The following is a 144179-nucleotide window of genomic DNA, read 5'->3' on the forward strand; positions in this document are numbered from 1 at the left end:
ACATTTGGATGCAATCCAACAGACAAGAATGTCATATAGAAAATCCACTTTCCCTTTGGACTTTGAATCAAATAATCAGTAAGCAATTATCAATATGAAGAGCAAGGCATCAAATAAAGATGTCCACATCCAAGCAAGCAAGTCCATAGCTAATAGTCTTCTTTGTCTTCTCATATATCAGATGAAATACTCTGTGATTAACTCAGAATAAAGCATTAGACACAAGATCAAAATAACAGTTACATCAAGACAATGTAGCAGAAGAATTCAAGTGGATCCAAATACTTGCATTAGATGAAAATCCAAATCATAATAACTTGGTCTCAGAAATGTTGGCATTGGCCAAGTCCTTTTGCATATGGAATGTTGCCTAATTCTAAGTCCAAAAATTCAGATCAAACCCAACAGTCCACACAAACATTTTTTTAGGTTTTTTGTTTTTTATTAAATATTTTAAGGTCCTAAGACCCCAAACACAAACAAAATACACAAACAAATATATACAATCACAATATATGACATAAACATAAACAAGTTAAATGAAATTAAAATGGCAATGAATGGTAAATAACTTGAAATTAAATTGTATAAAGTAAATGACTTGAAAGTAAAGCAAAGTTAATAATAGTTAGTGTTAGTCAAAGTTAATTAGATGTTAGTGAAGTTTTTATTTTTTATTGATTAAGTCATTCTTTGGAGAACACTCAACCATCTATTTACAAGCATGGATCCTTGTACCAAGACATCTTCCAAAGGAAGGAAAAAAGGTCAAGTTTCCACACAATACCATGAAAGATGGGAAACTTACAATCTCACTGACTAGAATGATATGCCTTTAGGGTCAAATTTATCTCTATGTTAAGCAATCGTAATTAGACTTATGTAGAAGTCACAACTATCTGAGGTCGGGCAATAAAAATTTAGGTGCTAATGTATGTTAGAGATTTGGTATAATGAACCAAGCTCCTAAATCATACCACACACTAAAATAAAAAGATCAAAGGGTGGACCTATCTCATCCATACTTGTATTGGTTCATCTAACACAAGGTTATTATAAGACCCGAATTTTGACCCTAAGATCCCTCATGTTATCTCATCACATACATTAGCTTTGGGATCACACCTTGGTAGTCTCCTTACCCCTCATTCATTGGGTTTGCATTGGGAGTGATCACCAAGAACTTTTGATTGTATCATACTTTATTTTTCCTTATTTACTAACCAAAATACCAAAAATATGTCAATGTGTAGTTTAACTCCTTTGTAGGTAGTGTGTATGCTCACCCATACTCCATCAAGCTCATATCTAGGGGTTGAGACCCACAATGCAAGGAGTTCAATAAATAAATGGTTCACTTTGGCTCTAATAATCATATATAGATCCCCATGATATTCACATGTCATTTTGATCAAGAAGTCACAAAGAGTTTGAAGCTTGTTTGCCTTGGAAACCCTAATTCATCTGGGTATCTTGTGTGACTTCCTAAATAAGTTTCTTCAACATTTAATCAAATATTTCAAGGGATAATTCATATTATGTCATCCTATCCCTATATGATCCTCCATGAGTCCCAAAAGTCAAGAGAGATTCAAGCTAGCAAGATGGTTCATGGTGGTTGGCCAGAGAAAGTAAATTGGTCAAAACTGGGGTTACCTAGACCTTATCTCCTACAATTTTTGTCATATGAAAATTATTCCAAGAGAAGCATTACTAAAAATTACATTCCAAACAACTTTCATGTTGAGTTTAAGATCTCGTTTGGCTTGGAAAGCCATTTTTTATGGTGAAAGAATATGAGTCATTTTGTTTGAACCCTAGTTTGGAGGTCAACTTCCCAAGATCATAACTTGATCAATTCTTATAATATGAAATCCATTAAAATCCTTTCGTTGACCAATGAGATCTCAAAATCCTAAGGCTAATTAGTTCATTAATAACCTTGTGTTAGATGAACCAATAAAAGTATGGATGAGATAGGTCCATCCCTTTGATCTTTTTATTTTAGTGCGTGGTATGTTTTAGGAGTTTGGTTCATCTTACCAAATCTCTAACATGCATTAGCACCTAAATTTTTATTGCTCGGCCTCAGATAGTTGTGACTTCTACATAAGTCCAATTACGATTGCTTAACATAGAGCTAAATTTGACCCTAAAGGCATAGCATTCTAGTAAGTGAGATTGTAAGTCTCCCATCTTTCATGGTATTGTGTGGAAACTTGGTCTTTTTTCCTTCCTTTGGAAGATGTCTTGGTTCAAGGATCCATGCTTGTGAGTAAATGGTTGAGTGTTCTCCAAAGAATGACTTAATCAATTGAAAAGAAAAACTCCACTAACATCTAATTAACTTTGACGAACACTAACTATTATTATCTTTGCTTTACTTTCAAGTCATTTACTTTATGTAATTTAGTTTCAAGTCATTTACCATTCATTTGTCATTTACATATCATTTAACTTGTTTATGTTTATGTCATTTTCACTTTGCACATTTGAGTCATATATTGTGATTGTATATATTTGTTTGTGTATTTTGCTTGTGTTTGTGGTCTTAGAACCTTAAAATACTTAATAAACAACAAAAACCCTAAAAAATGTTTGTGTGGACTGTTGAGTTTGATATGAACTTTTGGACTTAGAATTAGGTAACATTCCATATGCAAAAAGACTTGGCCAATTCCAACATTTCTTAGACCAATTTATTGTGATTTGAGCTTTCATATAATGCAAGTATTAGGATCCACTTGAATTCATCTGCTACATGGTCTTGATGCAACTGTCATTTTGATCTCATGCTACACCTTATTCTGAGAAAAAATCAAGAAGTATTTTATCTGATACATGAGAAGACAAAGAAGAATGTTAGCTATGGATTTGTCTGCTTGGATATGACCATCTTTATTTGATACCTTGCTTTTCATATTGCTAATTGCTTACTGATTATTGCTTGGTTCAAAGTCCAAAGGGAAAATGGGTTTTCTATATGACATTCTCGTCTGTTGGATTGCATCCCATTAGTCATATTTTTTAAACTCTTAACTTTTTATTTTATGCTTAGGTTAGCCTCTTCATCTCCTTCCACTTCTTAAATTTCAAAATCTCTCCCCCTTTTCAAAAAAATTCTTTGCTTGTGATTTTAAAATTTAGACTTTATTGCAAACTAGAAACTTTGGCCTTATGCCATTGCCTTTTTAAAACTATTTTCTTAAATCAAACTTGTAAATGAACTTAACCATATTGACTTAAAATTTCAAAAGACAAAAAGAAATAACAGTCATTCAAGCTTTTGGGCCTTTTGTGCCTCTTTTAAACTTAACTTTTGATTAAAAGTAATCCACTCATTTTAAAATTGATACCACGAACTATGAGGTTTTGATCCCTCATTTTTATGTTGGTACATAGGCACAAGTCCGAAGGTCTTGTCAAACACAAAAATATAACCAATGAATTCTTTTCTCATCCCCACACTATATTTGTTGTAAACATCTTTTATACCAAAAACACATACACACATAAAAAAGGGCTCCCTAGGAGTACCTAGGACACTTAGGGTGTTAACACCTTCCCTCTGTGTAACCAACCCCCTTACATGTAATCTCTGGCATTTTATTAGTTTTGATTTGAAAACTTCCTATCTTTGGGTTTTGTTCGTACTTTTCCCTTTTCCTTTGGAAACAATAAAAGTGCAGTGGCGACCCTGGTGTTATTGACGTTAAGTTTATCCATATCTTAATGGTCATGAATTTACCGCCACAGAAATTAAGTGGCGACTCTGCTACGGAGTAGTCCTAAGTGGGTTTAGCCTACTTTTTATGTGTATATATTTGTATATTTGATGTTTGTATACTTGTTTGTATGATATAATCTGCTTGTCGTGTTTGGTGATCTCTGAGTGGTGAGATAAGTTCTAACCCAAACTTGAGTGAAATTAAGATATGAGGATGGTATAGTCATGTTCGACTTGTGTGGAGTAGTCCTTAACAAGTTGTCTTGAGACCCATCTACTCATTGGAGACCCTTTTGGAGCTATTGATGTCACACGAGTTATTTGTGGTTAGGTGTTACTTGCTCTGACTTGGGGTCCGAGAAGTTGAGGACCTTAGAACATTTAACCCAACTTGTTCTATTTAGGATGTAGTGCGGAGACGGTTCAAGTGCAGACCTGATAACAGTTGTTACACGATACTACACTCAGACAAGTTTCTCTTAAGAATATTATGGGTTGATGAGCCAGTCATCCTAACCTATAATATCTGATGGATGGAATTAAGACTTTGGGAACTTTTTAGAACATGATCTACAGGTTTTTTATCCTTAGTAAACTCCTTTGGGATGGTTCTTAACCTGACTCCATGCTCATGACTCACAACAAACCCTTTGATTCTTGGTTGATCCAATCAAGTCTTGTCAATATCAATGGAACTTGGATGTTGATAAGGTGAAAACCATAATCCACCAAAATGGATGATTGATCTTGACAATGACTTGATTTATCCCTTGACCTTTGTTTGTTTGCCTTGTGTGTGATCCCTTATTTGTGATTGTTGCATTCATGCATCCATACGCATCATGACATTCATCACAGAAAAATAAATTTCAAGGAACTGAGGTCTTCTTTGCAAATATTTTCAGACCATGGACTATGGACGAAGGAACACTAAGAAGTACAACTTTAAATGTCCTAATTTGAAAGAGCTTAGGAAGCTATCATCTTTTGTATTAGATCCCTTGGACTTCAAGCAACGTCATGGGAAACTTTTATCTGTGTTATCTACTGATGTGGTTGAAGGACTCTTGTGTGTGTTGGTTCAGTTTTATGACCCTCTCTACCGTTGCTTCACTTTTCCTGACTATCAGCTTATGCCTATGTTAGAGGAGTATGCCCATCTCTTGGGAATACCTGTTTCTGACAAGGTGCCTTTTAATGGATTGGAGGAGATTCCCAAATCTCATATCATAGCTAAAGCTCTTCATTTGAAGAAGTCTGAGATTGAGGCTCATTGGGTGAAGAAAGGAGGAATATTTGGATTGACTTCTAAGTTTCCCATAGGGAAAGCTATTGTCTTTGCTCAGGCCGGTAGTGTGGAAGCCTTTGAAGCCATCTTTGTGCTGCTCATATATGGTTTGGCTTTGTTCCCTAACATTGATGGTTTTGTTGATGTTAACGCCATTAGAATCTTCTTGATTAGGAATCATGTGCCTACTCTGTTGGGTGATATGTATTTTTCTTTGCATCTGAGGAATTCTAAAGGTGGTGGGACTATTGTGTGATGTGTTCCTCTTCTGTACAAGTGGTTTATTTCGTACTTGCCTCAGACGTCTGCTTTTATGGAGAACAAACAATGTCTACGGTGGTCTCAAAGACTTATGTCCCTCCCTAATGATGATATTGTTTGGTACGATTCTGCATTAAGTAGTGTGGAGATTATTGATAGTTGTGGTGAATTCTCTAATGTGCCCCTCATTGGTATACAAGGAGGAATCAACTACAACCCTGCTTTGGCTCGTCGTCAACTTGGGTTCCCCTTGAGAGACAAACCTAATAACACTCAGTTAGAAGGTCTTTTCTATCAAGAGGGTAAAGATCCCCAACATTTGAAGCAAAAGATGATACATGTTTAGCATAATATGCATAGGAAAGGAAGATCCGAGCATGGTTCGTGCAACTATGTAGCTTTGGAAGCTTACACTACTTGGGTGAAGAAGAGAGCTTTGGAATTGAAGATGTCATATGATTTTGAGAGACCTATGTCTTTGGCTGTGGCTGATCCATCAACTCTTCCTAACCAAGATGTAGAGGAGTTGGAAGACGCACTCGCCAAGATGAAGCAAGAGAGAGATATGTGGGAAGAGCGATTCCATGCTTTGAGCCGAAAGCATGAGGAGTTGCAGCTTGAGTCAAGGGACAAGGACACACTTATTGAACTTCTTGAAGACCGAGCAGTGAAGAGACAGAGAGAGACAGATAGTCTATCTTCCTCTAGTATGCCTCAACCTTTCGGTGCTTGGAAGAAGATTGTTGATCAACTTGTCCTTGAGAAGGATCAGATGAAAACATCCTTTGAGTCCGAGATTAGACGCGTCTGAAAGAAGTACGCGCGAGCAACCAGATCATATGACATTGTTGTTAGGGGATCCTTAGGATGATTAGTTTCCTTTTCTCTTGTATTTGTACTTTGGTTTCTGAAATTGTACTCAGTGTAATCCTTCCAAATTTTACGAATAAAAGAGATTTTATGGTCAATCAATTTGTTATTACTATTATTATTTGAATATATTTGAAAATAAAGCTTCATGTGTTCCTTGAAATTAAAAACAAACAAAAAAATTGCATTTCATGCATCATTTGCATAACAGGTTTTCTTCTGCCAAATGTCTTATCGGTTATTCTTCTGTGCTTCAGCCAAGCTGACTCACCGATACAACACTTGTGCTAATCAACCCAAAGTTATAGAGCATTTGGAACAAGAGAACAGAGAGATCAAGGATGAGATTGCCCAGCTAACTGCCATGATGGAGTCTGTTCTTGCTACACAGAATCAGTCTTCACCAACTCCCGCAACCCCTCCCTAGAGGATTGTCATTTCCGAGGTTGCTACATCAACCATTCTTGCTACTGCTACTCAATCCGGTCCAACTATGCTTGCTGGATTCCTGTGGGGGATGCCACCAAATTTCATTCCTAAAGGGTTTGCGCCTACATTTGCTTCTATACCGACATCTAGCCCGATCATGTCCGTGCCACCTCCAGTTGTTCATACCTTACTTCGTGTTAAGGACACCATCTACCATTTTGAGTCGTCTGAGGGCCCAAATGTTTATGAGAAGATGGATGAAATGAAGGATCAATTCCTTGAGTTGCGCAAGGAGTTGAAAATGTTGATAGGAAAAGACATGTTTGGTAAGAGTGCTGTTGAACCCTACTTGGTACCAAATATGAAGATCCCAATGAAGTTCAAAGTCCATGACTTTGAAAAATATAAGAGAAACACATGTTCGTTGAGTCACCTTGTGATGTACGCCAGAAAGATATCTACTCAAACTGATAATGATCAATTACTGATTCATTACTTTCAAGACAGTTTGATTGGTGCCGCTCTGAGATGGTATATGGGGCTAGATAGTGCAAGTGTCCGTACGTTCAATGATTTGGGTGAAACTTTTGTGAAGCAGTACAAATATAACATGGATATGGCATCTTATAGATACCAACTGAGGTCTATGTCTTAGAAGGATAAAGAGACGTTTAAAGAATATGCTCAAAGATGGAGAGAACTTGCTGCTCAAATTAATCCTCCATTAAAAGAGAAGGAGATTACGAAGATTTTCCTGAAGACCCTGAGTTTGTTTTATTATGAACAAATGATTGCCAACGCCCCCAGTGACTTTACCGAGATGGTAAATATGGGGATGAGATTAGAGTAAGGATTCCGTGAAGGACGTCTGTCTAAGGAAGAGGTGTCATCCAACAAGAAATATGGGAGTGGGTTTACCAAAAGGAAGGAAGGGGAAACCAATTCAGTATCTGTAGGGAGACAGAGGAGGCCTCATGTCAGAAGAAACTGTCAACCACGTCAGCATCAACATCAAGTTTCATCAGTAATTCCAGTGTTTTCTAATAATTCCAACAATCAATCAGTTCCAATTCAGCAACAACAATGTCAACAACAACCGCAACAAAGAACCAACTACAATAACAACAACAATCAACAACCAAACTTCGAGAGGAATAATGTCTCTTTTGACCCTATTCCTATGTCATATGCCGAGTTGTATCCATCTTTGGTTCTCAAGAACCTACTCCAACCAAGAAATCCACCTCAAATTCCCGAGCCACTTCCATTGTGTACAAGCCTGAACTCCGTTGCGCCTTTCACTAGGGAGCTCCTGGCCATGATATTGAGAACTACTACCCGCTGAAGTATGAGGTGTAGAATCTTGTGAAGAGTGGGATGGTGTCCTTTGAGGACCGTAAGCTGAATGTAAAAGCCAATCCGTTACCCGTTCATGGTAATGCTTCAGTCAACATGGTAGATGGTTGTCCTAGAGAGTATAAGGTCTACGATGTTCACCGTATCAGATAGTCTTTGGTTGAAATTCATAGAGATATCTGTTTGGTCAATAATTGTGAGCATGACCATGATGGTTGTGTGGTATGAGGTGTGAACCCTCGAGGATGTGTCATCGTCAAGAGGGATATTCAGAGGTTGATGGATGAAGGGATTATCCAAATCTGTCAGTCAAGGGAGGTAGATAATGTGAATGTGATTGTTCCTATGTCTAAAACCCTTGAGCGGGTAGTAATTCAATTTGATAGTAGCAGTAGCAACATCATCAATAGATCGATATCATTATTGGATATACGCTTAGCGGGCCCCGTTCCGTATGCATCCGATAAAGTCGTGCCTTATCAGTATAATGCCACCATGGTGGAGAATGGTCAAGAGATTCTGTTTCCTGTGGCAAATTCTATGGTAAATATAGTCGATATCGAAAAGGTGACCCATAGTGGTCATGTCTTCGGTCCAATCTTTCTGAAAGAGGTAGAAGAAGGTGCAGTTAGTAAGAAGGTGGATGTGCCTGTAGTGAATCCAATTAGTGCTCCAGTGTGTCAGTCTGGTGAATCTAACAAGCTGAAGCCTAATGATGATATTGAGGTATTAAGGTTGATTAAGAGGAGTGAGTTTAATATGGTGGAGCAACTGCTCTAAACTCCGTCAAAGATTTCAGTGTTGTCTCTGCTAATGAATTTTGAAGCGCACAAATCAAAATTGCAAAAAGTACTCTATCAAGCCTATGTGGAGCACAACGTGACTGTGGATCAGTTTGACCATATTGTCGCTAACATTAATTCCTGTAATAATATGAGTTTTTATGATGAAGAGCTTCCTGAGGAAGGTAGAAATCATAATCTGGCACTACACATTTCGATGAACTGCAAGGAGGATGCGCTGTCTAATGTGTTGGTTGATACCGGTTCTTCCCTGAATATGTTGCCAAAATCAACTTTGTCCAGACTTTCTTACCAAGGTGCCTCGATGAGGTACAGTGTCATAATTGTTAGAGCGTTCGATGATTCTCGAAAAACTGTCATTGGTGAAGTGGACCTTCTAGTGAAGATAAGTCCGAGTGATTTTCAAATTACTTTTCAAGTAGTGGACATCCACCCGGCCTATAGTTGTTTATTGGGAAGGCCATGGATTCATGAAGCTGGAGCTGTGACATCTACTCTGCACCAAAAGCTTAAATTTGTGAAGAATGTCAAGCTTGTCGTTGTTGGTGAAGAGAAGGCACTCTTAGTGAGCCATCTGTCATCCTTTTCTTATGTTGAAGTTAAGGAGAAGGTTGGGACTCCGTTCCAAGCCTTGTTTATTACAAAAGTGAAGAAAGCTGGGGCACCCATGTCTTCTTTCAAGGATGCTCAGAAAGCTATCGAGACGGGCAGTACTGATCAGTGGGGCCGCAATGTAGAGATTGATGAGAACAAGAATATGGCCGGATTGGGATTTCAACAAGGGTCGTTCGACGACAAAGCTGGAGAAGTGCAACCGAGTTTCCATAGTTGAGGGTTCATTCATGGTAATGAACAACACTCAGCTGCTGTGATAAAAGATAATGAAGACGAAGATTGCGCCAACTTTGTGACACATGGCGAGACTTGCAACAATTGGGTTGCTGTTGATATTCCTGTTATCGTTCACCACCCTAAGTAATTTGTTTTCATGTTTTAAGAAAAATCCTTCTCATATGCCTAAGGGAGAAGTGAAAATTGTTAGGCATTTTCAATTATCATTAATAAAATGCAATTCTATTCATCCACATCTATGATGTTTTATTTTACTTTTTTTCCTTTCTGAAAATGGTAATCTCAAAAAGCATAAATAAATAATAATTATCCATATGCATAATATTTGGTCACAATTCACTTCTCTAAAATAAAGATATCAAATCATTATGCAGGTTGATTCCCAAACCCATTGAATACAATGATCTTACTCCCTCTCCAAACTTTGATTTCCCTGTGTTTGAGGCTGAGAAAGAGACTGATGATGAAGAGGTATCTAATAAATTATCTTGTCTACTTGAGCATGAGGAAAACACCATTCAGCCGTTCGAAGAGCAGGTTGAGTTAGTCAACTTGGGTTCCGAAGATGATGTGAAGGAAGTCAAGATTGGGTCTCAATTGTGTCCAGAGGCTAAGAAGGGGTTAATTGATCTTCTTAGAGAGTATTCCGATGTGTTTGCTTGGTCCTATCAAGACATGCCTGGTTTGGATTCTGAGATTGTGGAGCATAGATTGCCGTTAAAGCCAGAATGTTCACCAGTCAAGCAGAAGTTGAGGAGAACTCATCCTGATATGGAAGTGAAGATAAAAAAGGAAGTGCAGAAATAGATTGATGCTAGTTTTCTTATTACCGCTGAGTATTGAAGATAGCAGAAATATACCCAAACGCGTCGCATGCTCGAACATGCAACAAACTCACCATCTAACTTTATTTATCCCCAAAGGGAAGGGAAAACATCGAAAAAACCTGGGGGAAAGAGATATACTAGGTAAGGAAGTCGGTTATGCAAGGGGAAAATATTAGCACCCCAAACATCCATGGTACTCCATGGGAACCGTTTTGATTGTTCTCGCTTGAATATGTGTGATATCTAAGATTACTCGCAAAAGAATGGGAAAAGGAAGAGAAATAGATAAAGTGCTCAGTGAGGATTGGGGCCCTCATGCCTATGTATCCTCATAGTGCAATGAGGAATTCAGAGTTTCGTAATTCAAGGAACTAGTGGTGGAAGATGTAAAGGAGTGTGATAGAAAGTGTGATCTGAACCAAAAGATTGTGTTGTTTGAACTCCAAAAAGGGTGAAAAGGTGAACCCAGGAGTAAGGTGGCTATTACCAATATGTGGACTAGCAGGCTGCCACTGTAAGATAAAGCCGAAAAGACGGAGAAATAAGTGTTTGGGCACAGTCCCAAACATCTCTTGGTTCACAAGGTGACGCAATAAGGAGCACAAAGAAGTAATGTATTTGGCTCAAAGAATATGTATGTCACGTGGAGTGAAAGAAGGTAGAATATGAATGCATCATGGAGATGAATGGAATGAAGTGACCGAAGTCACAGAAATGAAATATATGGTGATGAGTGACTGAAGAAGTGTTGTTTGAAATCAAAAGGTGAAAGTGTATTGGAATCCATAAGAGAAATGGGGTTTCTACCATAGAGGGAAACAACGTTAACCGATGCATGGGCTAGTAGGCCGCTACTATAGGGTTTTGGCTAAAAAGGAAGGAATTAAGTGTTTAGGGTTGTTTGCCCAAACAACTCTAGGTAGAAAGGTGGACTACATTAGGTGTCCTAAAAGGGTGTATATGGAATTCCAAAGAAGTGTATTTCGATGTTAAAAAGACGGATATGCCACCGGGTGAGCGATTTATGATCGAAGGTAGATAATGAATAGTGAAGGATATGGATGATGCCCTAAGGCGAAGGAGGAATAATTAGAAGTATGCTCGCCAAGGATTCACATCCTCGTGCCTACGTATTCTCATTGTGCAATGAGGAAATCAGAGGAATCGTAGTTCGGAACTACGAGAATACAGAGAGGGAGATATTTGTCTAAGCAACAGGGTCTCACAAGACAAACACCAAGTCAAGGAATGATTGTGGTATTGGAGTGCAAGGAGTTGTGTGTAACTTGTTGGGCAATCAACAATTCGAGATCAAATTAGAATAGTATCCTGGATCCAAGGGAAGGATAGACTCTTAATCGAAGAGTAAGGTAGGCATTTACCAATATGTGGACTAGCAGGCCGCCACTATAAGGTAAAGCCAAAAAGAAAGACTGAATTAAGTATTTGGGGTTGTTTTCCCAATCTCGATTGAAGAGGTGGATTGTCATCAGGACGTCCTAAAAGGATAAACAAAGAGTCCAAGGAGAAGTATGATCGATCTCAAAAAGATGGTATAGATTGAATGAACGGAGAATGATTGATTGGATAGAAAAGGTGGATTAATAAATAAGATAGCTTGCGAAGAAACGAGGTTCTCCTGCCTACGTACCCTTATAGTGCAATAAGGAAATCAGAGCTTTCGTAGTTCAGCCCACTAGGGCTAAAAAGAAGATGATGGAGGCAAAAGAAATGAATGATTAAGATTGATTATAATAGAATGGAGAGTGAAGTGATAAGAGACTTGACAGTCAATTGATAGGAAACACACTAAAGTCTATGAATAAGGGCGAACGCTTTGAATATTTGGGGCATACGCCCCATAAGCAAAGTCGCTCTAGACAAGGATAGGAGAGACTCCCTCTCATCATTCCTCATTACTTAAGGCTCGAAGCGCATGATACTTCTCTTGACTGACAAGTTGCTGGTGAAGAACCTTTGTTGTTGACCCTTGTGTTGATGTTGAACTTGTATGAAGAAAACTTGGTAGTTTAATCGATTCGTATTGTACTAAAGTCTATGAATAAGGGCGAACGCTTTGAATATTTGGGGCAGACGCCCCATACGCAAAGTCGTTCTAGACAAGGGTAAGAGAGACTCCCTCTCATCATTCCTCATTACTTAAGGCTCATTTCATACAATTTGAATCATATTTACCAAGTGTTGACCTTTGATTTGTCTTGTATAATCCGCTGTTTGGTATAACTGAGGATGCCTTGATTGAAGATCTTGAGTTGTGGCCTTGAGCTCCACAGCTTGAAAGAAAAGTCTTATTAAGTGACCAAGGGTCTTTTGGTCACTTAATTTAGACTGTGGGATTATACAATTTCAAAGGATTTAATTAATCAAAATTACTTTTGATCAATTTAATCATGGGTTTTGTTTTGTTTTTAGGGAATTAATTTTGGATCTAATTGAAGTTAGTAATGGTTAGGACCTACCCTAAAGGATCATGCAATTATATCACAAAAATACCAAAATAAGCCCATAAGGGCAAAATGGTTATTTACAAAGTATGTCAAATTTTATTCATGGCCTAAAGTTGATTAACTCTAAAGATGAATTCTAATCCTAATGTTGAAATGGGATGATTCTAAATTCAATCCAAGACCAATTAAAATCTAATCAAGGCCCTAATCAAAATTTTAATAAAAAGTCCTAATTAAAATTCTAATCAAAACTAAAATCCTAAAAATCAAGATTTTATTCCTGATTGTCAAAATTACCTAATTAATCTAATATTATCCTAATTAACCTAATTACATTGCAAAGAATCAATTAAGAAAAAAAAAAGAAAAAAAAGCAATTAAAATGGAGGTGTGAATTGAAAATGGGAGTGTAAAACAGAACAGGATTCGTGGGCTTCAGGATGAGCCCAAAGCTGTTTTTTGTCCCAAAAGCAAATCCAAAAACTGGGGGTGCCGGAAGTAACAATGGGAATGGGCCGTTGAGCCCAATTCTTCACCAAAACTTCTAAACAGGGGTGTGCGCACAACAACAAGGAAATGGGCTGCTTGAGCCCAAAAGCTTCAGAAACACTCCAAACAAGGGGGTGTATACTAAAAGGCAGGGTGAATTAGCAAGATCGTTAATGGGCTTAGTGAAGCCCGTTTCAATTTTTTTCCAAAGCTGCTGGAAGGTGCATTAGGAAAACAGAGGTGTATAGAGTAAAATGCCATGGGCCTCCAAGGTTGAGCCCACACACTCATCCCTGTTGACTTGTACAAGTCAACAGGTTTCAAACTTACTTCCAAACGCGCGTAATCTTCTTCGACCATTCTAACTCAATGCACCGGCGGCCGTCGCCGGCGCCGGTGACAACCTAAGGCCTCCAAATCTACCTCATTCGAAACATCACGCCACGTTGAATACGAAAATGGATGTGAATCAGAGAGGCACTCCTTGCCCTGGCCAAATCGTGCTTCTAAAGGGAAGAACCCTAAAGTCTACAAGCTAAATTAAACAGCAAATGGCTCTAGCCAAACCTCACAACCATAGGGCTTTCACTCCCTAGCCTCAAAGCTACGCTCCAGTATGCTCAATGTAAGAAAACGTTAAAGAACATAGATGGACTTATCGGAGAAGACGATCGGAAACTTCAACAGGTGAGTTCTTGATCTCGTTTTGCACGTTCCTTCTTCCTCTTTCTTCTTCTTCTTCTTCTTCTTCTGGATTGAGGATGGTGAGCAATGCAGTGGTTAAGCTCAAGCTAAATTGGAGCTTCAATGTGAAGCTTCAATGGCTTTTTGAGAGAGAGAGAGAGAGAGAGAGAGAGAGAGAGAGAGAGAGAGAGAGAGAGAGAGAGAGAGAGAGAGAGAGAGAGAGAGAGAGAAAGCTTTGGTGAGGGTGAGGGAAGAGATTGAAGAGAGAATTCGCACAGATTCACAAGGTTCTAAGGGTCCTGAAAATGAGAGAGGTGAGTTTCTTAAATAGAGCTTAGTTTTGGGAATTTGGTAGCTTTGGATTCAGGTTTGGAGTTAGTTAGAGAAGGCATGGAATTAGTTGGTGTTGACTCACTGAGTTAATTGAGAACTCAGTTAGTTAGTGAATGAGAACTCAGTTAGTTAGGTTGGTTTTAATTGATTAATGACTTAATGAAATGAATTTTAACTGGCTGTAGCAGGTTAGGCTTAGGTTACATTCATGCTGAAATGATATTGGTGACCTGCTATCCATGTTGTAGGTGGATTTGAATGATTTAGCTTGGCTTGAAATGAGGTGTAATGGCGTTGGTATGATGCTGATGGATTTGATAGTCCAACTAACTATAGCAAGTGACACATTAAATTGGAGTTAGTAAATCAGGTCCTTAGATCAAAAGTAACTTTCTGAACTGGTAATTGTATTTTGGTTTGTATTTTGAAATTATGAATGTGATGCTTTGGTTCAATGCTTCCTGAGTTTAATTTTTGCTATTTGTATTTAATGCCCTGTTCTCCTTGGAGTCTCTTGCTACAACATGAAGTTGGCTTGGTATTGCAATGCCATGTAGGTTTCTTGCTCAGTTTAGCAGGTGGAAAGTGTGGCTTTTATGTGCACAACTCATGTTGATTTTGGCTATTGCAGGGTACAGGGCAAATGCCTTTTGATTCATGATTCAAGTAAATTCAATGTGTTTGGAAACTCCATTTGGCTTGTTGTAGACCTTGAGGCATGCCTTCCTTATTGCGACTTGGTTGTAGCAGCCATGAATGATAGTTATGTCTTGTAACCTGGCTTTGTTGGTGTAACATAGTTAGGTAGCCTTAAGATCTAATATGCACATAATTTATCATAGTCTGCTGTGGCTTCAACGCAAGTCAACATGATTCTTTTTTAACAAAGTGTAGCTTTGATGCAGGTTTGGAATCTGTTTGGCTTTGAGGTGTGCACACTGTGATGAAGATGCAATGCTGCTACTCACTTGGTCTTGCAATGCCTGCTATGTTAGATCCTTCTTCCAAATCAGCAAGTGGTGAGTATCTAAGCCTAGTTTTCTCATTGAAATGCAAGGTAACAACCATGTGCTTGAATTGGAAATGGATTGGCATTGATTGGTTATGTCCTGCTTGTGAGCTCATGTTGTAATCTTTCTTGTGGCTTGCAGGATGCATGACCAATGTATTTCACTTCCAAATTCATGCCTCAAGGATTTGTTTGGCACAATTGACCTGTGGTGCTTAGCCCTGGTTATGTCCAGCATGTGACCTTGGGGAGACTTAGGTTCATGGTAACACACTTCATGGCCTGGCATTGGATTGAAGGTGAGTGCAGCTGGTATTTTCAGCTCAAGCTTCAAGTTTGTCATGCAACCAGTGGTTTCAAGTGTGTATGGTATGGATTCAAAACTTCACACCCTGTATTATTTGGCATTTGTTTCCTTGATGAATTATCCTGCTGTATCTTTCCATGATTTGGTATTTATGATGCAGTTGTATGATAATGTTACAGGTGTATGCTGTGTAGATGTTAGGTTGACAGTGTTATGTGATGACTCATTGTTTTCATGACTGAGTTTCTTGAATGCATTGGTTCTGCAGGATTATGTTATGCCTTTGCACTTGGTTAGTTTCATGACCTGGTATGCTATTTTGGTGTTGTGTGGCATGAATTGTTTTGTCATGGCTTTTGTAGCAATATGCACTTTGTGGACTTGTTTGAGCTTGCATTGTAGTGGATATTGATGACCATTATTTTATAGCAGGTCTGGATTGGTTGCAAGGATGTAGGCTCAATTGACCGTGGTGCTGATGCATGATGGTTCTAGCTGGTATGTGGTAGCAAATTCACTACTTTGATGTGGTTTCATCTGGATTACTGCAGCATGCTATGGTCATTTTAGTAATAGGTGAACTGGTTCATAGGCGCCTTTGTGTATTTATGTAGCATGTTGCTGCTCAGGTTTTGGCTCAACTCATGCTTGATGAGACTTGGTGGTAATGTCCATTGCAGGGTCCTTTGCAAGCCCCTCATGACCTTGTTCAATAGCAACAAAGCAAGACAATGGTATGCTATAGGATATTGAATGGCTTGCTGCAGCAGCAGGGCCAGAATTATTATACCATGGATCATGCATTTCCTTGGCTTCGTGGGTTATCTTAGGTTAGAACCATGAAGGGTAAGCAAGGGACAATGTTGTGCTGTAACTGGTTTGGGACAGGCCAAGGCCAATGGTTAGTGATTCAAAATGTCAAACTAAACATGGTGTGCACAAAGTCATTTACTTGCAAATGAAGTAATCAAGAGAAAGCACCACCAAGCATGGAAATTGGATGAAGAATCAAGGCAAATTAGGTTAGGTTAGGTTTTCGATGGTCAAAATGGGGAGGTTGACTTTGGTCAAAGTTGACAAAAAAGTCAACTGTTGACCAAAGTCAACAATAGGTCAAAACTTCATTTTTTGGTATTTTCTTTGTAAATGGACAATGGATTGATGATCATGATGAAATTTAGGCTATTAGGGTCTTGGGTTGACTCTGGTCAAAGTTGACCAAAAAGTCAACTGTTGACCAAAGTCAATTGTTGACCAAAGTCAACAATTGGTCAAAATGTCAATTTTTATATTTTCTTATGTAAAATCAAATGTGATGGTTTAGAATGATGTGAAATGGATTGAAATGGATTAACAAATGGTTTGAAGTTGGTTTAAATTGTTTTGTTTTATGACTTGGGTGCTGGACTTTTGAAAAATAACTTGACTGATAATGTACATGAACAAGGCCATGAAATGAGACCATAAGGTTAGGGTTTAGACATAGTGTCCATGAACCAATGGCATGACCAACAAAGGGCTTGAAGCATAAGGGATTTGGATGTTCAGATGATTAGGACCAAAGGTATATCCACAACCATATGGATAGAATCATTGACTTGGGACCAAAACCAATGCTCCAAGAAGGGTTAGGTCAAGAAAAAATGACAAAGGGTAAAGATTGAAGGGTCATGAATACATGTAGGTGTTTAATTGGCTGCATTGTATGGTAAAACACTAGCTGGATTCTAATGTCTTGACTGATGTCATGACATGTTGTGAAGGCGTTTGTGTAACTGCATTGTAGGTTAGAATATCTAACTGTACTCTGATGTCTTGACTAATGTCATGACATACTTGAGTAGCTTACTGCAGGATTAGCTAATACATGATTTATTGAATGTGAAATTGGATGTGGTGACATTCATCCCTGTCAGCAGATACTGAGGAATAGAACAGTTGGTGTTCTGTTAAAGCTCAGTATTCATTTCCAGTCTGGTTGTCAAGGAAATACCAGACCTGGCATAAGGCCTACTATCTGAATGTCAAACTGGATGTTATGACATTCATCATTGACAACATATACTGAACAATAGACAGAGTGGTGTTCTGCTACACTTCAGTATGTTTCTCAGTCTGTTCTTCAAAAGGATAACAGAATTGACTTAAGGCTAAATGTGTAAATGTCAAATTGGATGCTTTGACATGTATTAATGTAAGCTGCTACTGTAGAATGGACAGTTTGGTCCTGTACAGTTCAGCAAACTTGTACAGTCTGTTTTCAGGAAAAACAGACTTAGCATATGGTCCTTGATGTCAAGCTCAATGTTGTGACATTCATTCCTGACAGCATATGCTAGATTGTAGGGTGTTTAGTTTTTCTGTTTCAGCTTTTTCTCAGGCTATTCTTCAGGGATTCAACAGCTGAGAGAAAATCCAGGAAATCAACAACCAAGCTACATTTAATGAACCTAACAAATAGCCTATTTGTTAGTAACCTAGATGTGGAATTTAAGGGAACTCGCGTGACCTTAAATTTAGGAGAATACAAGTGCAAAGCCCAAGTACTGCAATATAAAAGGAAGTCATTCCTTCATTCAGAACTGGGGATTTTGAGGCGTGAAGATTTAGTGTGTCCATCATACTTCACTGCTGTATTTTTGTGAGTCTTGTATTAGACATATCTTGTAAACCAAGCTGTTATCTCGTAGATGATTGCTTTGGTGTAAGGTGTTCATTGAGTTGTAAGTGTTGTGTCACTCTAAGCTTTTAAGCATGAGTGCTGTGTATCTTGATTAAAGCTGTTAAGCACAATCAAGAATTGTTTGAAGTGTGACTTCAAAATTGTCTTTAATATTGATTAAAGGTAGTAATCACTGAGGTGATTGAGGGGGAGTGAGTAGGAACTCTGATCTTAGTGTAAGATTGAAATTGCATTGGGTAGGGATTAAGTGAAGACTTGTAAACGGGTGAGTTTAGCTTTGAATTAATACTACTGATAGTGGATTTCCTCACTGGCTTGGTAGCCCCCAGACGTAGGTCATGTTGGACTGAACTGGGTAAACAATTACTTGTGTTATTTACTGCACTTACTTTTAAGTTCTGCATAATTCTTCTCTGTGCAGAATTGGATGTCATAACAACCCGTGTGACATCGAAAGTCTGATAACTAGAATTTCAATTGGCATCAGAGCAAGCACCCTGCCTGTTAATTTCTGGGTGAGATCTAGGGAAGTTACTTTCTAGTACCATGGACAAGGATATAGGACACTCAAATAGACCACCCATGTTGGATGGCTCTAACTATGATGACTGGAAGCCTCGTATGATAGCCTTCTTAAGGTCTCTAGATAGCAAAGTCTGGAGAGCTGTCAACAAAGGATGGGAACATCAAACAAAGACAGGTGAAGATGGAGTCAGTGTGCAAATTCCTGAAGAAGAATGGGACAAGGAGCAAGAGGCATTAGCCCTTGGAAATTCTATGGCCTTGAATGCATTGTTCAATGGAATCAGTAAGAACATCTTCAGGCTGGTACACCACTGTGAGCTAGCTAAGGAAGTTTGGGATACCCTCAAGATAACTCATGAAGGTACTTCCAAGGTGAAGATGTCTAAACTTCAGATGCTGACCACCAAGTTTGAAAATCTGAGGATGAAAGAGGATGAGACTATTCATGACTTTCACATGAATATTCTTGAAATTGCAAACACCTCTGGTGGCTTAGGGGAGAAAATGGCTGAAGAGAAACTTGTAAGAAAGATTCTCAGGTTATTACCTAAGAGGTTTACCATGAAGGTCACTGCAATAGAAGAGGCTCAAGATATCTGCAAGATGAAGGTGGATGAGCTCATTGGTTCTCTCCAAACCTTTGAAATGGGCTTATGTGAGGATGCTGAAAGGAAGACCAAAAGCATAGCCTTTGTTTCAAATACTGAAGGAAATTCAGAAGAAGGAAACTGTGGAGGAAATGAAAGCATCTCAGAAGCCATAGCCATGCTTGGAAGACAGTTCACCAAGTTCATAAAGAAGGTTGATCAACAGGGTATACCTAATGTCAAGAACTCTTCATGTGACATCAGTAGAAAGTCAAAATATGAAGAAAAGGTCATCCAAGGCAAAGGAATCCAGTGCCATGGATGTGAAGGTTATGGTCATATTAAGGCTGAATGCCCCACCTTTCTCAAGATGCAAAGGAAAGGGCTATCTGCCACCTGGTCAGAAGAAGACACTGAGAGTGAATCTGAAGGAGAATCTGCTAAACATGTCACTGCTCTGACCAGTGTCTGTGCCTCAGAGGATGACTCAAGCGGAGATGAGCTCACCTTGGATGAACTTGCCGCCTCATATAAAGAACTATGTGTTAAAAGTGCAGAAGTATGTATCCAAGGAGAAAAGCAGAAGAAACTCATCAAAGAGCTAGAATATGAGAAACAGAAGCAGCTGAAAGTCATAGAGGGTCTGAATGGTGAGATTTCTTTGCTAACTTCGAAGCTAGACCAAATGACCAAATCCATCAGAATGATGAGTAAAGGATCTGACACCTTGGGAGAGACTCTAAAAGTGGGACAGAAGTCAGGAACCATGTCTGGTTTAGGATTCACTAAGAACTCTTCACCTGAACTCAAAGAGTCTAAGGCTGGAGTTCAGAAATTCAAGCAGAAGTCTCATCCGATGTCTCAACATCAGAGAACCAGAATGAGCAAACATCAGAAGAAGAAATTTCAGAGATGGAGATGTCATTACTGTGGTAGATTCGGTCACATAAAACCCTTCTGCTATAGGTTGCATGGTTATCCAAACCAGACCTCTCAAGGCAGACCTAAGAAGAAGGCGTCTAAGCATAATGTCCCCATTAAGAAACAAAAATGGGTGGCTAATCAGACACCTCAGGTCAAACCTAAGCAGCAGGCATCTAAGCTTAATCCCTCCCCTGAGAAACAACAACGTGTTGCTAACCTTGCTCACACATCTCCAAGGGCACCTACCAGACAAGACTGGTACCTTGATAGTGGCTGCTCAAGGCATATGTCTGGGATGAGCAACCTAGTGGTGAATCTACAACCTCCTACCACCAAGTTTGTGACATTTGGTGATGGAACTAAAGGAGAAGTCAAGGGTGTTGGTAAGCTGGATTGTCTTGAAGCTCCAAAACTGAGTAATGTACTGTTAGTAAAAGGACTGACTGTAAATCTCATCAGCATAAGCCAGCTATGTGACCAAGGATTCAATGTGGAATTCACCAAGCGAGGATGTGTGGTGCTGAATGGTTGTAATCAGGAAGTGATGAGAGGAGACAGATCCAAAGATAACTGCTATCTATGGAAATCTAAGGACTCACTCTACTTCCCCAAGTGCCCCTTTGCCAAGGGAGAGCAGGAAGGGAAGCTGGGACATGGAAGACTTGGACAACTTCATGTAAAAGAAATGAAGAAGGGCATGTCCAAGGAAGCAATGAAAGGAATCCCATATCAGTCTTTGGATAAAAGGACAGACTGTGGAAAATGTCTGATTGAAAGCTGTGAATCATTGGCACCTATTGGTCATCATACAAACGGTGTGATAGCTAGGGATAAACAGATGTGTGTATTATTGTCGTCTGCAGAAGTTAAATACCTAGCTTCTGGTAGCAGGTGGTCATCACTGGCAGGGATGAACCTGATGCAGACTGAATACAATGTCACCCAGAATGTCATGACATTGTATGCTACTCAGTTTGACAATGGTAGGGGCAAAGAGGGAATGTGTACATCTGAGAAATTATAGCAACTAATGAAGGTAGTTAGCTACTGTTTATTAAGTCAACTTATTAAACAACAAATAGTGCACTCTGAGTGGTCAAAAATTAATAGACCTTACTCGTGCAACAAGCGCTCCACATTCTGTCGCTTCAACTCTCAGTCTTGCAAACCCTCTCCCAAGGAAACCGTTCGACTCTCCTCCAAGCTATTCAGCATGGCACACCAATCTGATTCCACCTCCTACACGACCCTGTCCGATTCCCCCAGCACTGAGTCGTGCAACCCTAACAGGGAGAAGTCTGTTGTTAACGCTACATCGTCTTCTCACGCAAGAAGACCGAAAGAAACGGTCTCCAGAATCTCCTCAGTGGTCGCTCTGGACAAACCAACCAAGGAAGGATCGAGGTATGTGCATAATGCCATTGCCTCTATTGTCACTAAGATCCTATCTGGTGATCAGGATGTTCCTGGGGTTTCCGTTCCCTTGAACACTATCATACCCGATAATGTTGCATGTCGAGAAACTGCAGTCGCATTAAGAAAGGATGTTTCTGAACAACCTGATGATCATGAGGGGACTAAGAGTGAAAAACCCTTAGACAAGGTGAGAGGTGAGAAGATCAACGTCACTCAAGATGTTGATGACAACCCTAGAGCTGACATAGTTAACCTGGAAGAGTTTTCTGATAATGAACTGTTGACCTCTGTTGTTCCTAGCATAGCCAAAAGGGTTAGGACTAAGAGGGAGAAAAAGACTGTGGTGCAGAGGTCACCAACCAAGGAGGTAGATGAGACAGCCTCTCCCAAGCAAAAAGTGACAGAGAGTGCACGCAAAAGGAAAGGTCATGGTCCTGCAAAATCTTGGAGCAAAGAGGTGCCCAAGAAAATGAAGACCAAGGCTGTTGTGGTGGAGTCTGACTCAGATGTCCCATGTGATGTCACAACATCCCTGTCTAAGAAGAAGCCAACATCTAGCAAGCTGGCTGCTAGTGTTCCAGAGGTACCTATTGACAATGTGTCATTTCACTTTGCCTCTAGTGTGAACAGGTGGAAGTATGTCTACCACAAGAGACTGGCTTTGGAGAGGGAACTGGCTCAGAATGCCTTGGAATGTAAGGAGATTGTGGACCTCATTAAAGAGGCAGGGCTGATGAGAACTGTGACTCAATTGCCAAAGTGCTATGAGACCTTGGTGAAGGAGTTCATTGTCAATTTGTCTGAGGAATGTGCAGATGGGAAGTCCAGAGAGTTCAGAAAGGTCTATGTGTGTGGCAAGTGTGTGACCTTCTCACCCTCAGAAATCAATCTGTATTTGGGAAGAGCTGATGAGGTGCAACCAGAGCTTGAAGTGACTGACAACGGAATCTGTCAAGTCATCACTGCAAATCAAGTCAGGAAGTGGCCTCTTAAAGGGAAGCTGATGGCCAGCCAACTCAGTGTAAAGTATGCCATGCTACACAAAGTTGGAGCTGCAAACTGGGTGCCCACAAATCACAAGTCAACTGTGTTCGTGATGTTAGGAAAGTTCATCTATGCTGTTGGTACCAAGGCAAAGGTGGATTATGGTACCTACATCTTTGAGCAGACCATGAAACAAGCTGGAAGTTTCAGTGTGAAGGGACCCATCGCCTTTCCGTCTCTCATATATGGCATTGTGCTGAATCAATTCCCAAACATCTTGACAGACAATGACTTTGTGAAAAGAAGAGAGAGTCCATTGGCCTTCAGTTACAAACTGTTCCTGGGTAAGCATGTCCCTGACATTGTCATGACATCTGGAGAAACATCCAATGTTGGCAAACACTCAGATAAAGCTGCTGTCATCGCTGTGCTCAGAGAGACTTGCAAAGAGCTGGAGGCTAGGAAGCACGCTTTGGAAAAACTGATCTCTCAATTGGAGACGTCTGCTGAGGATACGGATGGAGCTGCTAGGCAGAGTTCTAAGGATGAGGAGGAGGCCAGTTCTGATGAGGAGGCTGATGATGAGGCTGAGGAATAAATCACTTTCTGTAATTCTGTCATATTTTTTTTCTGTTTATGTTGTTGGCTTGTAATTTAAAGTGTTGCTTTGGCAACATTTTTGACAAAAAGGGGGAGTAACAACAGGTGATACCCCAGGACAACAGATTATTGTGTTAAAACAGATATTCATGACAGATTCAAGATTGCCTCCCATGCAGCTGATATGTGGTGAAGTTTGTATTTAACTTCCATGTGTGTGAGTGTGTTGTCACTCTGAGTGTATTAGCTAGGTCTATTTCCTACTAGATGTGTGATTTCCGCTGCTATGAACTCTGTTGTGGGATCAAAGTGTTTTAGCCAAAAATTTGCCAAAGGGGGACTTTGTAGGTGTTTAATTTGTTGCATTGTATGGTAAAACACTAGCTGGATTCTAATGTCTTGACTGATGTCATGACATGTTGTGAAGGCGTTTGTGTAATTGCATTGTAGGTTAGAATATCTAACTGTACTCTGATGTCTTGACTAATGTCATGACATACTTGAGTAGCTTACTGCAGGATTAGCTAATACAGGATTTATTGAATGTCAAATTGGATGTGGTGACATTCATCCCTGTCAGCAGATACTGAGGAATAGAACAGTTGGTGTTCTGTTAAAGCTCAGTATTCATTTCCAGTCTGGTTGTCAAGGAAATACCAGACCTGGCATAAGGCCTACTATCTGAATGTCAAACTGGATGTTATGACATTCATCATTGACAGCATATACTGAACAATAGACAGAGTGGTGTTCTGCTACACTTCAGTATGTTTCTCAGTCTGTTCTTCAAAAGGACAACAGAACTGACTTAAGGCTAAATGTGTAAATGTCAAATTGGATGCTTTGACATGTATTAATGTAAGCTGCTACTGTAGAATGGACAGTTTGGTCCTGTACAGTTCAGCAAACTTGTACAGTCTGTTTTCAGGAAAAACAGACTTAACATATGGTCCTTGATGTCAAGCTGAATGTTGTGACATTCATTCCTGACAGCATATGCTAGATTGTAGGGTGTTTAGTTTTTCTGTTTCAGCTTTTTCTCAGGCTATTCTTCAGGGATTCAACAGCTGAGAGAAAATCCGTGTGACATCGAAAGTCTGATAACTAGAATTTCAATACACAATGAAGCCACCAAGTTCATCTAATTCCCATCTTCTGATTAGGGCTTTGGACCCCAAGATAAGGCCTGGGGAAGCTCCATGAAGTCATGCCTTAAGGAATTAGGGCTTTGAAGGCCCTAGACTGTCTGGTTACACCTTTGTTGAAATCAAACCTTCACCACCATAATTAGGGTTTCACATCCCCTATGTTGATGATGTGATTAGACCATGCCCTTGGACTTTGATATCTATGCAAAACCTAGCGTTGTGAGCCCAAGTTTCTTCTGAATCCATGATGAATGATGCATGTGGATGAATTAGGAATATATGCAAGTCATCTCCTGATCAAGTGATTGGATGCATAGGTGAGAGATGGGAGGGCAAATTTTGGGGTACAACAACTGCCCCTATTTAATCTTCTTGAACCTGAATGCAGGAATTGCGGAAGCTTTTCAGGTATTCAAGGTAGAAGAGGATTAAATACCTATGTGCCCGAAATTTGCCGGACTAGGTGGTTGATGCCCTATTATCGGTGTGAGTGCATGATGTATGCTTATTTTTTTATGATGCATATTTTTTTTGTCGTATGTAGGGGTGAGTCTTTATTGTGATTGGAACTCTGACTCGTCATCGAGAATTAGAACATGATTGCCGAGAAGTCTTAACTGGTGCCAATGTTGCCATTACGGAATTCCCTGCCTGTTAAGGAACATTGAAAGGTCGGGACCCCCACGGTGTCCCAGCTGATTGAATGTCACATGTATCCAAGCAACACTATTGTTGAGTCACCGATCACCTATCAGGTTTATCGGGTTTCAACGGTAATGCAAAGTGTTTCTCTTTAATGTAGCTTTTTATTATTCCCCGGAATTTTAAAGCATTATGTGTATAAGACAAACCAATTATTTTGCATAACTGAATTTTATTGATATAGAATCTGTACATATGGTGAGTACAAGGATGCAGACGTCCTTAATGAGGACATTGCAAAAATTGAAAAAATAATTGAAATGGCAATGGGAAACATTTTTGTATGATTTCTCCATTGATTACAACATTGGCCTTAGTCTACCATATAATCTGAATCCCCAGACCTTGCTTCGGCTGACGGTGATTGGATCAGTCCTTGACCCTATGATATCTAGCTTGTAGCGTGTGGACTCAAGGATCATAGTCAATGCCTTTATCCCTAACTTTTGCCTGGATCTTTCAATTCTTTTTATCCACCGGGATGCTCCTTTTTACCTAATCCGCCCTTTCGGGTTTTTGACTTAGCGAGCTTCATATGTATTCCCTAACTTTTGCATGGACAAATCATTTTTTGGTCCATCGGGATAGCCATTTTTGCCTAGATTCACCTTGCGGAGATTAATCTAGCGGGCTTTCATCATTTCTTTTTAGGCATAATATTTTTTGACTACGTCTGCATTCACTGGCGAAGGCAAATCTTCCCCATCCATTGTTGTGAGGATTAGAGACCCACCTGAGAAGGCCTTTTTGACTATGAAAGGTCCCTCATAGTTGGGACTCCATTTGCCTCGTGGGTCTGAGTGAATAGCATAATACCTCTTGAGCACGAGGTCTCCAACGTGGTACGCACGAGGAAGAACCTTCTTGTCAAAAGCTTGTTTGAGACGTCTTTGGTATAACTGACCATGACAAACGGCCGTCAAACGCTTCTCTTCAATTAGATTCAACTGGTCATACCGAGATTGAACCCATTCAGCTTCATCAAGATCAGCTTCCATGATGACCCTGAGTGAAGGAATCTCTACTTTGATCGATAGGACGGCCTCCATTCCATAGACCAGAGAGTATGGAGTTGCCCTAGTGGATGTGCGGACTGAGGTTCTGTAACCATGTAAAGCGAAAGGTAACATCTCATGCCAGTCCTTGTATGTCTTTACCATCTTTTGGACGATTCTCTTGATATTTTTGTTAGCTGCTTCTACGATGTCATTCATCTTGGGCCGGTATGGTGAAGAGTTGTAGTGCTCGATCTTAAATTATTTGTACAACTCCCTCATCATAATGTTGTTGAGGTTATTGGCGTTGTTAGTGATGATCTTGCTAGGTATCCCATAACGGCAGATTATCTCTCTCTTGATAATCCGGGTAACCATTTGTCGAGTGACATTAGCATATGAAACAGCCTCGACCCATTTCGTGAAGTAATCAATAACGACTAGGATGAATCGATGTCCATTGGAAGCTTTTGGCTCTATCATCCCAATCATATCGATGCCCCACATAGAAAAGGGCCATGGAGAAGTTAGAACATTCAACGAAGTTGGTGGCACAAAGATCTTATCACCATATATCTGGAATTTATGGCATCTTTTCACAAAATTGTAGCAATCAACCTCTATTTTCGTCCAATAATAACCAACCCGGAGAATCTTCTTGGCCATGGCAGGACCCTTCGTATGTACACCCTCGCAACCCTCGTGTATGGACTTTATGATTGTACTAGCTTCGTGTCTATCCACGCATCTGAGCAGTACAGAACCATAATTCCTTTTATACAACACATCACCGTCTAGGAATAACTTAGAAGAGAGTCTTCTTAGAGCTTTCGTATCGATAATGGATATACCCTCGGGATATTGTTGTTTCTCCAGAAATGTTTTGATGATGATATGATGCATAACGAGATCAAAGCCTATGTTGATGATATGATGCATAACGAGATTGAAGTTTATGTTGATGATATGATTGCCAAATCGAGTAATGAAGAAGAGCATGTTAAGCATTTGTTGAAGTTGTTCAAGCGTTTGAGGAAGTATAAACTCTGCTTGAATCCCAATAAGTGTACTTTTGGTGTTCGTTCTAGTAAGTTGTTGGGCTTTATCGTCAGTGAGAAGGGTATTGAAGTTGATCATGCCAAGGTCAAAGCAATACAAGAAATGCATGCGCCCAAAACTGAGAAGCAAGTCAGAGGTTTTCTCGGCCGCTTGAATTACATCTCAAGATTTATATCGCATATGGCTGCCACATGTGCGCCTATATTCAAGCTTCTTTGAGAAGATCAGTCTTGTGATTGGACCAAAGATTTCCATAAAGCTTTTGACAATATCAAAGAGTATCTGCTTGAGCCTCCGATTCTGTCCCCACCTGTTGAAGGAAGAACGTTGATAATGTACTTGAGTGTGCTTGATGAAAGTACGAGTTGTGTTCTTGGTCAGCAAGACGAAGCTGGAAAGAAAGAATATGCAATTTACTACCTCAGTAATAAATTCACCGATTGTGAGACTCGGTATTCTATGCTAGAAAAGACTTATTGCGCATTGGCTTGGGTTGCTAAGCTTCTGCGCCAGTATATGCTGAATCATACTACTTGGTTGATATCCAAAATGGATCCAATCAAGTACATATTTGAGAAGCCCGCTTTAACTAGGAGGATTGCCCGTTGGCAGATGTTATAATCAAAGTATGATATTGAATACTGATCTCAAAAAGCTATTATAGGTAGTGTCTTGGCTGACCATTTGGCTCACCGACCGATTGAAAATTACTAGTCAGTGTGGTATGATTTTCTTGATGAAGAGATCTTGTACTTGAAAATGAAAGATTGCGATGAACCATTGCTTGAAGAAGGACCAGAACCTGGTTCCCGTTGGGGCATGGTATTTGATGGAGCTGTTAATCAATATCGTAATGGCATTGGGGAAGTGATTATTACTCCTCAAGGCACTCATTTTCCGTTTACAGCAAGATTGACTTTCAAGTGTACAAATAATTTGGCTGAGTATGAAGCTTGCATTATGGGGCTTGAAGAGGCCATTTATCTCATAATCAAGTATCTTGACGTCTATGGAGATTCATCTTTGGTTGTGAAGCAGATCAAAGGTGAATGGGAGACGAATCAACCCGGTTTGATACCATTTAGAGATTATGCGAGGAGGATTGTAACTTTCTTTATAAAGGTTGAGTTTCATCATATCCGTTGAGATGAAAACTGGATGGAAGATGCTCTTGCAATGTTGGCTTCCATGATTATGGTGAAATTCTGGAATGAAGTTCCTAATCTAACTATGACGCGTCTTGATAGGCCAGCCCATGTGTTTTCTGTTGAAGAAGTCAAAGATGAGAAGCCATGGTATCATGATATCAAAGGTTTCCTCCAAAGTCAGATTTACCCGTTTGAAGCATCTTTGAAAGATAAGAAGACTTTGAGAAGATTAGCTGAAAACTTCTACCTGAATGGTGATGTGTTTTACAAGAGAAATTTCGATATGGTTTTTCTCAGATGTGTGGATAGACACGAAGCAGACTTATTGATGACTAAAGTCCATGAAGGTTCCTTTGGTACTCATTCCAATGGACATGCTATGGCTAAGAAGATGTTGAGAGCAGGTTACTATTGGCTGAAAATGGAATCTGACTGTTGTAAGTTTGTGAAGAAATGCCACAAGTGTCAAATATATGCAGATAAGATTCATGTTCCTCCGACATTGTTGAATGTCATTTCCTCCCCATGGCCCTTCTCCATGTGGAGAATTGATATGATTGGTATGATTGAGCCTAAAGCTTCTAACGGACATCATTTCATTTTGGTGGCTATTGACTACTTCACAAAGTGGGTTGAAGCGGCATCGTATGCAAATGTGACAAAGCAAGTTATTGTGAGGTTTATCAAGAATCATATTATATGTTGTTATGGTGTGCCAAGTAAGATCATTACTGATAATGGATCGAACTTGAATAATAATATGGTGGAAGCTCTTTGCAAAGACTTCAAAATTGCACATCATAATTCTTCTCGCTACAGACCTAAGATGAATAGGGCCGTTGAAGCTGAGAATAAGAACATCAAGAAGATCATTCAGAAGATGGTTGTGACATATAAGGATTGGCATGAGATTCTCCCATTTGCTTTGCATGGGTACCGTACATCCGTCCTCACTTCAACATGGGCAACCCCTTTCTCGCTTGTTTATGGCATGGAAGTTGTGTTTTTCATGGAAGTTAAAATCCCATCACTGTGTGTCTTGATGGAAGCCAAGTTGACAGAAGTTGAATGGTGTCAGACCAGGTATGATCAGTTGAATTTGATTAAAGAGAAGAGATTGACTGCCATGTGTCATGGTCAGTTGTACCAGCAAAGAATGAAGAAGACATTTTATAAGAAGGTCAGCCCTTGTGTATTCAGAGAAGGTGACCTTGTGCTCAAGAAGATTTTATCTTTCAAACCAGATGCTAGGGGCAAATGGACTCCTAATTATGAAGGCCCGTATGTGGTTAAGAGAGCCTTTTCAGGCGGTGCTTTGATTCTTACAACTATGGATGGTGAAGAGTTCACACGTCCTATGAATGCCGATGCAGTCAAGAAATACTTTGCGTATAAAAATAAAAGAATAACTCACTAAATTGAAAACCCGAAAGGACGGCTTAGGCAAAAATGAGCGTTTTGGTGGATTGAAAATCCGAAAGGGCGATCCAGGCAAAAATTAGAGACATAAAACAGAAAATTTATCCCGATAGATTGAGTCCCCCATCTTGGGGAAATCTATGCAAAAAATAGGGATTATGGCAAGTAACTGCATTCGGTTGGTCTCCGATCTTGAGAACAGTTTTGAGCAAGTCAATCAACTCTGATTCATCCTCAATTGAAGCCAAGAGCATAGTGGATATTGAAGTTGGTAGAGGGATTAATGATCATTGTGTTCAATGTAGCCCTTTTCCATGTAAATTACCGTTTTTCAACTTTTGTAAAGATCTATGGAGCCTTGTCATTTACAGACTACCATTCTATTAAATAAAGTTGAGCTTTTTATCCAATTGTTTCTACTCTTGTTTATTTTTCAGCTAAATAGAATTGATTTTTTATGATGATAATTTTTTTTAAATTTTTTGAAATAATAAAAATCATTTTTTCTTAAAATAATAAAAAGCATATACTTTTAAAAGAAATCGATTTCAGTAAGGAATATGAACAGCAGCCTGAGAACAGGTGAGTCCCAAAGTACGAAGCATTGTTAGTTTTCTCCAAGCAGTTAGTTTGGTCACCTTTTCTTCCCCAACGGAAAATCAGTCTCCCCAACTGAGTTGGTTAATCGCCTTCCTATCTGACTTGTAGGCGCATATTTTCAACGGTTTGTATAGATCCAGCACATAGTTTTATTTCCCGCAAGCCCCAACGGAGTTCACTCTTGATCCCCGCTAGCACTGATTCTTGAGCAGTATTTTTGGTCCTCTGCAAGATTGTCTCCCATTTGGTATGGTGTGGACCTAAAATTCCCTGCAGAGTTGGTAATTCGGGTCCTTGGCAGATCTTTTATCCTTCCTCAGCAGTGTTTGAGATATTTAGAGATTGATGATTTACATTCATCCCCCATTTTTCTCCAATGGAGATTAGCCGAGTGTTGTAGCAATAATTCAGATCAGTGACATTTGTATCCTTTGTGATTGTTTTGTCGGCATAATCATCAATCATACATACATATATATTCATACATCAGATAGTTCATTATGCATTGTTATTGCATTTGATTCCTTATTTTCTGATCCTCTGCTATGGTGACTTTGTTTCCCCATACATATTTGGTGCGTCTGTCCTCCCTCAATTGTAGAGTGACAACCCCTTAAGCAGAAAGAATTTAACCTTTCTCATTCCCCAACGAGTTATTTCCTCGTGGATGAACATTATTTCATCTTCCTCCCCAGTTGATTGTCTGGATGGAACTATTCCCCCTGAGTTATATCCTCACCGGGGCAAGTCTTTATTTGACTGTTTCTTTCTATCTCTTACCTAGATAGATACTTTTAGTCCCCCGAAAGTTTATTACCCAATAATTGGTAATATTCTTTTTCGATTTACAAGTACCTTACTCATACCGAATACCCGGTAAAAGTAATCTACTTCCTCTTAATTTTCCCTAGTAGATTCGTTTTAGGTAGTATATCCTTGATATGTTCAACCTAACCGATGACGGATATTCTTCCCTTTGACTATCCTTGATATGTTCATCTTAACCGATGATGGATATTCCCCCCTTTGGTTTTCTACCCAGTAAAAAGGTTGTTGTAATCCCTATTTTCATTCCCCAAAGAGTTAATCCTTGATATGTTCAGCTTGACCGATGACTGATTTTCTCCCCTTTGTGGTCTTCTACCCAGTAACCCATAGTTGTAAATCCTGCTTTCCCCTGTTGAGTCTCTCCTTGATATGCTCATCTTAATCGGTGATAGATATTCTCTTTTTGGTATTCTATCTAGTAACTGATAGATATAATTCCTACTTTTCTCCGGCAGTCTATCCTTGATATGTTCATCTTAACCGATGAGAATATTCTTCCCTTTGAGTTTATCCTTGATATGTTCACTTTAACCAATGACAAAAATTCTATTGCTTTGGTCTTATGCCTAGTAACCGGTAGTTGTAAATCCTATTTGATATTTCCCCAACAGGTTATTCTTACCCAGTAACCGGTAACAAACATATCTCATTTTCTTCAGCGAGTCATCCTTGATATGTTTACCTTAACCGGTAACAGATGCCTCTCTGTCAGGGTATGCTATCTTCCTACCCAGTAACCGTTAGTGGATAATATACTTATGGTACTCCTATGTTGAAGTTCATGCTTCCCCAGTTGAGTTTGAGTGCATATTTCCTCAATGAAGTCACCAATTCCCTATTCGGTTCGAGTATTTCAGTTTTGTTCTGATTTACCCGCTTCCCCTGTAGATTTTCCCTTTACCCCCGACCGAGTCTTTCCATTGATTTATGGAATTCCTTCGTGTCTCCAACAGTTTTTAAGTCGTAGCCTGGCCTACACACAACTTCTTATCCCCATAAGTCTCCCTAGTGAGTTTTCCTTATGGAATGCATTATGCTCCTGTGGACTTTCAGGCTCTCTGAATTCTTTTCCTTTATGGCAAAATTTTCTCCACAAAGATTCTTTTTAACATTCATATCATATGCATCATGAGGTATCTTAGGGACCAAAATTTGTTTCTATATGTTATTATTTAAATCCATTCTGCTGAGTCGATACGAAGATTTTAACCTTCATCTCCTTAGTTAGAATGACCTTAAATAGGGGCAGCTGTAAGACCCTAATTTTGACCCTAAGATCCCTCATGCTATCTCATCATATGCATTAGCTTTGGGATCACACCTTGGTAGCCTCCTTACCCCTCATTCATTGGGTTTTCATTGGGAGAGATCACCAAGAACTTTTGATTGTATCATACTTTGTTTTTCATTATTTACTAACCAAAATACCAAAAATATGTCAATGTGTAGTTTAACTCTTTTATAGGCAGTGTGTATGTTCACCCATCCTCCATCAAGCTCATATCTAGGGTTTGAGACCCTCAATGCAAGGAGTTCAATCAAGAAATGGTTAACTTTGGCTCTAAGCATCATATATGGATCCCCATTATCTTCACATGTCACTTTGATCAAGAAATCACCAAGATTTTGAAGCTTGTTTGCCTTAGAAGCCCTAATTCATCTGGGTATCTTGTGTGACTTTCTCAGCAAGTTTCTTCAACACTTGATCAAATATTTCAAAGGATACTTCATATTACATCATCTTATGCCCATATTATCCTCCACGACTCCCAAAAGTCAAGAGAATTTCAAGCTAGCAAGATGGTTCATGGTGGTTGGCTAGAGAAAGTCAACTGGTCAAAAATGGGGTTCCCTAGACCCTATCTCCTAAAATTTTTGTCATATGTGAAATTCTGGTATAAGATATGAGATGTCGAAGTTAATGTCACGACACTAATATCTGAGTAACACAAACAGGATAAAGATAAAGAATAGTAATGCAAGAGACACAAGCAATTGTTAACCCAGTTCGGTGCAACTCACCTACGTCTGGGGGCTACCAAGCCAGGAAGGAAATCCACTAAATAGAATCAGTTAGTCTTTCTCACCTAATCTCTACCCGTGTGATTTCTACCTAAGCACTCTTAGATATGAGAACCCACTCACTCCCTCTCAATCACACCTGTGATTTCAAACAACAATTCCTTATGAAAAGAAGACACTTTTCAATAACACAGACTTGATTTTACTTAGCAGTTTCAATCAAGTAGACACACACTTGATCTTGCTTAACAACTTTGATCAAGTCGACACACACTCTTGCTTACAAGCTTAGAGTGACAATTGACAACCCACAAACCAGACCAATTCAATCATCTATGGATGAACTGAATGGCTTACCAGTCTCGCGACTAAACAAGACACAAACCCTTATATTCTCTCAATATTTCGCTCAGTATTGGTTGTGTATCAAATCAGGTTTTCCATGTCCTTTTTATAGAAGCATTCAGCTGAGCTTAGATATCTTGAAAACCCTAAAACTATTTTCCAATTAAATCTTTTCATGACAGCTGATTAGATCTCCTTGGAAAATAAGTAAATCAGGTTGTAATTAATGATTGAATGCGCCTGCAAATATGATCTTCAATCATACATAGATTGCCATTAAATGCGCAATCACATAACACATAACATTCACCTTGAATGTTCTGTGTACAGGATGTCATGACATCGGGTCTGACATCTTGGAACAATCCTGCATAATTTCATTTATAATTTCCAGCAGGTACATAATATCAGATGTCATGACATCGTGTATGACATCCTAAAACAATCCTGCATAATTAGGTTTTTAAACTCCAGCAGGTACATAGATATCTTATGTTAAGACATCACATGCAACATCTTGTGAACACTCTTTGTTTTACCAAAATTACTGCCAACACTTAGAACCAACAAACTCCCCCTTTGGAAAATTTTGGCTAAAACATATATCTGTCCTTTTTGTTCACAAGAAAAACTATCAGCAGTTAAACGACAGTTTAAGCAGCAGCAGAAGCAAACAAAATTACTAGCTATTGATAGCAACTAGTAAAACACACAAATGCACAAGTGTACTTCTTCTCCCCCTAGGTCTGTACAACACAAACATCTCCTTTAACAACAACAGCACATGTAACAATCAGAGTCACCCTCTGACATCTGCTTCAACATCACTTGTGCACCACATCAGACATCTCCTCCAACATCAGTAAACAGAACAACATTCTGTCTTACATCAAACACATCTCCTTCAACATTAGTTGTTCATCTGTTCAGCTATACCAGCACCTACAACTCCACACAGCTCCACATATCTAACTGCTCCACATAATCACTTCTCCCCCTTTTTAGTCAAAATTGACCAAAGGTGACCAATTAGACAAAATAAATGTCAATTAGCCTAGCAGAGAATGTCACAACAGATGTTATAACATTTAAAAGGTTAAAACATAATTGTTAGGAGATACAAACCATAATTATACACAACTGTAATAGCTGAGATAATTAGAAATCCATGGAACTCATCAAGAGCCCAAATATTACATAAAGCCATCAGTAAGGACTGCCACAAAATACAAACATTTCCACAGAAACAAAACAACAACAACAACCAGCATCCATAACATCCATAACAGCAGGGGGAACCAGTCTTCATCACATCACACAACACACACAGTCTTCATAACAAAGGGGGGAGGGACCATTATCACTCAGTCTGAGGAAGAAGCATCTTCTTCTTATAAACACCTTGCTAAAATCCTTATTATTTTTGTCAGAAATATCCTCTGGGATATTAGCCATAAACTCCTTTGATTGCTATAGATTCTCATGAATACAAATCCCCAATTTCCCTCTTAAACATTCAAACTTATTGGCATCCAAAGCTTTTGTGAATATGTCCGTTAATTGCATTTCAGTTGTAACATGCTCCAGTGCTATGATTTTCTCTTCCACAAGTTCTCTAATGAAGTGATGACGAATATCAATGTGCTTTGTCCTGCTGTGCTGAATAGGATTTTTAGAAATATTTATAGCACTCAGGTTGTCACAGTACAATGTCATGACTTCTTGTGTGACATTGTATTCAGTCAACATTTGTTTCATCCAGACCAGTTGAGAACAACTACTCCCAGCTGCTATGTATTCAGCTTTAGTAGTGGATAGAGATACACAATTTTGTTTCTTGCTAAACCATGATATCAGATTGTTTCCCAAGAAGAAACATCCTCCCGATGTGCTTTTCCTATCATCAGCATTTCCATCCCAGTCAGCATCACAGTAACCAATCAGCATAGATCCAGATCCATGAGTATATAACATCCCATAGTCACTGGTGCCATTGGCATATTTCAGTATTCTCTTTACTTGGTTTATGTGACTAACTTTTGGTTCAGCTTGATATCTAGCACACACACCTACAGCAAATGCAATGTCAGGTCTGCTTGCTGTGAGATATAGCAGACTGCCTATCATGCTTCTGTATAGACTTTGATCTACACTGTCACCATTTTCATCTTTGGAGATTTTCACATGTGTATGAGCAGGTGTCCTTTTATGACTTGCATTCTCCATGCCAAACTTCTTAACAATGTTCTTGGCATACTTGCTTTGAGATAGAAAGATAGAATCTTCCATCTGCTTGACTTGTAGCCCAAGAAAGTAGGTCATTTCTCCAACAAGGCTCATCTCAAACTCAGACTGCATTTGTCTAACAAAGTGTTCAACCATCTGATCCGACATCCCACCAAACACAATGTCATCTACATATATTTGTGCCACCATGAGCTTCCCTCCTTCATTCTTCACAAATAGAGTTTTGTCAATACCTCCTTTCCTGTATCCATTGTTAGTGAGGAACACTGTGAGTCTCTCATACCAAGCCCTGGGAGCTTGCTTTAACCCATAAAGGGCTTTCTTCAATCTGTACACATGCTTTGGAAGATTTGGATCTGTGAATCCTTTAGGCTGTTCAACATATACTTCCTCATTTAAGTAGCCATTCAAGAAGACACTTTTTACATCCATTTGGAACAGTTTGAATTTCAAAATACATGCCACTCCAAGCAATAATCTAATGGACTCAAGGCGAGCTACAAGAGCAAATGTTTCATCAAAGTCCACTCCTTCAACTTGAGTATATCCTTGTGCTACTAATCTTGCTTTGTTTTTAGTAACAACCCCTTGTTCATCAGATTTATTCTTATAAACCCACTATGTACCTATGACATTTACTCCTTCAGGTCTAGGAACCAGTTCCCATACTTCATTCCTCTTGAATTGACCTAACTCCTCCTGCATGGAATTGATCCAGAACTCATCAGTCAAGGCTTCCTTGACATTCCTAGGTTCAATCTTTGACACAAAGCATCCATGTGAGATCACTTCCCTTGCTCTAGTAGTGACCCCTATATTTGGATCTCCTATAATGAGATTTTTGGGATGATCCTTCTGAGCTCTGATGGAGGGTTCCTTGTTGATTTTGTCATCTTTAGGTTCAGCTTGAGGAGGTTCACTTTCCTCATTTCTGTCTGAGAAGTCAGCTGGGGAATCATTCAGAGATGTCTCGACATCGTCTGTGACATCAATCTGTTGGTCATCAACCACAACATTAATAGATTCCATCAATACATTAGTTCTGGAATTAAAGACTCTGTAAGCTCTGATGTTGGTTGAGTAGCCCAGAAATATTCCCTCATCACTTTTGGGATCCAACTTCCTTCTTTATTCACGATCAGTCAAGATATAACATTTACTACCAAATACATGGAAGTATTTGACTGTAGGTCTTCTTCATTTCCAGACTTCATATAGGGTCGTAGGAGTTCCTTTCTTCAATGTCACTCTGTTGTGAACAAAGCAGGTTGTGTTCATGGCTTCAGCCCAAAAATGGTAGGGTAATTTCTTAGAATGAATCATAGCTCTGGCTGATTCTTGAAGAGTTCTATTTTTTCTTTCCACCACACCATTTTGCTGGGGAGTAATGGGAGATGAGAACTCATGATGAATTCCTTCTGAAGAGCAAAATTCAGCAAATTTGTTGTTCTCAAATTCCTTCCCATGGTCACTTCTAATTTTGATAACAGGACTTTCCTTTTCTCTTTGAAGTTTTAAACAAAGCTCCTTGAAGACTTCAAAAACATCAGATTTTTCTCTTATAAAATTGATCCAGGTGTATCTGGAGAAATCATCCACCACTACATAAGCATACTTCTTCCCACCAAGGCTTTCTACTTGTATGGGTCCCATCAAATCCATATGGAGGAGTTCCAAAACTTTGGTAGTGGTGTCATGTCTGAGCTTCTGGTGTGACATCCTTGTCTGTTTTCCAATCTGACATTCTCCATAGATTTTTCCTTCATCAATCTTCAAGTTGGGAATTCCTCTAACAGCTTCAACAAATATGATCCTCTTCATACCTTTAAGATGCAGATGGCCCAATCTTTGATGCCATATCTTCACTTCTTCCTCTTTGGTCAAGGTACACATTGAAGAGTAACCAGTTTCTTGAGAACTCCACATGTAGAAGTTGTCTTTAGACCTAACTCCTTTCATGATCACTTCATTTTCCTTGTTAGTAATCATACATTCAGTTCTAGTGAAGTTTACATTTAGACCTTGATCACACAGTTGACTGATGCTTATTAGATTAGCTGTTAATCCCTTAACAAGTAGGACATTGTCAAGGTCAGGAACTCCAGGGCAATCAAGCTTACCAATTCCCTTGATTTCACCCTTTGCTCCATCACCAAAGGTTACATAACTTGTGGCATGGGAATGAAGGTCAGTTAGCAGGTGTTTGTTTCCAGTCATGTGTCTGGAGTAACCACTGTCAAAATACCAATCTTCTTTGGCTGAAACTCTGAAGGAAGTGTGAGCTATTAGACTTGAAAAATTAGTCTTAGGAACCCAAAGCTTCTTATTGATAGGCCTGTGGTGTTTAGGTCTTGGTTGACAGTGAGTCTGATGATGAACAGGGCTAGGATAACCATACAGCTTATAGCAGAAGGGCTTCAGGTGGCCAAATTTTCCACAGTAATGGCATCTCCATCTTTGGTGTTTCCCTTTCTGCTGTCTTCCCTTCTAATATTATGACATGTTATGTGACATTGCAGGTTTGTTATCAAAATGGCTGTGCTTAGGTTTGGATTTAGGTTTGCCATTTATGTAACTGCAATCAGCCTTAGATTCATTGAACCCAATGCCAGATTTGTCTCCTGTTGTTTAACCAGTCTAGAGAATCTTGTCTAAGATGTCAGATCCATTGTTAAGCATTCTTACATACTTGGTCATCTCATCTAGTTTGGAATTCAAAAGAACAGCTTCAGTGTTCAACTTGGAGATGGTTTCCTCATGTTCCCCCTTTTCATTCTCCAGCTGATCTATCACCTTCTTCTGGCTTTCAACTTGTATGCATACTTATGCACTTTTGTGACACAATTCTCTGTAGGTAGTGGCCAGTTCTTCAAAGGTAACTTCATCATCACTTGCCTCTTCATCAGAACCCCATCTTCCTGTCAATGCAAACACAAGATTTGCAACTTCTTCTGTTTCACTTTCATCAGACCAAGAGGCAGCAAGACTCCTCTTTTGTTTCTTGAGGTAGGTCCCACATTCAGTTTTAATGTGACCATACCCATCACATTCATAGCACTGAACTCCTTTTCCTTCTTTGGGCTTTTCTTCTAACCTTGTTCTTCTTCTAATATTGTTGGATTTACTGATGTCAAATACGATGTTCTTAACATTGGCCTTAGATCTTACATCCATCTTTTTCATAAGTCTGTTGAACTGTCTTCCCAGCATTGCTACCTCATTTTCCAGATCTTCATCAGTCTCTTGACCACCTTCCTCATCTTCCCCTTCAGTGTTTGACATGAAGGATATTCTTTTGGCTTTCTTTTCAGATCCATCACCTATTCCCATCTCAAATGTTTGGAGGGATCCAATTAGCTCATCAACTCTCATATTTGAGATGTCTTGAGATTCTTCTATGGTTGTCACCTTCATAGCAAATCTCTTAGGGAGTGAATTGAGTATTTTCCTTACTAGCTTTTCATCTGACATCTTATCTCCCAGAGCTCTAGAGGCATTGGCAATTTCAAGGATATTCATGTGAAATTCATGAATATTTTCATCCTCTTTCATCCTTAAATTTTCAAACTTGGTAGTGAGCAATTGTAGTCTAGACATCTTCATTCTAGAGGTGCCTTCATGAGTGGTTTTGAGAATGTCCCAAGCATCTTTAGCTACCTCACAGTTGTTAACCAATCTGAAGAAATTCTTGTCTACTCCATTGAATATGGCATTCAAAGCTTTAGAGTTTCCAAGGGCTAACAAACAGGATAAAGATAAAGAATAGTAATGCAAGAGACACAAGCAATTGTTAACCTAGTTCGGTGCAAATCACCTACGTCTGGGGGCTACCAAGCCAGGAAGGAAATCCACTAAATAGAATCAGTTCAAAGACTCTCGGTACACTTCAACAAGTTACAGTCTTTCTCACCTAATCTCTACCCGTGTGATTTCTACCTAAGCACTCTTAGATATGAGAACCCACTCACTCCCCCTCAATCACACCTGTGATTTCAAACAACAATTCCTTATGAAAAGAAGACACTTTTAAATAACACACACTTGATTTTACTTAGCAGTTTCAATCAAGTAGACACACACTTGATCTTGCTTAACATCTTTGATCAAGTAGACACACGCTCTTGCTTAAAAGCTTAGAGTGACAATTGACAACCCACAAATCAGACCAATTCCATCATATATGGATGAACTGAATGGATTACAAGTCTCACGACTAAACAAGACACAAACCCTTATATTCTCTCAATATTTCTCTCAGTATTGGTTATGTATCAAATCAGGTTTTCCATGTCCTTTTTATAGAAGCATTCAGCTGGGCTTGGACATCTTGAAAACCCTAAAACTATTTTCCAATTAAATCTTCTCATGACAGCTGATTAGATCTCCTTGGAAAATAAGTAAATCATGTTGTAATTAATGATTGAATGCGCCTGCAAATCAGATCTTCAATCATACATAGATTGCCATTAAATGCGCAATCACATAACACATAACATTCACCCTGAATGTTCTGTGTACAGGATGTCATGACATCGGGTCTGACATCCTGGAATAATCCTACATAATTTCATTTATAATTTCTAGCAGGTACATAATATTAGATGTCATGACATCGTGTATTACATCCTGAAACAATCCTGCATAATTATGTTTTTAAACTCCAGTAGGTAAATAGATATCTTATGTTAAGACATCACATGCAACATCTTGTGAACACTCTTTGTTTTACCAAAATTACTGCCAACACTTAGAACCAACAATATGGAAATGATTCCAAGAGAAACTTTACTCAAAATGAAATTAAAAACAACTTTTTCATGTTGAGGTTAAGATCTAGTTTTGCTTGGAAAGTCATTTTTTATGGTGAAAGATTATAGGTCATTTCGTCTGAACCCTAGTTTGGAGGTCAACTTCTCAAGACCATACCTTGCTCAATTCTTATGAGATTAAAGCCATTAAAATTCCATAATCAAATTCAAGACGTATACTTCAACTTTGATGCTTGTGGGAAGTTCAAATTCAACTTGCAAATTCATGTGCCAAGAGGAAATATTATAGGCCACTTTGGACCATTACCATTGAACAAGTGATTTTTCTCAACTTCTAAAATGCATAACTCCTTCATGACAAATCCAAATGAGGTCAAATTTGTGACCAAATTAAATAGATTTGAAATATATACAACTTTATTAAAGTAACTGTTTTCATTTTAAGTCCATAAAAAAAGTTATTCAAGGTGGAAGAAGTGAACATTTGACTTGGGACTTAGAAAATTTTCAAATATGTTTGATTTCCCAAACTTCCACCTCAAAATTCATCATGATCCAAACTTCAAATGAAAAAGTGTTCAACATTAAAGTTGTTCCCCTTGATCTCACCTTCCCAAAAAGTCCAAGATCGTCTCATTTGGCCAAATATTGAAGGACTTGCGCATGGGTGCAATGTGAAGTACCATTTGGAAGAATTTCATGATCCAATTCAATTCAACAATGCATGGCTTAATGCAACACCTTCAGCATGACATGTGCAGACTTTTGCACCTTTTCCAATCATTCTTTGGGCTTTGTACACACCCATGCAAACTCATGATGAAGGTGCTATTTTTGAACATTGAAATGAAAGTGTGTACAAAGCCATGACATTGGCTATAAATACAAGAGCAATGAGATCAGAACTTCATGAACACCCTGCCCAAGCTTTGCTAGACTGATCCAAACCCTCATTTCCATAGAATTTCCGAAGATTTCTCTTAAAATCGAGCTTGAACTTCATCTTCTGTTTGGAAGTTAAAACTCCAGAATTTCACTTCCCTTTTCATCTCAATTGGCTTCTGCAAGCAAGAGGAAGAGAAAGCAAGCAAATCCAGATCAAGATCAAGTGAAATTGGATCAACTCAAAGGTGACTTTTCAAAAACTTCATCTCTTTGATTCTCGCTCAATTGTTCACCATTCTTTGTGAATTTTGGTTGGCTAAAGTCCTACCAATATAGGCAACATGATTGAGTTGCTTCGAGGTCAAATCGAAGCAACTCAGTTCATGATCCTCAAAATTCAAATCCCTGTATCTTTTTATATACTTGGAATTGGGTAAAATTGAGGCCAAACTCGAGCTTCTGAGCATTTTTCTTTAAATCCATGTCTTGTTTTTCATTTTGGTAATGGTTGATGGTGGACCAGTCCCGTGAGGTCCACCGGAGAAGAAGACCGGAGCCCTAGCTCCGGTGATGTGTTGTCACACCTCTCAACCACATGATCCATTCAAAATATTTTAATCTCATCCCTTGGTTCTTATTACCACGTGTACAACGCATTTGACCTGGTGCACGGCGGAACGCGCGTGTGTGGCCATCAGATCTGCTACCTCAATTGATGAGGGAGATTTGATGGCCCCTGATTTTCCATATTTTCTGATTTTTTATTTAATTGTGTTATTTTGGTTAATTCATATTAATTTCATTTTTAATCTAAAAAATATGGGACTTTCACCAAAAATCTTTAAATATTTTCCTCTTTCATTTTCTGAATTAAAATTATTTTTTGGATTAATTTTGATATTTTCATGAATTAATTGTTTTGGTGCATATTTTAAATTGTTTAAAAATACTTCTGACTTTTCGAAAATCATGAAAATTTTGGTCTAAGGTCCTTTGACCTTGTTTGGCCTAGGATAAATGTCTTGGTCATTTATTTGGTGTTTTGAAGAGGTTTTAGGTTTTTACCAAACTAAATTTAATTTAAATGCATTTTTAATTTGGTTTTTAATTGATTAATTGTATAGAAATCATGTTGAGTCATTTTTATTGACTTGTGATGTTTGACTATGTGTTTGGGCCTTGGTCAAGGTTGATTTGACTTTTGTTAAGTTAAAATCATTGGATTTAGAGGATTGATGAAATGTACATTTCATCTCCCAAAATGAATGAATGATTTTAATTTGATAAAATTCCTCCCATGACCAATTTGTGTTTCTCTCATCTCCCCTCCCTCTTTATCTTCAATCCCATTATATGTCATCCCTTTCATTAACCAATGAAATCTCAAAATCATAAGGCTAATTGGTTCATTAAGAACCTTGTGTTAGATGAACCAATACAAGTATGAATGAGATAGGTCCATCCCTTTCATCTTTTTCTTTTAGTGTGTGGTGTGTTTTAGGAGTTTGGTTCATCTTAACAAATCTCTAACATGCATTAACACCTAAATTTTTATTGCCCGACCTCAGATAGTTGTGACTTCTACATAAGTCCAATTATGATTGCTTAACGTAGAGCTAAATTTGACCTTAAAGGCATGGTATTATAGTAAGTGAGATCGTAAGTATCCCAACTTTCATGGTATTGTGTGGAAATTTGGCCTTTTTTCCTTTCTTTGGAAGATGTCTTGGTTCAAGGATCCATGCTTGTGAATAGATGGTTGAGTATTCTCCAAAGAATGACTTAATCAATTGAAAAGCAAAACTCCACTAACATCTAACTAACTTTGACTAACACTAACTATTATTAACTTTACTTTACTTTCAATTCATTTACTTTATGCAATTTAATTTCAAGTCATTTACCATTCATTTGTCATTTACATATCATTTAACTTGTTTATGTTTATGTCATTTTCACTTTCTCATTTGAGCCATATATTGTGATTGTATATATTTATTTGTGTATTTTGTTTGTGTTTATGGTCTTAGGACGTTAAAATACTTAATAAACAACAAAAACCCTAAAAAATGTTTGTGTGGACTTTTGAGTTTGATATGAACTTTTGGACTTAGAATTAGCCAACATTCCATATGCAAAAGGACTTGGCCAATGCCAACATTTCTGAGACCAAGTTATTGTGATTTTAGCTTTCATCTAATACAAGTATTAGGATCCACATGAATTCATCTGCTACATGGTCTTGATGCAACTGTTATTTTGATCACATGCTACACCTTATTCTGAGCAAAAATTAAGAAGTATTTCATCTGATACATGAGAAGACAAAGAAGATTATTAGTTATGGATTTGTCTACTTGGATTTGCCCATCTTTATTTGATGCCTTACTCTTCATATTGCTAATTGCTTGTTGATTATTTCTTGGTTCAAAGTCCAAAGGGAAAGTGGGTTTCTATATGACATTCTTGTCTATTCGATTGCATCTCATTGGTCATATCTTTTAAACTCTTAACTTATAATTTTATGCTTAGGTTAGCCTCTTCATCTCCTCCCACTTCTTAAATTTCAAAATCTCTCCCCCTTTTCAAAAACTTTCTTTGCTTGTGGTTTTAAAACTTAGACTTTATTGCAAACTAGAAACTTTGGCCTTATGTCATTGCCTTTTTTAAACTTTTTTCTTAAATCAGACTTATAAATAAACTTAACCATATTGACTTCAAATTTCAAAATACAAAAAGAACTAACACTCATTCAAACTTTTGGGCCTTTTGTGCCTCTTTTAAACTTAACTTTTGATTAAAAGCATTCCACTCATTTTGAATTTACGCATAGCTTAATGGTCATGAATTTACCGCTACAGTTATTGATGAACCAATTAGCCTTAGGATTTGGAGATTTCATTGGTCAATGGAAGGGATGTGAAAGAATGGGATTGAAGATAAAGAGGGAGGGGAGATGAGAGAAACACAAATTGGTCATGGGAGGAATTTTATCAAATTAAAACCATTCATTCATTTTGGGAGATGAAATGTACATTTCATCAATCCCCTAAATCTAATTATTTTAACTCAACAAAAGTCAAATCAACCTTGACCAAGGCCCAAACACATAGTCAAACATCACAAGTCAATAAAAATGGCTCAACATAATTTCTATACAATTAATCAATTAAAAATCAAATAAAAAATGCATTTAAATTCAATTTAATTTGGTCAAAACCTAAAGTCTCTTCAAAATACCAAATAAATGGCCAAAAGATTTATCCTAGGTCAAACAAGGTCAAAGGATCTTAGACAAAAAATTCTTGATTGCCTAAAAGCAACTCAATCTTGTTGCCTATATTGGTAGGACTTCAGCCAACCAAAAATCACAAAGAATTGTGAAGAATTGAGAGAGAATTGAAGAGATGAAGTTTATGAAAAATCACCTTCGAGTTGATTCAAATTCACTTGATCTTGATATGTATTTACTTGCTTTCTCTTCCTCTTGCTTGCAGAAACCAATTGAGATGAAAAGGGAAGTGAATTTCTGGAGTTTCAACTTCCAAACAGAAGATGAAGTTCAAGCTCGATTTCAAATAAAATCTTCATAAATTCTATGCAATGTAGGGTATGGATTGGTCTGGCAAAGCTTGGGCAAGAACTTGATGAAGTTCTGATCACATTGCTTCTCTATTTATTGCCAATGCATGTGTTGTTTACACACTTCCATTCAAAAGTTCAAAAATATCAAGTTTCTTCATGAGCTAGCATGGGCATGCACAAAGCCCAAACAATCATTTGCAAAGGTCCAAAATTGTGCATAGGTTGTGCTGAAAGTGTTGCATTAAGCCATGCATTGTTGATTTGAATTGGATCATGAAATTCTTCCAAATGGTACCTCACATTGCACCCATGAAAAACTCCTTCAATTTTGACCCAAATGGGATGATCTTGGACTTTTTGGAAAGGTGAGATCAAGGGGAACAACGTTTATTTTGAACATTTTTCCATTTGAAGCTTGTATCATGATGAATTTTAAAGTGGAAGTTTGGAAAATCAAACATGTTTGAAAATTTTCTAAGTACCAAGTCAAATGTTCACTTCTTCCATCTTGAATAACTTTTGCTATGGACTTTAAATGGAAAAATTTCATTAATAAAAGTTGTATATATTTCAAACCTATTCAATTTTGTCACAAATTTTACCTCATTTGGATTTTTCATGAAGTAGTTATTCATTTTAGAAGTTGAGGAAAATCACTTGTTCAATGGTAATGGCCCAAAATGACCTATAATGTTTCCTCTTGGCACATGCATTTGTAAGTTGAATTTGAACTTCCTCTAAACATCAAAGTTGAAGTAGACATATTGAATTTGATCATGGAATTTTAATGGCTTTAATACCATAAAAACTTAGAAAGTTATGGTCTTGGGAAGTTGATCTCCAAACTAGGGTTCAAAGAAAATGACCTATAATCTTTCAGCATAAAACTTGACTTTTCAAGAAACATTAGCTCTTGACTTCAACATGAAAGTTGTTTGTAATGTCATTTTGAGTAACCTTTCTCTTGGAATCATTTTAATATGACAAAAAGTGTAGGAGATAGGGTCTAGGGAACCCCAATTTTGACCAGTTGACTATCTCTGGTCAACCACCATGAACCATCTTGCTAGCTTGATATTATCCTGACTTTTTGGACTCATGGAGGATCATATATGCATAATATTATGTAATATTAAGTATACCTTGAAATATTTGATCAATTGATGAAGAAACGTGTTGAAGAAGTGACACAAGACACCTAGATGAGTTATGGTTTCCAAGGCAAAAAATCTTCAAACTCTTGATGAATTCTTGATCAAAGTGATATGTGAAGATCATAGGGATCCATATATGATGCCTAGAGTCAAATTGAGCCATCTATTGATCTCCTTGCATTGAGGGTCTCATACCCTAGATATGAGCTAGATATAACATGGGTGAACATACATACTACCTGCAAAAGTAACAAACTATACATTGACATATTTTTGGTATTTGAGTTAGTAAATGATGAAAAACAAAGTATGATACAATCAAAAGTGTGCTTGGTGATCTCTCCCAATGCAAGCCCAATGAATAAGGGGTAAGGAGGATGCCAAGGTGCGATCCCAAAGCCAATGCATATGATGAGATATCATGAGGAATCTTAGGGTTAAAATTGGGGTCTTACAACTGCCCCTATTTAAGGATATTCTAACTGAGGATATGAAGGTTAAAATCTCTGTATCAACTCAGTAGAATGGACTAAAATAACAACATATAGAAACGAATTTTGGTCCCTAAGAGACCTCATGATGCATATGATATGAACGTTAAAATAATTTTTATGGGGAAATATTGCCACAAAGGAAAAGAATCCGGAGAGACTGAAAATCCACAAGAGCACAATGCATTCCATAAGAAAAAATCACTAGGGAAACAGAAACTCTGGGGATAAAAAGTTGTGTGTAGGCCAGGCTACGACTCAAAAAACTGCTGGAGACACAAAGGGATTCCATGAAAATAGATCAATGGAAGGACTCAGTCGGGAATAAAGAAAAATCTGCATGGGAAATGGGTAGATTAGAACAAAACTGAAATACCTGAACCAAACTCAACTGGGGAAGAATAATCTTGAACACAGAAGTATCAGAAATATATTATCTATTACCGGTTACTGGGTAGGAAGATAACATAATCTAACAGAGAGGCATTCGTTACCGGTTAGGGTAAACATATCAAGGATGACTCGTTGAGGAAAAAGAGGTGTGTTCGTTACCAGTCACTGGATAGGAAACAACCTGCTGAGGAAAAATATCAAATAGGATTTACAACCACCGATTATTGGGCAAAAGACCAAAGAAAGAGAATACCCGTCACTGGTTAAAGTGAACATATCAAGGATAGATCAAGGGAAGAATATTCGTCATCGGTTAAGATGAACATATCAAGGATAGACCACCAGGGAGAAAATAGGAATTATATCTATCAGTTACTGGATAGAATACCAAAGAGAGAATATCCGTCATCGGTTAGGATGAACATATCAAGGATAGACTCAAAGGAAAAGTAGGATTTACAACTACCGGTTACTGGGCAGAAGACCGCAAAGAGAAGAAAACCCGTCATCGGTTAGGATGAACATATCAAAGATTAACTCTCTAAGGAATGAAATAGGGATTACAATTACCTTTTTAGTGGGTAGAAAACCATAAAGAGGAGAATATCCGTCATCAGTTAAGATGAACATATCAAGGATAGACTCAAGGGAAGAATATATGTCATCTGTTAGGATGAACATATCAAGGATAGACTACCCGGGGAAACGTAAAACGAACCCACTGGGGAAAATTAAGAGGAAGTAGATTAATATTATCGGGTATTGGGTAAAAGTAAGGTACTCGCAAATCGAAAAGAGTATTACCAGTTACTGGTTAATAAACTTTCGGGGGGGGGGGCAAAAGCATCTATCTAGGTAAGAGCTAGAAAGAAACGGCCAAACGAAGACTCAACCCGATGAGGATATAACTCAGGGGGAGTGGTTCCATCCAGACAATTAATTGGGGAGGAAGCTGAAATAATATTCATCCACGAGGAGATAACTCAGTGGGGAATGAGAAAGGTTAAATTGTTTCTGCTTAAGAGGTTGATACTCTACAATTAAGGGAGGACAGACGCACCAAACCTGCATGGAGAAATAATATCACCATAGCAGAGGATCGTAAAATAAGGAATCAAATGCAATAACAATGCATAATGAAATATCTGAATGTATATGTATATATGATCGATGATTATGCTGACAAAACAATCACAAAGGATACAAATGTCACTGATTTGAATCATCGTTATAACACTCGGCTAATCTCGACAAGATGGAAGCACCAACTGGAGAAAAATTTAGGGATGAACATAAATCATCCATCTCTGAATATCTCAAACCCTGACTTGAGAAAAGATCTGCCGAGGATTCGAATTATCAACTATGTTGGGAATTTTAGGTCAATACCATACCAAATGGGAGACAACCTTGTAGAGGACCACAAATACTGCTCAAACATTAACGCTGGCGGGAATCAGGAGTGAACTCCGCTGGGGACTTGTGGGAATAAAACTCTGTGTTGGATCTATGCAAATCATTGAGGAATTGAGTCCTATAACTCAATTGGGGAGGCAATTACAAATTCAGCTGGGGAACTGATTTGTCGTTGGGGAGGAAAAAGTGACCATACCAAACGCTTGGGGACGACCAACAATGCTTTGCACTTTAGGACTCACCTATTTTTAGACTGCTGTTGATATTCCTTACTGAAATCGATTGCTTTTTAAAGTAATTGCTTTCATCATTTTAAGAGAAATGATTTTTATTTTATTATTTCAAAATTTCAAAATTATCATCATAAAAATTCAATTCTATTTGGCGAAAAAATAAATAAGAATAGAAACAACTGGATTAAAAGCTCAATTTTATTTAATAGAATGGTAGGCTGTAAATGACAAGACTCTACAGATCTTTTACAAAAGTTAAAAAATGGTAATTTACATGGAAAAGGGCTAAATTGAATACAATGATCACTAATCCTTCTACCAACTTTAATATCCACTGTGCTCTTGGCTTCGGTTGAGAATGATGAATCAGAATCGACTTACTTGCTAAAAACTATCTCAAGACTGGAGATCAACCGAATGCAGTTACTTGCCATGATCCCTAATTTTTGCATAGATTGCCCCAAGGTGGGGTACTCAATCTATCGGGATCAATTTTCTGTTTTATGTCTCTAATTTTTGCCTAGATCGCCCTTTCGGGTTTTCAATCCACCGAGACGCTCATTTTTGCCTAAGCCGCCCTTTCGGGTTTTCAAGTTAGCAAGTTATTCTTTTGTTTTTTTAGTCGAAGTATTTCTTGACTGCATCGGCATTTACAGGACGAGTGAACTCTTCACCATCCATAGTTGTAAGAATCAATGCACCGCCTGAAAAGGCTCTCTTAACAACATACAGACCTTCATAATTAGGAGTCCATTTACCCCTAGCATCAGGTTTGAAAGATAAAAATCTTCTTAAGCCCAAGGTCACCTTCTCTGAACACGTGAGGCCTGACCTTCTTATCAAATTCTTTTTTCATTCTCTGCTAGTATAACTGACCATAGCACATGGCAGTCAACCTCTTCTCTTCAATCAAATTCACCTGATCATATCTGGTCTGACACCATTCAGCTTCAATCAACTTGGCTTCCATCAAGACACGCAATGATGGGATCTCAACCTCTACTAGGAGCATAGCTTCCAACCCATAAACAAGTGAGAAAGGGGTTGCCCCTGTTGAAGTGCGGACGAATGTACGGTACCCATGCAAAGCAAATGGGAGTATCTCATGCCAATCTTTGTAGGTTACAACCATCTTCTGGATGATTCTCTTGATGTTCTTGTTCGCAGCTTCAACATCCCCATTCATCTTAGGTCTATAGGGAGAAGAATTATGGTGTGCAATCTTGAAGTATTTGCAAAGAGCTTCCACCTTGTTATTCTTCAAGTTAGATCGATTATCAGTAATAATCTTACTTGGCACACCATAATGGCATATAATCTGATTCTTGATAAACCTCACAACAACTTGCTTAGTTACATTTGCATACGATACCGCTTCAACCCACCTTGTGAAGTAATCAATAGCCACCAAGATGAAATTATGTTTGTTTGAAGCTTTAGGCTCAATCATATCAATTCCCCACATGGATAAGGGCCATGGAGAGGAAATAACATTTAACAGTGTCGGAAGAACATGAATCTTATCTGCATAAATTTGACACTTGTGGCATTTCTTCACAAACTTGCAACAGTCAGATTCCATTGTTAGCCAATAGTAACCTGCTCTCAACATCTTCTTTGCTATAGCATGTCCATTGCAATGGGTACCAAATGCACCTTCATGGACTTCAGTCATTAATAAGTCTGCTTCGTGTCTATCCACACATCTGAGCAAAACCATATCGAAATTTCTCTTGTAAAGCACATCACCGTTTAGGTAGAAGTTGCCAGCTAATCTCCTCAAAGTCTTCTTATCTTTCAAATATGCCCCAGGCGGGTAAGTCTGACTTTGGAGGAAACACTTGATATCAAAATACCATGGCTTCTTATCTTTAGCTTCTTCAATGGCAAACACATGAGCTGGCCTATTAAGATGCATTACAGTTAAATTAGGAACCTCATTCCATAATTTCACCATAATCATCGAAGCCAACGTTGCAAGAGCATCTACCATCCGGTTTTCATCTCGAGGGATATGATGAAACTCAACCTTTGTAAAGAAAGTTGAAATCCTCCTCGTATAATCTCTATATGGTATCAAACCGGGTTGATTTGTCTCCTATTCACCTTTGATCTGATTCACAACCAAAGTTGAATCTCCATAGACGTCAAGATACTTGATTCTAAGATCAATGGCCTCTTCAAGCCCCATAATGCAAGCTTCATACTTAGCCATGTTGTTTGTGCACTTTAAAGTCAATCTAGTTGTAAACGGAAAATGAGTGCCTTGAGGAGTAATAATCACTGCCCTAATGCCATTACCATTCTGATTAATAGCTCCATCAAATACCATGCCCCAATGGGAGCCAGGCTCTTCCCCTTCTTCAAGCAATGGTTCATCACAATCTTTCATCTTCAAGGCAGTCACAAGATTTGCAGCCTCCTCTGTATCGCTCTAATCTGACCAGGAGGCAGCAAGACTCATCTTCTACTTCTTGAGGTAGGTTCCATATTCAGTTCTAATGTGTCCATACCCATCACATTCATAGCACTTTACTTCTTTTACTTCTTTGGGCTTCTCCTCTGACCTTACTCTTCTTCCATTGCTGATGTCAGGTGAGATGTCTTTGACATTTTCCTTGGCTCTTACATCCATTTTCTTTAACAATCTGTTGAACTGTCTCCCCAACATTACAACTTCGTTGGCCCACTCTTTATCCACATCTTGACTATTTTCCTCTTTTGTGTTTGATATGAAGGCAATGCTTTTGGTTTTCTTTTCAGTTCCATCATTTAATCCCATCTCAAAGGTTTGGAGGGAACCAATTAGCTCATCTACCCTCATGTTGGAAATGTCTTGAGACTCTTCTATGGCAGTCACCTTCATTGCAAATCTCTTAGGGAGTGACCTGAGTATTTTTCTTGCCAGTTTTTCATCTGTCATCTTCTCTCCCAGGGCTCATGAAGCATTAGCAATTTCAAGGATACTCATGTGAAATTCATGAATGTTTTCATCTTCTTTCATCCTTAAGTTTTCAAACTTGGAGGTGAGCAGCTGAAGTTTAGACATCTTTACCCTAGAGGTGCCTTCATGAGTGGTCTTGAGAATGTCCCAAACATCTTTGGCCACTTCACAGTTGTTTACCAGCATGAAAATATTTTTGTCTACCCCATTGAATATTGCATTCAATGCTTTAGAGTTTCCAAGAGCAAGATCATCCTCCTCCTTGGACCATTGTTCTTCAGGCTTCTTCTCAGTAGCGGCTTCTCCTTCTTTAGTAATGACAGGATGCACCCAACTTGTTAACACAACTTTCCAAGCCTTGTTATCAAGGGATTTCAGAAATGCTACCATTCGAGGTTTCCAATAGTCATAGTTAGAACCATCCAAAACTGGTGGCCTATGAACAGATCCTCCATCTCTCTCCATTGTACTAGAAAGTATTGCCCCTAGATCTCACCCAGAACCAGAGCAGGATGCCTGCTCTGATACCAATTGAAATTCTGGTATCAGATATAAGATGTCGAATGTAATGTCACGACACTAATATCTGTTAACACACAATGGATAAAGATACAAAATGGTAAAGCAAATAACACAAGCAGTTGTTAACCCAGTTCGGTGCAACTCACCTACGTCTGGGGGCTACCAAGCCAGGAAGGAAATTAACTAAAATAGAATTAGTTCAAAGTCTCTCCGTACACTTCAACAAGTTACAGTCTTTCTCACCTAATCTCTACCCGTGCAATTTCTAACTAAGCACTCTTAGATATGAGAACCCACTCACTTCCCTACAATCACACACCAGTGATTTTAAACAACAATCCCTTGAGAAAAGAAAATACCTTTCAATTACACACTCTTGATTTTACTTCACAGTTTCAATCAAGAAGACACACTCTTGATCTTGCTTCACAACTTTGATCAAGAAGACACACACTCTTGCTTAACAGCTTTAGAGTGACAAATTACAACCACAAATCAGTTCAATTCAATCATTAATGGATGACTTGAATGACCTACAAGTCTCACGACTAAACAGGCACAAACCCTAGCTCTCTCTCTATATTTCGCTCAGTCTTGGTTGTGTGTTCAAACAGGTTTTCTAAGTCCCTTTTTATAGAAGCATCCAGCCGGGCTTGGACATCTTGAAAACCCTAAATTTATTTTCCAATCAAATCTTTTTATAACAGCTGGTTAGATCTCCTTGGAAAATAAGTAAATCTGGTTGTAATCCATGATTGGATGCGCCAGCTAATCAGATATTCAATCATACAAAGATTGCAATTAATTGTGCAATCACAAAACACCAAACATTCACACTGAATGTTCTGTGTACAAGATGTCATGACATCGGGTCTGACATCCTGGAACAATTCCTGCATAATTCCATAATTCCATTTATAACTTCCAGCAGGTACAACCATATCAGATGCCATGACCTTGTGTATGTCATCTGAAACAATCCTGCATGAACATGTCTTTCATTTAAGCTCCAGCAGGTACATCCAATATCAGAAGCCATGGCAATGTATGTGGCATTCTAAAACAACCCTGCATGAACATGTTCTTGAACTCCAGCAGGTACATAGGATATCTCATGTTAAGACATCACACATAACATCTTGTGAACACTCTTTGTTTTACCAAAATTGATGCCAACACTTAGAATCGACAACATTATCAATTGTCTTCCTTCAACAGGCAGAGACAGAATCAGAGGCTCAAGTAGATACTCTTTGATACTGTCAAAAGCTTTCTGGTAATCTTCGGTCCAATCACAAGACTGATCTTTCCGAAGAAGCTTGAATATGGGCGCACATGTGATAAAATAAATCTTGATATATAATTCAAGCGGCCGAGAAAATAAATCTAGATACTCAATTTTGGGTGCAGGCATCTCCTATATTGCTTTCTCAACAACAACCTTCTCTACAACTTCTCTAACCCTTTGCTTTTCTTCCAGACGAGCCTTCTCTTTTGCTTATCTTTTGGCCTTTTCCTCTGCCTCTCTAACCAGTCGTGTCTGCAGCCTTTCTCTAGTTTCTTTGATAAAGTCGTTGCGGACTTATTCAGAAAGGCCTTTCAGTTTGAAATCCTAAGAGGTCATCCATCTGATCACTCTGTTCTAGTGAATCCTCACTACAAAGGGATCATCACTGATACCAGAGTTCTCAGATAGAGATCCGATCTTCTCCACTGAAGACTCGGCAAATAAAGAGATTGCTTCTTCTAGGGTGGAGAAGGTAGGTTCGGGTTCAGGGTTGGGGGATGGATATGTTGGTGGTGTTTGGGTAGTGTCAGCGGGAGGTTGAGAGGTAGGGATAATAATGTTTCAGAGGGTGGTACGATGGGAGTTTCAGATGGTGTTGTTATTGGTTGTTAAGGTGGTGGAGTTGGTGGTTGTTCAGATGGTGGTGTTATGGGTTCTTCAAGTGTTGGTATTTGTGGTTGTTCAAATGGTGGTGGAATTGGTTGTTCAGGTGGTGGTGGAGTTTTGGCTTTTGGTTCAGGTTGTTGTTGTGAGGCAAGAGCACGAGCCTGAAGCTGAGCCAAGGTGGGGGATTGGGGGTCAGAGGGTTTTGAGTCAGATGAGAGGATGTAGTAGGGTGGAGATGACGGTGTTGAAGAGATGGGTGAAATAGGTTCGTTAAGCATTTCAAATTCAGAGATTGGTAAGGTTGTGGTGGAGAGGTTAAATTTTTGAAAGGGAGGTGATGATGGGTTAGAGGTGGGAGTATCAGAGGGTTTAGTGGTAGAGGGAGAGGGTTCAGAGTGTGTGTAGATAGGTGTGGTCTGGGGAAGAGAAAAAGCAATTTGCTTTAAATTTACAGAGCGAGAAGGAGGAGGTAGAGACTTACTTGGAGATTCGATCAGAGGGACCAGAGGTCTTGATATATAAGGTTCTCCCAGATTTGCTTTCTTGGCCTTCTTTGACTTATCAAAGGGTTCTCGTTGTCTCTTCATGAAGTTGGGTGGATGCTCAGGCAGCCAATCCACAGAGAACTCTGAGATGTCCACTCCTTGGCTAGCCAGATCCTACAGATAATATGCAACAACCTCTAGAGGATCGATTTTGGAGAAGAGATAGAGGTTATTTGGAATCTTCCTCTGATCTTTGAGTGCTTCCCAGGAGGTGTCCAACGAGGGTTTCACCCTAATTTGCTCAATCACCCCCATTCTCTTCAGATTACGAGTGTTCATAGGCCTTCCAATGTCAACGGTGACATCCTCCATCAGATTGTGGTGAATGAGGTGACCCACCAGCCTGCTCTCTATCATAACGTCAGAGATTAGCCTTCCCATAGAAATGTAGGTTATGGGCTTCATGTTGTTCCTTGTGTCTCTTACATAGTCTCTCAGGTATTTGAATAGCAGCGCTGGCAGATTCAGCTTGAGCCTTTTGTGTAGGCAGTAGAGTATGCACTTCTGATCAGTGTTGATGTAGTCATAAGAGTTTCATGTTGGGTGATGATGAATGGTTACCACAATGATCTTCAGCCATAATCAAAGGTTCTGGTGAAGTTCCTTGTTCTTTGAGGAGTTGCCTTCAGTGTTCTATTTGAAGATGGTTAGGGAAATTTCCTAGGACATGTACTTTTCCCTAGGGTTGATATTATAAATCCTTCTTCCCCCTGTCTTCTCCATGTTTAGAAGGGAGGCGATGGACTTCTCTGTAATGACGATTTTTACCCCCAGAACATATGACACTATGTAATGATCATATGAGTCTGCAAAACGCCAGAATTCTTTTACCAGATAGTTATAGACAGGACCATAGAGCCTTTGAAAGTAGTTTTCCCACCCTTGCTTTCTAAGTTCTTCAGTAAGGTATATTACATTCCGCTTCATGTTCTCAAAGTCCACCAAGGATTCATGCAAGACCTCAAGCTTGTCAAAGGGAGTAGCAAGATGCATGTGTGGTTCTTTGTAAATGGGGGTGAAGACAACACCAGTTGTTATAGTTGTTTGTTGAGAAGAATTGGGAGGTTGTTCCATTGATTCCATCTGTTGAGAGTAGTTGTAGATAGATTGTTGCTGGGAATCCATGGGGAAGTGATGAAGTTGATGAAGGTTGAAGAACTTTGGGGAGCTTGGAGAGGGAGAGGTTTGTGTAGTTTGTGAGTGTAAAGTGTGAGATTGTGAATTGTGAAAAATATAAATACACATAGAAAGCATGCAAAACGACAACGTTAGGAGAAGTTGAAAAGTTAAAAAATTAATGATGGCACATTAAAAGAGTTGACACGCTTAGGAGAGACATGATTACAGCTAATGATGGAAGTCTAATCCCCAAATCAGCACACTGCTCGAGGAGATCTCAAGAGTATGTCTCTTGATTTCTGCTAGACAGTTATCTAGAAGATCCAAGGTCAGAGGCAAGATAACCCACGTGTTGATATATCTGATCTTCAGGAATACCAAGGGATTGGATCTTGAGGATTTCTGAATCAGATGACTCCTAACTGGTAGAAGTATCAGAGTCAGATCCAGATACTAGATGTTATTTTTGGAGCCTTATTTTGCTATTTCAGATAAGCACGTTAGATTCATTCTGGGAAATTTTCAGTTTTAAGTGTTTTAGAACGAATGAGAATCTATCTTCAGTGAGGGGTTTTGTGAAGATGTCATCCCATTGATGGTCTGTATCTATAACTTTTTAAGATATTACCCCTTTCTGAACATAATCTCTGATAAAATGATGTTTTATTTCTATGTGCTTAGCTCTGGAATTCAAAATAGGGTTCTTACTTAAACATATGGCAACGGTGTTATCACAGAAGATAGGAACATTACTCTCGAATATCTTAAGGTCTTCTAGTTGATTTTTCATCCAGAGCATATGAGTAGTGCATAGTGAAGCTGATATATATTCTGCTTCTGTAGTAGATAGAGCGATGATTAACTGTCTTTTGCTAGCCTAAGATATGAGATTGTTTTCCAAGAACTGACAGTTCCCAAGTGTACTTTTACGTTCCATTTTGTCCCCTGCATAATCTACATCACAATATCCAGAGAGCTCATACTCTGATGTTTTCTCATACATCAGGCCAAGGTTAGGGGTTCCTTTCAGATACCTTAGGATTCTTTTAACTGCTGTTAAATGAGATTCCCTTGGATCTGATTGGAATTTGGCACAAAGACATACACTAAAAAGAATGTCAGGACGGGTAGCCTTCAGATAGAAAAGAGAGCATATCATACCACGATAGAGCTTCTGACAAACCTTTTGACTTACTTATTCTTTCTCCAAAATGCAGGTTAGATGCATGGGTGTCTTTGCTGGTTTGCATTATGACATTTCAAATTTCTTCAAAATGTCTTTTATGTATTTACTTTGATATACATATGTAGCTTCTGAAGCTTGATTGATTTGAATTCCCAGAAAGAATGTTAGTTCTTGCATCAAGCTCATTTCAAATTCTGCCTGCATTAGCTCAGAGAATTCTTGGCAAACGAAGGGGCTAGCTGAACCAAAAATTATATTATCAACATATATCTGACATATCTTGAGATCATTTCTAATGTTTTTACAGAAGAGTGTAGAGTCAACCTTTCTTCTAATAAAGTCATGTTCCAGAAGAAAGTTGCTTAGTCTTTCATACCAAGCTCTAGGAGCTTGTTTTAGACCATACAATGATTTTTTCAGTTTAAAAACTTGTTCTGGACATTTAGAGTTTTAAAAATCTAGGGGTTGATGAACATACACTTCTTCTGAGATATAACCATTAAGAAATGCGCTCTTGACATCCATCTGATATAATTTGATGGAGTGATTTACAGTGAATGATACAAGTAAGTGAATGGATTCTAACCTGGTGACTAGAGCAAAGGTTTCGTTGTAGTCAATGCCTTCTTGTTGACTGTAACCTTGTGCCCCCAGTCGTGCTTTGTTTCTGACTACTTATCCCTTTTTGTTCAATTTGTTTTTGAATACCCATCTTGTTCCAATAACGTGAATTCCTTTTGGCTTTGGGACAAGATCCCAGACGCCATTCTTTGAAAATTGATCAAGTTCTTCTTTCATTGCCAGAATCCAGTCATTATCTTGAAGTGCCTCATCACATGAAGTAGGCTCAATCACAGATACTAATCCCAGAGGAGTTCTTCAGATACTTTGAATGTCGACCTTGTTTTGACAAGTTCATCCTTGTTTCCCAGAATCAATTCTTCATAGATGTTTGGAAGATTTCTTGATCTTTTCTGGATAGTTGAGATTTCAGTTGCTTCTGGACTTTGCTTCTCAGCTTCCTCTAATGATTTAGTCTTTTCGTCAGAACCTGCAAGAGTTATCTCCAAATCTGCAAGTTTTTCAACTAGCTTTGACTTTTCAGATTCAAGCTTATCATCAAATCTGACATGTATTGATTCTTCCACAATTTTGGTTTTTGTGTTGTATACTCTGTAGCCTTTAGAGCATTCTGAGTATCCTAACATAATACCTTTTTTTGCTTTTGAATCAAACTTGTTCAAATGTTCTTTAGTGTTAAGAAAAAAACATGAGCATCCAAAAGGATAGAAGTAAGAAATGTTGGGTTTTCTTCCTTTGCACAGTTCATATGGAGTCTTCTCCAGAAGATGTCTTACAGAGATTCTATTCTGAATATAGCACACTGTATTTACTGCTTCAACCCAAAAGTTCTTAGCCACATTTGTTTCATTAATCATGGTTCTGGCTATTTCTTGGAGTGTCCTATTCTTCCTCTCTACAACTCCATTTTGTTGTGGAGTTTTAGGGTAGGAGAAATCATGGGATATTCCATTTGATTCAAATAGTTCTTCAAAGAACTTATTTTCGAATTCGCCACCATGATCACTTCTGAATCTGATGATTTTAGAGTCAATTTCGTTTTGCACTTTAGAATAGAAGCTAGTGAATACAGAGTGAGACTCACTCTTGTGCTTTAGAAATTTTACCCATGTCCAGCGACTAAAATCATCAACAATGACTAGTCCATACTTTTTTCCATTGGTTGACGCTGTCTTAATAGGTCCAAACAGGTCAATGTGAAGAAGTTCTAGAGGCTTAGAGGTGGAAACAACATTTTTCTTTTTAAAAGATGTTTTTGAAAATTTTCCTTTATGACATGCCTCACATAGAGCATCTGAAGAGAACTTCAGTTTAGGTAGACCTCTAACTAACTCGAGTTTATTTAGCTGAGAGAGTATTCTCATGCTAATGTGGCACAAGCGTCTATGCCATACCCATTGCTCTTCGTTTACAGACATTAAACATTTTACATTTTGATCTTTTAGATCTGAAAGATTTATTTTGTAAATGTTGTTTTTCCTTTTGCCAGTGAATAGAATTGTTCCATTGTTCTAATTAATTGCTTTACATGTTTTTTTATTAAAGATTAGATCATAACCATTATCACTTAGTTGGCTTATTGATAACAAGTTATGAATTAATCCTTCTACATAGAGAACATCAAATATAGAGGGAAGAGATCCATTACCAATAGTTTCGGAGCCTCTAATTCTTCCTTTCTAATTTCCTCCGAAACCTACGAAGCCAGCATCCTTAAGTTCCAGGCTTTGGAACATATGCTTTCTTCCCATCATGTGTCACGAGCACCCAGAGTTCAGGTACCATGATTGGTGTCTTAACTCTGCTGCATAGGATATTTGCAACATAAACTATCTTATCCATTGGTACCCAAAACCTTTTGGGTCCTTTATGATTAGTTCTCCTAGAGTTTATTAAGACTTTGAGTTTTCTAGCATTAGTAAAACATTGTGTTTGTGCATGTGTGTAATGATAAGAAAATAAGGATTTAGGTTTGTCATCTGCAGAAGATATGTGTTTGTCTTCATTAGAATCATATCATATTCCTCTTTTATTATTTTGACTGACTCCATAAATCATAGAAGCCATCCTGCTTCTTTCTATCCTATTTTTCAGAAAGTTTTGAAAAGCTTTTTCATATTCATATATAATTGTGTTGGAAGTTTGTGGGGATTGAGATAAAGCTTCTTCAAGTTTTAAACATTGTTTATTTGTGGGTTCTTTTTCTCTTGTCAGAATCAGAATATTATCCTTTAATTTAGAAACTGTTATCTCAAGCTTATCACATTCTTCAATGGTTCCCTCAAGGACCCTTTTTAATGCTTTAAATTTGTGTTTAAGTTTCTTATATGAGTTTAGAGATTCAGAAAGGCATGATTCAAGGTCAGAGCGAGAAAGATCAGAAAATACCTCTTCAGGATCAGATTCTCTTTCTGATGAGTTTCTAGATGTGGTAGCCATGAATGCCATATTTGCCTGTTCTTCAGAGTCTGATTCAGAGGAATCAGATTCAATGTCTTCCCAGGTGGCCATGAGTCCCTTCTTGGTTTTGAAAGAATTTTTCTTAAAACCTTCTCTTCTAGAGCTTTCTTTCTTGAGCGTTGGGCATTCGTTTCTGTAATGACCTGTTTTTTTACATTCATAACATGTTACCTCTTTGTTTGATTTGCTTCTGGACGTTGATTCTGAGCGATCTCCCTTGGGTCTTGGTCTTCTGAATTTTTTGTTCCTTTTTCTCCAGAGTTGTTTCACTCTTATGGTCAGAAGGGATAGCTCTTCTTCATCGTCAGAGTCTTCCTTTTCAGAGTCGTCATTTTCTTCTTCTTCAGCTTGGAGGGCTTTGTTCATTTCTGGTTTGCATCTCTCATATCTGGATTTCAGGGCTACATATTTGTTCTTCTTTTAGGGCTCATCTTCCTCAAGTTCTATCTCGTGACTTCTGAGGGAGCTGACGAGTTCTTCTAGGCTTATGCTGTTCAAATCCTTTGATAATTTTAATACAGTGACCATGGGTCTCCACTTCTTTGGCAGACTTCTGACAATCTTTTTGACATGACCTATAGTTGTGTAGCTGTTGAAAGTATATTTCGTGTCGGGTTTTTGTTATCGTATCCACAGGGATTGTAAGATATCACCGCCGTTCGATGGTTGTATTAATCTTAGCTCAATGTAACAATAGGGTTTTGGTTTTAATCAAGTTATCTTGCATAAAAAGTAATAAATTGCGGTAAAAGTTTTGGTTTGAATAAATGAGAAATATTGCCAAAGTTAGGTTTCAATGATCACTTTGCATGTATTTGCTCGGTCAACAATCTTATAAACTCCTTTAGATGATAAATCATTTCACAAAGTCCTCTCAATATGTTTCTCTCGAACACACATTGTGAGTTTTGCCATTTTGATCCATTGTTTCTCTCGAACACAATCTATCAAAATGACAACTTTTTGGTTCAACCTTATGGTGAACAAAATCATTCATTACTATCTCTAGCTAACAAACAAGTTTGGATGAAAACCTAGGTCAAGAGTCGGTAAACATCTCTCGATCATAAACCAACACAAAGAGTTTTAAATAGAAACAAGTTTTCATCATATATTTACCATTAAAGAGTTTACATATGAGGATCCTTACATTTACACACAAAGCTAGTAATCACCTACATCTAACCTTGACAAATGGACGACTTAGCTACTCATTTTCATGGTAGCTTGGTCGGCAAGTAAGGAAAGAAGGTTGATCAACATCCAAGTCGGATAATCGAAGTTGGATGGGAATCCACCTTCTTTTTGTAGAAGATGGTTCTAAGATGAAGAGAAATGAAAATTAGGGCATAAAAGATCCCCTAGAACAATGCTGTAAAATATCTCTCCAAAGTACAAAAGTGGAAAAAGTTGGTAAAAATGAGGTATGGTGCTCAAAAGTGGCACCTGCTACTTATAGACCTCTGCTGGGCTATCATGCTCGCTAGGCGAGCAGAATGGCTCGCCTAGCGAGGGTCTAATATGGGCACATAAGGCACCTGCGCCCAGAGAAACAGGGTCTGCTGAACTGTCATGTTCGCCTAGCGAACAAACCTTCGCTTAGCGAAGGACACGCTTCAACCTTCGCCCCAGCGAGGTTGAGAGGTTTTGCTACTGGAATGCTCGCTGGGGACTCGCTAGAGCTTCGCCTAGCGAGTGAGTGCTGGCTGCGCTTTTCACCAAAACTGAACGAACTCGCTACCACCTTCGCTAGGAGCTCGCCTAGCGAATTTATTGACAATTTACTGGAGCTTTTCGCTTGGAGTTCGCCTAGCGAAGCAGTGCTTCGCCACAACCCTCGCCTAGCGAGCAGGCTGATGAAATGCTTGTATTCATTGGTTCCTTTGCCACTTTTCTTGTGTCTTCATTTTCAATTAGTTCATGCCTTTTTCCTGCACAATAACACACAAATCAAAGGCACCAAGCTTGTTTATCAATGTAATGCATTTCATCAAAAACCAAGGTGATTTTGACAATTTTAGCAGGGAAATAGAGTGAAAGATACCCTTAATTGATGGCTCAAATAAGCACTTTTGGGTATCTAACAACTCTCCCCAACTAGATTCTTGCTTGTCCTCAAGCAAAGTATGCCTCTTGAAGGACAAGAGGATTTGCTTTAAGAAAATGGTTTCTCCGAAGTTGGATAAACGGCTCAAACACAAGCGAAATCAGCATATACAAGTTTCCAACGGTTCGAATAAAATAATACACAAGAACTAAAACTTAAATAGCAATGCAAAATATTTATCTATCTACAACAATACTATTTTGAATGAATCATCCTATCTCTCCTCTTCGAATAAGGAATGAAGATTTTACGCGTTTGCAACCGCGGGAATAATCTCACTCTCTAACAAACAATGAAGAAATCAAATAGATTCATACAATGTCTAACAATTATAAATGGTATTGTGGAAGCATAAAGATCACTAAGGGCTTTTCGGTTGAAGCTTGGTTAGGTTAACAAACAAGGGTCATTTCTAAGGCCATTGAAACGAAAGTGCCGATGCAAAAGAGACATTCACAGTATTATTCACACTACTCGACTTTGTTTCATTTGTTTCTTATTTGAAACCTTCACAACACATATTCCACAACTCAATTTTTATTTTTCAGTATTTTTCTTCCAAGCAAGCATTCATTTTCATTCTTTTTATTTTTGTTCTTTTCTTTCACATCATATATACAAAACATATGTTTCTTTTCTATATTTTCTATACATATATTTTCCTATGCTTGCTCGGTTTTTCTTTTCTTTTTCAAGAGTTGTGATACTTACCGATTCTTTTTCGTTCTCCCCAACTTATTTCTTACTCACCCTAAGTGAATGCTCTTAACTTTTTACGGCAAAAGAACAATAATCAAGATTTTCCGGGTTGTAAAAAAAAGATTTTTGAGATCTCGCTTTATTTCAAGCCGAGATTCAACTGCTTAAGCTCAAAGGGGTTAACAAATACTCTCTCTGCTCACAGGTAAGTTGTTTTTGGATGTAGTTGTGCTCAAAAGAAAACAAGTGCCTTGATCATTTCTAATTGCTTCCACAATTTCACAATAATAAAAGACAAAGCATGAATCTCATGAATCAACAAAACTTATTAGAATCCAGCATTTAAGTGTACAATGGAGGTTTCCTCACAATTTGTGGTTTTAAGTTCTAGATGAAACATTCATTCAATTATGTTGCAAAAAGCCAATATTCAATTTACCAAAAAGAGTAAAGTTCCTAATGCATTCTAAAATTCTAGCCGAAGGTAACCATGTACCTTAGCTTCATTCACTTGTTTATTCTTATCATTGCCATCCAAGCTCGGATGCACCTTCATTGGGTACTTCTTGAGGAGCAACCAGTCTAGAAGGGTTTGCCACTCAATCAACCAAAAATTTATTAAACACACAAAATTAAAAACATAAATAAATAACATTAATTGAAAATATAAATTTGTTCATGGGGGACAAAACACCCCAATAGTACAACACCAAAATCAAGATACAAAATCCGAAAATACAAATAGAAATGACATAAAAGCTGAAAAAATACAAAAACTTAACCCACTAAGGGCTCAGGACTCCTCCTCGCTACCGGCCTCAGAACCGGTAGCCTCATCATCAACATCATCATCATCATCAGCATCAGCGCCCACCCCCTCACTATACACTGGCGTGTCCACAGGCCAGTTGGCGTGAAGCAGAAACTGCTCACGCGTCATCAAAGCATGGGCACCACTTCCTTGCAGCTGCAACCGCTGCATAGAGTCGTGCATATCCAACATGGCTCTCTGGGATGCCGCCATCCATTCCAAACTGTAATTGCACACAGCTTGGACGTACGGATCAAGTCTAGGAGTAGAAGTACCAGGACCATCAGAAGCCCGAGTACTTCCTGAGGCAGCACTGCCACCGGTAGTCTTTGCTCTACAATATTTGGCCACATACCGATCATCGATAGGTGACGGGATCCTTACCTGCCCACGAGATGGAAGTCTCACCCTTGCCTGAACGCATAAACTCATGATCAAACACGGGAAAGCTAGGGGACAATTAACACGAGCCCCCGACTTAAGCCCGCTCTCGACCACGGACTTCAGCTCATTTGCGATGATCCTCGCCACATCGATCTCGACATTGGTGAGGATGGAATGGACCAAATGTGCCACTGGGATCGGCACAGTAGAGGTGTGTGATTTAGGCTGGATGTTGGTCAATACCAAGAGCAGTATCAGTTGAGCCATGGGAGTCATGTCCTCCCGGTGATACCTCATTGGAACCCCAGATGGGTTCGGCTCAACAGATTTCCCTGGTAAAAGCAGGGCGGCAGTAATGGCAGGAACATCACGGTGAAGCCGTAGGTCAATGTGGTATTGGTCTCTCTCATCAGCTCCCAGCTGGAGCGGTTCCCCAAGGATTCGGTTGATAGCATCTCGGTCAAATGGAATTGGACGCCCGGCAACTCTAGATACCCAAGTAAAGGGCTCGTCGTCGTCGGGTAGTGCGTTAGCATAAAATTCACGCACTGTCGCTATGTCGTAATGCTCTAAGGGATTAATCAACCTATCCCAATTCTTCGCGTCAATCAACCCGGCAAAATTTTTGTAAGTGCCCTGTGGGTTGATCAGAAATCGCTTCTCTGGAAGTATTTTTCGCTTCTCCAGAGCGATGTACCGTGCAGCCTGTTTCAGGCCGACAAACTTGTCTTGGTCAAACTGGATAGGCATTGTCCGAGAAGTAGTCGCTCCCTTTCTTTTCTTACCCGTTCCAGACCTTGACTCCATTCTGCAAAATATGAGAGGAAACAACACACACCAAACAAACAGATTAGACATCAAAGCATAATTTAAAAGACTGTCATGCTCGCTGCTGCTTCGCCTAGCGAAGTGGCAGCGAACGCTCGCCCCAGGCTCGCCTAGCGAGTGCTAGCGAACCTTACGGGTTTTGGGGTTTTTCAGCATGTTCAGAGATTCTCCCCCAAAACCCATACTCAATTGGTTCTAACATCAGAACCTAATGATATATCAAGTAAATAATCGTTCTATGCTATTGGGGATTACATATTTGCATTCAAAACCCAAAATCCCCAATTCTTAAAACCTAAAATCCCAATTTGCAAACCCTAAATACCACATGCAAAGCTAAAGTTTCCCATACTCCAATCATCCTAATTGCAATTCAAATTGGAATTTTAGAGTTCAAACAAAAAGAAAAATGTAGTAGGGCAAACCTTAGTTACACGGATTCGGAAATGTGAAGAGAGTAGAGTTTGCAAATGACCGAATAGAGCAAGTGTTGGTGATAGAGATGCAAATGAGAGAGTGTGAAGACCTTATCAAAAATTCCTCAGCAGAGCCGTACAGAAAATTTTTGAGTTTGGGGAAAAATGGTTGCCCTGCTGAGATTTAAATACAAACTGTCATGCAGCGCTCGCTGCTTCCTCGCCTAGCGAGCAGCTAGCGAACCTGCTCGCTACTGCCTCGCCTAGCGAGCTGCAAGCGAGCATGACAGCAAGTGCTTTTTTCAAATGCAGCACTTGCAAGTTCATCCAGAACAGTTTTATCATAAGGTAACCCAACACAACACAACACAAAAATAGTAAATACTTACAATGTTGGGGTGCCTCCCAACAAGCGCTTGTTTAACGTCGGCTAAGCTCGACGGTGCGATGCTCACTGAGGAGCATCAAGCGGAATTGTGTAGCTTCCGCGCTCTACTTTGTTGTTTGAGCTCCCGGGATCCCTTTTGTTGAGCAACCTCCTCAAGGGCCTTGTCGTCTTCAAGAGGTTCTTAATGAACCTTTGATAAAATCTAATACCACCCTTTTTCGGAACTATTTGCACAACGCTCACCCATTCACCGTCGGCGATAGAACAATTCATCCCGGCCTCTACCAGTTTGACAACCTCTTTCTTTTTTAGCACCCGCATCAATTGATTCTCTTGGTTCGTGGACAAATTATTGCTAATGATCACGGGTTTAGCACAGTTATCATCAAGGTACACATATTTCAAATGTGGCTCTAGTTTTGGCTCCTCCACTATACTAGTCATATCCCCGCCTTCCCTTGTCTCTTTATGATAGACAAGTTCTCCACAAGCTTCTAATTCATGCAACAATGCTTCCATGTCTTTTCCTTTATTTTTGGTTGAACCTTTGTATACTCCGATAAGAAATCTTTCGGAAGGATTCGAAACATGAACCTGGTTTGCGACTTCCACAAGTTTCTCGTCTGTGGCATCAATTCGGAAAGAATCATGTTTATCATTGAGATGCTTTTTGGCTTCAAACAGATGGAAGGCTACCTCTTCATTTTGGACCCTTACCTTCATCAAACCGTTATCTACGTCTATCATCATGCGCGCGGTTTTCATGAATGGTCGGCCCAAGATGAGCGGAGCATCATCATCCTCTTCCATATCAATAATAATAAAATCAACCGGGAAGAAGAATTTATCAACTTTGACTAACATGTCTTGAGCCACTCCATATGGTGCAGTGGTAGATTTATCAGCGAGTTGCAAAGTCATCTTCGCAGGTTTGATATCAACATTTCCCAATCTTTTGATAATGGACAGGGGAATTAAATTGATGCTAGATCCCAAGTCAATCAAGCCATTACCCATGTAGGTGTCTCCGATGGTTATTGGTAAAACAACTCGTCCCGGATCGGATTCCTTCCTTGGGAGGGTTTTTTGAATGATGGCACTACATTGTGCATCAAGCAAGATTGTCTCAGGTTCCGTGTGCCTCCGTTTTTTTGTAAGTATGTCCTTCATGAATTTGGCATACTTGGGCATTTGCTCCAAGGCTTCGGCAAACGGAATGTTGATTTGCAATTGTTTAAAGATACCCATGAACCGGGCGTAATGCCGTTCATTCTCCCTTTTTGAAGGAGCATGAGGATAAGGAAGGTTTTGGATAGGAGTAGCGCTCACTACCTCCTTTCCTTTTGCAATTCTCGAACTCCTCCATCTAGGTTTTTTCACTGGCTCCACCACTACTTCATCACTTGTATTTTTCTCAATCTCCACACTTATTCCTTTTCAACTTCACCATTCTGTTCGTTATTTTCAACTTCTTCCTTCTCATTCCACTCCCCCACTTCACCATCAATATTTTCCTCAACTATTTCCTCCTCATTTGCTCTCTCAACTCTTTTTTTATTCTCACTCATCAATTCCCTCCCACTTCTCGTTGTGATCGCCTTACAATACTCCTTAGGATTTGTTTGCGTGTTTGCCGAAAAGGAAGGATCGGTTTGTTGTTCCGCGATTTGCTTAGCAAGTTGCCCAACTTGAGTCTCGAGATTTTTTATGGCCGCGTCATTGCTCTTTTGGTTAGCCATTGACATTTGCATGAATTGCGTCAATGTCTCTTCTAACTTAGAATTGACGACCGGCGGTTGTTGAGATTGATAAGGATTTTGGGGAGGGTTTTGACGGCTAGAAGAACTACCTCCATAACCTTGGTTTTGGTAATAGTTACTTCTAGGTTGGAACCCTTGGTAATGTTGTTGTTGATTTTGAGGGTTTGGTTGATAAGGTTGTTGTTGTTGTGGTCTCGGTTGGTAGTCCCGTTGATTGGCCATGTAGTTTACTTCGTCAAAACCGGGAGGTGGACAAAATCCGGTGTCATGTTCACCTTTACAAAGTTCACAACAAGCTATTTGTTTAGCTTTTGACGGTTCTCTTAACTCTTTGATTTGTTGCGTTAAGAGTTCCACTTGTTGTGAGATGAGCTTGTTTTGGGCAAGGATGGCATCGTTCGTCCCTAGCTCAAGCACTCCCGCCTTCTTCAAAGAATTTCCTCGACTTTGACTCTGAAGATCATTCAAAGCCATTCGATTTATAATGTTCGTGGCTTCTTCGGCACTTTTTGACAATAAAGAGCCACCCGAGGTAGCATCCAACAACGTTTTGCAGTTTGGTTGAAGTCCATTTCTGAAGATATGGATTTGAGTCATTTCATCAAATCCATGCCCTTTACATTTCCGAAGCATGGACTTGAATCTTTCCCACGCTTCATTCAAAGATTCACTGGTTCCTTGTGAAAACACCGAGATGGCCGTCTTGGATTCCATGAATCGGTTATGGGAGAAGAATCTTTCTATGAATTTCTCTTCTAACACGTTCCAGTCTGTCATTACGGCTGGTGTTTGATCTAGGTACCAATCCTTTGCTTTACCGAGCAAAGCGTGGGGAAATAATCGTCTGAACAACGGAAGCTCCTGAGCCTGATCCACTCCGGCAGCCAATGCTATCTCATAAAATTTTGTGAGAAAAGCAAATGGGTCTTCATGGTCCATTCCGGTGAATGGACTTCCATATAATAGATTTAGAGTTCCCGTTTTCATCTCAGCTTGCCTTCCGGTGTGGTTGGCAAACTGAGCGGTGTTCCTTGGACTATTGATGCATGGAGTAGAAATAGGTGGTGGTGGTTGTGGCTCCATGTTTGGTATGAATGGTGGTGGATTTGTGGTTGAAGAACTTTCTCCTTGCTCTTGGCGTTGTCTAGCCTGTTGCCTCCTACGTCTCGTTTTGCTATTGAGCCTCCTTGCGGTTCTCTCGATCTCAGGATCAAAAAGAAGTTCGTCCACAGGGATTTGCCCTCGCATAAAACGTAAGCTGCACACTAAACCAAACAAATTACAAGCACAAGTCAAAAATTCATAAGCTAAAACTTAAACAACCATTGCGATGCTCGCAATATCAATTTACAATCCCCGGCAACGGCGCCATTTTGTTGAAAGTATATTTCGTGTCGGGTTTTTGTTATCGTATCCACAGGGATTGTAAGATATCACCGCCGTTCGATGGTTGTATTAATCTTAGCTCAATGTAACAATAGGGTTTTGGTTTTAATCAAGTTATCTTGCATAAAAAGTAATAAATTGTGGTAAAAGTTTTGGTTTGAATAAATGAGAAATATTGCCAAAGTTAGGTTTCAATGATCACTTTGCATGTATTTGCTCGGTCAACAATCTTATAAACTACTTTAGATGATAAATCATTTCACAAAGTCCTCTCAATATGTTTCTCTCGAACACACATTGTGAGTTTTGCCATTTTGATCCATTGTTTCTCTCGAACACAATCTATCAAAATGACAACTTTTTGGTTCAACCTTATGGTGAACAAAATCATTCATTACTATCTCTAGCTAACAAACAAGTTTGGATGAAAACCTAGGTCAAGAGTCGGTAAACATCTCTCGATCATAAACCAACACAAAGAGTTTTAAATAGAAACAAAGTTTTCATCATATATTTACCATTAAAGAGTTTACATATGAGGATCCTTACATTTACACACTAAGCTAGTAATCACCTACATCTAACCTTGACAAATGGATGACTTAGCTACTCATTTTCATGGTAGCTTGGTCGGCAAGTAAGGAAAGAAGGTTGATCAACATCCAAGTCGGATAATCGAAGTTGGATGGGAATCCACCTTCTTTTTGTAGAAGATGGTTCTAAGATGAAGAGAAATGAAAATTAGGGCATAAAAGATCCCCTAGAACAATGCTGTAAAATATCTCTCCAAAGTACAAAAGTGGAAAAAGTTGGTAAAAATGAGGTATGGTGCTCAAAAGTGGCACCTGCTACTTATAGACCTCTGCTGGGTTGTCATGCTCGCTAGGCGAGCAGAATGGCTCGCCTAGCGAGGGTCTAATATGGGCACATAAGGCACCTGCGCCCAGAGACACAGGGTCTGCTGAACTGTCATGTTCGCCTAGCGAACAAACCTTCGCTTAGCGAAGGACACGCTTCAACCTTCGCCCCAGCGAGGTTGAGAGGTTTTGCTACTGGAATGCTCGCTGGGGACTCGCTAGAGCTTCGGCTAGCGAGTGAGTGCTGGCTGCGCTTTTCACCAAAACTGAACGAACTCGCTACCACCTTCGCTAGGAGCTCGCCTAGCGAATTTATTGACAATTTACTGGAGCTTTTCGCTTGGAGTTCGCCTAGCGAAGCAGTGCTTCGCCACAGCCCTCGCCTAGCGAGCAGGCTGATGAAATGCTTGTATTCATTGGTTCCTTTGCCACTTTTCTTGTGTCTTCATTTTCAATTAGTTCATGCCTTTTTCCTGCACAATAACACACAAATCAAAGGCACCAAGCTTGTTTATCAATGTAATGCATTTCATCAAAAACCAAGGTGATTTTGACAATTTTAGCAGGGAAATAGAGTGAAAGATACCCTTAATTGATGGCTCAAATAAGCACTTTTGGGTATCTAACAACTCTCCCCAACTAGATTCTTGCTTGTCCTCAAGCAAAGTATGCCTCTTGAAGGACAAGAGGATTTGCTTTAAGAAAATGGTTTCTCCGAAGTTGGATAAACGGCTCAAACACAAGCGAAATCAGCATATACAAGTTTCCAACGGTTCGAATAAAATAATACACAAGAACTAAAACTTAAATAGCAATGCAAAATATTTATCTATCTACAACAATACTATTCTGAATGAATCATCCTATCTCTCCTCTTCGAATAAGGAATGAAGATTTTACGCGTTTGCAACCGCGGGAATAATCTCACTCTCTAACAAACAATGAAGAAATCAAATAGATTCATACAATGTCTAACAATTATAAATGGTACTGTGGAAGCATAAAGATCACTAAGGGCTTTTCGGTTGAAGCTTGGTTAGGTTAACAAACAAGGGTCATTTCTAAGGCCATTGAAACGAAAGTGCCGATGCAAAAGAGACATTCACAGTATTATTCACACTACTCGACTTTGTTTCATTTAGTTCTTATTTGAAACCTTCACAACACATATTCCACAACTCAATTTTTATTTTTCAGTATTTTTCTTCCAAGCAAGCATTCATTTTCATTCTTTTTATTTTTGTTCTTTTCTTTCACATCATATATACAAAACAGATGTTTCTTTTCTATATTTTCTATACATATATTTTTCTATGCTTGCTCGGTTTTTCTTTTCTTTTTCAAGAGTTGTGGTACTTACCGATTCTTTTTCGTTCTCCCCAACTTATTTCTTACTCACCCTAAGTGAATGCTCTTAACTTTTTACGGCAAAAGAACAATAATCAAGATTTTCCGGGTTGTAAAAAAAAGATTTTTGAGATCTCGCTTTATTTCAAGCCGAGATTCAACTGCTTAAGCTCAAAGGGGTTAACAAATACTCTCTCTGCTCACAGGTAAGTTGTTTTTGGATGTAGTTGTGCTCAAAAGAAAACAAGTGCCTTGATCATTTCTAATTGCTTCCACAATTTCACAATAATAAAAGACAAAGCATGAATCTCATGAATCAACAAAACTTATTAGAATCCAGCATTTAAGTGTACAATGGAGGTTTCCTCACAATTTGTGGTTTTAAGTTCTAGATGAAACATTCATTCAATTATGTTGCAAAAAGCCAATATTCAATTTACCAAAAAGAGTAAAGTTCCTAATGCATTCTAAAATTCTAGCCGAAGGTAACCATGTACCTTAGCTTCATTCACTTGTTTATTCTTATCATTGCCATCCAAGCTCGGATGCACCTTCATTGGGTACTTCTTGAGGAGCAACCAGTCTAGAAGGGTTTGCCACTCAATCAACCAAAAATTTATTAAACACACAAAATTAAAAACATAAATAAATAACATTAATTGAAAATATAAATTTGTTCATGGGGGACAAAACACCCCAATAGTACAACACCAAAATCAAGATACAAAATCCGAAAATACAAATAGAAATGACATAAAAGCTGAAAAAAATACAAAAACTTAACCCACTAAGGGCTCAGGACTCCTCCTCGCTACCGGCCTCAGAACCGGTAGCCTCATCATCAACATCATCATCATCAGCAGCATCAGCGCCCACCCCCTCACTATACACTGGCGTGTCCACAGGCCAGTTGGCGTGAAGCAGAAACTGCTCACGCGTCATCAAAGCATGGGCACCACTTCCTTGCAGCTGCAACCGCTGCATAGAGTCGTGCATATCCAACATGGCTCTCTGGGATGCCGCCATCCATTCCAAACTGTAATTGCACACAGCTTGGACGTACGGATCAAGTCTAGGAGTAGAAGTACCAGGACCATCAGAAGCCCGAGTACTTCCTGAGGCAGCACTGCCACCGGTAGTCTTTGCTCTACAATATTTGGCCACATACCGATCATCGATAGGTGACGGGATCCTTACCTGCCCACGAGACGGAAGTCTCACCCTTGCCTGAATGCATAAACTCATGATCAAACACGGGAAAGCTAGGGGACAATTAACACGAGCCCCCGACTTAAGCCCGCTCTCGACCACGGACTTCAGCTCATTTGCGATGATCCTCGCCACATCGATCTCGACATTGGTGAGGATGGAATGGACCAAATGTGCCACTGGGATCGGCACAGTAGAGGTGTGTGATTTAGGCTGGATGTTGGTCAATACCAAGAGCAGTATCAGTTGAGCCATGGGAGTCATGTCCTCCCGGTGATACCTCATTGGAACCCCAGATGGGTTCGGCTCAACAGATTTCCCTGGTAAAAGCAGGGCGGCAGTAATGGCAGGAACATCACGGTGAAGCCGTAGGTCAATGTGGTATTGGTCTCTCTCATCAGCTCCCAGCTGGAGCGGTTCCCCAAGGATTCGGTTGATAGCATCTCGGTCAAATGGAATTGGACGCCCGGCAACTCTAGATACCCAAGTAAAGGGCTCGTCGTCGTCGGGTAGTGCGTTAGCATAAAATTCACGCACTGTCGCTATGTCGTAATGCTCTAAGGGATTAATCAACCTATCCCAATTCTTCGCGTCAATCAACCCGGCAAAATTTTTGTAAGTGCCCTGTGGGTTGATCAGAAATCGCTTCTCTGGAAGTATTTTTCGCTTCTCCAGAGCGATGTACCGTGCAGCCTGTTTCGGGCCGACAAACTTGTCTTGGTCAAACTGGATAGGCATTGTCCGAGAAGTAGTCGCTCCCTTTCTTTTCTTACCCGCTCCAGACCTTGACTCCATTCTGCAAAATATGAGAGGAAACAACACACACCAAACAAACAGATTAGACATCAAAGCATAATTTAAAAGATTGTCATGCTCGCTGCTGCTTCGCCTAGCGAAGTGGCAGCGAACGCTCGCCCCAGGCTCGCCTAGCGAGTGCTAGCGAACCTTACGGGTTTTGGGGTTTTTCAGCATGTTCAGAGATTCTCCCCCAAAACCCATACTCAATTGGTTCTAACATCAGAACCTAATGATATATCAAGTAAATAATCGTTCTATGCTATTGGGGATTACATATTTGCATTCAAAACCCAAAATCCCCAATTCTTAAAACCTAAAATCCCAATTTGCAAACCCTAAATACCACATGCAAAGCTAAAGTTTCCCATACTCCAATCATCCTAATTGCAATTCAAATTGGAATTTTAGAGTTCAAACAAAAAGAAAAATGTAGTAGGGCAAACCTTAGTTACACGGATTCGGAAATGTGAAGAGAGTAGAGTTTGCAAATGACCGAATAGAGCAAGTGTTGGTGATAGAGATGCAAATGAGAGAGTGTGAAGACCTTATCAAAAATTCCTCAGCAGAGCCGTACAGAAAATTTTTGAGTTTGGGGAAAAATGGTTGCCCTGCTGAGATTTAAATACAAACTGTCATGCAGCGCTCGCTGCTTCCTCGCCTAGAGAGCAGCTAGCGAACCTGCTCGCTACTGCCTCGCCTAGCGAGCTGCAAGCGAGCATGACAGCAAGTGCTTTTTTCAAATGCAGCACTTGCAAGTTCATCCAGAACAGTTTTATCATAAGGTAACCCAACACAACACAACACAAAAATAGTAAATACTTACAATGTTGGGGTGCCTCCCAACAAGCGCTTGTTTAACGTCGGCTAAGCTCGACGGTGCGATGCTCACTGAGGAGCATCAAGCGGAATTGTGTAGCTTCCGCGCTCTACTTTGTTGTTTGAGCTCCCGGGATCCCTTTTGTTGAGCAACCTCCTCAAGGGCCTTGTCGTCTTCAAGAGGTTCTTAATGAACCTTTGATAAAATCTAATACCACCCTTTTTCGGAACTATTTGCACAACGCTCACCCATTCACCGTCGGCGATAGAACAATTCATCCCGGCCTCTACCAGTTTGACAACCTCTTTCTTTTTTAGCACCCGCATCAATTGATTCTCTTGGTTCGTGGACAAATTATTGCTAATGATCACGGGTTTAGCACAGTTATCATCAAGGTACACATATTTCAAATGTGGCTCTAGTTTTGGCTCCTCCACTATACTAGTCATATCCCCGCCTTCCCTTGTCTCTTTATGATAGACAAGTTCTCCACAAGCTTCTAATTCATGCAACAATGCTTCCATGTCTTTTCCTTTATTTTTGGTTGAACCTTTGTATACTCCGATAAGAAATCTTTCGGAAGGATTCGAAACATGAACCTGGTTTGCGACTTCCACAAGTTTCTCGTCTGTGGCATCAATTCGGAAAGAATCATGTTTATCATTGAGATGCTTTTTGGCTTCAAACAGATGGAAGGCTACCTCTTCATTTTGGACCCTTACCTTCATCAAACCGTTATCTACGTCTATCATCATGCGCGCGGTTTTCATGAATGGTCGGCCCAAGATGAGCGGAGCATCATCATCCTCTTCCATATCAATAATAATAAAATCAACCGGGAAGAAGAATTTATCAACTTTGACTAACATGTCTTGAGCCACTCCATATGGTGCAGTGGTAGATTTATCAGCGAGTTGCAAAGTCATCTTCGCAGGTTTGATATCAACATTTCCCAATCTTTTGATAATGGACAGGGGAATTAAATTGATGCTAGATCCCAAGTCAATCAAGCCATTACCCATGTAGGTGTCTCCGATGGTTATTGGTAAAACAACTCGTCCCGGATCGGATTCCTTCCTTGGGAGGGTTTTTTGAATGATGGCACTACATTGTGCATCAAGCAAGATTGTCTCAGGTTCCGTGTGCCTCCGTTTTTTTGTAAGTATGTCCTTCATGAATTTGGCATACTTGGGCATTTGCTCCAAGGCTTCGGCAAACGGAATGTTGATTTGCAATTGTTTAAAGATACCCATGAACCGGGCGTAATGCCGTTCATTCTCCCTTTTGAAGGAGCATGAGGATAAGGAAGGTTTTGGATAGGAGTAGCGCTCACTACCTCCTTTCCTTTTGCAATTCTCGAACTCCTCCATCTAGGTTTTTTCACTGGCTCCACCACTACTTCATCACTTGTATTTTTCTCAATCTCCACACTTATTCCTTTTTCAACTTCACCATTCTGTTCGTTATTTTCAACTTCTTCCTTCTCATTCCACTCCCCCACTTCACCATCAATATTTTCCTCAACTATTTCCTCCTCATTTGCTCTCTCAACTCTTTTTTTATTCTCACTCATCAATTCCCTCCCACTTCTCGTTGTGATCGCCTTACAATACTCCTTAGGATTTGTTTGCGTGTTTGCCGAAAAGGAAGGATCGGTTTGTTGTTCCGCGATTTGCTTAGCAAGTTGCCCAACTTGAGTCTCGAGATTTTTTATGGCCGCGTCATTGCTCTTTTGGTTAGCCATTGACATTTGCATGAATTGCGTCAATGTCTCTTCTAACTTAGAATTGACGACCGGCGGTTGTTGAGATTGATAAGGATTTTGGGGAGGGTTTTGACGGCTAGAAGAACTACCTCCATAACCTTGGTTTTGGTAATAGTTACTTCTAGGTTGGAACCCTTGGTAATGTTGTTGTTGATTTTGAGGGTTTGGTTGATAAGGTTGTTGTTGTTGTGGTCTCGGTTGGTAGTCCCGTTGATTGGCCATGTAGTTTACTTCGTCAAAACCGGGAGGTGGACAAAATCCGGTGTCATGTTCACCTTTACAAAGTTCACAACAAGCTATTTGTTTAGCTTTTGACGGTTCTCTTAACTCTTTGATTTGTTGCGTTAAGAGTTCCACTTGTTGTGAGATGAGCTTGTTTTGGGCAAGGATGGCATCGTTCGTCCCTAGCTCAAGCACTCCCGCCTTCTTCAAAGAATTTCCTCGACTTTGACTCTGAAGATCATTCAAAGCCATTCGATTTATAATGTTCGTGGCTTCTTCGGCACTTTTTGACAATAAAGAGCCACCCGAGGTAGCATCCAACAACGTTTTGCAGTTTGGTTGAAGTCCATTTCTGAAGATATGGATTTGAGTCATTTCATCAAATCCATGCCCTTTACATTTCCGAAGCATGGACTTGAATCTTTCCCACGCTTCATTCAAAGATTCACTGGTTCCATGTGAAAACACCGAGATGGCCGTCTTGGATTCCATGAATCGGTTATGGGAGAAGAATCTTTCTATGAATTTCTCTTCTAACACGTTCCAGTCTGTCATTACGGCTGGTGTTTGATCTAGGTACCAATCCTTTGCTTTACCGAGCAAAGCGTGGGGAAATAATCGTCTGAACAACGGAAGCTCCTGAGCCTGATCCACTCCGGCAGCCAATGCTATCTCATAAAATTTTGTGAGAAAAGCAAATGGGTCTTCATGGTCCATTCCGGTGAATGGACTTCCATATAATAGATTTAGAGTTCCCGTTTTCATCTCAGCTTGCCTTCCGGTGTGGTTGGCAAACTGAGCGGTGTTCCTTGGACTATTGATGCATGGAGTAGAAATAGGTGGTGGTGGTTGTGGCTCCATGTTTGGTATGAATGGTGGTGGATTTGTGGTTGAAGAACTTTCTCCTTGCTCTTGGCGTTGTCTAGCCTGTTGCCTCCTACGTCTCGTTTTGCTATTGAGCCTCCTTGCGGTTCTCTCGATCTCAGGATCAAAAAGAAGTTCGTCCACAGGGATTTGCCCTCGCATAAAACGTAAGCTGCACACTAAACCAAACAAATTACAAGCACAAGTCAAAAATTCATAAGCTAAAACTTAAACAACCATTGCGATGCTCGCAATATCAATTTACAATCCCCGGCAACGGCGCCATTTTGTTGAAAGTATATTTCGTGTCGGGTTTTTGTTATCGTATCCACAGGGATTGTAAGATATCACCGCCGTTCGATGGTTGTATTAATCTTAGCTCAATGTAACAATAGGGTTTTGGTTTTAATCAAGTTATCTTGCATAAAAAGTAATAAATTGTGGTAAAAGTTTTGGTTTGAATAAATGAGAAATATTGCCAAAGTTAGGTTTCAATGATCACTTTGCATGTATTTGCTCGGTCAACAATCTTATAAACTACTTTAGATGATAAATCATTTCACAAAGTCCTCTCAATATGTTTCTCTCGAACACACATTGTGAGTTTTGCCATTTTGATCCATTGTTTCTCTCGAACACAATCTATCAAAATGACAACTTTTTGGTTCAACCTTATGGTGAACAAAATCATTCATTACTATCTCTAGCTAACAAACAAGTTTGGATGAAAACCTAGGTCAAGAGTCGGTAAACATCTCTCGATCATAAACCAACACAAAGAGTTTTAAATAGAAACAAAGTTTTCATCATATATTTACCATTAAAGAGTTTACATATGAGGATCCTTACATTTACACACTAAGCTAGTAATCACCTACATCTAACCTTGACAAATGGATGACTTAGCTACTCATTTTCATGGTAGCTTGGTCGGCAAGTAAGGAAAGAAGGTTGATCAACATCCAAGTCGGATAATCGAAGTTGGATGGGAATCCACCTTCTTTTTGTAGAAGATGGTTCTAAGATGAAGAGAAATGAAAATTAGGGCATAAAAGATCCCCTAGAACAATGCTGTAAAATATCTCTCCAAAGTACAAAAGTGGAAAAAGTTGGTAAAAATGAGGTATGGTGCTCAAAAGTGGCACCTGCTACTTATAGACCTCTGCTGGGTTGTCATGCTCGCTAGGCGAGCAGAATGGCTCGCCTAGCGAGGGTCTAATATGGGCACATAAGGCACCTGCGCCCAGAGACACAGGGTCTGCTGAACTGTCATGTTCGCCTAGCGAACAAACCTTCGCTTAGCGAAGGACACGCTTCAACCTTCGCCCCAGCGAGGTTGAGAGGTTTTGCTACTGGAATGCTCGCTGGGGACTCGCTAGAGCTTCGGCTAGCGAGTGAGTGCTGGCTGCGCTTTTCACCAAAACTGAACGAACTCGCTACCACCTTCGCTAGGAGCTCGCCTAGCGAATTTATTGACAATTTACTGGAGCTTTTCGCTTGGAGTTCGCCTAGCGAAGCAGTGCTTCGCCACAGCCCTCGCCTAGCGAGCAGGCTGATGAAATGCTTGTATTCATTGGTTCCTTTGCCACTTTTCTTGTGTCTTCATTTTCAATTAGTTCATGCCTTTTTCCTGCACAATAACACACAAATCAAAGGCACCAAGCTTGTTTATCAATGTAATGCATTTCATCAAAAACCAAGGTGATTTTGACAATTTTAGCAGGGAAATAGAGTGAAAGATACCCTTAATTGATGGCTCAAATAAGCACTTTTGGGTATCTAACAACTCTCCCCAACTAGATTCTTGCTTGTCCTCAAGCAAAGTATGCCTCTTGAAGGACAAGAGGATTTGCTTTAAGAAAATGGTTTCTCCGAAGTTGGATAAACGGCTCAAACACAAGCGAAATCAGCATATACAAGTTTCCAACGGTTCGAATAAAATAATACACAAGAACTAAAACTTAAATAGCAATGCAAAATATTTATCTATCTACAACAATACTATTCTGAATGAATCATCCTATCTCTCCTCTTCGAATAAGGAATGAAGATTTTACGCGTTTGCAACCGCGGGAATAATCTCACTCTCTAACAAACAATGAAGAAATCAAATAGATTCATACAATGTCTAACAATTATAAATGGTACTGTGGAAGCATAAAGATCACTAAGGGCTTTTCGGTTGAAGCTTGGTTAGGTTAACAAACAAGGGTCATTTCTAAGGCCATTGAAACGAAAGTGCCGATGCAAAAGAGACATTCACAGTATTATTCACACTACTCGACTTTGTTTCATTTAGTTCTTATTTGAAACCTTCACAACACATATTCCACAACTCAATTTTTATTTTTCAGTATTTTTCTTCCAAGCAAGCATTCATTTTCATTCTTTTTATTTTTGTTCTTTTCTTTCACATCATATATACAAAACAGATGTTTCTTTTCTATATTTTCTATACATATATTTTTCTATGCTTGCTCGGTTTTTCTTTTCTTTTTCAAGAGTTGTGGTACTTACCGATTCTTTTTCGTTCTCCCCAACTTATTTCTTACTCACCCTAAGTGAATGCTCTTAACTTTTTACGGCAAAAGAACAATAATCAAGATTTTCCGGGTTGTAAAAAAAAGATTTTTGAGATCTCGCTTTATTTCAAGCCGAGATTCAACTGCTTAAGCTCAAAGGGGTTAACAAATACTCTCTCTGCTCACAGGTAAGTTGTTTTTGGATGTAGTTGTGCTCAAAAGAAAACAAGTGCCTTGATCATTTCTAATTGCTTCCACAATTTCACAATAATAAAAGACAAAGCATGAATCTCATGAATCAACAAAACTTATTAGAATCCAGCATTTAAGTGTACAATGGAGGTTTCCTCACAATTTGTGGTTTTAAGTTCTAGATGAAACATTCATTCAATTATGTTGCAAAAAGCCAATATTCAATTTACCAAAAAGAGTAAAGTTCCTAATGCATTCTAAAATTCTAGCCGAAGGTAACCATGTACCTTAGCTTCATTCACTTGTTTATTCTTATCATTGCCATCCAAGCTCGGATGCACCTTCATTGGGTACTTCTTGAGGAGCAACCAGTCTAGAAGGGTTTGCCACTCAATCAACCAAAAATTTATTAAACACACAAAATTAAAAACATAAATAAATAACATTAATTGAAAATATAAATTTGTTCATGGGGGACAAAACACCCCAATAGTACAACACCAAAATCAAGATACAAAATCCGAAAATACAAATAGAAATGACATAAAAGCTGAAAAAATACAAAAACTTAACCCACTAAGGGCTCAGGACTCCTCCTCGCTACCGGCCTCAGAACCGGTAGCCTCATCATCAACATCATCATCATCAGCAGCATCAGCGCCCACCCCCTCACTATACACTGGCGTGTCCACAGGCCAGTTGGCGTGAAGCAGAAACTGCTCACGCGTCATCAAAGCATGGGCACCACTTCCTTGCAGCTGCAACCGCTGCATAGAGTCGTGCATATCCAACATGGCTCTCTGGGATGCCGCCATCCATTCCAAACTGTAATTGCACACAGCTTGGACGTACGGATCAAGTCTAGGAGTAGAAGTACCAGGACCATCAGAAGCCCGAGTACTTCCTGAGGCAGCACTGCCACCGGTAGTCTTTGCTCTACAATATTTGGCCACATACCGATCATCGATAGGTGACGGGATCCTTACCTGCCCACGAGACGGAAGTCTCACCCTTGCCTGAACGCATAAACTCATGATCAAACACGGGAAAGCTAGGGGACAATTAACACGAGCCCCCGACTTAAGCCCGCTCTCGACCACGGACTTCAGCTCATTTGCGATGATCCTCGCCACATCGATCTCGACATTGGTGAGGATGGAATGGACCAAATGTGCCACTGGGATCGGCACAGTAGAGGTGTGTGATTTAGGCTGGATGTTGGTCAATACCAAGAGCAGTATCAGTTGAGCCATGGGAGTCATGTCCTCCCGGTGATACCTCATTGGAACCCCAGATGGGTTCGGCTCAACAGATTTCCCTGGTAAAAGCAGGGCGGCAGTAATGGCAGGAACATCACGGTGAAGCCGTAGGTCAATGTGGTATTGGTCTCTCTCATCAGCTCCCAGCTGGAGCGGTTCCCCAAGGATTCGGTTGATAGCATCTCGGTCAAATGGAATTGGACGCCCGGCAACTCTAGATACCCAAGTAAAGGGCTCGTCGTCGTCGGGTAGTGCGTTAGCATAAAATTCACGCACTGTCGCTATGTCGTAATGCTCTAAGGGATTAATCAACCTATCCCAATTCTTCGCGTCAATCAACCCGGCAAAATTTTTGTAAGTGCCCTGTGGGTTGATCAGAAATCGCTTCTCTGGAAGTATTTTTCGCTTCTCCAGAGCGATGTACCGTGCAGCCTGTTTCGGGCCGACAAACTTGTCTTGGTCAAACTGGATAGGCATTGTCCGAGAAGTAGTCGCTCCCTTTCTTTTCTTACCCGCTCCAGACCTTGACTCCATTCTGCAAAATATGAGAGGAAACAACACACACCAAACAAACAGATTAGACATCAAAGCATAATTTAAAAGATTGTCATGCTCGCTGCTGCTTCGCCTAGCGAAGTGGCAGCGAACGCTCGCCCCAGGCTTGCCTAGCGAGTGCTAGCGAACCTTACGGGTTTTGGGGTTTTTCAGCATGTTCAGAGATTCTCCCCCAAAACCCATACTCAATTGGTTCTAACATCAGAACCTAATGATATATCAAGTAAATAATCGTTCTATGCTATTGGGGATTACATATTTGCATTCAAAACCCAAAATCCCCAATTCTTAAAACCTAAAATCCCAATTTGCAAACCCTAAATACCACATGCAAAGCTAAAGTTTCCCATACTCCAATCATCCTAATTGCAATTCAAATTGGAATTTTAGAGTTCAAACAAAAAGAAAAATGTAGTAGGGCAAACCTTAGTTACACGGATTCGGAAATGTGAAGAGAGTAGAGTTTGCAAATGACCGAATAGAGCAAGTGTTGGTGATAGAGATGCAAATGAGAGAGTGTGAAGACCTTATCAAAAATTCCTCAGCAGAGCCGTACAGAAAATTTTGAGTTTGGGGAAAAATGGTTGCCCTGCTGAGATTTAAATACAAACTGTCATGCAGCGCTCGCTGCTTCCTCGCCTAGAGAGCAGCTAGCGAACCTGCTCGCTACTGCCTCGCCTAGCGAGCTGCAAGCGAGCATGACAGCAAGTGCTTTTTTCAAATGCAGCACTTGCAAGTTCATCCAGAACAGTTTTATCATAAGGTAACCCAACACAACACAACACAAAAATAGTAAATACTTACAATGTTGGGGTGCCTCCCAACAAGCGCTTGTTTAACGTCGGCTAAGCTCGACGGTGCGATGCTCACTGAGGAGCATCAAGCGGAATTGTGTAGCTTCCGCGCTCTACTTTGTTGTTTGAGCTCCCGGGATCCCTTTTGTTGAGCAACCTCCTCAAGGGCCTTGTCGTCTTCAAGAGGTTCTTAATGAACCTTTGATAAAATCTAATACCACCCTTTTTCGGAACTATTTGCACAACGCTCACCCATTCACCGTCGGCGATAGAACAATTCATCCCGGCCTCTACCAGTTTGACAACCTCTTTCTTTTTTAGCACCCGCATCAATTGATTCTCTTGGTTCGTGGACAAATTATTGCTAATGATCACGGGTTTAGCACAGTTATCATCAAGGTACACATATTTCAAATGTGGCTCTAGTTTTGGCTCCTCCACTATACTAGTCATATCCCCGCCTTCCCTTGTCTCTTTATGATAGACAAGTTCTCCACAAGCTTCTAATTCATGCAACAATGCTTCCATGTCTTTTCCTTTATTTTTGGTTGAACCTTTGTATACTCCGATAAGAAATCTTTCGGAAGGATTCGAAACATGAACCTGGTTTGCGACTTCCACAAGTTTCTCGTCTGTGGCATCAATTCGGAAAGAATCATGTTTATCATTGAGATGCTTTTTGGCTTCAAACAGATGGAAGGCTACCTCTTCATTTTGGACCCTTACCTTCATCAAACCGTTATCTACGTCTATCATCATGCGCGCGGTTTTCATGAATGGTCGGCCCAAGATGAGCGGAGCATCATCATCCTCTTCCATATCAATAATAATAAAATCAACCGGGAAGAAGAATTTATCAACTTTGACTAACATGTCTTGAGCCACTCCATATGGTGCAGTGGTAGATTTATCAGCGAGTTGCAAAGTCATCTTCGCAGGTTTGATATCAACATTTCCCAATCTTTTGATAATGGACAGGGGAATTAAATTGATGTTAGATCCCAAGTCAATCAAGCCATTACCCATGTAGGTGTCTCCGATGGTTATTGGTAAAACAACTCGTCCCGGATCGGATTCCTTCCTTGGGAGGGTTTTTTGAATGATGGCACTACATTGTGCATCAAGCAAGATTGTCTCAGGTTCCGTGTGCCTCCGTTTTTTTGTAAGTATGTCCTTCATGAATTTGGCAGACTTGGGCATTTGCTCCAAGGCTTCGGCAAACGGAATGTTGATTTGCAATTGTTTAAAGATACCCATGAACCGGGCGTAATGCCGTTCATTCTCCCTTTTTGAAGGAGCATGAGGATAAGGAAGGTTTTGGATAGGAGTAGCGCTCACTACCTCCTTTCCTTTTGCAATTCTCGAACTCCTCCATCTAGGTTTTTTCACTGGCTCCACCACTACTTCATCACTTGTATTTTTCTCAATCTCCACACTTATTCCTTTTTCAACTTCACCATTCTGTTCGTTATTTTCAACTTCTTCCTTCTCATTCCACTCCCCCACTTCACCATCAATATTTTCCTCAACTATTTCCTCCTCATTTGCTCTCTCAACTCTTTTTTTATTCTCACTCATCAATTCCCTCCCACTTCTCGTTGTGATCGCCTTACAATACTCCTTAGGATTTGTTTGCGTGTTTGCCGAAAAGGAAGGATCGGTTTGTTGTTCCGCGATTTGCTTAGCAAGTTGCCCAACTTGAGTCTCGAGATTTTTTATGGCCGCGTCATTGCTCTTTTGGTTAGCCATTGACATTTGCATGAATTGCGTCAATGTCTCTTCTAACTTAGAATTGACGACCGGCGGTTGTTGAGATTGATAAGGATTTTGGGGAGGGTTTTGACGGCTAGAAGAACTACCTCCATAACCTTGGTTTTGGTAATAGTTACTTCTAGGTTGGAACCCTTGGTAATGTTGTTGTTGATTTTGAGGGTTTGGTTGATAAGTTTGTTGTTGTTGTGGTCTCGGTTGGTAGTCCCGTTGATTGGCCATGTAGTTTACTTCGTCAAAACCGGGAGGTGGACAAAATCCGGTGTCATGTTCACCTTTACAAAGTTCACAACAAGCTATTTGTTTAGCTTTTGACGGTTCTCTTAACTCTTTGATTTGTTGCGTTAAGAGTTCCACTTGTTGTGAGATGAGCTTGTTTTGGGCAAGGATGGCATCGTTCGTCCCTAGCTCAAGCACTCCCGCCTTCTTCAAAGAATTTCCTCGACTTTGACTCTGAAGATCATTCAAAGCCATTCGATTTATAATGTTCGTGGCTTCTTCGGCACTTTTTGACAATAAAGAGCCACCCGAGGTAGCATCCAACAACGTTTTGCAGTTTGGTTGAAGTCCATTTCTGAAGATATGGATTTGAGTCATTTCATCAAATCCATGCCCTTTACATTTCCGAAGCATGGACTTGAATCTTTCCCACGCTTCATTCAAAGATTCACTGGTTCCTTGTGAAAACACCGAGATGGCCGTCTTGGATTCCATGAATCGGTTATGGGAGAAGAATCTTTCTATGAATTTCTCTTCTAACACGTTCCAGTCTGTCATTACGGCTGGTGTTTGATCTAGGTACCAATCCTTTGCTTTACCGAGCAAAGCGTGGGGAAATAATCGTCTGAACAACGGAAGCTCCTGAGCCTGATCCACTCCGGCAGCCAATGCTATCTCATAAAATTTTGTGAGAAAAGCAAATGGGTCTTCATGGTCCATTTCGGTGAATGGACTTCCATATAATAGATTTAGAGTTCCCCTTTTCATCTCAGCTTGCCTTCCGGTGTGGTTGGCAAACTGAGCGGTGTTCCTTGGACTATTGATGCATGGAGTAGAAATAGGTGGTGGTGGTTGTGGCTCCATGTTTGGTATGAATGGTGGTGGATTTGTGGTTGAAGAACTTTCTCCTTGCTCTTGGCGTTGTCTAGCCTGTTGCCTCCTACGTCTTGTTTTGCTATTGAGCCTCCTTGCGGTTCTCTCGATCTCAGGATCAAAAAGAAGTTCGTCCACAGGGATTTGCCCTCGCATAAAACGTAAGCTGCACACTAAACCAAACAAATTACAAGCACAAGTCAAAAATTCACAAGCTAAAACTTAAACAACCATTGCGATGCTCGCAATATCAATTTACAATCCCCGGCAACGGCGCCATTTTGTTGAAAGTATATTTCGTGTCGGGTTTTTGTTATCGTATCCACAGGGATTGTAAGATATCACCGCCGTTCGATGGTTGTATTAATCTTAGCTCAATGTAACAATAGGGTTTTGGTTTTAATCAAGTTATCTTGCATAAAAAGTAATAAATTGCGGTAAAAGTTTTGGTTTGAATAAATGAGAAATATTGCCAAAGTTAGGTTTCAATGATCACTTTGCATGTATTTGCTCGGTCAACAATCTTATAAACTACTTTAGATGATAAATCATTTCACAAAGTCCTCTCAATATGTTTCTCTCGAACACACATTGTGAGTTTTGCCATTTTGATCCATTGTTTCTCTCGAACACAATCTATCAAAATGACAACTTTTTGGTTCAACCTTATGGTGAACAAAATCATTCATTACTATCTCTAGCTAACAAACAAGTTTGGATGAAAACCTAGGTCAAGAGTCGGTAAACATCTCTTGATCATAAACCAACACAAAGAGTTTTAAATAGAAACAAAGTTTTCATCATATATTTACCATTAAAGAGTTTACATATGAGGATCCTTACATTTACACACAAAGCTAGTAATCACCTACATCTAACCTTGACAAATGGATGACTTAGCTACTCATTTTCATGGTAGCTTGGTCGGCAAGTAAGGAAAGAAGGTTGATCAACATCCAAGTCGGATAATCGAAGTTGGATGGGAATCCACCTTCTTTTTGTAGAAGATGGTTCTAAGATGAAGAGAAATGAAAATTAGGGCATAAAAGATCCCCTAGAACAATGCTGTAAAATATCTCTCCAAAGTACAAAAGTGGAAAAAGTTGGTAAAAATGAGGTATGGTGCTCAAAAGTGGCACCTGCTACTTATAGACCTCTGCTGGGTTGTCATGCTCGCTAGGCGAGCAGAATGGCTCGCCTAGCGAGGGTCTAATATGGGCACATAAGGCACCTGCGCCCAGAGAAACAGGGTCTGCTGAACTGTCATGTTCGCCTAGCGAACAAACCTTCGCTTAGCGAAGGACACGCTTCAACCTTCGCCCCAGCGAGGTTGAGAGGTTTTGCTACTGGAATGCTCGCTGGGGACTCGCTAGAGCTTCGCCTAGCGAGTGAGTGCTGGCTGCGCTTTTCACCAAAACTGAACGAACTCGCTACCACCTTCGCTAGGAGCTCGCCTAGCGAATTTATTGACAATTTACTGGAGCTTTTCGCTTGGAGTTCGCCTAGCGAAGCAGTGCTTCGCCACAGCCCTCGCCTAGCGAGCAGGCTGATGAAATGCTTGTATTCATTGGTTCCTTTGCCACTTTTCTTGTGTCTTCATTTTCAATTAGTTCATGCCTTTTTCCTGCACAATAACACACAAATCAAAGGCACCAAGCTTGTTTATCAATGTAATGCATTTCATCAAAAACCAAGGTGATTTTGACAATTTTAGCAGGGAAATAGAGTGAAAGATACCCTTAATTGATGGCTCAAATAAGCACTTTTGGGTATCTAACAGTAGCCTTTGTCCAAAACCTTGAGTCCTGCAAATAAGTTTGAAATCTAGAAAACAATACCTTTATAGCTTCATCGTCCTCCATCTTGAAGGCTTCATACTTCTGAATTAGAGCCAGAGCCTTTGTCTCTTTGACTTGTGAGTTTCCTTCGTGAGTCATCCTCAGGGAGCCAAGTATTTCTTTAGCAGTTTCCGTGTTGGTGATCTTTTCATATTCATTGTAGGAAATGGCATTTAGCAATATTGTTCTGGTTTTGTGTTGATTCTTGAAGTCACGCTTATGATCATCCGTCATCTTGTTTCTGGAAATAGCAATACCAGCATCAGATATAGGAGGTATATAGCCAATAGTAACTATGTCCCATAGATCAGAGTCATAACCCAGAAAGAAACATATGATTCTGTCTTTCCAATAATCAAATTTTTCTCCATCAAAGATTGTAGGTTTAGCATTGTAACTGTCTCTTTCATTGGTGTTGGCCATAGTGTTTTTCTCACGTTGGATCTCTCTACATTGTTAAGTGTTTGATTAGAAAATCAATAAAAGAGCCGAAGCTCTAATACCAATTGAAGGTAGAGAAAAACAAGAAAGGGGGGGGGGGGGGGGGTTGAATTGTTTTAACTGATAATAAAAACTTTTTGGAAATAAAGCACACACACACAAAATAAAGGATATCAACACGGAATTTTTATACTGGTTTGCTTGAAATTCAAAGCTACTCCAGTCCACCCGGCCAAGGTGATTTCGCCTTCAATAAGAACTTAATCCACTAATATTGAAAGATTACAACAATGATCGTCTAAGAGGATAAAGATCTCTTAGCCCTCTCAAGTTTACAGACTTCACAAGTCACTTGAGGAGAATTCAGCAATTAAGTAGAATTCTAGTAGTGCTTAGTGCTTCTAGGTAAGAGTAAAAGAAATGTTCACACTTTAGAGCAACAACTCATGTGGAAAAGAGAATGAGTAAAAGATATAAAAGTAGTTTTTGTATTCTCGTGTGTTTCCGTTGTGTTCTTAGTGACGTGATCCATCCTATATATAGGAGTTGATGAGGAGACTGTTGAATGAAAAGATCTTTGGCAATGATGGTTGATTAATGTCATTAATCTCTGTGTTCTTTTCAAAGCAGTTTGAGGTGCTATAACTTTCTTCCAAAAATAGATTCTTGCCATAAGTGGAAGTATTCATAGCTAAGTCTTTGGAGATTGTTTCTGAATCAGAATGTTAAGACATCAGAGTTTCTGTTCAGCAAGTATATCTTCAGATATTTGCTTACAGGTGACGGTCTTCAGAGGTTCTTAATGTCTTCCTAATTGATTACGTCAGAGTGTAAAAGTTTCAGATCCTAGAGTGTGCTCTTTTGCTTCAGAGTGTATGATATCTCTTTCTTCGTTAAGCTTTCCTTTATTCAGAGTCAGAGCTTCTACTTGAGTACCTTCTAAGTGGTCATTATGAACTTGTGTCTGTATCTGATAGATCTATCTAATTTCTTTTTTATTAGAGTCCTGCACACTTAGACAAAAAAAGTTAGGGTACCATTTTTGTTTCATACTTTGTTATCATCAAAATATTAGAGATGATTTGTAGGTACTGAGTCTTGTTCTTACAGCCCCTGGTCATGATATAGAAAACTGATATCCGTTGAAGTACAAAGTTCAAAAGCTTGTGAAGAGTGGTATGGTGTTCTTTGAGGACAGAGCGCCTAATGTAAAATCCAATTTGTTGCCTGCTCATGGTAACGCTTCTATCAACATGGTGGACTGTTGTCCAGGGAATTTAAGAGTTTTTGATGTAAGGCGTATCCGAAGATCTCTAAATGAAGATGCATAAAACTTTATGTTTGATTAGTGATTGTGAACATGACCATGATGGTTGTGTCATTTGCAGTGTGAACCCCCGTGGGTGTATGGTCAGTGGCGGAACTGAGGGGGGACGTGGGAAGGCCACGACCACCCCTCAACTTTTTTTTTAATTCATATATATTAAATTACTAAAACATCCTTATTTTAAATTAAAACATCCTACCTTTCCTTTCTTTCTCATATGGGTTTGCTACCGGCACGGCGACACCGGAATCGGAACAGATTAAAGTGATCGGCATCTAACAGGTAAAAAACTTTATTCATTCTTCTTTTATAAAAAGTAACAAATTAAAGTGATTTCTTAATTTGTGTTTTTGAGATTTTTAGGGTTCTTCTTTCTTGATGTGTTAAAATAATCTATATGAGGTTTATTAAGCCAATTTATAACCCTGTAATTTACAAATATAGTTATACAGTGTAATAAGGTTTATTTAATCATCGTTGCTGCTAATTTCTAATAGTGAAGTTACCGGTATTTGAAAACGAATTAAAGTTGATTAATTAAGTTTATTAATTTTTTTCTCTTTTAATTTTTATGTTCTCTAAATTGATTTTTGGATCTGATATGATATTATAGGAAGAGTAAAGATGAATAATAGGAAAATTGATTCTTTTTTCAAAAGGAAAGCATGTGAAATTTAAAGAGAAGAGAGAGATGAAGAAATTATAATCCCGACATCCGAATATGAAACAGTTCTTGAGAATCCAACAACTGAAGAGCATCATGGTTTTGAAATTTTTTTGGAACGCAATCCTGGAAAGCGTCCTCTGATTTGGCAATATCCACCAAATCAAGTGGATGCAATACGAAAAGCTTATCTAAAATGGGGTCCATATCAAATTCATTTAGAAAACTATCCTTTGTCCGATAACGAGGATCATCCGAGAAGGTTTCAACATACTTGGTTTAGCATATTTCCATCATGGTTAGAATATTCACCATCTGAAGATGCCGCATATTGCTTACCATGTTACCTTTTTAGAAAAAAACTAAGTGGACGTCCCGGATCACTTGTCTTTATTTCTATGGGTTTTAGAAATTGGAAGAAAGTTAGGAATGGAAAACATTGTTCCTTTCATAAACACATAGGGAAGGATCCTTGCTCACCACACAACAATGCAATGAAAGCTTATCAAGACTTGTTGAATCAAGATGGTCATATTAGAAATATTAATCAAGTGCAAAGTTCAAGTCAAAGAATGAATAATCGGTTATGACTCAAGACTTCAATTGACACTGTTCGTTGGTTAACACTACAAGCTTGTGCTTTTAGGGGTCACGACGAAAGTAGAAAATCAAGAAATCAAGGTAACTTTCTTGAGTTATTGAAACTTTTAGCATCCTACAATGATGAAGTTGCAAAAGTTGTGTTGGAAAATTCTCCACAAAATTGCAAGGATACTTCACATCAAATTCAAAAAGAGCTCTTGCAAATTCTTTCTAGTAGGGTGAAAAAGAGTATTCGTGAGGAAATTGGTGATTCCAAATTTTGTATCGTTGTTGATGAAGCTCGTGATTAGTCAAAAAAGGAACAAATGGCTCTTGTATTAAGATTTGTTGATAAAGTTGGTTTAATACAAGAGAGATTTTTTGATGTGGCACATGTTAAAGACACCACATCTTTAACTCTTAAGGAAGCAATATGTGATATACTTTCTCGACATAACCTTGATGTTTCTAACATTCGTGGCCAAGGGTATGATGGTGCTAGCAATATGAGAGGAGAATGGAATGGTTTACAAGCCCTCTTTATGAAGGATTGTACTTATGCATACTATGTTCATTGTTTTGCTCATCGATTGCAACTTGTATTAGTTACATCATCAAGAGAAGTCAAACATGTTCATAAATTTTTTGAGAAGCTGATATTTGTTATGAATGTTGTTTGTTCTTCTACAAAGTGTCATGATGAGTTACAAGCTGCCCAATTAGAAGAAATTGCTTATTTGTTAGAGATTGATGAGATTGTAACTGGTAAAGGTGCAAATCAAGTTGGTACATTGAAACGAGTTGGAGATACTCGTTGGGGATCACATTATGATTCAATTTCTAGCTTGATAAACATGTATGAAGCAACTTGTTTAGTTTTAAAAAAAAATTGCAAAAGATAGAGGGAGTTATGCTACATGTGGGGATGCAGATAGTTGTTACAATTACTTGAAGGCATTTTATTTTATATTTATTTTTCACTTGATGAAAGAAATCATGGGAATAATAGATATGTTTTGTCAAGCCTTACAAAAAAATAATCAAGATGTAGTTAATGCTATGAACTTGGTTTGTTCAACAAAACATCTTATTCAAGGTTTGAGAGAAAATGGTTGAGATATATTGTTTACTAAAGTGGTATCTTTTTGTGAAAAGCATGGTATTGAGATTCCTGATCTTAATGATGTTCATTCAACAACAAGATTTGGACGCTCCCGTCTTGAAGAGAGTCAAGTCACAATTCAACATTACTTTAAAGTTGAAATCTTTTTCACTACCATTGACAAACAGTTACAAGAGTTGAATAGCAGATTCAGTGAGCAGGCAATGGATTTGTTAAATCTTTCTTGTTCTTTATCTCCTAAGGATGGATATAAAGCTTTTAGCATTGATACTATTTGTTCTTTAGTTGAAAAATATTATCCTATGGATTTTAGTGATCAAGAGAAGAATAATTTGCAATTTCAACTCCAACATTTTCTATTTGTTACTCGTCAAGCATCAAACTTGAATAATTTATCAACTATTCAAGAACTATGTTCATGTTTGGTTGCATCTGGACAGGCTGAAACTTACTTCTTGATTGATATACTACTTCATCTTATCATGACTCTTCCCGTTTCTACGACCACAACTGAGAGGTCTTTTTCAGCAATGAAAATTATTAAGACTAAGTTGAGAAACAAGATGGATTATGGGTTTCTTGGAGATAGCATGACAATATATATTGAAAGGGAGATTAGTGCAAGCATTAGTTCGGAGTCAATTATTGACGATTTCAAGTCACTCGGAACGCGTAAAGTATTACTTTAAGGTAGTTTTAAGTCATGCAATTTAAATTTTTAGTAATTAACTTTGTATTTATTTTAACTTTAATGTTTTATTTAAAATACTATTTACATTTTATTTATAATCTTTATTTTACGTTAGCGGCCATCCCAAATTTTTTTATCTGACTCCGCCACTGTGTATGGTTGTCAAGAGAGATATCCAGAAGTTGATGGATGAGAATTTAATCCATATTCAATAGTTGAGGGATATGGAAGATGATGTGAATGTCATAGTACCAGTATTTAAGACCCCTGAGCGGGTAGTCATTCAGTTTGATAACAACAACAATAATAATGTTAGTAGATCAGTATCACCATTGGTAATACGGCTAGCGAGCCATGCCCCTTATGCATCTGATAAAGCTGTGCCATACCAATATAATGCCATAATGATTGAAAATGGTCAATAGGATCCTCTACCAAGTGCATATTCAGTGGTGAATATTGCAGATATTGCAAAGGTGACCCGTAGTGGTCGTGTGTTCAGTCCAGCTTTCCCTAAGGTGGTAGAAGATGTTTCTGTAAGGAAGAAGGTAGAGATTCTTGTAGTGAATCCGGTTAGTGCTCCAATGGGTCAGTCTGGTGAATCCAGCAAATTGAAGACTAACGATGATGATGAGGTGTTAAGGTTAATCAAGAGAAGTGAATTCAATGTTGTAGAGCAGCTGCTTCAGACGCCGTCAAAGATCTATGTGATATCCTTGCTAATGAATTCCGAAGTGCATAGAGAAGCTTTATAGAAAATGTTGAAACATGCCTATGTTGAGCATGATGTTATTGTGGATCAGTTTGACCACATTGTCGCCAACGTCACTTCTTGTAACAATTTGTGTTTCTGTGATGAAGAACTTCCTAAGGAAGGCAGGAATCACAATTTGGCACTGCATATTTCAATGAATTGAAAGGAGGACACTTTTCCCAATGTGTTGGTTGATACTGGTTCGCCGTTGAATGTGTTACCAAAATCAACTCTGTCAAGACTCTCCTACCAAGGCGCCCAAATGAGGTATAATGGCGTAGTTGTCAAAGTGTTCGATGGTTCTCGTAAGACCGTCATTGGAAAAGTGGACCTTCTAGTAAAGATAGGTCCGAGTGATTTCCAAATTACTCTCCAAATAATGGATATTCGTCCGACCTATAGCTGCCTGTTGGGAAGGCCATGGATTCATGAAGCTGGAGTTGTGACGTCTACTCTACACCAGAAGATGAAATTTGTGAAGAATAGCAAGCTTGTCATTATTGGTGGAGAGAAGGCATTATTGGTAAGCCATTTGTCATCTTTCACGTATGTTGATGCTGAGGAGGAGGTTGGAACACCATTCCAAGCCTTATCTATTGCTAATGAGTTAAAGAAAACTGGGGCACCCATGTCTTCTTTGAAATATGCACAAGAGGCTATTCAGGTTGGCAGTATTGATAAGTGGGGTCGTGTTGTGGAGATCGCTGAGAACAAGAACAAATCTGGGCTAGGATTTCAACCAGGGCCATTCAGCGTCGAAACCAAAGTTATGCAACCAATTTTCCGCAGTGGGGGGTTCATTCATGGAAATGATCAACACTTAGTTGTCGTTACTGAGGACAGTGGTGATGAAGATGAAGCTTGCGCCAACTTCGTGACGCATGGAAAGATTTGCAACAATTGGGTTATTGTTGATGTCCCTGTTGTCATTCATCGTTCTAAGTAATTTGTTTTACTATTTTAAGAAAAATCCTTCTCCTATTCGTAAGGGAGAAGTGAACATTGTTGGGCATTTTCTTTATTATCATTAATGAAATACAATTTTATTCATCCACATCTATGATGTTTTATTTTTACTTTTTGCTTTTTCTAAAAATGGTAATCACAAAAAACATAAATAAATAATAATCTTCCATCTGCATAATATTTGTTCACACTCCACTTCTCTAAAATCAAAATATCAAATCATTATGCAGGTTGGTTCTCAAACCCATTGAATACAATGATCATACTCCCTCTCCAAACTTTGATTTCCCTGTGTTTGAAGCCGAGGAAGAGATTGATGATGAAGAAGTATCTAATGAATTATCCTGTTTGCTTGAGTACAAGAAAAAAGCCATTCAGCCGTTTGAAGAACAGATTGAACTAGTCAACATGGGTTCCAAAGATGATGTGAAGGAAATCAAGATTGAGTGTCAACTGTGTCCAGAAGCTAAAAAGGGGTTGATTTGTCTTCTTAGAGATTATTCTGATGTGTTTGCTTGGTGCTATCAAGATATGCCAGGTTTGGATTCTAAGATTATGGAGCATAGACTGTCTTTGAAGCCAGAATGCCCGTCGGTCAAGCAGAAATTGAGAAGAACTCATCCTAATATGGAAGTGAAGATCAAAGAGGAAGTGCAGAAGCAGATTGATGTTGGTTTTCTTGTTACCTCTGAATATCTGTAGTGGGTGGCCAACATTGTGCTTGTTCCTAAGAAAGATGGAAAAGTCTGCATGTGCGTTAATTACATAGATTTGAATAAATCCAGTCCAAAAGATGATTCCCTCTGCCACACATTAATATATTGGTAGACAATACAACTAAATTCAAAGTCTTTTTGTTTATGGACGGATTTTTCGGTTACAATCAAATCAAGATGGCACCTGAAGATATGGAGAAGACCATATTCATTACACCCTGGGAAACATTATGTTATAGAGTGATGCCTTTCGGTTTAAAGAATGTTGGTGCAACATACCAAAGAGCTATGACCACTCTTTTTCATGATATGATGCATAAAGAGATTGAATTTTATGTCGATGATATGATTGCTAAATCAAGTGATGAAGGAGAACATGTTGGGCATTTGCTGAAGTTATTCCAGCGCTTGAGGAAATATAAACTCCGCTTGAATCCCAAAACTGAGAAGCAAGTTAGAGGTTTATCTGGCCGCTTGAACTATATCTCAAGATTTATATCGCATATGACTACCACATGTGTGTCAATTTTCAAGCTTCTTCGGAAAGATCAGTCTTGTGATTGGACCGAAGATTTCCAGAAAGCTTTTGATAGTATCAAAGAGTATTTACTTGAGCCTCTGATTCTATCTCCGCCTGTTGAAGGAAGACCGTTGATCATGTATTTGGCTGTGCTTGATGATAGTATGGGTTGTGTTCTTGGTCAGCAAGATGAATCAGGAAAGAAAGAGTATGCAATTTACTACTTCAGTAAGAAGTTCACCAACTGTGAGACTCGGTATTCTATGCTTGAAAAGACATGTTATGCATTGGCTTGGGCTGCCAAGCATCTGCGCCAGTATATGTTGAATCATACTACTTGGTTGATATCCAAAATGGATCCAATCAAGTACATTTTTTAGAAGTCTGCTTTAACCGGGAGGATTTTCCGTTGGCAGATGTTGTTATCTGAGTATGATATTGAATACCGATCTCAGAAAGCTATTAAAGGTAGTGTCTTGGCTTACCATTTGTCTTACTGACCGATTCAAGATCATCAGTCAGTGCAATATGATTTTCCTAATGAAGAGATTTTGTACTTGAAGATGAAATATTATGATGAACCATTGCTTGAAGAAGGGTCAGAACCTGGTTCCCATTGGGGCATGGTATTTGATGGAGCTGTTAATTCATATGGTAATGACATTGGGGAAGTGATTATTACTCCTCCAGGCACTCATTTTCCGCTTATGGCTAGATTGACCTTCAAATGTACAAGCAATATGGCTGAGTATAAAGCTTGCATTATGGGGCTTGAAGAGACCATTTATCTCAGAATTAAATATCTTGACGTCTATGGAGATTCAACTTTGGTTGTGAACTAAATAAAAGGTGAATGAGAGACTAATCAACCCGGTTTGAAACCATATAGAGATTATGCGAGGAGGATATCAACTGTCTTTACAAAGGTTGAGTTTCATCATATCCCTCGTGCCATGCCCTAAATTTTGCCTCGTCTAAAGGCATTCATTTACATTTCAAGCATTTGTATTTATCAATTTGCATCCACTCATTAACATAAATTTATTAAGTGTTTCAGCTGCAATATGTCCCATGATCATTTCATCTGGTTAAGATCCCATTTCCATGCATAGGTCAGAATTCATTAATCAGGGAGAAATTAGCTTTGCTTGTGTCTCTTTGTTAAGACCGGCGCATACATTCTTATCATACATACATCTTTCATTCATACACCATTCCATTCAATTTAGAATAGTTGTAAGTCTCATGCCATTTTAATTAACCATCCACGATCGTTTGTCATCACAATTCCTTTTAACAAGTAATATCTTAATATTCGACTTTTGTTTTGAATGTGGATTTAAATAAATAAATGTAATTTTTTAGTCTGAGTCATGTTTTTTATTTTTGAGAAATATCATAAAAAGGTTCGATCTCTTTTAGAACTTAGTTTTAATTCATGATTGAAATAAGTTTTGAAGAAAAAAGGGTGATAAAAGTCTTAAAAAATTAGGACCATTTAGTTTGGAATTTACAAAGGGGTGGAAGTTGCATTCGAAATCATGAAGCTACAATTTGTCATACTACATAAATAAATTTTAGTACATGTTATATGTCTCTTAATAGGTGACTTTCACATATTCCTAAATTTAGACTAATGTTAAAAATTGATATTTGGATATTTCAAAAGTCAATATTATGAGTTAGGTTTGGGTCACATTTTAATTAAGGAATCCATAAGGAATTACAAGTATAGACCAAATCTTTTTTCAAGGCATGCATTCATACCCCTAAGCTAAGGGACCTTCATTCATAAGCATTCATATTCATAAATTATTCCATTTTTTAATTCCATTTTAATGGCATTTTTTTTTAATTTTCATTAGAATTTTTTCTATTTACCAATTCACATAAAAAATAGGATCTTCATTCATAAGCATTCATATTCATAAATTATTCCTTTTTTTTTTAATTTCATTTTAATGACATTTATTTAATTTTCATTAGAATTTTTTCTACTTACCAATTCACATAAAAAAATGGGATCTTTATTCATAGCATTCATATTCATAAATCATTCCATTTTTTAATTTCATTTTAATGACATTTATTTAATTTTCATTAGATTTTTTTTTATTTTACCGATTCACATAAAAAATAGGATCTTCATTCATAACCATTCATATTCATAAATTATTCTATTTTAATTTCATTTTAATGGAATTTATATAATTTTTATTATAATTTTTTCTTCTATTTACCAATTCACATAAAAAAAATTCATTTACCATGTCATTCATACATTTACTTTTCCATAAGTTTTCTATCATACACTACATGCTCATAATCGACACTTGTTGCATTATATTGAGTGCTTATAGGTTTAGAGATTTTTGCCATGGAAGATTTAGCTTTAATTATTTAGAGTTACATCTTTGCATTCTCAAAAATTAGGTTCTTTTTGGTTTGCCTTGATATTATTTTTAAATTTCTAGCAAGAAAGTTTTTTATCTTATGTTTAAATAAGTATTGATAAATTAATTTTTGTTTCATAAATTAAGATGTGATTTTTATAAAAAAAATGATAATGATAATTTTTACTTGTTCTATAATTTATTTTACATTTTGTTTCACAATTTTAACTTGGTTTTATAATTTATTCATTTCATTTGAATTTATTTGAATATTTTGTAACATTTATAATTATATTATCCCCTCAAGCCTGCAGGCTTCTGTTTCTTTTTTTCTTTCTTTTGTTTATTTGCGTGAGACCAAGGGGGTCTTCTCTTCTCCTTCTGACTTAGAATTTTGTCATATACAAGCAGTGATAGCAGAATAGTAGGTTATCATGTTTACAAGAAACAAACACCAATAAAAAGATTCAAATTAAAAAGGATGAAATGTAGGTTATTAACAAATATCAGTAGTAGTAGAACTTATACCAAAATAACAAAAAGGGTTTGCCTCTTGGAAAGGTTGTTCAGATGCATCAGTTTATACATCAAACACATCACAAATAGCAGAAAAAACAGAAAAAGGAGCAAATAAGCAATTTTGAAGCAAGACATATTCGGTTACTTGGAATAATTTGTGTACGCTTTGTGTTTGTCTGTGGGTAACAATGGGCTAAGTTTTGACTAACTTTTGATTAACTTTTGTTAATATTGCTTTACTTTCAAGTCATTTACAGTTATGCAATTTAAATTTCAGTCATGTATCATCCATTGTCATTTACATTTCATATAACTTGTTTATGTTTCAAGTCATTTTCACTTTGCTCATTTGACCCATATCTTGTGATTGTATATATTGTTTGTGTATTTTGATTTTTTTGTGGTCTTAGGACCTTAAAACACCTAATAATAATAAAAACCCTAAAAAATATTTGGAGGACTGTTGGAATTTAATCTGAGCTTTTAGACTTAGAATTAGGCAACTTTCCATGTGCTAAAGGAATTGGCCAATGCCAACATCTGAGACTGAGCTATCCTTGACAACTTCCATCTGATGCAAGACATTTGATCTCTTTGGTTCATATGCTACTCTGTCTCTGCTCTTAAATGTTATTTTTGTTATGATGATGTCTGATGTTTTGTTCTGAGTGGATCAAGGAATATTTCATCTGCTACATTGAAAGACAATGAAGACTGCTAGCTATTGGAATGCCTTCTAGGATGTGGCTATCTTTATTTAGTGTATTGATCTTCATGATGTCTGGATATTACTCATTATTTATTGATCATTGCTTGATTAAAGTCCAAAGGAAAATGGGTTTCTATATGACATTCTTGTCTGTTGGATTGCATCTCATTGGTTAGATCTTTTCAACTCTTAACTTTTAAATTTGTGCTTAAAATAGCCTTTTCATCTCCTTTCATTTCTTAAATTTCAAAATCTCTCTCTCTTTTTAAAAACTTTCTTTACTTGTGATTTCAAACTTAGACATGTTTTAATGATTAGAAACTTTGGCCTTATGCCAATGAATTTTCAAGCTTTTTTCTTAAATCAAACTTGTAAGTAAACTTAACCATATTGACTTAAATTTCAAAAGACAAAAAGAACTAACAACTTCACTCAAATTTTGGCCTTTTGTGTTCTTTTCTTATTAAACTTTTGTTAAAAGCAATTCACCAATTTCTTTGAAATTTTTACCACGAACTACGGGGTTTTGATCCCTCATTTTTATGTTGGTACGTAGGCACAAGACCGAAGATCCTGTCAAACACAAAAATATAATCAATGAATTATTCTCTCATCCCCACACTCTGTATTTTATCAAATATCGTTTATACCAAAAACACACGCACACATAAAAAAAGGGCTTCCTAAGAGTACCTAGGACACTTTGGGTGCTAACACCTTCCCTCTGTGTAACCAACCCCCTTACTTGTAATCTCTGGTATTTTATTAGTTTTGATTTGAAAACTTCTTATCTTTGGGTTTTGTTCGTACTTTTCCATTTTCCTTTGAAAACAATAAAAGCACGGTGGCAACTCTGATTTTATTGACGTCAAGTTTATCCATATCTTAATGGTCATGAATTTACCGCTACACCATATAAAAAAGAAAATAAGGTAGATCAAGCACAAAGGCTATGAGAGTGGTTAATTACATCAATCCATGCTTCATAATACTTAGGACAAACTTATGCATCAATCCAAAGTACCTTAAATGATCCATGATCAACTAGGAGTTAGATTTGAAATGATGAAAGTTCATCAAGCACCAATCCATACATCATGAACAAAATGGACACAAATTATCCAATTGATCAGAAAAAGGAAGAGAAAGGGATGAAGAAGAAGAAGAAAAGAAACCAAACCCAAATTGGATTAAAGGATTGATCAAGCCATCATAAAAATCAATCATCCATTTTGGTGGATTAGAGTTTTCACCCTATCAACACCTAAGATACATTGAGTTTGATGAGACCTAAGATCAAAACAACCATGATTCAAGGACAACAGAAGTCAACAAACGTCAAACAAGCATAAAATGCAAGAAAATAAAATAAAATGCATTAAAAATAATTTTAAAATGAATTTTAAAAGTGAAATAAAAGAGAAAATCCGTAAAGCCTTTAAAAATACCAAAAAATGGCCAAGAAAATTATGGAAGTTTGGAAATAAAATAAGAGACATAACATAAAATTTTCAGAATATTAAAATGCATAAAAATATTTTTAAACCAACTAAAACAAATGAGAAAAGAGAAAATTCAAGAAAAATAGAAAATCAGATAAATAAAATCTGGAAAAATAAAAATCATATGAAGAAAAAGATTTTAAAAAATAGAAATTATTTTGAGATTTTTTGGATGAAAATGAATTTACTATGAATTTTCAAAGAAAAGGCAATTTAAAATGAAAAAAGAAATAAAATCAGAAAAAATATGGAGTGTTGGATCTGGCCTCATTAATTGACATGGCAGATCCAACAGCAATCAGGCTATGGCGCATGATGGAAATTAGCCAAAGTAAAATACAAGATCTAATTCAAAATGGACCAATCAGAATATTTCAAATTGCCAACGTGTATTGCCAAACTCAGATGACCTGAAACACTCCTTTCATCTTCTCTGATGATCCCTCATCGGAGTTTCAACGTTTGGAAAATTCAGAATATGAGACTACCACCAATATGATCGCCTCCTCATCACGAATTCAACCTCATGCTCAAAATTCATTTATCTAAATTGAGCATGGAGAATTTCAGAAAAGTTTCATAAATAAGCAAGCCATGAAAAATAAAATTAAATAATGAACACGACCAATTAACATCAAATAAGTTAGAGGAAAGTATCATAGAGTTAAAGACAATATTATGGTAACTTATTTGAGTTCAAATGATGCTAAGAACTACCTTGTCCAAATGATGATCAGAAGTTGATGAAGCTCGATCAGGTTAGGACACTTCAGAAAGTCCTGGAGCTTGGGAATTGTTGTAAAATATTCAGAGAAGACCGAATGAGCTAATGGAATCAAGAAATTAGATTGAAACATGCTAAAATTCAAAACACGATAGCTCAATTTTCTGGAAAAATTTCAGAGTGAAGCAAGGGTTTCTTGGCTCTCAAAAGCTTGGAAATAAATGCAATAGCCTCCTCTATTTATAGGGAATGTGTTGGGATTTAAATACATGTGAAATGATGCTTAATTCGTGCAAACAAATTGCTCATGATGTGTGAAAGATGTGACTTACAAAACCATCAAAACTCATCCAAATTATGTATTTTATAAGTCATTTAACTTCTGGAGACTTGATTAAACATGTTTAGGTCCAAAACGTGTGGTAATTTGGCTTGCAAATGAGGATTAGTGAAGTTCACAATTTGGATCATAGTGATTTCTTCAGTTCCAAGTCACCATGTTCAAATCAATGGGGCAACTTGCTCAGGAGGATTTTTGTCCCATTCTTCTTGCAATTTGTTGACATGATATCAAAGATCACAATGTGCCAAGAAAGGTTGCATTTGGATTCTTTAGCACAAAGTTATGACATGTTGAAGTTATCCCGAAAATCTAGTAATGTAACTTAGAAAAATCTAAGTCCCAAATGGCTGAAAATGACCTATAATATCTCAGAGAAATCCATGGCCTTCCAAGCATATTTTGACTTTGATTCTTGAAGTAAATTTGTAGAGGGAATCACAAATGATATTATACAAAAAGAATCAGCCTCAAATATTGAAAATTGAAGAAGTTATAATCCTTGAAAGTTGAGAAAAAGTTACTTGAAAATATGTCAAATTTCACTTAGTCCACAAATGACATATAATGTCTTCAAACTTTGATGATCCTCCAATTACAATTGGCTCTTGTCATGTAAAGATAAGTTTTAGAGGATAATGAGAAGATTCATATTCAAAAATAAAATTTCAATTTTTTTGAGAACTAAAGGAGTTATGATCCTTTGAACTTTGACTTCAAATGTTAACTTTTTGGTCAAACCACTTGGAGTAAAATTGTCTACTTGGACTTATCTTACATTTCAAGGTACATGGATGATCACATGAACTCAAAATAATCTGCCCTTGAATGTATTTTGATTAAGCTGCTCAAAGTTTGAGGTAACTTGTTGAAGAAGGCATGGAAATAAACACATGAACCTTTGACTTTTCTTGAGAAATATGCAACCAAGCTTTGACCTACTCTTAATCAAAATGATATTGAAAGATGCTTTAGAACCTTAGAGATCATACTTTGAGATATAGCCCCTTGATAATCAATGGTTGAACACAATTTGACTTGAGGAACCAACACAAACCCTAGCTGAGGAACCATGCTTGATGCTCTTGATGAAAAGCCATACCTTGCACAATAAACTTAAAGAAAACAAGACATATTTTTGCTATTTTTATTAGTGGTTAGATAAGGAATAAACACATAAACACAAAGGTAAAACACCAATAAAGAGGTGTTTGGTGATCCCTGCAAAAGGCAACCCCAAAGATGAGAGGGAGAGGACAAAGATGTGATCTTGTTTGTATGCAAGGATGCAAACGATATGTGGGATCAAAGGGTTAAAATTTAGGGTATGACACAAAGTAAAGAGAAATAATGGAGGTTATGAACTTAGTCAAACACATCTTATTGAGAAAATATTTGATAAGTTCAAACACTTACGCTTTAAGGAAGTGACCACTCTATTTGATTCTAGTGTCAAACTTCAAAATAATGATGAAAGAGTTGTGGCTCAATTGAAATATGCAAGTGCGTGCAATGTATTAGACCCGAAATAGCATTTGGAATTAGTAAAATAAGTAGATTTTACTTGCAATCCAAATGATGAACATTGGAAGGCCATAACTAGAATTTTTGGTTTAAAAAAAACATAAATCTTGGCATTCATTACAGTATGTTTCCTGCCATACTAGAAGGATATATCGATGCGAGTTGGATATCAAGTGTTAGAGATTATAAATATACAACTAGGTGTATAATTACACTAGCTAGAGGTGCAATTTCTTGGAAGAGCAGGAAACAAACATGCATTACTCTCTCGACCATGGAATCAAATTTTGTGGCTCTTGTGTCTGCTGAACAAGAAGGAGAATGGTTGAGGGACCTTCTGTTGGAGATTCCATTAGCTAAAGACAATGTTTCAAAAGTGTTGATAGAGATTGATAGTCTATCCATCATAGCTAGAGAGTTCAGTGAAGTATACAATGAAAATATATGCACATAGGTCTTAGGCATTCTTTCGTGAGAAAATTAATTAAGGATGGAATTATTTCACTGACATATATACAAACAAGCTATAATATAGTTGATCCCTTTACTAAGTCACTGGCTAGAGACTTAGTAAAAACTACCTCGAGAGGTATGAAATTAAAACTTCTTGAATAAGGGTTCCAACAACGGTAAAAATCCAATATGAAGTTAACAAACCTTAACCTAAGATTCAATGGGTAATAACAAGTCGTTGATTTGGATGTTCTGTTCAACATTATATGACAATGTTGACTATTACATATTGAGGATTGAGTTTTTTCAAACTCTTAATGAAGTTTTATATCGAGGATATGTATATCAAGAAATAGATAAAAAATGAACTTCACCTATTTGAATTTTGAGATACTGTCATCTCAAAGTGAGAGTTGGAGTTTCTCTCATGAAAAATTCACGAAAATGGGAAAAACACATGACCATAATAGTGCTAGGCGAGATATGTAGGCGAAGAACCATTAAAAAGTGTGTGAAAGATAACGTTGGTATAATCACTAGGGATAGCGGTTCAAAGCATAGCTACCTAATATTCCGATTAAACTTTGCGTTATCCTTACTAAGGTTAAGTTCAAATCAAAAGATACTTAACTGTATTAACATTTTTTCCTCTCTTTTTATGAAATTGTTATTATAACAAGTGGGAGATTATTGTAAATTATTAACAATTAATAATCTTGAGTATGTTCCAAAATGACAAGAAAATATTCAAGTGAAGATTAATTTTGTATTCAGAATTAGGCAACACTTATTAAGTGTTGCAGTAGGTTTGAATTCTGAAATAGAGAATACTTTGTGAAGGGTTGCAGAATGCGAAACAGTACAACTTTTAAAAACTGTTGTTGTAGGCGAAACAGTGCAACATTTGGTAAATGTGTTGCGGTAGGCCAAGCAGTGCAACATTTGAAAAATGTTGTTGTAGGCAAAACAATGCAACATTTAGCAAAAATGTTGTTGAAAATGTGTTTTATCAAGGATTGTAACCTTCCGGATTTCATTTTCCCTACATTTGAGTTTTCATTTGTCTTCTGCAAACTCGAGTATACCCTGAATTATCTTAGGTATTTCTGCGTACAAACTCTAAAACAATTTGAGAGTGTTTGAAATACTATAAAAAAAGTTATTCGTTCACGATTCTAGCCTCGATTCATTTGATTTTCAATCAATTTTTTTAACAGATAATCACTTGATTTGTTAGCTCGAACGAATCTATTGACAGTGCTATTTTTTTATTCTCCGGTATCGATTTATCTCTAAGCATTCTAGTTGACTCAATACTCTATGATTCCTAATAGACCAAGTGAACTGTGGCATATGCTCATTGGGCTACCCCCACCCTCAATAGTCATAATTATTCATATTTGGATACTTAATATGTGACATCTTAACGTGGATTTCATACGTTTATGCTATTTGTCGTGTAAGTAGAAAGTGATGGTTTATCTACAAATTCTTGATTATTACACGAATTGACTAAGGCATGCAAACAAATCAACAAAACAAATAGAGAGAGAAAATTTCTTCAACAATTGGCAGTTTCCATAGTGTTTCTTTTCACACAATAAAGAAACAGCTGCACAAACCCAACCAAAAATATAACAAAATTTATTAGGTGATATAACATAAATTATCATTTAAGTTGGAATTTAGTAGGTGGCTTTAAGTGGTTGTATTTTATTGTGATGCTTTGAATTTTCCAATTGACATAAAATAGATAGGGGTGTTGCATTTAAGAACGGTTGATGATGATTTGATAGCTTTTTGAGTCTCTTTAACATAAATAATTTGAAGAAAAAGTTGGTCATGTATATTTGAGAAAGAAACAAGTAATACTATATTGTTATTGCAAAATTATGAGGTAATGAATGCATATGAATGAGGAGTAGAAGTTTTGCTTAGTGGAAACTAAATGCCATAAAGATTCGTCTGTACTATTATGTAAGTAGTGAGTGACCTTGTGATTACATAATAATAATATGACAAATGATAATCGACCCACCTGCCGCACGCTGCCAATAATGAATAGCATAATGAAACACACAATAATTTAATACTAAAACTACTCTTTTGTATTTTTTTTCTCCCTAAAAGCAATTGATATCGAAGAGTATATAAGGGCCCAAAAAGCAACAGAGAAATTTTTTACCATCACAAAATTAACTTAAGCACCTACAAAGATTCATGTAAAAAAAAAAGAAATTAGAGTTGGAATAAGGAATTCCCCTCACCACTCCACACCACTCCACAAAGAGAATCCAATAGCACCTGGCGTAAGAGCTAATACAACCACACTAATCACTCATCCTTTCCCAAACAGACCAAGAAATTGAACACTCAAAGAGAAGATGTTTCAAGTCTTCTTCCACTTCATCACAAAGAACACAAGATTTATTAAAGTTGCATAACTCTCTCTTGAATAAGTGGTCCTTTGTGGCAATTCTATTCCAAAACAGTCTTCACCCGAAAGATAAAATTCTCGCAGGCACTTTGATCTTCTATAAGCAACCGCATGCTTTTTCTTGATCAATTGATAGCAGATCTTGCACTCTATTGTCCAACATCAACTAATAAGCCTCCCTAACACAATAAACTGCAGATTTGTCAGTGTTCCAACTAATATTAATCTTCGACCCCATGATAGGTGATACCGCTGCTAATAGAACCTTCAAAGACTAAATGTTGTCTGAAACTAAATCCTGCAACAACAAAGGAATTCCTAGATCTCCCCAATTCCATATCCATTCGCGCCAGAACCCCAAAGAATTCACAGAAGCGTCTTTTTTCTGCTACTAGTTGTAACGGTAAATTCATGACCATTAAGCTATGGATAGACTTAACGTAAATTAAACCAGAGTCGCCACCACGCTTTTATTGTTTCCAAGGGAAAATGGAAAAGTATGAACAAAACCCAAAGATAAGAAGTTTTCAAATCAAAACTAATAAAATGCCAGAAATTACAGGTAAGGGGGTTGGTTACACAGAGGGAAGCTGTTAGCACCCAAAGTGTCCTAGATACTCCTAGGGAGCCCTTTTTTTGTGTATGTGTTTTAGTATAAAAGATGTTTGCAATAAATAGAGTGTGGGGATGAGAAAAGAATTCATTAATTAAATTTTTGTGTTTGACAAGACCTTCGGACTAGTGCCTACGTACCAACATAAAATGAGGGATCAAAACCTCGTAGTTCGTGGTAACAATTTCAAAGTGAATGAGTTGCTTTTAACAAAATCTAAGTTTAACAAAGGCACAAGAGGCTTAAAAGGGTTTGACTGAGTATTAGTTCTTTTTGTCTTTTGAAATTTTAAGTCAAGTATAGTTAAGTTCATTTACAAATTTGATTAAGAAAAGAGTTTGAAAATGCAATGGCATAAGGCCAAAGTTTCTAATTTGCAACAAGGTCTAAGTTTAGAAATCACAAGCAAAGAAGATTTTGAAAAAGGGGAAGAGATTTGAAATTAAGGAAGTGGGAGGAGATGAAGAGATTAATCCTAAGAAAAAATTAAAAGTTAAGAGTTGAAAAGAGCTGACTAATGGGATGCAATCCAATAGACAAGAATGTCATATAGAAACCCAATTTCCCTTGGACTTTATAATCAAGCAATATCAATACACAAATAGCAAGATGAAGAGCAAGGCATCAAATAAAGATAACCACATTCAGGCAAGCAACTTCATGATCTTCTTCATAATCTCCCATGTATCAGATGACATACTCCTTGAATGGCTCAGAATAAGGCATTAGACACAGGTTCAAAGTAACAATTTCATCAATACCATATAACAGATGAACTCAAATGAGATCTCAATACTTGCATCAGAGGAAAATTCATTTCACAAGCACTTGGTTTCAGAAAAGTTGACATTGGCCAAGTCCTTTTGCATAGGGAATGTTGCCTAACTCTAAGTCCAATGTCTCAGACCAAATCCAACAGTCCACACAATTTCTTTTTAAAGTTTTTGTTGTTATTATGCACATTAAGGTCAAAAGACCACAAACACAAACAAAACACACAAACAAGTATATACAATCTCAATATAATCACAAGATATGGCTCAAGTGAGCAAAGTGAAAATGGCCTTAAAGTAAACAAGTTAAATGGTATGAATAATGGCAAATGAATAAAGACTTGAATTTAAAGTGCAAAAGATAAATGACTTGAAATTAAAAGTTAGTCAAATGGTTAGTTGATTAGAAGTTAGTATTGCTTTTGCTTTTTATTGTTTAAGTCATTCTTTTGGAGAACACTCAACCCACTATTCACAAGCATGGATCCTTGAACCAAGACATCTTCCAAAGGAAGGAAAAAAGGCCAAGTTTCCACACAATACCATGAAAGGGGGAGACTTACAATCTCACTTACTAGAATGTTATGCTTTTTGGGTCAAAATTTAGCGCTATGTTAAACAATCGTAATTGGACTTATGTAGAAGTCACAACTATTTGAGGTCGGGCAGTAGAAATTTTAGTATTAATGCATGTTAGAGATATGGTATTATGAACCATACTCCTAAAACATACCATACTTAAAAGAAAATGGCAAAAGGGGTGGACCTAATCTCATCCATACTTATGTTGATTTTACAATCAACTAGCCTTAGGACATAGAGATATCATAGGTCAATGAAATGGATAGGGATAAAATGGGCTTGAGATGAAGAGAGAGAGGGAACGAGATCAACACAAATTGTTCAAAGGGGGACTTTTATCAAATTAAAATCATTCATTCATTTTGGGAGATGAAATGTATATTTCATCAATCCCCTAAATTCAATGATTTTAATCCAACAAAGTCAAATCATCATTGACCAAGGCTCAACAACAATAGTCAAACTCCACAAATCAATAAAAGTAGCTCAACACAATTTATTTGCAATTAAACAATTAAAAAATGCATTAAATTAGATTATGGTTGGTCAAAATCCTAAAACATCATCAAAACACCAAATAGATGACCAAGAGATTTATCATAGGTCAAACAAGGTCAAAGGACCTTGGAGAAAAAATTTCATTATTTTTGGAAATTTAAAAGTATTTTTAAATAATTAAAAATGTGTACAAAAACAATTAAATCATGAAAAACATTAATATTGATCCAAAAAATAATTTTGATTCAGAAAATGAAAGAGAAAAATATTTGAGAATTTTTGGTGAAAGTCCCATATTTTTTGGATCAATATTAAAATTAATATGAATTAATGAAAATAAGTCAAATAAAATGAAAATCAAAAAATGCAAAAATACGTGGACCACTTGATCTCCCTCATTAATTGAGGTGGCAGATCAAGTGGATCAGAGTGCGCGTTCCATAATGTTCCCTAGTCAATGTGCCGCACGCGTGGTAATCGATTTGGACGCTCAAGATAAAAACAAAATAAGAGGATCTTGTGGTCTGGAGACACGCAAATGCATCGCCGTAGCCAGAGCTCTGGTCTTCTTCTCCGGTGGACCTCACCGGACTGGTCCATCCTCAACCATCACCAAAATGAAAAAGGAGGACATGAATTTAAAGTAAAAATGCTCAAGAGCTCGAATCTGGCCTCAATTTTACCTAACTCCAAGTATATTGAAAGATACAGGGAGTTGAATTTTGAGGATCGTGATCTGAGTCGCTTCGATTTGACCTCAAAGCAACTCAATCTTGTTGCCTACATTGGTAGGACTTCAGACAACCAAAAATTATCAATAATAATGGAGAATTGAGTGAGAATCAAAGAGTTAAAAAATTCAGGAATTCACCTTCACTGCAGGTTCAGATGGACACGATCTTGCTCTCAATTGTGCTTGGCCTTGCTCTGGATGCTTGATGGAGTGGAAATGGATCAAGAAAGAAGCATGACTCTTGGAGATTTGAATCTCAAAATAATGGAAATTCAAATTTGATTTTCAATGAAAATCCTTAAGGTTATCCTTTGAATGTGAGGGTTTAGGGTTGGAGATTCAAAGCTGGCGCACAAGGGTCCTCAATTCTGAGTGAAAGGGCTTCTATTTATAGGTCAAGGCAATGATATTTTCACATTTCTCTTCAAATTTCAAAATAGTAAAATGCCTTTGCATGGATACATGGGCGTGTGATAGGCCCATGTAATGATGCATTCAGGTCTAAAATCATGTGCAAGTAATGTTGAAGTCATGTTAACAAGCCATGCATTTGTGTATGGAAAGTGGAAGTTCAAATATGCCAAATGGTCATCCAACTTTAAGCCATGCGCAAGTCACTCATACTTTGTCCAAATGGGATAAATTTGAACTTTTTGGAAAGGTTAGATCAAGAGGAACAACTTTCATGTTGAACGATTTTTCATTTGAAGCTTGGATCATGATGAATTTTGAGGTGTAAGTTTGGAAAATCAAACATATCAAAAAAAATCTAAGTAACAAGCCATATTTTCACTTCTTCCACCTTGAGTAACGTTTTCTATGGGCTTCAAAAGAGAAATGTTCCTTCATCAAAGTTATAGCTCTCTCAAAGTTCTTCAAATTGATCACAAATTTGACCTTATTTGGATTTATCATGAAGGAGTTATGTATTTTAGAAGTTGAGGAAAATCACTTATTCAATGGTATTGGCCCAAAATGACCTATAATGTCTCCTCATATCACATGCATTTAAAGGTTGAATTTGATATTCCTCCAAACATCAATGTTGAAGTAGACATCTTGAATTTGATTGTGCAACTTAAATAACTTTCATCTCATAAAAATTGAGCAAGTTATGGTCTTAGTAAGTTGACCTCCAAATTAGGGTTTAGACAAAATGACCTATAATCTTTCACCATAAAAAATGCCTTTACAAGCAAAACTAGCTCTAGACTTCAACATGAAAGTTGTTTGGAATGTGACTTAGAGTAACTGTTCTCTTGGAATCATTTTCATATGACAAAAATTGTAGGAGATAGGGCCTAGGGAACCCTAGTTTTGATTAGTTGAATTCCTCTGGTCAACCACCATGAACCAACTTGCTAGCCTGACATTCTCTTTACTATTGGGACTCATGGAGGATCATATATGCATAAGATGATGAAATTTGAAGCATCCCGTGAAGTATTTGATCAATTGGTGAAGAAACTTATTGAAGAAGTCACATAAGATACCCAGATAAATTAGGGTTTCCAAGGAAAACCAACTCCAAACTCTTGATGATTTCTTGATCAAAATATCATGTGAAGATCATGAGGATTCAGATATGATACTTAGAGCCATAGTAAACCACTTCTTAATTGAGCTCCTTGCAGTGAGGGTCTTAAAACCTATATGTGAGCTTGATAGAGCATAGGTGAACATGTGCACTACCTACAAAAGAGTTAAACTATACAATGACATATTTTTGGTATTTTGGTTAGTAAATAAATAAAAATGAAGTATGATACAATCAAAAGTGCTTGGTAATCTCTCCCAATGCAAACCCAATGAATGAGGGGTGAGGAGGATACCAAGGTGTGATCCCAATGCTAATGCATATGATGAGAAATAGCATGAGGGATCTTAGGGTCAAAATTGGGGTCTTACACTAGCAACCAGGTCATGAAACATTTCAGCAAAAGGAGAAGAACAACACCAAAAAGCATACCAAAAAGGAATGGATTTTCCTTCTCCCAACTTATAACCAATTGAACCTGCATAAAAGAGACCAAAGTTAGTTATTGTTGCACCACTCTTGATCAAGTCCTTCCACCAAGATGAAGTTGATGTCCTCAATGTAGTATTTTCAAACATAACTTGATGCTCAATGGCTCCATATCTCGCTTTGAGTGCCTTCTGCCATAACGACTTCTTATCTTATAGAATCCTCCACTTCCACTTAGACAAAAGAGCAAGATTAAATTCCGCCAAGCTTTTGATGTCGAGACCACCCTTCTCCTTTGAACTACACACTATTTCCCACTTCACCCAATGAATTTTAACTTATCTTCAGATCCTCCCCAAAGAAATAGTTTCCTGATCTTGTCAATATCTTTCTGTAGGTGTTTAATTGGCTGCATTATATGGTAAAACACTAGAGGGTTACTAATGTCTTGACTGATGTCATGACATGTATGTGTGACTACAGTGTAGTTACTGCAGGACTAGCTAACACAGGATTGATTGAATGTCAAACTGGATGCTGTGACATTCATACCTGTCAACAGATACTAAGGAATAGAACAGCAGGTGTTCTGTTAGAACTTAGTATTTATTTCCAGTCTGGTTATCAAGGAAAGACCAGACCTGGCATAAGGCCTAATGACTGAATGTCAAACTGGATGTTATGACTTTCATCATTGACAGCAGCTGCTGAAGATTAGACAGAGTGGTGTTCTGCTATACTTCAGCATGTAACTTAGTTTGTTCTTCAAAAGAATTACAGAACTAACTTAAGGCCAATTGTGTAAATGTTAAGTTGGACACTTTGACATTTATTAATGTAAGCTTTCACTGGAGTATGATCATTTTGGTCATGTACAGGTCAGCAAAATTGTACAGTCTGTTTTCTGGAAAAAACAGACTCAGCATATGGACCTTGATGTCAAGCTGAATGTCGTGACATTCATGCCTGACAGCATATGCTATATTGTAGGTTGTTCAGTTTTCTGTTTCAGCTTTTTCTCAGGCTATTCTTCAGGAAGTCAACAGCTTAGAGAAAAACCAGGAAATCAACAACCAATCTACATTCAATGAACCTAACAAATAGCCTATTTGTTAGTAACCTAAATGTTGAATTTATGGGAACTTGTGTGACCTTAAGTTCAGGAGAATACAGGTGCAAAAGCCCAGGATACTGCAATATAAAAGGAAGGCGTTCCTTCATTCAGTTTCAGGGATTTTTGAGGCGTGAAGATTAAGTGTGTCCATCATACTTCACTGCTGTATTTTTGTGAGTCTTGTATTAGACGTATCTTGTAAGCCAAGTCATTATCAAGTAGATGATAGCTTTGGCATAGGGTGTTCATTGAGTTGTAAGTGTTGTGTCACTCAAAGCTTTTAAGCGTGAGTGCTGTGTATCTTGATTAAAGTTGTGAAGCACAATCAAGAGTTGTTTGAAGTGTGACTTCAACTTGTCTTTGATATTGTTTAAAGATAGTAATCACTGAGGTGATTGAGGGGGAGTGAGTAGGAACTCTGATCTTAGGTTAAGATTGAAATTGCATTGGGTAGGGATTAAGTGATAAGTTGTAAACGGGTGAGTTTAGCTTTGAATTGATACTACTGATAGTGGATTTCCTCCCTGGCTTGGTAGCCCCCAGACGTAGGTCATGTTGGACTGAACTGGGTGAACAATTACTTGTGTTATTTACTGCACTTACTGTTAAGCTCTGCATAATCCCTGTCTGTGCAGAATTGGATGTCATAACAACCAGTGTGACATCCAAAGTCTGATAACTAGAATTTCAATTGGTATCAGAGCAGGCACCCTGCCTGTGAATTTCTGGGTGAGATCTAGGGAAGTTACTTTCTAGTACCATGGACAAGGATTTAGGACACTCAAACAGACCACCCATGTTGGATGGCTCTAATTATGATGACTGGAAGCCTCGTATGATAGCCTTCTTAAGGTCTCTAGACAGCAAAGTCTGGAGAACTATCAACAAAGGATGGGAACATCCAATGAGGACAGGTGAAGATGGAGTCAGTATGCAGATCCCTGAAGAAGAGTGGGACAAGGAGCAAGAGGCATTAGCTCTTGGAAATTCCAAGGCCTTGAATGCATTGTTCAATGGAATCAGCAAGAACATCTTCAGGCTGGTACACCACTGTGAACTAGCTAAGGAAGTTTGGGATACCCTCAAGGTAACTCATGAAGGTACTTCCAAGGTGAAGATGTCCAAACTTCAGATGCTGACCACCAAGTTTGAAAATCTGAGGATGAAAGAGGATGAGACTATTCATGACTTTCACATGAATATTCTTGAAATTGCAAACACCTCTGGTGGACTAGGTGAGAAAATGGCTGAAGAGAAACTTGTAAGAAAGATTCTCAGGTCCTTGCCTAAGAGATTTGCTATGAAGGTCACAGCCATAGAGGAGGCGCAGGACATCTGCAACATGAAGGTGGATGAACTCATTGGTTCCCTCCAAACCTTTGAAATGGGCTTGGGTGAGTATGCTGAGAAGAAGAACAAAAGCATAGCCTTTGTATCTAATGCTGAAGAGGAGTCAGAAGCAGGATATACTGGAGGTGATGAAAGTATATCAGAAGCCTTAGCCATGCTTAGGAGACAGTTCAACAAGCTCATAAAGAAATTTGATCAACAGGGTAGACCTAATGTCAAGAACATCCCGTCTGACATAAATAAAAGATCAACTTCTGAAGAAAAGGTCACCCAAGGCAAGGGAATCCAATGTTATGGATGTGAAGGATATGGTCATATTAAGGATGACTGCCCTACCTTTCCCATGAGGCAAAGGAAAGGGCTATCTGTCACCTGGTCAAAAGAAGACACTGAGAGTGAATCTGAAGGAGAATCGGCCAAACATGTCACTGCACTAACCAGTGTTTGTGCCTCTGAGGATAACTCTAGTGGAGATGAGCTCACCTTGGATGAACTTGCTGTCTCATATAAAGAATTATGTGTTAAAAGTGCTGAAGTTTGCATCCAAGGAGAAAAGCATAAGAAACTCATCAAAGAGCTAGAAGCTGAGAAACTAGAGCAGCTGAAATTCATAAAGGGTCTGAAGGGAGAGATTTCTTCGCTGATCTCTAAGCTAGACCAAATGACCAAATCCATCAAAATGTTGAATAAGGGATCTGACACCTTGGAAGAGATCCTGAAGACAGGACAGAAGTCTGGAACCACATCTGGTTTAGGCTTTGGGAAAAGATCCTCAGCTGAACGCAAACGCCCAAAGGCTAAAGTTCAGAAACCCAAAGGGAAGTCACATCCAAAGTCACAACATCGAGGAACCAGAATGAACAATCATCAGAAGAAGAAATTCAAGAGATGGAAATGTCATTACTGTGGTAGATTTGGTCACATAAAACCATTCTGCTATAGGCTGCATGGTTACCCAAACCAGACCCCTCAAGGTAGGCCTAAGAAACAGGTGTGTATGCATAATGTCCCCATCAAGAAACAAACATGGGCAGCTAAGCAGACACCTCAGGTCAATCCTAAGCAGCTGGCATCTAAGATTCACTTCTCGCCTGAGAATCAACAGTGTGTTGCTAACCTTGCTCACACTTCTTCAAGGGGACATATCAGACAAGATTGGTACCTTGATAGTGGCTGCTCAAGGCATATGACTGGGATGAACAACCTAGTGGTGAATCTACATCCTGCTAACACCAAGTTTGTGACATTGGGTGATGGAACTAAAAGAGAAGTCATGGGTGTTGGGAAGCTGGACTGTCCAGAAACTCCAAAATTGAGTGATGTATTGTTAGTAAAAGGACTAACTGTGAACCTCATAAGCATCAGCCAACTGTGTGACCAAGGATACAAGGTGGAATTTACCAAGGGAGGATGTGTGGTGTTGAATGGGTGCAATCAAGAAGTGATGAGAGGAGATAGATCCAAAGATAATTGCTATTTATGGAAATCTAAAGACTATCTCAACCTTCCCAAATGTCCTTTGGCCAAGGGAGATCAGGAAGGGAAGCTGGGACATGGAAGACTTGATCCCCTTCAGGTAAAAGGAGTGAAGAAGAGCAGTTCCAAGGGAGCTATGAGAAGAGTCTCATATCTGTCTTTAGGTAAAAGGACAGACTGTGGAAAGTGTCTGATCAAAAGGAATGAGCCCTTGGTTCCCATTGGTCATCATGCTACTGATATGACAGCAAGGGACAGACAGAGGTGTGTATTATTGACGTCTGCAGAAACTCAGTACCTAGCTTGTGGTAGCAAGTGGTCATCTCTAGTATGGAGGAACCTGATGCAGACGGAGTACAATGTCACCCGGAATGTCATGACATTGTACATTACTAAGTGTGAAACTAGTAAGGGCAAAAAAGGAATGCGTGCGTCTGAAAAGTTATAGCAACTAATGAAGTTAGTTAGCTACTGTTTAATAAGTCAAATTATTAAAAAACTAATAGTGAGCTCTGAGTGGTCAAAATATAATAGACCTTACTCTTGCATAAAGCGTTTCATATTCAGTCGCTTCATTCTCCACTCGTGCAAACCCTCGTCCAAAGAAACGGTTCATCTTCCCTCCAAGATTTTCAGCATGGCTCGTCAATCCGATACCTCCTCCTACACCACCATGTCTGATTCTCTCAGCACCGAGTCTTACCATCCTACCCAGGAGGATCCAGTTGTTGACGCAACAACTTCGTCCCATGCAAGAAGACCTAAGGAAACGGTCACCGGGTTTTCATCAGAAATCGCTCTTGATGAACACACAAGGGAAGGGTCAAGGTGTGTACATAACTCCATTGCAACTATCGTCACTCAGATACTATCTGGTAATCGAAATGTTCCTGGGGTTTCTATTCCCTTGAACACAATCATTCCTGATAGTGCTGCATGTCAAGATAAAGCTGTAGTGTTGAGGAAAAATGTCACTGATAATGTTGAGCAACCAGATGCTCATGAGGGGTCAAAGATTGACAAACCCTCAGGCAAAGTGAGAGGTGAGAAGGCCAATGTTACTCAAAGTGTTGAGGACAACCCTAGAACTGAAACGATTAACGTGGAAGAGCTCTCGGACAATGAACTTCTGGCTTCAGTTGTCCCTAGGATAGCCAAGAGAGTTAGGTCTAGAAGGGAAAATAAGACTGTGGAGCAGAAGTCCCCCTCCAAGGAAGTAGGTGAAACAAATCCTCACAAGCAACCAGAGTCAGAGAGTGCACACAAGAGGAAAGGTTATGGACCTACAAAAGCTTGGAGCAAAGAGGTGCCTAAGAAGTTGAAGACCAAGGCTGTGGTGGTTGAGTCTGAATCTGATGTCCCATGTGATGTCACAACATCCATGTCCAGGAAGAAGCCTTCTTCCAGCAGGCTGGCAACCAGTGTCCCAGAAGTTCCCATTGACAATGTGTCCTTCCACTTTGCCTCCAGTGTCAACAGGTAGAAGTATGTATACCACAAGAGGCTGGCATTGGAGAGAGAACTGGCCCAGAATGCATTGGAGTGTAAGGAAATTGTGGATCTCATCAAAGAAGCAGGACTGATGAGAACTGTGAGTAAACTCCCTAAATGCTATGAGACCTTAGTGAAGGAGTTCATTGTTAATCTGTCTGAGGAGTGTGCTGATGGGAAATCCAGAGAATTTAGAAAGGTCTATATGCGTGGCAAGTGCGTGACTTTCTCCCCTTCAGTGATAAATCTGTATTTGGGAAGACCAGATGAAGTGCAGCCAGAACTTGAAGTGACTGACAACACTATCTGTCAAGTCATCACAGCCAAGCAAGTACAGAAATGGCCTCTCAAAGGGAAGCTGGTAGCCAGCCAACTAAGTGTTAAGTATGCAATACTTCACAAAGTTGGAGCAGCCAACTGGGTACCCACTAATCACAAGTCAACTGTGTCTGTGGCATTAGGGAAGTTCATCTATGCAGTGGGAACCAAGACAAAGGTGGACTATGGCACTTACATCTTTGATCAGACAATGAAACATGCTGGGAGCTTTAGTGTGAAGGGACCCATTGCCTTTCCATCTCTCATATGTGGAATTATGCTGAATCAATTTCCACATATCCTGACAGATAATGACTTTGTGAGGAGAAGAGAGAGTCCATTGGCTTTCAGCTACAAACTGTTCCTGGGCAAGCATGTCCCTGACATTGTCTTGACATCAGGAGAAACATCCAAAGCTGGCAACCAACCAGACAAAGCTGATGTTATTGCAGTTCTCAAAGAGACGTGCAAAGAACTGGAGGCTAGAAAGCATGCTCTGGAAAAGCTCATCTTGCAATTGGAGACTTCTGCTGAGGACACGGATGGAGCTGATAAGCAAAGCTCTGAGGAGGAGGAGGAGGCCAGCTCTGAAGAGGAGGCTGATGATGAGGCTGAGGATTAAATACCTATCTTTCTGTGTTTTCTGTCATTACTATTTGTGGATCTGTAACTTAATGTGTTGCTTTGGCAACATTTTTGACAAAAAGGGGGAGTGACAAGTGATACCCCAAGACAACAAAAGTTTACAAAAGTTTACTTTGTTAAATTTGTTAAAACAGGTTCTCATTCTGACAGATTGAAGTTTTCCTCTACTGCAGCGTATGTGTGATGAAGTGTGCATTTAGCTTCTGTTTGTATGCTGCTATGTGTGTGTGAAGTTTTTATTTAACTTCTCTCCCCTGCAGTTATTGTGTGGGAAGTTTTTATTTAACTTCTGTATGTGTGTGAGTGTGCTGCCACTCTGAGTGTATTAGCTAGTATTAATTCCTGCTAGGTGTGTGATTCCGCTGCTACTATGAACTCTGTTATGGGGATCAAAGTGTTTTAGCCAAAAATTTGCCAAAGGGGGAGTTTGTAGGTGTTTAATTGGCTGCATTATATGGTAAAACACTAGAGGGTTACTAATGTCTTGACTGATGTCATGACATGTATGTGTGACTACAGTGTAGTTACTGCAGGACTAGCTAACACAGGATTGATTGAATGTCAAACTGGATGCTGTGACATTCATACCTGTCAACAGATACTAAGGAATAGAACAGCAGGTGTTCTGTTAGAACTTAGTATTTATTTCCAGTCTGGTTATCAAGGAAAGACCAGACCTGGCATAAGGCCTAATGACTGAATGTCAAACTGGATGTTATGACTTTCATCATTGACAGCAGCTGCTGAAGATTAGACAGAGTGGTGTTCTGCTATACTTCAGCATGTAACTTAGTTTGTTCTTCAAAAGAATTACAGAACTAACTTAAGGCCAATTGTGTAAATGTTAAGTTGGACACTTTGACATTTATTAATGTAAGCTTTCACTGGAGTATGATCATTTTGATCATGAACAGGTCAGCAAAATTGTACAGTCTGTTTTCTGGAAAAAACAGACTCAGCATATGGACCTTGATGTCAAGCTGAATGTCGTGACATTCATGCCTGACAGCATATGCTATATTGTAGGTTGTTCAGTTTTCTGTTTCAGCTTTTTCTCAGGATATTCTTCAGGAAGTCAACAGCTTAGAGAAAAACCAGGAAATCAACAACCAATCTACATTCAATGAACCTAACAAATAGCCTATTTGTTAGTAACCTAAATGTTGAATTTATGGGAACTTGTGTGACCTTAAATTCAGGAGAATACAGGTGCAAAATCCCAGGATACTGCAATATAAAAGGAAGGCGTTCCTTCATTCAGTTTCAGGGATTTTTGAGGCGTGAAGATTAAGTGTGTCCATCATACTTCACTGCTGTATTTTTGTGAGTCTTGTATTAGACGTATCTTGTAAGCCAAGTCATTATCAAGTAGATGATAGCTTTGGCATAGGGTGTTCATTGAGTTGTAAGTGTTGTGTCACTCAAAGCTTTTAAGCGTGAGTGCTGTGTATCTTGATTAAAGCTGTGAAGCACAAACAAGAGTTGTTTGAAGTGTGACTTCAACTTGTCTTTAATATTGTTTAAAGATAGTAATCACTGAGGTGATTGAGGGGGAGTGAGTAGGAACTCTGCTCTTAGGTTAAGATTGAAATTGCATTGGGTAGGGATTAAGTGATAAGTTGTAAACGGGTGAGTTTAGCTTTGAATTGATACTACTGATAGTGGATTTCCTCCCTGGCTTGGTAGCCCCCAGACGTAGGTCATGTTGGACTGAACTGGGTGAACAATTACTTGTGTTATTTACTGCACTTACTGTTAAGCTCTGCATAATCCCTGTCTGTGCAGAATTGGATGTCATAACAACCAGTGTGACATCCAAAGTCTGATAACTAGAATTTCACTTTCAAAATACTTACTGGGGATTTATAGAAATAAAACAAGAAAATATGGAGGTTGGACATAATAGAATTGATAAGCGTGATTCTACCCGCCAAAGACAAAACTATACCTCTCCAAATAGCCAACTTAGATTTGAACTTGTCAACAATTAGATACCATGTTTTGATTCTTCTAGGGCTACATCCAATATGAATACCCAAGAAACTAAATGAGGAATTTTCAACCTTGTAAGATAGAAAATTAGATGCCGCAAAAAGAAAATGACTACTCACATTAATCCCAATAAGCCTGCTCTTGTGGAAGTTCACCCATAACCCTGATACCAGATTAAAACGACTTAGAATGGCTTTAATACTCTAAAGATTCTTCCAACCATATTCTCCTATAATCAAAGTATCAACGACAAATTGTATAATTTCCACTGAAGTATCCTAATCAACACGAAACCCCTTGAAATCACCCATTGCAACAGCCTTTTTGATCAAGCAGGACAAACCTTTCGTGACAATAACGAAAAGAAAAGAAGATAGAGGATCTCTCGGTCTTAATCCTCTTTCCACTTCAAAAAATTTCATAGGGTTGCCCTTTACCAATATAGATAAATGACACTTGAAAATACACGCCTCCATCCACCTCATCCAAGTTCTACCAAAGCCCATTTTGTTCATCATAGATCGAAGGAAGTCCCAATTTACACAGTCACACGCTTTTTTGAAATCGACTTTGAAAAAAACACATTCCTTTTTATCCCTAGTAGTTTTATCTACAATTTCATTAGAGATTAAAACTCCCTCAATAATTTCCTACCAGGATAAAAAGCAGACTGACAATGAGAAATAAGACCACCAATAACCTTTTCAACCTAGTGTCATACCCCAATTTTGTCCGGGCATATTTAAATTTTCATAGAATTGATTTCATTTTTTTTTTATTTTGCATCATATGCATAACATGACATACATTCCATCATGAATAATACCTAAAATATCAGTCAGAATAAATTTATTGAGAATACAGACAAATTGGTTAAATCGTTTCTCAAGAACATGCAAAATCAGCAGCGGCTGTTTCAGTTATATTTCGACCCGCCTGAGCCTTTTAACCGGTACAAATTTATTTCAGAATTTGAAGAAACTATGTATTTTTTCAATAAGTATATTTTGTGTTGATCATTTTAATGTGTCCGATTTAATTTTTCGAGTAAATTTATATCCAATTTCTATTTTTAGTCCGGTCATTTTATTTCTTTATTCAAAATATCAAATTAAATAATTAGAATTTTCATTTGTGATAATCATATTTTAGTTAAAAATGAATAACAATAATGGTTTTCAAAATAATAATGTTAAAATAAGGTAGCATTGGATTCTTTTTTTAAGTTGACAGCTCAGCACAATACCGTTTCCAATCTCTCAACGTCTCTTTCTCCTCTCACATTCTCACATGACCCACTCACTTATACCCTCACACGTCTCACTCATCATAAAAGAACCACCTACCACATTTCCTCACTCAGTATTCACTCAGAAACCCATCCACTGTCATCACCGTCGAGTCACATTCGCCGGTGAAATACACCACAAAACCCCCATAAATCTCGTCGCGCCACCGCCGATAGCACCTCACAAAATCCATCACCAAATTTGTCGTCTCAACAACCACTCATCCCACACCTTCTTCAACCACCATCTGCCGGAAATCTCACGCCGCGATCCAACAATGACCACCACCACTTCGCATCCACCATCTTCCGTTTTCGACACCAACTCCATCGCTTCCGCATAACTACCATTCGCTGGTGAAGTCGCCTTCAAACCCATACGAACCGCCGCGACACCGCTTCATCCGTCGTCGCTCTCCGTCACAACCATCGGAAACATTCGCTCAACCGCTAGATTTCCGTTCATCCGCCGGAGAAACCACAGTGGCCACCATCCTTCGAGCGTCACGAACAAGATTTTCCTTCCTCCAACGGTGACGTTTCTGGGATTCGTCATAACAAGCTTTCCTCGGTTCAAGTTGATTTGCAACCGACTTACTGAACTGCCGTTGATTTACGAGAGCTTCACTACTGTTGATTTACAGAAGTGCAACCAATTTGCAGCATAACGCTTCAGAGGGATGTCCGCTAATTTTGCAACTGCCGCCGCACAACAATGATTAATGATTTGGTAACGATCTGATTTTAAAGTTATTCATCATTTTACTTTGCAGTTAGTTTCGTGCTTCACTTAGCAAATGTGTAGATATTTTCTTGATCTCATTTCCATTACACTGCTTAGATACCGGACTGGTTTATATCGTGCACTGGCTATATTATTAGTTTTGTCTGCAAGTCCATTTTGATTTTGTGCGATTTTGGAATTACCGTGCTGGATTTTAAGACTCGTATATTTTTTTAAGTCACATGTCATAGTTTTTGAGTTATATGTCGATTCAATTTCGCTATTCGTTTGATTTATATTTCGTGAGCTATATGGGATGTGCTAGATTTTGAACTCAGAACCAGTGATTGAGTGATTAAAATTTCTATTTGCATCTTGATTGGTGATTAGACTTTGTTGCGGTTTTATCGAATTGTTAGATGAATATGAACATCCATTTTCAATTTCCCTTCGATTTTGGGTTCGTATTTAATTGATTCATGTGTGTCGATTGCGTGATTTCAGCTCTGATTTCCAACATTTAGCATTTAGGATCATTTTCTATCTGCAAATTTGTTCCTTCCTGTATAAAGGATTTGTTCAAAAAATAATTACCTTTCTTTTCGTTTTCAGTTTGGTTATGTAGACATGATACTGTACATTCCGGTTGTATGCCCATTTTAATTATGTTACCATGTAAGGTCGGTTTGGACTTGTTGCATTTGTATAATGCCTACTATAATGTGTGTTTCGTTTCCTCTTGTTAGGGTAATAAAGAGAACTTTCCATTAAACTTGACTGTCATTGTTAGGATATCATTTCATTTCATGTTTTCCTTGTTTTCCAAAAAGGCTTGTGGGAGATAGCATTTAGGTTTAAAATTCAAAGTGTAGTCTGCACACTTCATTTCATGGTAAACTACTTAATTTAAAGATCTTCATTGTGTGGTATATGTGGTTGTGGGATTTGTAAGCGTTATGAATGCTAATGTATTGCGGCCATTCCATTTTCCATTGTGAATTAATCGATTTTTTATTTACCTACGGATTCGGCAATCCCATGCCGATATGCCATCAAAATTTTAATATATTAATTGAACATTTCGCCGAGTTATGAGTTCGCGAATAACATTAATCCTTGTTATCTCGCACAAACCGGTTTGAGCACACCGACTCCATTGAATAAATCGACATTATTATCCATTTTTCTTTCTTTGGATTTAATTAATTGATTAAAACTTTTAATTAGTTTAATTTCGATTAATCAATTTTAATTAACTTAATTATTTGATTTAATTAAATAATTTTGATAATTAATTTTAATTAATTCAATTAACCGATTTAACCAAGTTTTAATAAATTAATTGTTAAAAAAGAAATTGATTAATTTCTCTCACTCTCACAACTTCACATTATTTCAAACAAAAAAAAACTATTTCATGTCATCATCATTTCATAATCACTTTTAATTTTATTTCACTCCAATTCAAACCATTTTCCAAACCATTTTCTCTTAACATAAATTTTGGGATGAAAAAGATATAGGAAGCGTTCGCTTCACTATTTCTCAAGCACTTGAATAATTGGCGTACGCCTGCTCGAGTTCTTGTCACCCGATTAAACCTTAATCATACAATTTTCAAATCACTTTTCCAAATCAAATATAATTTCCAAATTCAAATTATTTTAAAACCATAATTTTACAATACTTAAATCATTTCTTTTAAATTAATACAAATTCTAAACATTTAATTCTAAATTTCTGACAATATAAGGATAGGAGGCGTTCACCTCATTATCTTTCGATTATTCGAATAATTGGCGTACGCCACATTGCTCAAGTTTTCATCATCCAATTAAAACCGCAATCAAATAAATTCAAATCACCTTTTATATCAAATACAATTTCACAAAAACAAACTTTACAAATTAAATTTCAAATGAAGAGAATGGGAGGCGTTCGCCTGACCATTCTTTGATTATTTGAATAATTGGCGTACGCCACATTGCTCAAATCATCGACTTATCAAAATCCAAAATTCAAACTATTTTCGCAAATCAAATACGACATCTAAGAACATTTCTTTTCATAAATTAAAACTTCGGATGATAAAAGATGGGAGGCGTTCGCCTCACCATCTCTCGATTATTTGAATAATTGGCGCTCGCCACGTTGCTCAAATTATCGACTTCCGACTAAAACACGCTAAATAAATTTGGATAAGGGAATAGGTGGCGCTCGTCTCATTATTCTTTGAATAAGCAAGTAGGAGGCGTACGCCTCACTACCGTGCACATTCAACATCCATAAAAAAAATTAAAATAATTCGAACGAAAAAGGGAGTAGAAGGCTGTCGCCTTATTATTCCTCGAAAGAATTGGACGATTGGTGTGCACCACATTGCTCAATCTTTTGTCGTTCTTCAAAAAACATCTCAAACAAATCAAATCTAATTTCTCTCTTCCACGCAATCGAAACCAAACAAAAACACATCAATTCAACTTGTCACCCCCGCGTGACCAAAACCCTTTTCAAAAAGAACACTGTTAATCCTTTCTGATGCGCATAACAAACCAGTGCTAGAGCCTCCACCGAGAGTAGACAAGCCAGCGTTTAGCCGTTAGAACGCCGATCTACACAGTCGTTCATCAAACAAAACACACCAAATATCCGTAGTGGCCCGAACTACGAATGCTCTGATTTCCTTATTACACTATAAGGATACGTAGGCAGGAGATTGCTGTATCTTCGTGAACACACTAATAAAAAACCTCCCATTTCCCTCCTGAGGTCTTCATCCATATCTATCATCAATTCTAATTACTCAAAGCAAGAAAATAACAGTCAACTAACATTCAAATAGCAAAATCAGACTAAAAGGTTCCCGTTGAGTACAACGGACGTGAGGGGTGCTAATACCTTCCCTTTGCGTAATCGACTCCCGAACCCGAATATGGTTGCGACGACCATTATTCCATTTTCTTAAAGGTTTTCTCGATATTTTCCTATTCCTTCATTGGAATGAATAAAGTTCGATGGCGACTCTGTTTCGAACAACATTTTTCCGCGTTCCATCGCGAGGGAGCGCATTATCATTTTTTTGAGGTGCGACAGACTGGCGACTCTGCTGGGGAACATGCTCCAAGCAAGAGAGAGTCTAGCCTAACTTAGTCTGATTTTGATATGACAGTTGAAAGATATTCTTTTCTTCCATGTTTATTCCTCTGTATTTTATTCTAATTACTTGTGTTGTATGTAATATGTTGATACTTTGATACGGGACTTGATGTGAGATAAGCTCCATACCCGAGCTTCGAGAAAAACTTAGAACCCGGAGTTGTGTAGTATTGAACCGAGGGGTGTAACCTCATTGGGACAATACGAAGACTCCACCTAGAGTAGATCTGTTTGGAGTTTCCATCACAATATGGCTAGCCCATTATTGTGGGGAGGTTCTAGATACGATATGTGACTCTAGGGACCTCGCCTTAAACCCAGGTTTTGTTTTCATGATTGGCGATTATGTAGTATTGAACCGAAGGGTCTACACCTTGTTCGAACAATACGAGAATCCCACTTAGATTAGATCAGTTCAAAACTCCCATCATGATGTGGCTAGCCCACCATTGCGAGGAAGTTTTGACCTTGATCCGTGAGTCTAAGTTCCTTCCTTGAAAACATAACTTTAGAACCTACCTTTGGGAATTTCTAGTAATCAGAGAAACCTGTGCTTCTTCCTGTTATCCCGATGTACTCGACGTGTGAATGATCTTGAGTATTTGTATTCCTTTGAAAATATGACAGAATTTCATGCATTTGCATATCATAAATATGCATTGCATTTCATCTTCCAGAAACAAAACCTTACACCATATTCTACCCTTTGTCCAGTAAACGCTGACTACTCGACACCGGTAGGAGACACGCCGCAACTACAAGATGACACTCGAACAGCTTGAAGCCAACCAAGTTTCGATGAGGACAAACATTGACTCCATACAGGCAAAGATGGATCATTTCTTGAGACCATGTTGCTCTTAGCCCAGAAGGAGAAGGATGCTGAGACTAGCGCCGAAGCCAGAAGAGTTGCTGCTCAATTTGGATCACCATCGCTTAGCATCCCTGAAGAGACTGACCTTAATGGTAATCTTGCCCATCCTAGAGGAGGACCGATCCCCATTCCTGTTCCCATGGTCAACATGAACCCCCGTGAGCATTCTGCTACATCTGCTCGACACGGATCTGTGATAGGTGATGAAGATCCATATGACGCCTTCTTCATGCCACAACCAGCCAAACCTGCTGTTGGAGATCTCCCGGACCCAGTTGTCGAGAGACTCCATGCTCTGGAAGAGAAACTCAAGTCCTTGGAGGTTCACACTACTCCCGGTTTGGACGCTGTCGACATGTGCTTGGTACCAGGTTTGGTGATTCCGCAAAAATTCAAAGTCCCATACTTTGACAAGTACAAAGGGATTAGTTGCCCAAGAACTCACCTCAGAGCTTACTGCCGCAAGATGGCTGCCCACATAAGTAATGATCAACTCCTGATTCATTACTTCCAAGATAGTCTCAGTGGGGCATCTTTGGAGTGGTATATGCAGCTAGAGAGAGGTCACGTCCAATCTTGGAGAGATCTCGCTGAAGCCTTCCTTAAGCATTACCAGTACAATACTGATCTAGCACCCAATCGCACACAGCTGCAAGACATGACTCAACGCAACAATAAGTCATTCAAGGAGTACGCCCAGCGGTGGAGAGAGCTAGCAGCTCGTGTCCAACCTCCTCTTCTTGACAAGGAGCTAATTTATATGTTTATGGGAACTCTGCATACCCAATACATGGAAAAGATGGTGGGCTCCAGCTTCCCGACTTTTGCTGAGGTTGTCTCTGTGGGAGAACGAATTGAAAGTCAGATCAGAAAAGGAAAGCTACCTTGCGCCGCCAGTGCTTCAAGTGGGATGAAGAAACCATATCCTAATCTCCCAAAGAAGCCAGAAGGGCAGACCAATGCCATAATGGAAGGAGGAGGATATATAGCACGTCCATATGCTCCTATGCCTTATCATCAGGTTGCTGTTGTCATCCCAACACCATATCAACCACCATATCAACAACCCTATCAACAATAATATCAGCAGCCTTATCAAAAGCCAGCTTATCAGCAACAACATCAGAATCAACAACAACGTGCTCCACCATAACGTCAACCTAACCAACAGAGGGCAAGGAGGCCAGAAAGACATTTCGATCCTTTGCCAGTACCATACAGCAAGATCCTTCCCTACCTGCTAAAGGATGGATCAATTGTTTTGAAGGAGCTAACACCTGCAACTCCGCCATATCCACCAGGCTATGATGTCAATGCTCACTGCGAGTATCACATGGGTGCCCCAGGGCACACAGTGGAGAATTGCAAGGCTTTAAAACACAAAGTCCAAGACCTGATTAACAGTAAGGCAGTTTCCTTCACACCAGTTAGGCCAAATGTTGCAACAAATCCCATGCCAGCGTATGCAGAGTCGAGTGAAGCTCGAAGATAAAGCTTCTCACCAACCTGAACAAGCAGAGTAGTTCCTGATGAAGCCAGCTCGATAGTGATTTAGGAGATGAAGTCCCGTTTCGTTGAATGAAGGCAATTATTATGCCATTTTTACCATTTCACACTTTTGTAATTTGTTCTTGTCTATTTAAGTACTGTATGCTTTAAACATTGTTATCTGTATCTGGTTTTATTAATGGGATGATTATGCATGCTTTGAATCAATCTTTCATATTCACTCATCTATCACATTTTCAAATCACAAACACATACTTTTCCACTTCACCTTCTTTATCACACTATTGTTAGCAAATGTTGGAAGGAGGATGACGAAAACACAATACTCATAATTACTGATTGTATGCTTTCGGATAAAATCCTGCTAATGATGTACAGGCATTGCTTCAAATCCCCAAACACTATAGAGATAAGAAGTTAATCCCTAGTCAACCACTTCGATCCTAGAAGTAGGAGTTTCTTTCGGATCTACAAACCCTTACGCTTAACTAGGGGCAGGGTAGTGTTCAGTTGATTTGACTACACGTTCAAATTACAAGATGAAATATCCCATACAAGGATCAACCATATGACATTTTTCACACACATCCCAAAGTGTCGAAGGAACCCTACAAATCCAAATTCTATGTCGGTTGTTCTTCAATGACTAACGAATTGGCAGTCTCAATTTTCAAAAAAAAAAAAGGTCAAAGAAAGAGCCCGCTAAGTCCAACACCCTGAAAGGAGACTTAGGCAAAAACAGGGGCAATCCCGATGGATTAAAGCTTCAACAAGCGGTCCAAGCAAAAGTTAGGGATCAAAACAAAAATCGAAATAGACAATGAAAGTCTCCAACAAAACAAAACAAGATTCAGTGACCACCATACCAAAATCAAAGGGTCACCGACATCCAAAAAACGAAATAAGGTGGTTGCCATTCCAAGAGACCTTGAATAACCATCTTTATCCTTACACCTGCAAAAAAATGAATGTGCGTGAATTAACTGAACGTAGGATTGGAGATCACCATGAAGAAGGGGTGGGTTAAAATAAACTTTGAGCCTTATATCCTTTCGTTTCAATAACCGTGAACCAAGCCATGTTACAACCTTCAAAAGACCTAATTGAAGTAGGGTTTATTCTGAAAGCATACTACAACAAGGTTGCGTAAGCTGACTCCTAGAGATTTGCTAATCTTCTCTTCTCGCTACATCATTCACACACCAGCAAAATCAACACCGCGTTTGGACACATGGTCCACTCGCCACACACTACCACAACACTCCAAATGAATGATTGTTTTTCAAAACTTGCATAACTGTTGCATTAAAACCATCATTTCTTGAATAACAATTCTTAATTGTCAATCAGTACTTGACATCGAGAAAATTCCAACAAGGGGCAATTCAAGAGGCACTTGATTGTTGGTGCTGACACGAATCATGACCACCCTATGAATCAGGGGCATGGCATCATTTTGATTAATATTGACCTAAGAAGCAGTCAGTACAAGACAAATCTCCAAGCATCGGTTGATCATGGAGGAAAAAATCACTTCAATACTCAGTCCGTCTGGGGCAAGTCCCTCAAAGGCTAGTCAGGGGAAAGACAAGTTGCAAGGGGCAAAATTCCCTTCATATCTTCAAGACAGTTAAGCAAATTATGTCAAACACCAGTAACTGCTTGAATTCACAACTAAAAATGTCGAAAGTCCCTGCTAGTACAACATCACATCTTGACAAGAAACCTTGCAGCACGTCAAAGGCATAATCATCATGCGTTGATCACGTCGCTATGCTCAGTTACAGGCTGACCAAACCCATCAGGAGAAAGAATCGAGATCTTCTCGAAGACAAATACACAACATATCAGCAAGAGATCAAACTTGGGGCACCAGGAGTATCCGCATCTATTGCGTTTTCATCACATCATCAACTACCGAGTGTCGGGAAGTCAGATCCTTTCACCAATCAAAAGTCCAATCTACATTGACAATTACCAGAAAAGCCAAAGTCCACCTCGCTGGCATCTTCACAAAAACAAATACAACCAGCACTGGTTTCCATAAAATGCATCGCCTTTGAGAAGGGGGGCCAATCCCAAACAAGCCAATCATCCTTTGCATTCAAACATGCATCACATGCATCATATGCATCACCTCATTGCATAACGCATACATGACATTCATGCATATAACACGAATCAAAATCCAAGGTTTAGTCGTAGGCATCCAGGCCAACCCTCAGTTGAGTCATTGTTTTTCTCTGAGTAAGTTCTTACCCTACTATCGGGTGTTCCCCATTGAGTTACACCCTTCAACCTTTTGCTGACAAGATGTTATCCTCAGCTAAGACAAACATTGTTTCTTTAAACATTTACCTTGTTTCGCGTTGAGCGTCCCTCAATAAGTCATTTCCTGCAACCTTTTGTTGGTAGAAACTGCACCTCCCCAGAGAATATTGGTTTTGCAACCTTTTGTTGTTGATACCCCAAGCAAGTCTTACCCAACAATGTTCCAATACTACCTAACAAATCAGGTTTACTGAACTTTGACAGTAGCCTTATTTTTCCAATATTTTTCTCACTGTCATCCTTTTGGTGAAAGTCCATGGAGGAATAATATTGATCATCGTCCTGTTTACGGTAACCGTTATCATTTTGGTAATGGTAAATCCTTGACATTTGTGATCTTACCGTCATCCTTTTGGTGTCGAAGATCCTTAAAGTTTTGGTCTGACCTTCATCCTTTTGGTGAATGGAAACCCCGCATTATTAAAGCTTATTATCATCCTTTTGGTGGTAACAAGTTTTTGTTGTTTGATCTTACCGTCATCCTTTTGGTTTCGGCGATCTTTGAAGTTCTGCCCTAATTTTCATCCTTTTGGTGAATGGCGACCTCTACAATAATTACAGCCTACCGTCATCCTTTTGGTGTCGGCGATCCTTATGGTGATAAGGATCCTTTTTATTTTGGTTCAACCATCATCCTCTCATTGAGGGTAATCTATATTGTTATGTCTAAACATCATCCTTTTGGTGATGAAGTCCAGTTCGATCTAAACATCATCCTTTTGGGTGATAGAGGTTATGGAGTCTGGTTTAAGCTATCATCCTTTCGGTGATGGTAACCTTTGGAAAGTCCAATCCCACTGTCATCCTTTTGGTGTCAGCAATATTTGAAGTTATTATAACTTATTATCATCCTTTTGGTGGTAACAAGTTTCGAAGTTATGATCTCACCTTTATCCTTTTGGTGATGGTGATTGTTGATTTATTATCATCCTTTTGGTGATAACGAGTTCTGTTGTGTGTAGTACCTTCATCCTTTTGGTGATGGTGACTGTCGATTTATTGTCATCCTTTTGATGATAACAAATTTTGTTGTTAATTTTACCTTCATCCTTTTGGTAATGGTGATCATTTTGGTTGTTGACTTATTATCATCCTTTTGATGGTAACAAGTTTTGTCTTTTATCTTACCTTCATCCTTTTGGTGATGGTGATTGTTGACTTATTATCATCCTTTTGGTGATAACAAGTTTTTGTCTTGATCTTACCTTCATCCTTTTGGTGATGGTGATCAATTGCGTTGTGTGCTTATTATCATCCTTTTTGTGGTAACAAGTTTTGTCGTTTGACCTTACCTTCATCCTTTTGGTGATGGTGGTTATCTACTTTTTATCATCATTTTGGTGGTAACAAATTTTGTTGTTTAATCCTACCTTCATCCTTTTGGTGACGGTGACCATGTGAGTTATGGACTCACTATCATCCTTTTGGTGATAACGGGTTTTGTTTTGATCTTACCCTCATCCTTTTGGTGATCGAGATCATTGAGTTTGTTTCAGCTTATTATCATCCTTTTGGTGATAACAAGTTTTGAAGTTTTGTCCTTATTATCATCCTTTTGGTGATAACAAGTTCTGTTGTTTGATCTTACTGTCATCCTTTTGGTGTCAGTGATATTTAAGGTTATTGACTTATTATCATCCTTTTGGTGGTAACAAGTTCTGTTGTTGATCTTACCTTCATCCTTTTGGTGATGGTGATCATTTGAGTCTATTTTGACTTATTATCGTCCTTTTGGCGATAACAAGTTTTGTCTTTTAATTATACCTTCATCCTTTTGGTGATGATGATTGTTGACTTATTATCATCCTTTTGGTGATAACAAGTTTTTGTCTTGATGTTACCTTCATCCTTTTGGTGATGGTGATCAATTGCATTGTGTGCTTATTATCATCCTTTTGGTGGTAACAAGTTTTGCCGTTTGACCTTACCTTCATCCTTTTGGTGATGGTGGTTATCTACTTATTATCATCCTTTTGGTGGTAACAAGTTTTGTTGTTTAATCCTACCTTCATCCTTTTGGTGACGGTGACCATGTGAGTTATGGACTCATTATCATCCTTTTGGTGATAACGGGTTTTGTTTTGATCTTACCCTCATCCTTTTGGTGATGGAGATCATTGAGTTTGTTTCAGCTTATTATCATCCTTTTGGTGATAAAAAGTTTTGAAGTTTTGTCCTTATTATCATCCTTTTGGTGATAACAAGTTTTGTTTGTTTGATCTTACTGTCATCCTTTTGGTGTCAGTGATATTTAAGGTTATTGACTTATTATCATCCTTTTGGTGGTAACAAGTTCTGTTGTTGATCTTACTTTCATCCTTTTGGTGATGGTGATCATTTGAGTCTATTTTGACTTATTATCGTCCTTTTGGCGATAACAAGTTTTGTCTTTTAATTATACCTTTATCCTTTTGGTGATGGTGACCGGTTGAGTTGTGTGCTTATTATCATCCTTTTGGTGATAACAAGTTTTGTTGTTGGATCTTACCTTCATCCTTTTGGTGACGGTGATCTTTGAAGTTGATGAGTTAACTATCATCCTTTTTGTGGTAGCTTTGATATTATACTCTCGTTAAGGGGAAACTTTATCAGAATAACCATCATCCTTTTGGTGATGGACATCATCCTTTTGGTAATGAAAATCTTTAAATTTTGTTGTGTCAAACTTTCATCCTTTTGATGATAGCGAGATTTGTTATTGATCGTACTATCATCCTTTTGGTGATGACGATCTTTGTTTTAGCCACTATAACCATCATCCTTTTGGTGATGACCACCTGGGAAACTTGGATTATCCACCATCCTTTTGGTGATGTCGATCTTGAAAATCATGTTGAATTTCTGTCATCCTTTTGGTGATATCAACTAAATCTACTGTCATCCTTTTGGTGTCAGGAAACCAATCCCACATTTGTCTTTACAATAATAACGACTTTGCAAGATCGAGTGTCGACTCGAGGGTTGGCATTGGTTTAGCATTCTACCCCTATTACCTTGGTGCTGTTAGAACCCATTGCATTTTCTTTCTGCATTTTTCCATTGCATTTCAAAAGGACAAAATTTGGGTCTTTTCGTATTTAATTACCTTCCACTATGAATGTATGAAGACCATCGTCATTCTTACTTTCTAGTTCAAGATAATTAAATAGGGGCAGCTGTCATACCCCAATTTTGTCTGGGCATATTTAAATTTTCATAGAATTGATTTCATTTTTTTTTATTTTGCATCATATGCATAACATGACATACACTCCATCATGAATAATACCTAAAGTATCCGTCAGAATAAATTTATTGAGAATACAGACAAATTGGTTAAATCGTTTCTCAAGAACATGCAAAATCAGTAGCGGTTGTTTCAGTTATATTTTGACCCGCCTGAGCCTTTTAACCGGTGCAAATTTATTTTAGAATTTGAAGAAACGCTGTATTTTTTCAATAAGTATATTTTGTGCTGATCATTTTAATGTGTCCGATTTAATTTTTCGAGTAAATTTATATCCAATTTCTATTTTTAGTCCGGTCATTTTATTTCTTTATTCAAAATATCAAATTAAATAATTAGAATTTTCATTTGTGATAATCATATTTTAGTTAAAAATGAATACCAATAATGGTTTTCAAAATAATAATGTTAAAATAAGGTAGCATTGGATTCTTTTTTTTAAGTTGACAGCTCAGCACAATACCGTTTCCAATCTCTCAACGTCTCTTTCTCCTCTCACATTCTCACACGACCCACTCACTTATACCCTCACACGTCTCACTCATCATAAAAGAACCACCTACCACGCTTCCTCACTCAGTATTCACTCAGAAACCCATCCACTGCCATCACCGTCGAGTCACATTCGCCGGCGAAATCCACCACAAAACCCCCATCAATCTCGTCGCGCCACCGCCGATAGCACCTCACAAAATACATCACCGAATCCCTCGTCTCAACAACCACTCATCCCACACCTTCTCCAACCACCATCCATCGGAAATCTCACGCCGTGATCCAACAACGACCACCACCACTTCGCATCCATCATCTTCCGTTTCCGACACCAACTCCATCGCTTCCGCATAACTACCATTCGCCGGTGAAGTCGCCTACAAGCCCATACGAACCGCCGCGACACCGCTTCATCCGTCGTCGCTCTCCGTCACAACCATCGGAAACATTCGCTCGACCGCTAGATTTCCGTTCATCCGCCAGACAAACCACAGTGGCCACCACCCTTCGAGCGTCACGAACAAGATTTTCCTTCCTCCAACGGTGATGTTTCTGGGATTCATCGTAACAAGCTTTCCTCGGTTCAAGTTGATTTGCAACTGACTTACTGAACTGCCGTTGATTTGCGAGAGCTTCACTGCTGTTGATTTACAGAAGTGCAACCGATTTGCAGCATAACGCTTCAGAGGGATGCTCGCTAATTTCGCAACTGTCGCCGTACAACAATGATTAATGATTTGGTAACGGTCTGATTTTAAAGTTATTCATCGTTTTACTTTGCAGTTAGTTTCGTGCTTCACTTAGCAAATGTGTAGATATTTTCTTGATCTCATTTCCATTACACTGCTTGGATACCGGACTGGTTTATATCGCGCACTGGCTATATTATTAGTTTTGTCTACAAGTCCATTTTGATTTTGTGCGATTTTGGAATTACCGTGCTGGATTTTAAGACTTGTATATTTTTTTAAGTCACATGTCATAGTTTTTGAGTTATATGTCGATTCCATTTCGCTATTCGTTTGATTTATATTTTGTGAGCTATATGGGATGTGCTAGATTTTGAACTCAGAACCAGTGATTGAGTGATTAAAATTTCTGTTTGCATCTTGATTGGTGATTAGACTTTGTTGCGGTTTTATCGAATTGTTAGATGAATATGAACATCCATTTTCAATTTCCCTTCGATTTTGGGTTCGTATTTAATTGATTCATGTGTGTCGATTGCGTGATTTCAGCTCTGATTTCCAACATTTAGCATTTAGGATCATTTTCTATCTGAAAATTTGTTCCTTCCTGTATAAAGGATTTGTTCAAAAAATAATTACCTTTCTTTTCGTTTTCAGTTTGGTTATGTAGACATGATACTGTACATTCCGGTTGTATGCCCATTTTAATTATGTTACCATGTAAGGTCGGTTTGGACTTGTTGCATTTGTATAATGCCTACTATAATTTGCGTTTCGTTTCCTCTTGTTAGGGTAATAAAGAGAAGTTTCCATTAAACTTGACTGTCATTGTTAGGATATCATTTCATTTCATGTTTGCCTTGTTTTCCAAAAAGGCTTGTGGGAGATAGCATTTAGGTTTAAAATTCAAAGTGTAGTCTGCACACTTCATTTCATGGTAAACTACTTAATTTAAAGATCTTCATTGTGTGGTATATGTGGCTGTGGGATTTGTAAGCGTTATGAATGCTAATGTATTGCGGCCATTCCATTTTCCATTGTGAATTAATCGATTTTTTATTTACCTACGGATTCGGCAATCCCGTGCCGATATGCCATCAAAATTTTAATATATTAATTGAACATTTCGCCGAGTTATGAGTTCGCGAATAACATTAATCCTTGTTATCTCGCACAAACCGGTTTGAGCACACCGACTCCATTTAATAAATCGACATTATTATCCATTTTTCTTTCTTTGGATTTAATTAATTGATTAAAACTTTAATTAGTTTAATTTCGATTAATCAATTTTAATTAACTTAATTATATGATTTAATTAAATAATTTTGATAATTAATTTTAACTAATTCAATTAACCGATTTAACCAAGTTTTAATAAATTAATTGTTAAAAAAGAAATTGATTAATTTTTCCTACTCTCACAACTTCACATTATTTCAAACAAAAAAAAAACTATTTCATGTCATCATCATTTCATAATCACTTTCAATTTTATTTCATTCCAATTCAAACCATTTTCCAAACCATTTTCTCTTAACATAAATTTTGGGATGAAAAAGATATAGGAAGCGTTCGCTTCACTATTTCTCAAGCACTTGAATAATTGGCGTACGCCACATTGCTCGAGTTCTTGTCACCCGATTCAACCTTAATCATACAATTTTCAAATCACTTTTCCAAATCAAATATAATTTCCAAATTCAAATTATTTTAAAACCATAATTTTACAATACTTAAATCATTTCTTTTAAATTAATATCAATTCTAAACATTTAATTCTAAATTTTCGACAATATAAGGATAGGAGGCGTTCGCCATATTATCTTTCGATTATTCGAATAATTGGCGTACACCACATTGCTCGAGTTCTCGTCATCCAATTAAAACCGCAATCAAATAAATTCAAATCACCTTTTATATCAAATACAATTTCACAAAAACAAACTTTACAAATTAAATTTCAAATGAAGAGAATGGGAGGCGTTCGCCTAACCATTCTTTGATTATTTGAATAATTGGCGTACGCCACATTGCTCAAATCATCGACTTATCAAAATCCAAAATTCAAACTATTTTCGCAAATCAAATACGACATCTAAGAACATTTCTTTTCATAAATTAAAACTTCGGATGATAAAAGATGGGAGGCGTTCGCCTCACCATCTCTCGATTATTTGAATAATTGGCGCTCGCCATATTGCTCAAATTATCGACTTCCGACTAAAACACGCTAAATAAACTTGGATAAGGGAATAGGTGGCGCTCGCCTCATTATTCTTTGAATAAGCAAGTAGGAGGCGTACGCCTCACTACCGTGCACATTCAACATCCATAAACAAATTTTCAAAATAATTCGAACGAAAAAGGGAGTAGAAGGCGGTCGCCTTATTATTCCTCGAAAGAATTGGACGATTGGTCTGCACCACATTGCTCAATCTTTTGTCGTTCTTCAAAAAACATCTCAAACAAATCAAATCTAATTTCTCTTTCCCACGCGATCGAAACCAAACGAAAACACATCAATTCAACTTGTCACCCCCGCGTGACCAAAACCCTTTTCAAAAAGAACAATGTTAATCCTTTCTGATGCGCATAACAAACCAGTGCTAGAGCCTCCACCGAGAGTAGACAAGCCAGGGTTTAGCCGTTAGAACGCCGACCTGCACAGTCGTTCATCAAACAAAACACACCAAATATTCGTAGTGGCCCGAACTACAAATGCTCTGATTTCCTTATTGCACTATAAGGATATGTAGGCAGGAGATTGCTGTATCTTCGCGAGCACACTAATAAAAAAAACCTCCCATTTTCCCTCCTGAGGTCTTCATCCATATCTATCATCAATTCTAATTACTCAAAGCAAGCAAATAACAGTCAACTAACATTCAAATAGCAAAATCAGACTAAAAGGTTCCCGTTGAGTACAACGGACGTGAGGGATGCTAATACCTTCCCCTTGCGTAATCGACTCCCGAACCCGAATATGGTTGCGACGAACATTATTCCATTTTCTTAAAGGTTTTCTCGATATTTTCCTATTCCTTCATTGGAATGAATAAAGTTCGGTGACGACTCTGTTTCGAACAACATTTTTCCGCGTTCCATCGCGAGGGATCGCATTATCATTTTTTTGAGGTGCGACACTTAGCTGCCAACAACTTTGCCAAGATTTTATACAAACTTCTAACCAAACATATGGGCCTATATTCACCAAGATTGATGGGATGAGCTATCTTGGGAATGAGAGTCAGAAATGAAGATGTAACAGCTTTAGGAAGGTGATCATGTCGATGAAAATCCTTCACGAATGAAATTATATCTTCCTTAAAAATAAACCAACACTTCTTAATGAACACAAAGTTAAAGCCATCCATGCCCGGGATTTTTGCTCCATCACACCTCTAAACCGTTTCTTTGATTTCGTGCTTGGAGAAAGGGGCCTCCAAATACTCCGCTTCAGCAACAAACAAGGTTTTGAAAGAGCAACCTTCCAACAATGGTTTGTTCGATTCTAGTTCAGCAAACTTGTCTTTGAAAAAACTTTTGACTGCCTCCTTAGCAAGCTCAACTGAGTCAACCATAACATTTCCAGTTTCAACCATTCAAATGCATTTCCTCTTAACTTCCCCTTGATCAATTTATGCAAAATTTTCAAATTCAGATCGCCATCCCGATTCCACTTAACCCTAACTTTTTGGAGTAACATATTATCTTTGATGAATAAACTCCTCCACGTAGACATACACGCTTTTGAACATCTATCTACTAACTCCTTCACATCATTTTCCTCACAAAGGATCAATTGATTATCTACCTCATCAGTAATCTCCACTTTTTTATCTACTTTGAGATCGTGCCACCCAAAAATAACTTTATTCCATCTTCTGCTTTTTACTATCCTATTTATAAGAAAAGTTTACTTTTTACTATCCTATTTATAAGAAAAAATATGATTCTTAAGTTTATTTAATAATTAATATATTTAATCTATATTTTGTCCAAATACATTACTTATTCAATAAAATTTTTTTTTAAAAAATCTTATAAATAAGACAGGAAAGATAAATCATTTTATTTTACTTATCACTAAAGCCTTATTACATGTAAAAATAATAAGAAATAAGAGGTATCATTAAAATTAATTTCCTTATTAATAAGAGTGTGGATGATTGTGTTTTCTCTCTTTACATAAACTCAAATCGAGAGGTTTCACCTGATAAAACATTAATTTACAAAAATTATTTAAAATTGTTTATGCCATAGACAAGGTTGTAAGGACGAGTTTTTATTAGGTCGTTTTATTTAAAACGTTTTATGATATTCTCTATATTTTTTCAAACAAATTATTAACCACAATTGTTTCAAGATAAAACACACCATCAACTACAAAATATATTGAAGTCCTACTATAGTATACAATCCATTTTAGAAATTCATACTTAACATTACTACAAATAATATATTTTATGACAATTACACCATCCCTAACAAAAAATTGAAATATAATTCTTGGAAGCGCCATGTTTTTTTTTTCTTCTAAAAAACAATCTATCTATCGGTTTTCATAGATTACCAAAGGGTAAAATAATTCTGAGTACATGTTTTAAATCCCAACAACTGCAATTTATGTTTTTCTTTCATACTAAATGTGGGGCTTTCCTTCTTGTTTTATTTTTAATCAAAAAATGAGTCACTTTTTACCTCGGTTTTGTTTCCCAATTGAGGTGAAATAGTTTACTCTTATTATATATAGCTTATCTTGTAGCTTTAATCTTATTTTTAATAATTTTTTGTGAGTAATTCATCATAGGTTAGAACAATGTTCTTATCTTTGTTATCCAATATGTGATGAAGCATAACATCTACCCAATTTTTCACAACTTGATTTTTCAAAAACCAAACTGCATGAACATCTGATTTTTGGATAATGCTAAAGTTGCTTTTCCTTGGGAAAAGAAAAGGATTCATTGTATAGTGAATCATTCTACTGTTTGGGCGTACAAGGCCGACATTGAATGGAGATGGAATTCCAAAAGATGGATCAATTAGAATGGTGTGAGCATAGAGGTCAAAATTAAATTCATTACCTCCCTCATCTTTTTTATCATAGTCTAGTAGGATCAAAGGTAGGTTACAAGCTTTTTCAAATTCTTGAAGAGATAGAGCGATGGGATACTTTTTGACTTTAGAGCTAATGACTTAACTTTGGTATGTGAGGTTTGCATAGAACATTCTCACAAATTCGGGATACATTTCTTGAGGTTTTTCAAAGATGATGTTTTATTAGACCGACAAAGTTGAAGGCTTCTATAAAGTAGAACTACTTGAAGAGTTCTTCATCCAAGTAGTAGGAAATGTACAGTTCTCTATTGGAAAAGCATCAATTGAAGTTATTATCTTGCTCTTGAATGTAGAAATCTTCTAAGAAGTGGGATGGTGGTGATTGAGAAGATCGAGTTCTCTTTTGTGCCATTTGAAGTGATGATGGATGATTGAGAGAGCTAAAATGTTTCTTATGCAATGCACAAAAGAATGTAGGATGATATTGTCATACCCCAAAATTTACCATCCGTTTTTCCTTCTTTTGTATATCCATTTGCATACATCCAATCATATCATGCATGACCATTGCTTTTGGTCATGGGATCACAAGCATGGCCACATCTTGGTTTGTATCTTAACATTAGGGTTTCATCTTGTTTTGCTTATCAACTAACACTAACTTCATTGGGATATGGTACTTATTTATTATTGTTACTCGTCTAGGTGATCATGATTCAATCAAGGCAAGAACAAGGTCTTTTGATCAAGGGAAATGCAAGTTTGCTCCATGTAATTCAAAGATGGTTCGTGTGTTTATTTCCACGCCACATCACTCAATATTCAAGATATCTTCAAGATAACTCAAGCCCTAATAAAGTTTTCAACAAGGTATTCTCATTATATCATCATTATGGATTGAAATGCAAGAAAATATCAAGTTGGCACAAAGGGGTACAAGTTGGTTTGACCTAGTTTGCAAGTATGTCATGAGTTTGCTCCAAACTCCATAACTCCTTCAATTTGTATTCAAATAGAAAGCTTATTTGATCAATATGTGCCTTTTTATATCCTCTACAATTTTTATTCAAGGGTCAAACATCAATTCATTCATTAAGGACCTCATTTGTGCAAAGGACCAAGTTGCCAAAATGGGTTAAAACCTTGTTATGACCCCTACTTTCCACCCTTGCCATTTTCAGGTCAAGTACTCTTTTGATCCCGTTACTTTTGTATCTTATTAAGCTTATGCCAAATATCATTTGGCCCGAGTTTGGCTCAAAATTCACACGGTAGTCAAAAGTTATGGTATCATGAACTTGGGACCTCAAAATGACCAACCATACTGCAAAGTGCTTGACCAATTTCCCAACCTAAAATACAGGCTACAACCTCAACTTCACGAGCATGTAACTTTTACCTCAAATATCCTTTTGACTTGATTATTTTTGCATCATGTTCTACTCCGTGAAGTGATCATTTGGCTCAAAGAAAATCAGAAAACGGACAAGTGGATTGAATTTGGCCTAAGCATGAACATGGGTGTAGCAGTAAATTCATGATCATCAAGATATGGATAAGCTAGACATCAAATAACAAGAGTCGCCACCGCGCTTTTATTGTTTCCAAGGGAAAAGGGAAAAAGTACGAACAAAACTCAAAAGTAAGAAGTTTTCAAATCAAAACTAATAAAATGTCAGAGATTATAGGTAAGGGGGTTGGTTACACAAAGGGAAGGTGTTAGCACCCAAAGTGTCCTAGGTACTCCTAGGGAGCCCTTTTTGTGTGCATATGTATTTGGTACAAAATGATGTTTACAAACAAATAGAATGGGGGGATGAGAAAAGAATTCATTAATTATATTTTTGTGTTTGACAAGACCTTCGGACTTGTGCCTACGTACCACCATAAAAATGAGGGATCAAAACCTCGTAGTTCGTGATACAAATTTCAAAGTGGATGTATTGCTTTTAACAAAAATTATGTTTGAAAGGCACAAAGGCCTAAAAATGGTTTGAATGTGTTAGTTCTTTTTTTTTGGCTTTTTGAAAGTTTAAGTCAATTATAATTAAGTCTATTTACAAGTTTGATTAAGAAAAGGAAGTTTGAAAATTCAATGGCATAAGGCCAAAGTTTCTATCTTTTGTAAAGTAGTCAAAGTTTAGAACAAAACTAGTTCAAACAAAGAAAATTTTAAAAATGAGGGAGGGATTTTGAAATTAAAGAAATGGGGAGGAGATGAAGAGACTAATCCTATACACAAAATTAAAAGTTAAGGGTTGAAAAGATCTGACCAATGGGTAGCAATCCAATAGACAAGAATGTCAATAGAAACCTAAATTCCCTTGGATATTTAGAATCAAGCAACACACAAATGCATAATTATATCAATCTTGAAGAGCAAGGCATCAAATAAAGATACCCATATCCAAGCTTAGCCACTCCATGATCTTCTTCAAGATAGCCCATGTAACAGATGAATTCATAAGTCACAGGTTCAAAATAACAGATTCATCATGATCATGTTGCAGATGACTCAAATGGATCTTCAATGATGTATCAGATGAAGTTTCAAATCACAAGCACTTGGTTACATGAAAGTTGGAATTGGCCAAGTCCTTTAACATAGGAATGTTGCCTAAATTCTAAGTCCATTTGTCCAAGATCAAGTCAATAGTCCACACAAAAGTTTTTTAAGATTTTTATTGTTATTATGTACATTAATGGTCAAAGACCATACAAACAAACAAAGTATCCATAAAATGGAAAATATCACACAATATGGTCCAAGTGGACAAAGTGAAAATTGCATTAACATAAACAATTAGAATGGTATGAATAATGGCAAATGAATAAATACTAAAATTAAATTACATTAAAGTAAATGGCTTGAAATTAAAAGTTAGTTGTTAATGAGTTAGAAGTTAGTATTGTTTTGCTTTTGCTTTTTGTTTTTTAGTCATTCTTTGGAGAATACTCAACTCACTTATCATAAGCATGGATCCTTGAACCAAGACATCTTCCAAAAGGAAGGAAAAAAGGCCAAGTTTCCACACAATACCATGAAAGAGGGGAGACTTATAATCTCACTAACTAGAATGCTATGCCTTTTTGTGTCACAAATTTAGCGATATGTTAAGCAATCGTAATTGGACTTATGTAGAAGTCATAACTATTTGAGATCGCGGAATAGAATTTTTTGTGTTAATGCATGTTAGAGACATAGTATAATGGACTATGCTCATGAAACATACCACACACAAAAAGAATATGCAAAAGAGGTGGCCTAATCTCATTCATACTTATGTTGATTTTTCAATCAACTAGCCTTAGGACTTTGAGATATCATAGGCCAAATGAGATGAATGCATAAAGAATGGGAATGAGATGAAGAGGGAGGGGAATGGATCAAAACTCAAATTGGTCAAAGGAGGACTTTTACCAAGTTAATATCATTCATTCATTTTGGGAGATGGAATGTACATTCCATCAATCCCCTAAATCCAATGATATTAACTTGACAAAGTCAAATCAACCTTGACCAAGGCCCAACAACAAGAGTCAAACTCAAATAAGTCATCACAATTGGTCAACACAATTAATTGGCATTTATTCAAATTAAAAAGACTAAAATAATACATTTAAATTAAATATGGTTTGTCAAATTCCTAAAACCTCATCAAAACACCAAAGAAATGACCATGAGGTTTATCATAGGTCAAACAAGTTCAAAGGACCTTGGAGAAAAAAATTCAGAATTTTTAAAGACTTAAAAGTATATTTAAACAATTAAAAACAAACACAAAATCAATTAATTCATGAAAAATATTAATAATTATCCAAAAAATAATTTTAATTCAAAATATGAAAGAGGAAATTATTTGAAATTTTTTGGTGAAACTCTCATATTTTTTGGATCAATATTAACATTAATATGAATTAATGAAAATAAAAGGAATAAAAGAAAATCAAAAAATATCAAAAAAAACGTGAGCCACTTGATCTCCCTCATTAATTGAGGTGGCAGATCAATTGGCCTGAAACGCGCGTTACATCAAACACACGAGTCAGCATGTTGCAGGGATGATAATCACAATGAGCGCTCAAGATTAAAACAAAGTGTATGGATCCTATGGCTGGGAGACGTGCCAACGCACCACCGGAGTTGTAACTCCGGTCTTCTTCTCGGGTGAACCTCACCGGACTGGTCCACCCTCAACCATCACCAAAATAAAAAAAGGAGGACATGATCTGAAAGAAAAAATGGCGCAGAGCACGAATCTGACCTCAATTCAACTAACTCCAAATATATAAAAAGATATGAGGAGTTGAATTTTGAGGTGTGTCAACTGAGTTGCTTCGATTTAACCTCTAAGTAACTCAATCTTCTTGCCTATATTGGTAGGACTTCAGACAACCAAAGATCCAAGAGAATTGAGTAGAATTGAGTGAGAATCGAAGAGATGAAGTTTTCTGAAAATTACCTTCAATGCTATGCAGAACTTGATGCTGCTTGCTTCAAACACGATCTGATCACACTTGAGAAGCTAGCAGGAAGTGATTGGAGAGGTTGCAAGGTTGTGGATCCTGGAGTTCTTGAATCTCCAACAGTTGAGATTCAAACTCAAATTTTAAATTGAAATTTACCAGGTTTTCCTTTAGAATGAGAGGGTTTGAATTAGGGGGAAAAGCTGGTGCGCAAGGTGTGATTCAAATGATCTCATAAGCCTTCTATTTATAGCCAAAGGGAATGATATTTGCACACTTCAAAATCTGTCCAAATTTGGCAATGTGAATGACACGAGTGCATGGGCATGTACAGGCCCATGATGCAATGCATTAAGGTCCAATATGATTCATGTTGAAGTCTGAATGAAGCTTGAATGGCAAGGCAGTGTGAACTGAAGTTTGTACATTTGATTCTTTCCAATGATGCATCCCTGTTAAAGCCATGCCCAGACCTAGCAATCTTCATCCAAAAATGCATGAACTTGGATTCTTTGGAAATCTTGGATCAAGGGGAACAAGTTTTATGTTCAACACTTTTTCATTAGTAGCTTAGAACATGGAGAATTTTGAGGTGGAAGTTATGAAATTTCAACATGTTGAAAATTTTACTAAGTGTCAAGCTATATACTTCAATATTCCACCTTGCTTAACTTTTTATGTGAGCTTCAAATGAGAAAAGTGTCTTCATAAAAGTTGTAGATCTTTTAAAGACCTTCAAAATGGTCACTAATTTCATGTCATTTGTATTTATAATGATAGAGTTATGCATTTTTGAAGTTTGGAAAAATCACTTGTTCAATGGTATAGGTCAAAAATGACCTACAATGTTTCCTCATATCACATGCTCATAAAAGTTGAGTTTGCTTTCACTCCAAACATAAAAGTTGAATTAGACATATTTAATTTGATTGTGAAACTTGTAAATCTTTCATATCATAAAAATTGAGCAAGTTATGGCCTTGGGAAGTTGACTTTCAAATTAGGGTTTAGACAAAATGACCTATAATGTTTCAACATAGAAAATGATTTTCCAAGCAAAACTAGCTCTATTCCTCAACATGAAAATTGTTTGGAATGTCACTTAGAGTAATGTTTCTCTTGAAATCATTTTCATATGGTGAATATTGTAGGAGATTGGGTCTAGGGAGACCCAGTTTTGATCAGATGAATTCATCTGGCCAACCACCATCAACCAACTTCCTGACCTTCAATTCTCTTGACTTTATTGGCTCATGGTACATAATATATGCATAAGATTATGAATTTTTAAGTGTCCCTTGAGAAATTTCATCAATAGGTGAGATAGCTTGTTGGAGAAGTTACTCAAGATACCCAGTCAAACTAGGGTTTCCAAGGCAAATCACTTCCAAAATATTGAAGAACACTTGATCAATATATCATGTAGGAATCAATGGAACTCATATATGATGATCATAACCATTATTGGATCAACTCATGGTTGTGCTCTTTGTCATGGGGGTCTCAAACCCTAGATGTGAACTTGATAAATCAATGGGATCATGCCTTACCTACAAAAGAGTTAGGCAAATGCAAATACATATTTTTGGTATTTTGGTTAGTAAAATGATAATATATAAGTATGATA

At 38.1% G+C, this 144179-nt stretch overlaps 1 protein-coding gene across 1 annotated transcript; it reads right to left on the reverse strand.

The window, feature by feature from the left end:
- Positions 1–54223: 54223 nt before the first annotated feature.
- On the reverse strand, positions 54224–55891 carry LOC127082167 (proline-rich extensin-like protein EPR1). The gene is made up of 2 exons (XM_051022392.1): positions 55598–55891; positions 54224–54880 (listed from the first exon to the last, which is right to left on the reverse strand). Exons 1-2 carry the CDS (start codon positions 55889–55891, stop codon positions 54224–54226), a joined length of 951 nt encoding a protein of 316 aa, XP_050878349.1.
- Between the last annotated feature and the right edge of the window lie 88288 nt (positions 55892–144179).

The sequence above is a fragment of the Lathyrus oleraceus genome, chromosome 5, assembly GCF_024323335.1.
Source record: "Lathyrus oleraceus cultivar Zhongwan6 chromosome 5, CAAS_Psat_ZW6_1.0, whole genome shotgun sequence".
Classification (NCBI taxonomy): domain Eukaryota; kingdom Viridiplantae; phylum Streptophyta; class Magnoliopsida; order Fabales; family Fabaceae; genus Lathyrus; species Lathyrus oleraceus.

Coding starts and splice junctions, on each gene's coding strand:
- LOC127082167 (XM_051022392.1), bottom strand. CDS start 55,891: ATGGATTCCCAGCAACAATCTATCTACAACTACTCTCAACAGATGGAA. Junction 54,881..55,597: donor GTCCTGTCTATAACTATCTG/GTAAAAGAATTC, acceptor TATTATCTGTAG/GATCTGGCTAGCCAAGGAGT.